Genomic DNA, 137,994 nt, shown 5'->3' on the forward strand with positions numbered 1-137,994 from the left:
GAAGCTTGGAACAGTTCACAAATCAATCTGCACAGATCTTCAGAGCAGTGGACTACTATGATATGTTTATACAGTCTGCCATAATAAAAGAAATTTTACTGAAAATTTCCAGCTTCTTGCAATGTCTTTGAGCTGGAATTTACTTTATTCTCCCTGACTAGGGCTCCAGAGAAGCTGTGTGTAGAGACAGCAGACTTCCAAAGCCCTAAAACTAAGTTTTACTATAGTAACAGAACCAAAATCTGCCTTAATGAGTTTTGAAACAGGAAGATCTTCCATAGATGACAAGAGTTTTTTAATTTCTCAAGAACTCAGAATGTAAGCCTGTAGTTTCTTTATACCTAAAGGGGATGAGGGATTGGGAATACAGCAGAAGACAGTATATTCCCTGTAGAATCCCCAGTTAATGCAAGCTTTCTGCATGCTTTTCTTTCCAGGGATTTATCACCAATGAAATTGCACTTTCCAGATCTTCCAAATAACTCAGTGGCAGATCCTCCACTCCTCAGTCCAGGCTATGAGCTGAAGCCTGCTGCCTCTTTGCATCCAGCTTCCTATGATGCTTCTCTAGAAAACCTTTTTGTGCCTTTAGTCTCAGTTACACCAAGTAAGTGCAATTCTGTGCCCCAGCTCTCCTTACTAGAGGCTTACTAGAGCTCTTCCAAGCAAGCCAAAGTAGCTTTGTGCTTTGTGGGTCAGCTGGAGACAAGTAATGACTGTTCTGTGAAAGGCTTGATGTACCTGAGAATTTGAGCAGGTGCTAGGGGTCATAGCATGGCAATGTCCTTGTCCTCTCTACTTATTACTCAGGAGTTTCGTGCCCTGACTAATCTTTGTAATGTGCTTCTAAACTCTCTGTCCTTCACACCTTCAGTCAAGCTTCAAACAGTTGTTCTACAGGGACCTAAAAGACACTTGTGAATGGCAATTGCCCCACTTCCTAAAGAAGAGCTCTTCATTCCACCTCTGCTTTTCGGTTTCACACTGTATGGCCCAGCTCCGCAGCCCCTCCCCAGAGCATTTCCTGGGTATGTGTCACCCCGGGGTCTCAGCCCAGGGCCACAGAGCCTTGACTCTTACTGCTGCTGGAAGAGGGCAGGTGCAAAGACATCCTGATCTGCCTTCAGTCTCAAGTGAAGGACTTAGCAGCAGATTTTGGAAGGGCTGGGTGGTGATGATTCGCGTGAGAATTTGCCAGGCATGCATGATAAGGAGCCAAATCTTGTGTGTGCTAAGAAAGGCACTTTGCTTTTCCCACTGCATCTCTGTTGGATCCACACCTGACTTCTCTCGATGACTGGTGAAACCTGAGCTGCTAAATCCCAAATGCAGACATTCAGATTCCTGTCTCTGCCTTAGGGGCAGGTGTAAATCAGGGGCAGGTGCTGTGTGCCACTTGGTTTGTGAGTTTGCTGAAGGAAGTAAAAGTTTGTCTGCATTTTCCTTTCTGCTGTTCCTTATCCCATCTTTCCTGTTCGCCCTCAGATGGGAGAGGAATCCAGGCTTTGATTCTGATTCTCGTTTTGTCTCTTGGCAGGCACTATCTGTCCACTCACTGTGTATGATAGGAATGGTTTCAAGGCCATGCTCCACTTCTCCAGAGACCCGGCTCCCGGCCGGCCAGATGTGCTGGTGATGGTTCTGTCCATGCTGAGCACCTCAGCTCACCCCATTAAGGACATAGTGTTCCAGGCTGCAGTCCCAAAGGTGAGAAGCCTGTGACAAAGTAGCAGAGATGCTCAGAAATGTCCTGAGGAGAAGGTCCGCCATTTCTTATTGAGTATTTGCCTTGCTCATGGGACACTGTGTGGCTCCCTTTCTCTGCACGGAGAGCCTGTTGTACAGTGGTGCGTGTGGCATCGGTGCCCGTTTCACAGTGTGTATCCATGGCCTTGCTGCAGCCAGAGAGGGCTCCAGACCTGCTGCTTCAGCCTCTTGAGTAGGGCTCTTGCTGCCTGTGCATATGTAGCATGGAATTGGCTGTTCAGGATTATCTGCCTTTAGTTGCAGGCTGTGCTTTTCACTGAATGATAGAGTCTGGCTGATACATCTTTAACCATCTCCGTGGCTCAGTAATGCTCCCAGCCCTTTCCCAGCATGGACTAAAAAGTATTTATTTTGTTTTCTCTTTCAGACCATGCAAATTAAGTTACAACCAGCCTCAGGTTCTGAGCTGCCAGCCTTCAACCCTCTCCTCCCACCTGCAGTGGTGTCCCAGGTGCTGCTGCTCGCCAACCCACACAAGGTGCTGCTGATGGGCACTTGGAATCCCACTGGGTGTTTGCATGAGATATGGGGAGGGTCTTAATAATGGGGAGATGCAGTGGAGAGACAGGGCAGTCTGAACTGTGCTGGGAAGATGTTTTTCCTGCTCAAAGAGCTTTCCAGAGCTACAGTCTGAAGGATTGTGTGGGCAATTGCTGCAGGGGCCTGCACAGTTCTGGACCATCTGCCCACAGAGACAGCTCTAGGCACTCACTGTGCAGATGTTGGCAGCTGATGGAACACAAGCTGATGGCCCCCAAGGCACAAGTGATGGGTGGCAGATCTGTTGCATTGGTGGATAATTACGAGACCCAAGAATGTGTAAGGAGCCCTCTGTCTCTGAGAAGGTTGGTCAGGCCTGGATTGCCAACATGCCCATGGGTGGCTTGCACAGGTCTCCCAGTTGCTCTTGTCTATCTTAGGAAGATCCAGGGTTTCCTTCTGTGCAGAGCTTCTGCAAGGCTGGTGTTTCTCCTTTCAGAGGTGACTCACTGCAGCAAGGCTGTGAGGGGTGAAAGAGTCCAGGAGTTTATAATCATGGTGTGTCCCTCTCTCTTCCTTTCTCTCCCAGGATCCTATCCGACTGAGGTACAAACTGGTGTTCATGCAGGGCGTGCAGCCCTGCACTGAGGTGGGAGAGGTGACTGGCTTTCCAGAAGCAGAGCTCTGGGGCAGGAGCTGAAGTCCAGCTGGCTCAAACACTGCCATGTTGCCTTAGCCATGGAGGAGGAGGGACTGGGGGCCAGCAGTGCTGGCCAGTGCTCCATAAGGGCACCTTTTCTCGGGATCTGCCACCTCCTTCTCCCTTTTTGTGCCTGGCAGGAGTGTGAACTGGTTGCTTCTGCCACAGTCTTTCCCTGTAGCTGAGCCTGCTTTACAGGAGCCTGCTGGAGAGCACCGCAGCCGCGGTGCTTCTGCCATGCACACCTTTCCTGCTGCTTTCTGGGCCATTTCCCCTTTACTTTTTGAATTAAAAAAAAAAAAAAAAAAGTGAATCTACACCAGCATTCAGCGCCCGTGCCAGCCTCTCTGGAGCCACGGCAGGGCCTGTTCCAGGGACACAGGGACAAGGAACACCCCCGGCCCCGTTTTCCCGGGGTCTGTGCCGAGGTGCAGCGGGAGCTGAGGGGCGGGGGCGATGGGCACCGGCAGCGGTGGGAGACAGCAGTGCCGCGCTGGGGCCGGGCGGGGCGGGCACACGGCCGGGAACCGCGGCTCGGCCCGGCCCCGCTGCAGGCCTGGGCACCGTCGGGAGCTGCGAGGCCCCACCGGCCTGGGCACAGACCCGGTGGGACACGGCTCTCGGCCGGTCACGGCTCTCGGCCGGTCACCGCCCCGGGACCGCCCCGAGACCGCCCCGGCACCGCCCCGGCACCGCCGAGCGTTTCCGGGTGCGCGGCGGGGCCGGGCCGCAGCTGCTCGGGCTGTGCCCCCGCTGTGCCCCCGCGGCCCGGCCGTGGCTATGGATTTCTCCCGGTTCCTGTCGGACGAGTTCGAGGTGAAGGGCTGGGTGAACGCGGCGTTCCGCGCCGTGCAGCAGGAGGCCCCGGGCAAGGTGGACGCCCACGCCGCCACGCTGGTGATGAAGCTGCAGCTCTTCATCCAGGAGGTCAACAACGCCGTGGAAGGTGCGGGCCGGGCGGGGGCTCTGCCCCGCGGGAATGTGTCGGGCCGATCGGGGCGGGGTTTGCGGCCCAGTTCAGCTCTGCCGTGTGCTCCTGGCATCCGTGTGTCCCCATACCTGGATCCTCCTAAGGCGCGACAGGCAGACCTGTGCAGGCCACCCGAGGGCGCGTTGGCGATCCCGGCCTGGCCAGCCTTGCCAGAGACAGAGGGATCCTCGCAGCGATCTCGGGTCTTGTAGTTCTTCACCAACACATCTGCGTTAAATGCTGAGAAACAGCAGTTCCTGCCAACGCTGGGTTAGATGGGATAACAGGGAAATTTCTTCTCCGAAAGGGTTGCCCAGCCCTGGACCAGGCTGCCCAGGACAGCGTTGGAGTCCCTGGAAGGATTAAAAAGCCGTGTGGATGCAGTGCTTGGGGGCACGAGTTAGTGGTAGCCTTGGCAGTACTGGGGGAACAGGACTGGACTGTTTGGAACAGTTGGACTTGATGTTCTAAGAGGGCTTTTCTAAACCTATGTGATTCCATTATAAAGTACATACTTAAAGTTTAAAGATACAGCTGAAGGTTTGTTGTTCGATGTTTTGCTTTGTTGTCTAGTGTTGGGTTTTTTCAATTACTAAATATTAGATAAGATTATTGAAAGACCACCTGTTCCTGCAAGGGCTCTCACCCCTCCTCACTGCTCTGTGTTTCTGCAGAAACAAGCCATCAGGCTCTCCAGAACATGCCCAGAGTCCTCCGGGAAGTGGAAGTCTTGAAACAGGAGGCAACATTCCTGAAGGAGCAGATGATCCTAGTTAAAGAAGATATAAAGAAGTTTGAAGAAGACACAGCTCAGTCCATGCAGGTCAGTTCTTGTCTTAGTGTTGATCTGCAACTTGTGAAATTCTGAATGTTCCAGAGCTGTTCATATGAAATAATCTTGTGAACTTAAGATGGACAAAACCACTTCTTTTAACATAACAGTATAGTGGAAAGGTGAGTGTGATATAGACCTGTGCATCTGCATGTCCTGGGGATCAGCTGCTCAGGTGTCGCTTCAGAGCTGGTACCTGACTGGGGACACTGGTTTCTGCCTGGGGTGCAGAGCATTTTCAGGAAAAGTGGATACTAAAACTACAAGACCAGAATTCAGACTAGCCTAAACTTACCTTCTGTTGTTTGACTTTGAAAGATGATTTTACCTCTCTAGCTCATTCAAACTATTCTGTCTTCTGGTAATAACATAATCTTTTCACACCTTTTTGTTTTTAAAATTCAAGGAGAAAATAACTCCCAAGTATCTGTGACAGTCATTTTTTGTGTCAGTGGGGAACATAATGTTGTGTTTTCTTCTTCAGGTCCTGGTAGAGATTGACCGAGTGAAGTCCAGAATGCAGTTGGCTGCCGAGTCACTTCAGGAAGCAGACAAATGGAGCACACTAAGTGCAGATATTGAAGAGACTCTTAAAACACAGGTAAATACTGAATTATTTGGTCTGTGTGCCTCCAGCTTTTCAGGGAACTGTGTTTAAAAATCGGATTTTGAATTGACTGTGAAACTCTTCCGTGGTGCTGATGCTGTCTGAGGTTGCCCTTGGTAACAGGCTGCCTTTCCCTGCTGGCAGGATGTGTCCCTGATTTCTGCCAAGCTGACGAGCATGCAGAGCAGCCTGGCTATGCTGGTGGACACGCCGGATTACTCGGAGAAGTGTGTGCACCTGGAGGCACTGAAGAACCGGCTGGAGGCCATGGCCAGTCCTCAGATCGTTGCTGCTTTTAACTCCCAATCTGTAGGTGAGTAGCTCTTGGTGTCATTTACTATCAGCACAGAATTTATTGTCTTTAAAGCAGTGTTTGGGCGCAGAGTTGGTGTCCTGAAGGCTCCTGGCACTGGGTCCCGAGCTTCTCCTGGTGGAGCAGCTGCCCTGGAGTGTTTTGGGCTCTGCAGCTGCCTGCAGACCAGCGCTGCTTTGATTTTTGTGTGGTTTGGGGTACCTGTGGCCACTGCAGGAAAACAGATTACAGGCTGGTTTTATAGGCCACGTGGATGTGTGAGATGGAAGTGCTGCTCAAATAAGCAGAAGGGCCCTGTTTTTTGTTATCATGGTGTTGGTGTCATCAGGAAGGAAATTTGTTTGGAAGTGTTCTGAGTTCCTACTACTTTGTAAAAGCAACTTTATAAATTCTCCTTAGCAAATTTGTCTTTTTGGACAGTTCTTTGTGCTCTTCCTTCCCTGTGTTGCTGTCAGCACTTCTGAAAAGTAGTTGTTCTGGTTGTTGACACTCCTCTTTGTGCACCTCGAGGTCCTGGAGGGATCTGGGGCTATGGGCTACAAACCAGACTTCTGAGGGACCTGTGTTTCAAAGCTCTGTGCAGGAGCAGCTGTGCCATGAGTCAGTCTGAGGCACAGGGATCATTTTGAGGACAGGTGAAAGCAAAGCTGAGGCCTTTGTCATGTATGCTTTAGGTTTGTAAGTGCTGGCTTGTTTCTAGAAACTAATTATTTCCTTCTAGGAAATGCTCTAGCTTTATCTGGCTTTAATACTAGGTGTATTAATACTATGTCCTGGTTAAGAAGTTAAATTAATTCCTTATGTCTGCTGCCTGATCTTGTTTGAGAGTGGGTTTTAGGCAGTTCTGCTCCTGTTTCAGAAGATAAGCAAACAATAGATGAAGTTGTCTCTTTCTGTGTAGACCATAGTGCCTGCTCCCCTAGAAGAGGGTTTCTTGCTCAGACTGATGTCTCGCCCTCCGCTTTGAGGCTGATCCTGATGCCTGTTATTTTGTTTTGTTTAGATCAGGCAAAAATGTTTGTTAAAGTCTTCACCGAAATTGATCGGATGCCCCAGCTTCTTGCTTATTATTATAAGTGTCACAAGGTAAGTGTTTTGGTAACATTTTAACATTGAGGAATAAAAGTCGTAATTCTTGCTGGGCTCTGACTGCAGAGGGAGCTGCTGCCCCACGGATCTCAGCTGTGCTGTGGTGGGGGATGGCACCTGTTTCTCTCTGTGTTTCCTTCTTCGACTTCTCTTGCTGGCTCTGACCAGCTTTGGTTACTCCCCTTGTTGCAGGAGTAGTTCTCCATTCGGGTCCTTGTGTCCCCTCCTGCAGCAGACACAGGATATGTGTGTTCTGCTTGATTACTCTGTGCCTCATGGTTTTGCTTTGCTTTCTGTGGATGTGCCTATGTCAGCAGTAACTTTATTACTGCAACTTGCCAGCTGCTGACTTCTGTAAACTCTTTTCAGGTAAGATTAAAAGTTGGAATTCCAGACAGTTCTGTAGCCATAACCTGAGCTTCAAATTTCTCACATGACTGTGACTTTTGAGGATTAAGTTCAAGGCTGGGGCTTGCCAAGTATTTCAACTATTATGTGGGGGTATCAGTTGCAATCTCATTTTATGAGTAAAATACCAATGTTAATTAAATCTTTGAATTACTAAGAAGCTTCAAGCTTCATGCTGAAAGTCTTTTCCTTCTGTGGTGCTGAATTATAAGTTATGCTGAAATGTGGAGAGAGGAGCAAGGGTGAGCCTCATGTTTTGGCAGAAGTGCTGTGCGTGGGGAGTACTGGGTTTGGAATAACAAAAGCAAGACCTGTTGCCTGTCAGTTTTCCTCTCAGATGGTTCTATTCCCCATCAGGTGCAGCTGGTGGCCGTGTGGCAGGAGCTTTGCCAGAGTGACTTGAGCTTGGATCGCCAGCTGACCGAGCTGTACGACACCCTCCTGGGGACCTGGCATGCCCAGCTCCAGTGGGCAGCACAGGTGCAGTGACAGGTTCATGCTGCTGCAGGGGTGGGAGAGGACAGGGTTGGGCATCCTATGAATTCTCACAAAGCTCTGAAGAGCTCATAGCTGCTCACCCTGAGTTACACTCTGTGCTTGATTGGTGCAGGATGGGACTTGCAACCCAGTTACTGTTCCTTGTCCAGCCCTTGCAGACAGGATTTGAGCTCTGGTGTTCCACCAGCAGCAAGGTTGCTGTGTTATTGACATTAAAGCTGCTCTATCACTTTCATCTGTATCTTAAGTTAAAACTAATTTGTTGGTGTTGTAAATGTGTTCTGTTGCAAGACATTTGAAATGCCTGAATTGCTTTATCACTTGGCCTGGAGAAAGCCCTCAGGGTCACATAGGACTGATGTGTGTTGCTCTGTGTAAGATATCTGAGGGCTTCTGCTGTCACCCCTTGGAGTCTGTGTGCTTGTTTTTCCTGCCAAGAATAATGTAGGATCAAAAAAAGTTTTTGTCCTTTGGTGAAATGAAGAAATAAGTTCATATTGTTGAGCCTGTAGGAGTTTTTCATCCATGAAGGGTAAGAGATTCTTATCTTCATGTCACAAAGCCAGTGTCAGTGCAAGGCCTGTGCTGCAGAGGAGCCCAGTGTTTCCTTGAAATGTATTTTTTCTGCCTAATGATTCGATGTGACTTTCAGGTCAGATGTCAGGTTACATTTTAGCAGATATTCTTTGAACTGGGGATTGTAATAAATGGCACGTGTGGCACAGCTCATATCACTCAATCTCCTGTGTTGCTTCTGCTTTCTGAAAAACTCTTGGACCTTTTTGATGGTAAACACAGGTTTCAAAGCAAATGAGCAGAGTAGCTGATGAAAAAGTCACAATAAAGGCTGTAACAAGTTTTATGCTAGTGGAGGGGCTGATTCTCAGCGGATTACAGGCTTTTTAGCCTTTCCACTACTGACTTCTGCCTGTTTGACCAGTAATTTGGCTTGTGATACAGTCCTATTTCTTCATGTTTTACTGATTCATGTTGTTTTCCAACACACCTGTGTAAACTGAGTGCTCTGTTTCAAATGCCCTCTTCTGCCAGGTGTTTTTTGAATTACTGTAGTGCCTGTGTTCTTCTGAATTCAGTTTTTGACCTGTGCCTATCTTCGAGTTTCTTGGTGGCTGTACTCAAAGCACAATGGTAAACATGTACTGCCCTAAACTTGCAATCAGGCTGTCCTGTGTGCTAGGTCAGCGTGGCTCCAGCAGCCTTAGCAGACTGCTCCTGAGTTTTTTACCCCTGGTGAGGTGGTTCACATTTGGAAGCTGCCTGCTGCTCTCTGTTGCTGTGTGTTCCTCTCAGGTAATGTGCTTTTGCCAGTAGCTGTTCTGCTGCCACAGGTTTTCAAGAACCCCCATGAAATTGTGACTGTGCTGTTGATTCAAACTCTGGGAGCTCTGGTGCCTTCCATCCCTGTGTGTCTCAGCACTGCCATGGAGAGGACAGGCCAGGACACCAAGCTGAACCAGCTGCTGGAACTCCATGATGCCACTGTCCACTTTGCCAAGGGGCTGGAGGTAGCCATGCTGCCAAACCTGAGTAAGGCTCTGGCACTGAATTCTGTCATTCTATGCTGTCCCCTTTGTAAAGTCCCAGTGTGGGATTTTGTTTAGTCTTAGGTGGAGGGAGGGATTATCTCTTCTGAGTAATGTGCAGTTACCCGGCACTTGCACCTTTGTGTTTGTGTGTGTATCTTACACTGGGGCTATTGACACAACACTGAGTTTCCTGAAGCAGCCTTGTCCTGAGCACAGTGGCTCTGCAGGGTAAATAACATTTAGCACTTCTCCTTTTATGAGCTTTACTATTTCTTCTGCCTCCCAGATGAGGAAATGTCTCCAGGGAGGCAGCGAGACCCATTGTGAGAGATCACAAAGCAGAAAAGTTGAGTTTCCTGGAATTGTCACACCTCACTAAACAAGAGAAAACCTGCTTGAAGGCTGCCTCCATTGGATGCTTGTATTTGATTTTGTAGTTTTCTGTTGCTACTGGCTTAGGCTTTAATCAAGTGACAATGCAAGGCCCAGTGTTTTTTTCTGAACTGTTGGTAGTTTATTCCCAGCAGCATCCTTAGTGTTTGATTGCAAATCTGCCGTGTGCTTCCCCTCCCTGGGATGTTTGTCATTTTGGTCATGACTTGCTGAGTAATTCCAACAAACCACACAGCAGTGAGGTGCTGTGTTTGCATAGGTTTATGCCTGACTTAAGCTGTTGGCTATTTATAGACCCTTATGAATTTGGTGGGGCCGCTTTAAAGGCTGGCTATGGGAAAATCCAAAATTAAAGCTAATGGAGCATTCCTGATGCTGTGCTTCCTGTGTTTGGTTCCTCATAACACTGTCTTGAGCTGTTTAAACCCAGATTCCTACTTGATCCTGTAAATTATGATTATGATTGCAATGTCAGGGAGTGTGACTGTGTCTGTTGTCTGTCTAGCTGCATATGCGTCAGTCATCTTCTAGCTTAATTTGTGGTTCATTACAGAAATTATTAAAAAGGACTTGGAAAAATAATGCCACATTCTAGAAGATGATGGAATAGGAAGACCTCTGTTGAACTGTTATCTGAGTGTGTTTAAAAAAAAACCCAAAGCCTTTATTTCCATCTCTTTTACTGTGGGGTAAGATGTTTGAGAAAAGAAATATCTCAAGAATGGAAAAGCCAGGTGACTCAGCTGAGGAGAGTCAAACAAGTTCCTGCATGTGTATGTGAGGGGAGGGCTCAGCTGTGATTCATAGGATAATTCAGTTTGGAAGGGACCTTGGAAGATGGTCTTGTCCAGTCACCTGCTCCAAGCAGGATCTGCTGTGAGGTCAGACCATGGTACTTGGGATACTGTTCAGTCTGGTCTCGAAAATGTCCAAGCACAGAGACAGTGCTGGCTTTGGACAGACTGCTCCATTGGTTTCCTGTCCTCAGGTTGTAAAAGTCTTTCCTGATATCCAGGATTCAAAGTAATTTTGGTTTGCTGCATGCTTGAGTTTGGCAAAGCTTTGTGAGAACAGCTGGTGTCCAGTTCTGATTTCAGCAGTAATCATTCAGCCCTGGTTTTTGTTTGGGTTGGCAGCTCCCTGCTCAGGCATGGCACTGAGAGGCTGAGTTTGTGCTTTGTGTTCAGCTCTGGTTGATAAACACTGGCACAGTAGTGCTGAGTGAATTGAATTAGTGTCAATTATTTTAAGTGTGAACCAGGCTTTGTGATAAATGAGGATTGCCCCTGTTTGATGCCGTGGGAGTAATGTGTTTCACTTCTCAGATGGTTTCAATTCTTCTGCTGTAGGTTGGAACGTTTGATAGATTTTTATCACCCAGGCTGTTTTCGATTAGTGGGTGATAATTTTCTTGAGGCACTTGTTGAGGTAGAACATCTTGGTTTTAGGAAGCAGGTAGAGATAATAATCTTGTTTCTAAAAAAATAAGAAAACCCAGTCTGTGTAGTTGAGATTGAAGCTGTTGGGCAGCATTCCAAGCCTGTGCAGGCAGCATGCTCTAGCGGAAGAACTACTGCATGTAGCTTGAAATGAGGCTTTCAGTAGCATATTCATCTCTTTGTAGACTAAACATCTGATTCTTTGTAGAGGAGCAGAACCTGGTAAAAGTGATGGAGCTGGTGGAAGCGGTGTATGGTCCATACAAGCCCTATCAACTCGAGTATGGAGACCTGGAAGAAGAGAATCTCCTCATCCAGATCAGTGCAGTGCCCTTGGTAATGTACCAGTCTTTGCTCAGCTGTACAGGGAGAGACTGAAGCTTCTGCTAAATACAGGGCTCTTTGTCATAGTTACTGCTCTCTTTCCTCCTCTCCTGTTTGGTTATACTTCCTTTTTTTTGTGGAAGACTCTGCTGTTGGCAGAACTGTTTTTCCTTGAAGATCTGGTGAACACAGGGTTTGGCAGCCTGGCTGTTGTTACAGTCCATGGGTAGGAGGGTGGAAGCACCAGCATGGTTCTGCCTTAGGAGTTTCACAAGAGTGGAGAATACTAGAGAACACTGTGTTAATGCCTGGAAGAAGAGTTAGGCTCAGCTTTGTTGTTACTGTTGTTATTTAGGAGCATTGGGAAGTGATTGATTGTGTCCAGGAACTGAACCACTCAGTCAACAAACTCTTCATCCTGGCGGCTGGAGCCATCGACAACTGCGTCAAGCTCACAGATGGCCTGGGGGTGTGTGGGCTGCTGAAGGCCCTGAAGGCCCTGTTCTCAAAGTAAGGTGCCTTTAGGTACTGTTGCATTTATACCAAGCGAGTAGTGAGTGTGCAGTCTGTGGCCAAGGACCTCGTAGTTTATGAAAAATGGCTGAGAACAGAAAGTGTCTCTGAGTGTACCATGAATCATCAATATCCCTCTTGCTGCTTCATTCAAGCACAGGCTGTTTTCTGGAGGAAAAATAGAAGATTTTATGGCTAAATCAAAGACTTACCAGCTGTTTTCGATTTGGTTGAGCTGAATTTTTGTTTTTAATAAATACTTTTGAAGGAGAAAATGTTTCCCAAAACAAAATAAGGCAAATTAGGCTGATGAAAGTAGATCTCAGTGGGGAAATAAGTCTGGAGGTTGAACTTGATGATCTTGGAGGTCTTTGCCAACCTTATTGATTCTATGAATACACAGTCACTGGGACAAGTGACCTCACATTCAGGATCTGCGATATCTGAGATACCCCACGGAGTGAGGTTCACTCTTAGTTCTTGTCTTAAAGTATCACTTTCCTATTCCTATGCTGATTAATTGCTTATTCCTTCACGATACTGAAGGAGCTGCTCACAAGGTATGAATCAGGTATTGCTGCCCTGTGGGAAGGAGGAAGAGGAAAGCACCAGTGTCTGATCTCACCTTCTTTATAGGCAATTACAGAGCAATGTACGTGCCTCCAGCTTATTGGCATTATTAAAAAGAAAATGGGGGTGTGTAGAAAACAGAATGTTCTTCTTTTTATCCATGTTCTCGTCTGGGGAGTAGCTGAGAAAACAAATTCGTGACATTGTTGTCACCATGTTCCTGGAGTAAGGGCCAAGTGATGTTGGATTAGCAGGAGCCTTATAAACTTTTCTTGGCCTTTCCTAGGAGATGGTCAATGTAGTGGTAACTAAAATGTCTTTTTCCTTCCTTCTCACAGGCAGGGAGAGCTCCTGGTAATCCACATGCAGGAAACTGAGGCAGCCACACAGCATCTTTCATGCTCCTTGTCTTCTGGTCTAGGCTTGAATGGTCTATGGCTGATAAGTTTGCAGTGGAACCAGAGTGTCTCTTCTGTACTCGTTTCAGTATTTCTGGTTCTTGTTTGGCCCTTGCAGAAGACGGACTGAGCAAATCATAGGACGTGTCTTTCTGCTGCTCTCCACCCTGTTCTCTTATGCTGGTGCTTCTCTCTGCTCCATTCCTCACTGCAGGTATACATCTGACTTCACAAACACACTGCAGTCTATACGGAAGAAATGTAAACTGGATGATGTCCTGGCAGATTCCCTGTTCCAGGAGGACTGGACTGCATTCCAAAACTCTGTCCGGTAAAGGGTTTGGGGTTTTTTTTTTTTTTTTGTTTGTTTGGCTCAGAGCTGATTTTTGTCTCAAAGCTGAAAGGGAACTACTTGGGGTCAGTTTACACAAGTTCTCAGTGCAGAACACAGGGCTGAGCTCACTGTGCTGCAGTGCTGCTGGGAGCACCAGTGTCAGTGATGGGTTTCAGGTTGCTCCTGGCACAGGGAGGGCTGTAGGGCTCCCCACCCTGCCTGGAGCAAGGCTGCATCCCATATCACTTGTAATATTAGCAGCTCTTAGAATTTTCCCAGTGACACTGAGCTGGCCTTCCCCATGATGACAAGAAGTAGCATGTGGATGAGGCCATTGGGCAAAAAAAATTGAGTATGTTATCAAATGGATGCAGAGTTAATCACCAAATTGACTCTTGACAGATGTGTGGGCTGTAGTTTGGTTATGGCATTTCTTAATGACTTGACGTGGATCTGAGATGGGTTCTCCGAGGGGGGTCTGGCACTATCTGCCTCAAATCTCACAGTGTGTTTTTGTCTTGTTCTTTCCCAGGATAATTTCCATTTGTGGTGAACTCCTTCATCAGTGTGGAGACTTTGAGCAGCAGCTGGCCAACAGGTGAGCACTGCTGACCTTAATTCATGAGCTGTCAATGTAGGAACCAAGTTGAAAGAAAACAAACCCCGAAGTGCTTTGGTTGCATAGACATGGAGGGAAAGCCACCACTGATTCCCCCATCCCACCCTTTGACACGTCAGAGATGGGGCATAGACTGTTCTGCTCAGTCATGTTCCCTGAGACAGTCCCAAGAATCCTTTTCCTTGGATACCTGGCTGGCCAGATGGGGGTCAGGAAGGAATTTTCCACCAGATCAAATTGGCAAGATCCTCACCCTTGTGACATGGGGCATGAATCATGTGCTGAAATGAGTGTAGGTGTGCCTTAGCTGATGGATTCCCTGTAACCTGAGGAGTGTAGGCACAGGCAGCACATAGATCTCGTTACTGCTTGTTGTGAGCAGTGCACTGCTCAGCCTGTGGTTCCTTGAAATGCTCGGTGTGACTCGCGTAGAGCACAGCCTGCAGTGCTCGGTGGGCTGGGTGGGGCCCCACTGCCCTCGTTTCGCAGAGCACAAACCCCTCTGTCCCCTCAGCACTTCTGCAGCCAGTGAGTTGCACAGTAGATGTGAGGAGTGGCCTCAAGTGGAGTCTCTGTCAGTGAATGCTCTCCCTTCAAGTCACTCAGGGGTGATGCTGGTCCTTGGGCCAGCATGAGGACAGGACTGCTGAGTACAGAGGATTCTGCTGGTGACTTTTGTTTACTTGTTTCTAGGATTTTGTCAACTGCTGGGAAGTATCTCTCGGACTCCTACAGGCCTTGTAGTTTTTCTGGCTTTCAGGACACCAGTTCTGCAGAAAAGAAGAGCTCCATAAAAAATCCCTGGCAGGAATACAATTATCTCTTGAAGGAGAATCCATCTGAATATGGCAGCCTTATGGAAACACTTTACACTCTAAAGGTAGCCCTGGTGCCTGGGGAGCCTGCCTCTATCACAGTGTGCTCTTGGGCCCATATTTGGTAGATGAGACCTGGATTCCCCCCCCGTCTGATGACTTTTCATGCTGGGCTGCAGCCTTTCCATGGGCTGTGTTCTACAGAGACACTGATACATGGAAAGGTGAAATGTCCAAAGCCAGGAAGTCTGGACTCGTTCCATCTCTTCCCAGATCCTGGCTCTGTTTTGTGAACATGCTTTTATCAGCTCAGGTGAGGGAGATTTTATTGCAGCAAGCATTGGGAAATTTGTTTTGGAGCCATCTCGAATTCTGGAGCCCATACACCACCTTCTGAGGCTTTCTCTGCCACTTAGGCTCTGCTGCCACGTCCAGTCTGAAACAGAATTCTGCAGGATCATTCATGCATGGATGTGTGAACAGGGTAGAATGACTTTAGTTATCTTCTCGTGGATCTAAGTTATGTTTGCCATTGTTGGTCACATGGAGTAATGAATTTAAGGTTATGAGTTTCATTTCCTCAAAATGTTTTGATTTCTTTTGCACTTGGTTTACCTGCAACTTTTGAGGTTCTGCCTTCAGTGTCATGTGTTTGACTTTAAACCTTGACTAAACTGTTCAGTTCCACAGGTACTCTTCAGGTAGAACTCACTTAATTCCATGCAGGGCATCAGCTGAGCCCTTTGAGTAGAAGGCAGCATTGCCATCTTCTCTGCAAGTTTCTCAGCATCTGGCATGTGCCAGAGCCTGCGGTGGCTGGAATGTGATGCTGATTCCTTGTCCTGCAGTTCAGGGAGCAGTGGCAGTTTCTGTCTTGAATAACTGCTTGGAATAGGTCATTCTAAAGGGAACAGGCTGTGCCATCACAGAGGAAAGCTCTGCTGTGCAAGGATGGCCTCATAAAACCTCTGCAAGCATGTTAACACAGCCTCTCCGTGGCCACTTTAATGACTTGCTTATGTAAATGTTTTTCTGTCTCTGTGTGTCAGGAGAAAGGCACCAGTAACCACAACCTGCTGTCGTCGTCGCGAGCGGCCCTGAGCCGCCTGAATCAGCTGTCCCATCACCTGGCCTTTGACTCGGTGTTCCTGCGCATCAAACAGCAGCTGCTGCTGGTTCCCAGGATGGAGGTGGGCAGTGGGGGCCTCGGGCTGAGCTGAACAGGCAGGGTTTACCTGGGGGATCCCTTGTGTCAGCGCTGCTTACCTTTCTCCTGTTCAGAATGGTTCTCTCTGGTGCCACATTTCTCCCACAAGCTGCAGACAGTGGAAGAGTTTCCCTTCCTTCACCCACAGCCTTTGCAGCACACAGGTGTTTGAAGGCTCTGGTGTTTGTCTGAGGTGTTGCTTTTCTAACCCTTGTGAGCATGTTTCCCACAGGGAGCTGGGTGGAAAGAGGATGGGTGTTTTGGGCCTGAGGGACAACATGGGAAAGTTTTCTCACCATCTGTGTTCTGCTTTCTAGAATCCCTTGGGTAATCACAGTTCTTGTTGTTGGGTTGCCCCTTTCTGAAATACTGACAGGCTTCATGCTCTGGGAAGTCATCGATTCATCCTGCACTTTGTGCCTTACAGGGCTGGAGTTCTGGTGGCATTGGTGAGACCCTGACGGATGACCTGCCAAACTTCAGCCTGACTCCTCTGGAATATATCAGCAATGTAAGAAAACAGAACTGTCTTTCTGCTCTAGAAAACAAACTGCTGGGAACACTCCAGAGAGCAAAGATTTGCTTGGAGTAGCAGTTCTCTGTACAGGTCTTTCTTACCATGAGTGTTTCAGTGACTGCTTCTCTGACCTTGTGAAAAACTATTTCTTGTACCAAGTGTAATGATGCATGAGAGCCAATTTGTAGGTGAGTGAGTGGCTGTCAGGCTCAGCTCTCTGTTTTCAGGTGTATTTACTGCAGGTGAGTTTTTCTCTAGTAAAGGACTTGCCTCGCATTTGTTCAGTGACTCAGCGTTTGGTGCTTTTATTCTAGATTGGGCAATACATTATGTCGCTTCCTCTGCACCTTGAGCCATTTGTCACTCAAGAGGATTCTGCTTTGGAACTGGCATTACATGCTGGAAAACTGCCGTACCCCCCAGAGCAAGGTAGGGTAAGACCAAAGGCTTGGACTGTCTGGGGAAAGCTTTCCCATCCTGCATTACATAGGTGGGATGTGTTACAGTGACAAAACTGTTGGAGATCCCTTTCTTATCACCCTTTTTTTCCCAAGAATCCTTTGGTAAAACCCAGAACGAGCCTCTAAATAATGAGTAAAACTTTTTTTGGTTTCATTCAAACTAGAAGCTTTGGGTTGATCTGTGTGAGTTTGGTGTTCATTAAAACAGTGGTTTGGGCTCTGAAGAGTTCTGTTGGGTTTTGGCTCCTGTTCATGCTCCAAGGGGCTGGTTTTACCTGCTGTGTCACTAATCCTGCTGCAGGTAACAGCAGTAGCCACCTAATGCCTTTCCCTGCAAGTTGGCAGCGTACCTGATGTGCTGGGCTTGGTCTCTTCATGGTGTTATTATTTCCACAGACAGTGAAGAAAGCGTAGGGCTTAGTATTTACAGTCTTCCTGGAACCTTCCAAAAACATGCTCTTCAGTTCAGGCTTTTGCATTACTGTTATGTCCCTTAAAGCATTTATGTGTTTTAATGGCTTGTTAATTTTCAAAACAGTGATGAACAGAGAATGCCTTTAGGGCTGGAAAAAAACTCCTGTGAATCCTTGTCACTGTCATGGTTTGCAAACTGCTCCTGGAACAGGATCCTGTAGGAGGTGCCAGGCAGTGCCTCATCCCAGCTGGTCGCCCATCAGCCCTCTGGAAGTGACTTACCTGGAGAGTAATCCAGGGGAGTGTTTTGGGTCTGGAGCTCATGTCAGTGCTGTACAGTACAGGGAGAGAACATGACTGCTTTGATTACTCCAAAACCAGCTGATGGACTTTGACTACCTCAATGTCCTGTGAAAGCAACAGTTCAAACATTATTAACCAGTTAGGATTATGTGTGGTACAAACCCAGCAAAGGTGGGGTCAGTGTGCTGGCAGCTAACGGGGATTGTCTGTGCAGGAGATGAGCTGCCTGAACTGGACAACGTGGCTGATTACTGGCTGGGCTCCATCGCCAGAGCCACGATGCAGACGTACTGCGAGGTCATCCTGCAGATCCCGCAGCTCACGCCACACTCCACCAAGCAGCTGGCCACGGACGTTGGTGAGCGCGGGCACGGGGTCCTGGGCATGGCTCACGTCACACACGGGCTGCTCTGTCACCACGTAGGGTTCCTGCCTGTGTGGTAGATTCCTGCCACACTGCTGGTGCCTGTGGGTGGGAGCTCTTGGTGACAGAATTCCCTCTGTCATCAAGAACAAGGGTATCTTTCATTTCACAGTGTCTATTGCCAGTTAAATATAAATTTTTCCTTGATTTTGCAGATTACCTCATAAACGTGATGGATGCCCTGGGCCTCCAGCCCTCGCGGATGCTGCAGAACATTGTAACTCTGCTGAAGGCCAAGCCGGAGGAGTTTCGCCAGGCTGCCAAGAGCCTGCCCCGCCGGATGGCTGCTGGCATTGCGGCCATGAGGGGCCTGGAGGGTTAGCTGTGCCCTCTCTGCCTCCAGCATCACTGCCAGGAGGGGCCTGGAGTGCCAGCTGTGCCCTCCCTGCTGCTGGCATTGTGGGGATGAGGGGCCTGGAGGGTCAGCTGAGCCCTCCCTGCCACTGGCCCCTGCTCAAGGACTCACCTCCTCAGACTGGTTTTCATTTCCGTGAGGACAGTGAAAAGATCTCTGGGGACTCGGGGAATTTATTTCAGACTAACTTTTAATAAATATCTTTGTCTAGGAGAAGCTTGTTCTATTTTTCCATCTTTAGAAATAAGGAAAGATGTCTGACAGCCAAATTTACCAAAAACTCTCTGGATGACCCTGAGGAGTGCTGGAAATGTTCTGCCAGGTGCTGTAGAGTTCATGCTTTGTGGCAGCTTTTTCAGAAAATTTAATCTACTGTATACGAGATGATGGGGTAGCCCCCACAGAGGGGGTGGCCTTTAGGCAATGGCCACTGTTCAGGGCTGTCATAAATACAGTCAAGAAGGGTCCCTTCAGTTGGCAGTTGAGGCTTGATCGAGCTCAACCCTGAGAATAAAACCAGCTCTGTAGGTTGTTCCTGGTGCAATTTCACTATTCTGCTGAAAGCCATGAAGTTTGTAAGGCATTTAAGGAAAGTGGTGCTTTCTTGTAGAATTTATTACCATTTGTTATATATATTTTTGTGAAACAACTGGTCTAGCCTTAGTGTGCTCTCCTGAGAGACAATGGGGTGGAATACAGGGAGGTCCCTAAGTTGGAAGGCCAGCTAAGTCTCCAGCACCTGCACTGCTGCTGCAGCAGGAAACCTCTGCTCAGCTGGGCTTGGGTCTGCTGTGGCTCCGGCTGAGGAGACCCTGGCTGGGACAGAGCTGGAGCCAAGCACCTGAGACACTTCCCACTTTTATGAGTTCCATAAGCCAGCTGTGACTGGAATGGTGAGCTGTCCCTGTCCTGCAGAGAACACTCTGTTCCCTTCACTCCTGGTGTAAGGAGGGTGAATCTCACCAGCCGTGCCTCTCCCACCCTTCCTCTGCCCCGACACTGCTGGGGAGGGTTTTGGGGCTGTTCCTTGTTTGCTGCTGTTGGCCTGGGCAGGCACCCAGCTGAGGTTGAAGGCATGAGGACAGGGGGAGCAGCCTGGGACCTGCTGCCCATCCCAGGGAGGTGGTGTCTATTGGTGAGAATGTGAGGGGAGATGCCCAGGTTCTTGCTCTCAACATTCCTCATCATTTAAGCAATGTGCTGTGTGTGTTCCGTTTTTTCACTGTTGAATCCTTTGGAGGCCTTTGCCAAGGGTGACACTGCATACACTGAGCATTGATTCAGGAAGGGAGGGTGTCAGGTCCTTGTTTCCCACTCAGCTGTAACATGGGATCAAGTGCCATCACTTTACAAGAGCTCTCCTGTGGAAAAGGGGGCTGTGCTTGTGGGTTTGTGGTGCTCAGAGAGGGAAATGTTCCTTTAGGGAGACAGCAAGTGAGGAGACAGGAGAAGTCTAGGACAGCTTGTAAGAGCTGGTTTCCTCTGTCTCTGCAAGTGTCTTTGCTGCCTGTCGTGTGCCTTGTTGCCACTTAGGTGGGTTTAGGTGCTCGCTGAGCTCAGGCTGTACCTGGATGAGGTGGTTCTGTACAGAGCTGTGTGTTTGGGGACTGTTCATCCTTCTCCCTTCAAACAAGGACCAGCTGAGGGAGAAAGGGCTGGGGCAGAGTGTGAACGTGTTAAGGAGGTGCTCCCTGAATCTTGATTCAGTGAATTTTGAACACAGAATTCCCTTGTGTGGGGCAGAATCAGCCATGCTGGTGGCACCTCAGCTGTCAGATTGTCCCCCAGTTCTTCTGTCCTGCTGCTGGTGGTCATCAGCAACTGGATCCACAATTTCCACCACTGCTGAGGGGCTGGAGGGACCCTGGGTACGCTCTGCCCAACAGTTCTGCACCAGAGCACCCTGTGCTCGGGCAGCTTCCCATGCAGAAGGATCCTGGACTCCCCTCTCCACGGCTGCCCTGCACTGGGCGCCGTGCCCAGAACATCGTGTTCCTGGGTATGTGATTTAACCACACGACTGTGCTTCCTCTTGAACTTTTGCAAAAGTACTTCACTAAGGCCAGTCCTGGTGGGTTGTGATGGGCTCCTGCGAAAGCTTCTGGGGGCCAGAGCTGGCTGGGGCCAGGTGCATGCACTGCCCCACTCAGCTCAGCCCCACACAGATCCCCAAAGGCCCCGGCTGCCCTCATGCCAGGGTGAGCACAGCATGTTCTCCTTGCAAGCCACTGCCATCAACCTCTTGGCAGCACTGGACTGCCCCCACTGCCAGCAGGGAAGATAAAGACAACTTTTAAATCAATTTTTTTATTATTGCAAGAATGATAGTTAAACAGGCTGGTGCTTCCTCCCACCCCCGAGTCTCTGTGGAGTCTTAGCCTTGGCACACACCAACACCACCTGCACCATGAGTGGTACAAACCCTGGTCAGCAGCACAACAGGGCACACAGGGGCTCTGTGAAGGGAGAGTTCAGTTTTTGCTGTTTCCATTGTAGTTTGGGAATGGAAATTCTGCAGCCTCAGAGGTCAGAATTAGCTTTGGTCCCATTGCAAGGCTCTGATCCATGGTATGGCACAGCTGCAGCACATGCTGTGCCCCATCTCTGCAGCCAAGAGTGCTGGAGAAGGGGATAGAGTGAGAGTCTTTAAGGTCCCTTCCAACACAAACTCTTCTAGGGTTCTGTGGTCTACCAGGCCATGACCTTGCATCCACTGTCAGAATATCCTATCCTCTCCCTGCCACCACCTTGCTCTGCTCACTGGGAATTGCTTCCCACCCACCTGGTAACGAGACATGGTGACATGATTTTACAGCAATACTGATATACACAAGCTCTACACACTAAAGCCAAAGCCTGACTCTGTGAGGTTTATTGCAGGGTTTATTAGGCAGAGCTCCCTCCCAGCAATCAGTCATAGGAGAGGACAGCTTGGGCTTTTAATTCCTTACTAATTTTGACAGATGGTTGCCCAGCAAGTGCCACACAGCACAGCGGTGGCCGGCGGGAGCTGACAGGGCACTCTGCTCACTCGGTCTCCGCGTCGCTGTCGGGACTGAGGACGTCGAGGGGCTGCACACGCAGAGAGTCATAGTTGGGTGGGGGGGTGCCAGGCTCGGGGGGCAGCGCCTCGTCCCTGGGCAGAGCCCCCGTGGCCTCGTGCTGGAAGCCCAGGTTGGTGTGAGCCTCCACCAGCTCTGACACCGTCGGGGGAGCATCTGGGTACCGCGCCTGTGCCCGCCTCTGCTTCAGGCCTTTGCACCAGCCGATCACGTTGATGATGGTGATCCACAGCGAGTCGATGATGATCTCCCCAAACTCAATGAGGCACAGCACTGAGCCTCCCATCCAGAACCCAAACTGGCCTCCCAGGCTCGACAGCAGCCACACGATCTGCAGGAGGAGAGCGGAGTGAGCTGAGGAAGTGGAGCCCCTCAGATGTGCCCCACCCTGATCCATCATCCCCTGTGCCAGTGCTGACGTGGGTGATGCCCCTGCACCTGGGACTTGCCCACTGGGTCCCCTCCTGTGCCAGTGCTGGCCTGCAGGGCTGGGACATGGAGTGGGGGAAGGAACTGAGGGCTGCGAGCCAGTAGGCAAAGGTGGCTTCATTACAGCAAATGTTCAAAACAGCAGCCTCTAGAGATGTGACAGACTGTCCCCCCCTCCCAGCTGACTGGCTCCTGTGCCTGCCCTGCCAGACAGGCTGGGATGGGCACTCACCGTAGTGGCAGCTGACTCCGAAATGGTGCGGTAGTTGTACTCCTGGAAGTAAATGTTCAGCTTGATGATACCATTCCTGTAAAGAACAAAACCCACCTCAGTGAGGAGCTGGGCTGTCGATATCCAGCACCTTTGCTCCAGCCTGACCACGGGATGGAGAGACATGTGAGTATGAAGTGACAAATATAATGAAGTGGGAGCTGTCCTTAATGCTGATTTTACTTAACTGCATGTTTGAGTTTGCCTGACCCAGTTTGCAGCTCTGGAGAGCAGAGGACATGCATGAAGTGCCTGTTGGATCTGCTTTCTGTACATCCCAGGCGAAGCCGCCGCAAACCTCGTCCTCCCTGCACATTCGTGCACGCTTGCGCTGGCCTGGTGCCAAGGCTCGTGTCAGGCTGATGTTAACAGGCTCAGCAGAGAAGATAAAGTGGTTGTTCCTTTCACTCACCTGTCCAGAGTCACATTTGTTGACATATCCCTTTCATAAGACAGAATATGGAAAATCCAGTCCTAGGAAAACAAAATCTGTTCAGAAAGAGTAGAGGCATCCTGTGCTCTCAAAGAGCACGAGCCTGCGGGTGCCGTGCCCCATCCCAGGCAGCCCTGGCCCCGTGTGCAGGTGGAGGGGGATGCTGTGGACCTGAGCAGGGCAGCTCTGCCTCAGCAGGGCCAGTGGGTGCTCCTTCCCTGTCCTGTGGGAAGCCCCCCTGCCCTTTTGGGGTGTGGAAGGTGGACTCAGCCTTGGGCTGACAGTGACACTCAGACAGAACCCCAGGAGGGAGGAGCCACTGTGGAGGGGTCCCTCCTCCTGCCTCATGCCCTGGTGCTGCTGCTGGTTTGTGTGTGGAAAACATGGACTTTAGCAAAGGTGCTTTGACCTGCACACCAGCTTTGACAATAGTGAGTGTCCGTGTGCCTGGGAACAGGGAACCATCAATGTCTGTTACACACCAAGGAATCAGGGTTACCTCAGAGGCTTCCGATGGCCAGTCTGCCATGGAGATGGTCATTTTGTACTGTGTGTCACTGGAGGGAAGAGGGAGAGCATTAGTATGGAGATTTCCCTTCCTCTGAAGTCTCTGGAACTTCAGTTTTCACACAGCAAACCAGCCCTGCATGGTTTGCTGCCCTTTTAGGTCAGGATGGCTGGGAGTCAAAATGCAGGATTCCTCTACACCTCCACAGCAACCAGATCAGGCTCAGGTACTCACTTGCATGTTTCTTTACAGGAGTCAATGCAGATCTGTCGCTGTTTTATGCTGGATCTCAGTGAGGAATAGCAATATGCTGTTTGGTGAAAACAAAATTAAAGTATCTGTTTAGATAAGGACCCACTTACTGGGTTATATCAGTTTCATTTATCAAAATGAATATTAGGTATGACCCTCCCGCATAGATCTGCTGTCTTCCCTTTCAACTTCCCCTTCCTTGAGAAACTTGGGCAAAACACTCAGACAATTTAATAATAAATTAAAAATAAACTGTAACTTTCTGAAGACAGTTTTTATAGAGCCAGCTTGCCCAGGGTGGTATTTTTGGCACAGCCCTGGCCTCTGCCAGCACAGAGCTGTCCCACCCCAGGGGAGCACCGGACCCTCCATTGCCCCTGCTAGGGGACCCAAAATTTTGGGTGCAGAGGCCTGGCGTGATACCCTGTGTTCTTTCTCTTTGGTGCCCAAGGGTTCACCCAGCCCACAGCCAAGACCAAGGTGTGGCCCCTTCTCCCCAGCACTGGCCCGAGTAGCCACGTCCTGTAGGGAACAGCTGTGCATGAGCTGCAGGGACAGGGCAGACCCCGCTCCCATCCCGGCCTGGCCCCAGAGGCCGCCGCAAGCTCTTACCCCAGCCCGGGTTATCCTCGTTATTGCAGTAGCTCACCCCTTCAGGTAAAGGGAACATGTAGTGCCCACATCCACAGATCTCGACCATGTGGTTTTGGAAACAGGAGCGCAGGCAGGCCTGGAGAGGGAAGAGGGATGCTTAGACTTGGGCTGAGGCCTCGGGCAGCTCCGCACTGCTGGCATGGCAGTGGCTCCCAGGAATTCCCTCCCTTTTGCACTGAACAGAAGATTTTGGGGCTGCAGATGCAGAGAGATGAAGGTGCAGGGGAAGTGGGGGCTGCCAGAGCCTGTCCCTGCCCAGAACCTCTTCCAGCCTTGCTGGGCATTGGAGTTTTTAAGGCCACTCACAGGAGCTGCCCATGGGTGAGACCTCGTGGGAAATGGAGGGAGCTCAGCTCCCACTGCCACTCCCACAAGAAACTGCTCATTTCTCAATTATTTTAGGGCTTCATAGAAGTAATATCAAGCTTCCAAAAGAGAACACAAATGTTCTGTTCCACCACAGACATGGCTGTGCTCTCCAGGCTTTACACAACACTGACAAAGGGCTGGTTTTACACTTTAAGACCAGGAATTTCCAAATCCTTCAACATAAAGAGCAGACATATGGATGATCTTCTCTGTGCAGCTGCTGCTCTTCCTGGGAGGATTGTGGCTGCAGCTCCAGCTGCAGCACTGCCATTAGCTTGGTGAGGCGTGAAGTTCATCATCTGAGATTGGAGTGGGATTCTGCATGAGGCAGCACAAAGCAATAGCAAAGTCTGTGAGAAGATAATTAGATTTAACAGTTGTGGGTAGAACAAGCAGAGAATTTCTGTGTGATAGGAAAGGTCCACAGAGTGCACAGAGCAGCCAGGGAGTGATGGAAGAGCCTGGTTTTGCTGAGAGGGCTCTGAAGTGGCGTTATGTGGACACAGAACTCCGTCAGCGTTTGCACTTCTAGGGAATAATGCAATCCTCCCGAGTGTTTGCTTAAACCTAATACAAACATCTTCAAAAGTTGGGTAAAGTGATCCAGTTGTTATTATATTATATAAAGGTAGAAATATAAAACCGCTGCCAGCCCAAAGCCCTCCCGATCTCTGGGTGCATCTGTGAATCACCCCAAATGGTTTGGGTGTTTCCCTTATTATTGGATCGCACCCTCAAGAGCTGCTTCTCTCTCTAGTACAGCCTGTTACAAATTAACCTGTGCTTAGTGTTTGCACTCTAATTTTCTACAGATTCAAGGTTTACAAACACTCAACTTTCTCATCCCATTTTCAGAGTGATGAAGAAGTAAAGGGCTGTTTTGCTTCCTGTACAAACCAGCTGCATTTTCAGGGTGAAAAGTTACTTAGTCTCCCCAAAGAGAAAAAAGTTAAAGATCGTAGGAGTGTTAAGAGGGAGAATCTCTCCTTTGTATTCGCCTCCTGTCAGGGGTAAATACCACTTGTGTACACAAAACATGAGCTCCTGAGAAGTGTCACTTAGACATTGTCTCAGCAGAAGTTTCCCAGCACTTCAGTGACCGATCCTACAGAACCATGTGTGGCTTAGATCAGATACTAGGAAATACTTGTCATGGAAAGGGTCGTAAAGCATTTGAACAGGGCAGTGGTGGAGACACCAGCCCTGGAAGTGTTCAAAAACCACGTGGACGTGGCACTTGAGGACATGGTTTATCAGCGAGCACGGTGGTGGTGCTGTGTTGATACTTGGATTTGATGATCTTGAAGGTCTTTTCCAACAATAAGGATTTTATGATTTTATGATTCCCTAGTACCCTGCATGATGGCCAAAGATTTAACTGCTTGCATGATTTTTCCTGAAGAGTTTGGTTTGATTTAAAAGGGTGTTTTACCTGTATGGAGTAGGAGGTGTTATATTGGCTGTAGAGGTTTTTGACAGGGACATCGGAGCCGTTCATGGTGCAGTCGCTGTAGGGATAACCCATCCGCTCCAGCTCATCCTGGAAAGAAACCCAAACACCAAACTGCGGTTATCACTCCTCCACAGGTCCCTGTCCCAGTTTTCCAGAGGCTCTGTAATTCCTGTGCTCCCCACTAGCTTTGCCAAAAATGAAAGTCAGTGATGACAGAGCTGAAGAGGCTGCAGCCCCTTCCCTGGGTGGATCCATGCAGGTGAGGGTGTTCAGGGGTTGGCAAAGCAGCTTCTGAAATGATGGAGAAAGAGGCAACCATGGCCTGAGCCAAAAATTCTGGCCTCAATAAAGCACTTTGCCAGGACAGTTACATAAAATCCTCCATAAACTGCTCCAGCCCCTGGCAGGTGTGTACCTTGTCTCCTTTGGTTTGAGCCAGTTCAGCCAAGACTTAAAGCAAACTTGGTTTTGGTCCCATCAGATAACATTATTCTCAGAGAATCTGCTCCTGAGGAATGCCACACATACCACCAGCACTCCAATGGAGGTTTCTGTCCCAGCCATGGCGTAGATGCCCTGATCCTTGAGGAAGGGGAAGCTCTTCTGTTGATGCAGCATGAGCCTGGCCCCAGCGGCAGAGGACAGGTAGGGAATGTAGTCCTGCTGGCTGATGTCCAGAATCAGCTTCAGCCCTGGGACACCAGACAAAACACTCAAACAGGAACAGTATTGGAAAGTAAGGCTTTGGGAAAAAAGGGAGTCTGTTTTCTTCTCCCTGTTCCTTGGGAAGAGCCACGGTCTGGCTGCCATGGCAGCCTGACCTATGCAGGAACACTTCTGGTGGTGAATGCCCAGAATGGCAATAACTGGGACTAGTCAGGTGCTGTCTCAGATATTTCAAATATCCAGAGGATGCCCTCCTGCTATGTGTAACATCTGTAGTCACTTTTTTCCTGTGTGGCACATTTTCCTTTTGGGGGTCATCCCCTTCTGCAAAGCCTCTGTTCCATGGTGCAGTGCTCCAGTGACAGAGGAATCATAAATCTGTCCCGAGTCACAGAAATGGGCACCACGAGGCAGACCCCTCACGTCTGCCCCTCCAGCCCCCTCCTCCACCACAGAGTGATCCTTACCAAACTCGGCCCCAGGGTTGGAAGAATTCAAAGCCTCTTCATCCATGCCCCAGTTAAAGATGTAGCAGTTACCATGGTCTGGGTGGTAGATTTGGGTGAAATTCCTGGAAGAATCATACACATAAAACTGTGACTCTCGGGAGGACTAAAGGGGTGTGACATAAAGCAGATGGTGGGCCCAGCTCAGCAGCTGTGCTGGGGCTCACCTCCCATTGCTTCATTTGCTGAACAGGGACTACAGCTGATACCACTTCAATCCATCTGTTTTTGAAAAAAAAGTCAAGGCAAGGTACAGGTGTCTGCTGGGACATGGCCCTGGGGACAGCACTCAGTTGGGATGGAGAGGAACACACGTCACACAGGTGAGAGGAACAATTGCTCAGCCTGAGCTATGGTTACAGGTTTGGGCTGGCATTATAGCTCGTGCTTTGACAGCAGTTCTCTGTCGCCCTTGTTGTAGAAGGGACATTGCAGAAGGACAGGGCTCCCCACACCCTGGGGTGCTGCTGTGTGCTCCCCTTTCTCAACACTGGAGATAGGAACTTGGGATTCATAGGAAACAAAGTTGGCTAAAATGCATTTCTCAGAGCCTTGTGCAGAAAGGGAGGGAAGCTGTAACTGGGGGTCTTGCTGCTGACTCAGCACGTGGTTATCCTGGGTGCTGCTACTCTTGATATGTCATGAGCAAAACAGCCCATCCAAAACCCTAACTCAGCCAGCACTGTTCCAAAATAATGCATTTCAGTCAGGATCACATCCAGAAAACCTCTGGGAAGTGTTGTTAGAGCTGAGAATCAGCAGCAATCTCATTATTAGCTGATACATACCTTAAAAAGAGAAAAGAACCTGCCCTGCCATGCCATTAGCATGCTGTTCATTCCTGCTGGGACGGAAAGGAGCAGGGAGCTCATGTGCACCTACTTGTAGTTGCAGGGTTCAGCCCCGTAGAGACACGCCAGGATCATGTCCTCTGCCTGGTAGCCCATCCTGATCCTCTCATGCAGCGGGACCTTGGAGAGGATGGAGGTGGATTGCAGGATGTACCACTCGGTCACTGCCTGCGCCGCGCTGGTGAAGTTCCTGTACGTGCAGTTGTCAGAGCCCTGATGGCTGCACTGGGGACACAAAGCAGGCAGGTCTGAGCCCCCAGGAGGATGGCATCGCCTCCCCACATGCTCGTCTGGATGCCAGCCCTGCCTGCAGCTCCCAGGAACAGAGAGGTTCAGCCTGGCAGAGCCACAAGCCAGCTGTCACATTGAGCTGGCTGTCACACTGCATTACAGGGTCCTTCCCCAGGGACATTTCCCAGCTGGGCAGGTTATACATCAGCCCCAGGGTGACCTCCACAAGCTAACAGAAAATGACACTTTTGGGCCAATTCTTTAAGGCTGGAGTTGCCCCAACTTTTGAGGTCTGCTCATGCAGGGTCCTTGGAGCCTCCATGGGAGCAGGGATGAGGGGTTGCAAGAACACCATGTGCCTCTGCACTGTGGACTGCAGCAGGAAAGGGATGGGGGCAGCCACAGCCTCTCCCTGGCATTTTGGGAGCCTGACCTAAGGAAGGGGTGAACGTGTCTGGGAGCCTGCATGGAACACCCCTGCCCTGGCTCTGCCCTGGGCTCAGCCTGCAGCAGGGCCTGGGGCTGGGCACAGCCAGACCAGAGCCCCAGGGCAGAGTGGCCATGGGCAGTGGGGAAGTGGGGAAGAGACAGAGATCTCCCCGCTGCATCCTTGCCAAGGCACTCATCCCTCATCCCTGCCCGCTGCCACTGCGGGACCCCTCTCACCAGCTTCACTGCCAGCTTGTACTTTTTCTCTTCCGACGTCATGTTGGCTGGGGTGGGTGGAGCAGTGGTTTCATTGCCTGTGGTTTTGTTATCCACAGAGCTCTGGTAGCTCCAAGCAGTGTCATTGCTCACACTGGTTTCCTTGCCCATGGCAGTTTCATTGCCCCCAGCAGTCTGGTTGGTCTCAAAGATGTCCAGGATGATGGGATTGTCTTTGTCGTGCTCGTCAATGAGGACCAGGGGGATCTGGTTCCAGAGCTCCAAGTCGAGTGGCGGGGACACATTCTCGCTGCCGTTCCCTGGCGTGGGCTGCAGGATCCTCTCCAGCGCCGCCTCAATGAGCCTGTCCAGCTCTTTCAGCAGGTGCTTCACCTCTGAGTACCTGAGGGACAGGGAGCTGTGACCAGGCAGTGTCATGGTGCTGGGGATACCTGGAAGCTCACCTGCCACTGGCTTGGACCTTCCTGGGGACCTCAGACTGCTGCCTAGGATTTTCTGGAGGACAACAGGAGTTTCCATGCACAGCACGGCCAGCTCGGACACTGGCGTCCCAGCAGGCTGCAGCTGGGCAGAAGGGCAGTGGGAGGATAAACAGCGAGTGCTGCAGGGGTGAACATGCCAGCATGGGGCCACATTGGTTCTAGTTCAGTAATTCACTACAGTTTACACAAAACATCTCTAGCAAGTGGAGGAAAAACTACCCCTAAGCAATTGTGTTGGCTGAGAGCGTCTTGCCTTGGGCTACACTATCGCACAGATACGAATTTAAAGCAACTATAAATTTAAAGCAACTCTAATGAAAATCAGTGACTCCTTTGAAATCACACTTCAGTTCTATCTCTGTGGTTCCTGGCAGACAGGACTGTGGAACCAGATCTTAGTGACTGGAGTGTGAGCATTGAGAAGAATGTTCACAGCGAGGAAGGGTAAGGGAAAGAATTGTGGAGAAAGATGGAAAGACTCATTCTGGCTGAGAAAGGTGAGCTGAATTTGGCTTTTTTATGAGCTGAGGAAAGTTTGCAGGAAGGCAAAAACCTTCATTAGATTGACTGATATGGTGCAGAAACTGTGTTAGGAAGAAACTCTTCCCTGTGAGGGTGGGGAGGCCCTGGCACAGGGTGCCCAGAGAAGCTGTGGCTGCCCCATCCCTGGAAGTGTCCAAGGCCAGGTTGGATGAGGCTTGGAGTCAACCTGGGATAGTGAAAAGTGTCCCTGACCATGGCAGGGGGTGAAATGAGATGAACTGGAAGGTCCCTTCCCAACCCAAACTGTTCTGGGATTCCACAAAGCCCAGGAGAACTTGCAGGCAGATGAACCCTCCTCCAGCCCGGAGCCATTCATCTTCATACTGTTCTTTATTTAGTTTTTAGTACTACTTGGTGAGTCCACTGATGCTCCTAACACGATGTCTGAGACAGGAACGGGCCCTCAGTACCTCACTCTCGCAATCTTTCTGAGGGGTTAGAGCACAGATGGGGAAACTGGGAGAAGAACTTACTTGAAAGGGTTGGCGTTGCAGACGGTGACTGCAGGGAACTTCATGGTCTTAAAGCCAATGGAGAGAGATGAGGTGACATTGTAGGAGAGGTAGGTGTTGATGAGGATCCCCCACTGCCAGAACACCAGGGATGCAAAGAGCAACGTTAGGAAGAACCAGATTAATTTCTTCTTTGGCCCCTCCTTGATGATGCGCTTGGGGCCGTGGGTGTTGGTGTTGTCGCAGTACCAGACCAGCAGCTCCTTGTAGGTGTAACCAGGGCCCTTCTGCAGGCGATGCAGCGCCCGGACCAGGTACTTCTTCAGGTTCATGCTGCTGCCTGTGAGCAGGAGAAAAGACATCAAACCAGCTCTGAGGAGGAGCACGGGCTGTGCCATACCAGGTGCACCTGTACTGTCAGCACAGCAGGAGTGGGACAGTCACTGCGATGGCATGGCTGTGGTTTACAACCCAGGAAAAACTCAGCACAGACGTTCTGCAGGGTCATGCCATGGCAGCAACATGTCACCCAGCCTCCTGGGAGGACACAGGAGAAGTTTGGGATTGGCAGTTGCAAAGGCGGTGAGTGCTTTGGTCACATTTTGGGGTTTTTTCTGGCCCCACCAGAGCTGAGCGACCGGGACCTGCAGGACACGGCTGTGCCTGGTGTCTCTCAAGCACGGCCACGGGCCCTGCAGTGTGGCAGTGCCTGAGCTGGTGCTGCTCAGGGACTGGGAATGCTGTGTGCACACTGGTACAGCTGGAATGCCGTCCCAGCCTCAGCCAACACTAGATGGACCAAGCAGTACATGCAGGAGCTGGCTTGGGTAGAGCTCAGGCTCACAGCGCTCAGGGTTCAACCTCACATGGAGCCTAAGACAATCTTTCTTAGAGCTAAGAAGTATTAGCGAACATCCAGCTTTCAGAGGGACAGGAGAAGGGGAGCTGGAAGCAGTCGCACCTTTCCCAGGACCAGGAATGCTGTCCAGGGATTTGCTGCCCGCTGGAGGAAGGACAACAGATTGGTTTTTTTCCACCAAATTCCTTTGTCTGTCAGATATTATCAGTACGGCCCCCCCACTCCCCTGCTCTGCTGAGGGATGCTGCATACTTGGCATTCATTTTGTGAGTAAATAGAACATTTTGTGCTGCTATTTTAAGGTTAGAATCTGTGTTACTAAATCTTAACATCCCGAGGCAGGATTTCGAAAAGAACCTGAAGCAGCCACTCAGAACATTTTTCAGATTTAAGCTGCAGGAGAGCAGAGTTAAAGATTAATGCTGGGAATAGGCCCCATCCTGGGAGGAAGAGTGCCGGAATAATGCAGCAATAACCCACTAAGGAGCAGCACTCAGCAGGGCAGGAATGAGAGTGACACAGCATTACTTGGAGGTGAGCAAAGAAGGCAGTAAAGGTGTGCACGGCCCTGGGGAGTAGAAGCAGGTGGGTTCTTCATACTTTTCTTATACAAAAATAAAAAGGTGATACTGATTCCTTGATCTTCTGGCCAGATCTGCAAGTTCTCTTGAGTAGCACACAGAGAGTTTGGTAACAGTATAAACCCAACAGATTTTGGAGTCTCGCTCCACGACGCAAAAAGAGATGATGGTTTTCACTGCATGACTATTACCTGTGATGTTAGACGTAGGTGATCCTCTCTGGGAGAGGACTTTGGAAAGAACAAACCCCAGCTGCTTCCTCTAAGATCCGAAGGCAGGCTCTACTCCTATAGAAAAAGATTTTGTTCTCCAAGGAAGTCGTGTCCTGGGACTTGGACCCCCTGCACTCTCAATATCATCATCTCATCCTTCATGACCTTGTGCCACAGAGGTTCCTCCTGCCGTTGCCTGGGGGTGGTTCACTCATGGAAGGAGCTGACATTGCACCAGACCCTGGCTGAGTTTTGGGCAGAGATACAAGGAGAATGGGAGGAATGACCTCAGCCTCTGCTGAACTGCCCACAGTTGTGGGAGGAGATGAGGGCCATCCTGCCCCAGCCCCACGGTGGGAGCTCAGCCCCTTCCCAAGGGCTCAGCTTTGGCTTAACAGAACTGAATCCTCAGAGCTCATTTAAATCTGGGGAGCCCAGTGAGGCAGATGAGGAAGTATTTTCTGCCTTTTAAGAAATCCAATAAAAGATTTAGATTAGATTGAAATTTCAACCCCCTGCCCAGTGCGGGGCAGGATCCTGCCTGGCTGGTGCTGGCTGGCTGCGTACCCTAGGCTGTCCCTGCTGTCACCGACCGCTGGCTCCTGCCACAGGGACACCCCACTTGTGCACAGGTCTCTGTGGGTCACTCATCAACCTGCCAGTGCTGGGAGAAATTATTTCTTTTCATATGGGATAATAGAAATGGCATGAGGCAAAAGCTGCATTTGACTATACCTGGATGACTTTTTTGCAACGTATATTCTCATTTTAACAGTTCTCTTCTTACCTTTACTTCCAGAACGTTTCTAAACAGGCTTCTTCCTTGCTGGCAGCTGGAAGCTGCCCTGGGTGAGCTGTCCAGGCCCCTGTTATGGGGGCTCTTCCCTGGCACAGCACTCAGTGCTTGGGGGCCAGAGCTGCTCAGGGCAGGGTTGGTGCCAGGTTTGGTGCCAGCCTGGGGTGGGTCCTGCTCTGCCCCATCAGCGGGCTTCACCTGAGCAGAGAAGTGGTAAGTGAGGGATGTAAACACCCACTCTCCATCAGTGCACAGACAACTGTGCCCCCTTCCCAAAGCCCCTCCAGAGTGAGGAAGCGGAGCAGTGATGGAGCAGGAGCCGAGCAGGGCTGGGAGCACTGGAGGTGCCACCCCCTTGATAGACATGCAGCCTTGAATCCTTTGTAGGTGGCTCCAGGAGCCAGCACTGCTTTACATCTGTGCCCTGCTCTGGGCTGCTCTGGTCACAGCTGGAGCGTCTGAACTGTGTGGAGCTGACCCCAGGGACACGAGACCCTGTGGTGCCCAGGGTGCCATGGCCCCTCTCCTGGCAGCACGTGCATCCCTGTGATGACCAAAGCCATCCTAAGAGAAACCTGCTCCTGGTTCCAGTGGGGTTTCTCTGTGCTGTGGACATGTCCTCCCTGTCCCCAGCAGCTGAGTCCAGCCCTGCCTCATCCCAGCATCACCCTGGGTGAAACTCCTCCACCTCGCAGTGACATCAGACTCCCACATTACGAAATGAACGTGTTGACTCTGTCGAATCTCCTCTGGGATTTTCGTAGGGCAACTGCCACTTGAAGGAAATAAAGTCATGAGCAAAACTTGGCCCACTCCTGGAAGATCCAGGGTGGGACATGGGCTGCAAAACCACCCTGACGCTACCAGCCTGGTGACACTGGGAGTGCTCAGCACTTTCTCTACTGGGACACATCAGTCACTCCTCTTTGATGAGCAGCTGCTCATCTGCCATCTCCCCGGAACCCTGAGGGAAAGGCCTCGTTTTCCTAGACGAGACATCTATACTCTCTAGTGGTATTTTTGCAAATTAGAGGAATTTCTTTTATTACCTCACAAGTTTACAGGTTGGTAGTTTGAAAAGTGGAGCAGCAACATGTCAGTGAGCAATGAAAGCCTGTCTCAAGGTGGGGTCAGGGCTCCCAGCAGATGCTCTGTGTTGCTGCTGGTGTGCAGGGAGAGTGGCCAGGGCACACAGTGCCAGCTCCAACACCCACGGCTCCAATCCACACAGGCGCCTCCAGGTCTCCAACTCCAGCAGGCAGGGGTGCAGCACTCCAGGAGTATTTACAGTCTGGGAGCTTAGATAGCGCTTGCCTGACTCTGTGCTCTGTGTCACTCCCCACTTCCCTGCCTAACCCTGAGGTCCCCTCTACTCTGGAGCCAGGCTGGGAGAGCTGAGGCTGTTCATCCTGGAGAAGAGAAGGCTCCAGAGAGACCTTAGAGCCCCTGCCTGTGCCTAACGCAGCTCCAGGAGAGCTGGAGAGGGACTGGGGACGAGGGATGGAGGGACAGGACACAGGGAATGGCTTCCCATTGCCAGAGGGCAGGGATGGATGGGATAATGGGAAGGAATTGCTCCCTGTGAGGGTGGGCAGGCCCTGGCACAGGGTGCCCAGAGAAGCTGTGGCTGCCCCTGGATCCCTGGCAGTGCCCAAGGTCGGGTTGGACAGGGCTTGGGGCAGCCTGGGATAGTGGAAGGTGTCCCTGCCCATGGCAGGGGCAGAATGAGATGAACTTGAAGGTCCCTTCCAACTCAAGGCAATCCATGATTCCATGGTTCCCGAGATGTCCCTCTCTTGTAGGACAATCACAAGCCGTGCTCCTCACGTGCCAATAAGGTCACATTACCGAGAGTTAACTGCTACTTGGGCAAGGAATGACGGGAATCCTGGATAGTAAGAGGAGCAAACCCCCAACTCCAGCAATTCCACGCCCCTGGGATGCTGCGAGCATACTCTGCCTCATTGGGAGACACCATCCTGGGGGAGATGGCACATTTCCAATACCAAACCAAGCACTGAACTATTCCATAAAGCTGCGGTTTGCTCCCATTCTCTTTTATCAGTGAGATTAAAGGAAGCCCCTGTGTAAATACAGGTTAAATCCGAATGACTACCCCTGGCTGCACGCCGGGTACATCCCAAATACCTGCTCAGCATGAAAACCTGCCCCGCTGCTGCAAAACCAGGCAGAGATCGGGTGACTTCAGGTCTGTATCAGTGTAAAAGACACTGTGACCAGCCCCGTCGAGCCGGTCCCTTCGGCCCCGAGACGCCGCCGAGGGATGCCCGAGGGCGCTGAGAGATGCCCGCGGGCATCCCTCCGCAGCGTCTCGGGGCCGAAGGGACCGGCCAGCATCGACCCCGCACACTCTCTCCCGATCCCCCCCGCCCTCCCGGTCCCCCCGTACCTGCCGCCCGTGTGGCTCCGGCAGCGCTCCCCGCTGAGACCGGGACCGGCCCCGCCACCTCCCCTGTCCCGCCCCGTCCCGCCCCGACGGGACGGCTAAACCCGCCCTCCTGCTGGCTGGAGTCGCTCCCAGGTTGGTGCTGGGTCCTTGAAATGTTACTTTGTTTTTCTCCTAACGCATCCCAAGGAATGGCACCTGATTCTGCTGCTCCTACTCCCGTCACGTCAAGAGCATCTGACGCAACGTGGCATCAGTAGCACAAACCTCACAGGATCACAGACTTACAGAATTATTTGGTTTGGAAGGAACCTTAGGAACATAGAATCCTGGCATGGCTTGGGCTGGAAAGGACCTTAAAGCTCATCCAGTTCTAACCCCCTGCCCTGAGCAGGGACACCTTCCACTATCCCAGGTGGCTCCAAGCCCTGTCCAGCCTGGCCTTGGACACTGCCAGGGATGGAGCAGCCACAGCTTCTGTGGGCACCCTGTGCAAGGGCCTCCCCACCCTCACGGGGAAGTGACCGTATCTGACCCTGCCCTCTGGCAGTGGGAAGCCATTCCCCCTTGCCCTGTCACCCCAGGTCCTTGTGCAATTCTCTCTCCAGCTCTCCTGGAGCTCCATTAGGCACTGGAAGGGGCTCTCAGGCCTGGTGGTTGTTGCCCTGCAGCAGGTCACAGTGTGTTTCTTAGGCTGGTTTGAGATGCCGCAGGTGCCAGGACATCACCTTGCTGCTGTACCTTCCCTGGTGCCAAGTGTCCCTGGTGCCAAGTGTCCCTGGTGCCAGCCTTTTGATATGGGTGAAATAAATGCAGGTGAGGTGCATTAGTATTCTGAAACAGTTTTATAAGCTGTTTTAGAAAGATCCTATAATCTTTTTTTCTATTTTAAAAGAAGTATAAGATCTTACAACCTTGGCAAAGGCTGCCTAGGATAGTAGTGGAATCACCATCCCTGGAGGGATTTAAAAGCCATGTGGATGTGGCACCTGGGGACATGGGTTAGTGGTGGCCTTGGCAGTGCTGGGGAAATGGTTGGACTTTATGATCTTGGAGGGCTTTTCCGACCTGAATGATTCTTTGATTCTATGTTAATTGGTTTTTCTCCCATAAAAAGCCACTCTTCACAGCTGTTTGCTCCCCTGCCTGCTGCTGGACACACTCCTAGCAGGAGTTTGAACACCCTGCACCTGTCAAGTGTGGACTAGACAAGAGGCTGATGTTCAAAAAGAAGGGGCAGAGCTCTGCCTCAGTGGCACCCGTGGACTGATCTGGAACTTGACGATCTTTCCAGGAGAAATGAGCACTGTTTCCATAAAATGACAGTGGAACTAAACGGGAAAGCAGCTTTTCTGTTTCCTTCAGGGCTGGGAGGCAGCAACTCAGACGGGCCGGGGCCCTCCCAGCCCAGCTGTCGGTGATTTTCACTGTGATTAGCATGTGCTTTGGGATTTCATGACTTAATCTCAATATTATGTGTCTTGCACGCTGACTCCTGTTGATCCCATAATTAATCCCTCAGGGGGGATGGAGAGACATGCCCCCCCATTTTCTGTATTCTCCTAGCCCAGGGTCAGCCCAATGTGTGCCATGGGCTGGGATCCCTCAGCCCAGCACTGCTGAACAAACACGTTTGGAGGTAAAATCTTGAGCATCTTGAGCGATGTGGGAGACGTCAGCTCCTCACAACAGAACAGTGAACATGTACAACCCTCCTTGGAACCATAAATCACTGCTGAGAGCAGAGCATTGTACATGGGAGTGATTGCCTCTTGCTAGGAGAGGTAATGGCAGATTCTTGTTCAATCAGGACTTGGTCAGACTTTCCCAAATGTCCCCGTGTTTTGTCATTTGGGAACAAAAAGGATTTTTATTTTTAACTGGCACAAGTGTACCTCATGTCATTATGTCAGGGGTGGAATGTGGGACTGTGTTTGAGAAGTATCTCCAAGAGAGTCTGGAATGAACAGGTTTGATGGACCAGGACCTACCGGGTTCCTCTGTCCTGTCACAGTAATTGCCTTCCTATCGCCACTGCTTTCCCAGAGAACAATGTCTGTTGCCAGCTCTGGCAGCTCTAGCACTGGAAATAGAGTGGGTGGCATTTGTTCCAGGGTTCGGAACATCAGATGCACAGCCAGCAAAGCCAGATGACCTTGAGTTGGCTTGGCTTTCCATCATCTCTCACTTGTTTATGAGAAAGTTTATTCCATAAGCAAAAACCTCCTGCTGAAAATACAGCTGAAACACCACAGGAAGCTCCCCTGCATCGCAGGCATTGTGTTCCCAGCAGTGTGTTGTGCTGGCATGATGCACTGCTGACAGCTGCTAAATACAGCTGGGACACCAGATCCATGGGGAAAATCAGCCCTGAAAGTGACTCTATCTTCCTGATCCACTGTGTTTCAAAAATATCAACTGCTCCTAAATTTGTCTGATGGAAGACAAATGTTTTGATGGAGGCTGTGGCTGCAGTGGGTACAAAGGCAGCAGGAATTTTGCTGGATGCTGTTAGGTCTGGATGTACAGATGAAGAAGAGCAGAGGTGCTTGTTCCTATCAGTTCCCACCAGTCCCCATCGGTCCCTGTCACTGTCACCCACCCAACGCTGGTGCAGTCGGCACAGGCTTACCCAGTGCGGAAACTGCCAGGTTTGTCGTGTGCACTTCCAGGGACACGCTGTCACTAAATGAAATCGAGTCATTAGTTGTGACCAGTAAAATCCCAGTGAAATGACAGCGAGCATCCCAACCACCCTGTGCCGGGAGCCGCTGTGTAAAACCTGTTAACTGGCCTGTGTTTGTGTTACAAAGATCAGGCAGTAAAACCCAGACTGGTTTTGTTTTACAAGCCACAGAAGAGGGGAGGGACGGGGCCCCGCGGCCGGCTCCTGCTTGCCTGGCGCAGCCGGTGGCCACGGTGAGGGGTTGCTCCATGACAGAGCCGGGTGCTGGGCTGTGGCACCGCCGCGTTTGTGGCTCTGCCAGCCAAGCTGTGGCTACAGGGAGGGAGGGATGGGGCAAACTCCACTGGGGTCCATTCCTCAGCCTCAGCATGGTGACATTGGGCACTGAGTCCCGGTTCACCTGCGGATGACACTGGGCAGGGTCTCAGTGCAGCACTGTGATGGTTTGTCACTGGTGGGATTTCCCCTGACCAGCTCTGTAACTAATTGCCACAGAGAATTAGTTGCACTCATCTGCCTTTTACACTGTAGAAGTTTACGGGAAAAAGTATCCCGCCTGCTGTGACTCCAGCATCCTGGGATGTGGCAGCTCAGGTGGAGTCCAGTCCCCGGGATGCCCCCCAGATGCCCTGGGGCAGGCCAGAGAGTGCCAATGTGGCTCCAGCAGGATGCAGCAATGCAAAGGTGCCCTGGGCTGGTGTTTTATGGTCCTCTCCCATGTTCTGGGGCAAATGTGAACTATTTTGAGACTGATGACATTTTATAACAAGACCAGAACTGATTTATAACAAGACCAGGAGTGATTACCTGTGTGTACCCGGGGGAACAGCTTGTACCGTTCAGGACTCGTTATGTAAACTTGGGTGAGAAGGTCTTAAAACCCAGAAGGAAGGTACTGGAGTGAGAGGCGTTGTGACAACAGGGTGATTCACCCTGGCTCCAGCCGGCTCCCACCTCCGCTGTGTTCTGGGTGATCACATCCTGCCAGGACTGCAGTGTGCTCTGCTGCAGGTGAATAAATACAGGGAACACATGTTTTAATCCATAGAAACGCATTTAGACAAAGCACATGAGTGGAAGAGAGATGTGACCCTGTATCCCATACCCCATACCTGGTGCTGGATGGGGCTGGGCTGCCCAGGTTTATGGGTTGGGGTTGGGTTTTTCTCACTCGGCCCCACAGAGTGTCCTCTCCTGTACTTCGTATCTCACTGCTTTGGGAACACTGTCAATGGCAAGGCTGCCAGGGTCTCAGTGCCACCATGGTCCTGGGGGGATCACATGGAGAGCTATGCAGGGCTGGCAGCCCACCTGCATGCCCAACAGTGAGGGGGGCTCAGGTCCCGACAGGGTACAGCTCCCACTCAGCTCCTTCTGGAAGGGAAACTGAGGTAGAAGTGTAAGACTGGGAGGGACAAGGCAGTGTTACAGGAAAGTGCCAAGGCTTGGGTGAAGATTCCAGAGGACAGAGAGGCAGGAACACTATGTCCACAGCCCTGGGGCCAGGTGTGTTTCCCGGTTGACACCTCAGGCTGTGTTACAACCAGGCCAGGGAGCAGGTACGGTTGCAGGTCAGCATCCTGATCCCATAGCTGTCTGTGCCGGGGCCGAAGGGGAGAGCCCTGGTGCAGTGTGGCCGCAGGGACAAGGACAGGAGGAGCCCCTGCCCTTCACCACCACTGCCCCCAGTGCCTTCACCGCCAGCCCCAGTTCCCCAGGGCCAGGTCATCCTGAGTCCACACTGCTCCGGAGAGCAATGGACAGCTAAGTGGGATGAGTGAAAGCCGGGCCCAGCGCTGCCCACAGCTGGAGTGGCACAGCAGGTTTCAGTCCAGTGTCTTGGATGGGAATGCCCAGGCTGGCCTGGGGTTTCTGTTCCCCCTCATCACCTTGGGCACCGGTCTCACTCAGTCTCATTCCAGTGTGTGCCGTGCCCAGCGCTGTTGCAGCGTGTGCCAGCGGCAGTGTGGGCAGCTGGCGAGGGCTCCGCATGTCCCGGCCCGTCCTGTTCGCAGGGAGACGCCGGCATCGGGATTAGTGCTGGGGCCGTGTCACGGCACGTCACTGTGCAGGCAACTGTGGGTCAGACTGTGACTCACGCTGCCTGCAACTGCTTCGGTGCTGCCACGGCTCCCCTGCCACAGCTTGGCCTTGGCGGGGGATGCTCCAGCTGCTGGAAAATGCTTCCAAAGTGCTGAGCACAGGCCAGGCTGGTGGGGATGGCTCAGACCAGCTGTCTGGTGTGAGGAACTGCTCCGGGGCTGCCCAATTCCGGCGCCGGCTCACCCTGTCCTGAAGGGGAAGGGGTAAAACTGAACCGTCCACACTGTCCAGTTGCGTTTGGTCTCCCCAGAGCTGGGCTTGAGCACAAGAGGCTCAGGGCCTGGACGGATTTTCCATAGGCATGTGCTGGAGATGCCTTTCCCCAGCCCAGCCCCATTTACATTAATGAGGCATTTAACTCCCAAACCTGTTTGTGGACCACTGGATGTCACCTCTCTGGAAGGGGCCTGGGCAGTTTTTAACCCTGTCGGTGCTGCCTGGCTGCATCTACTGGGAGCAGCTTTGGGCAGCTGCCCCTTCCTTCCACTCTGAGGGAGGCTGGGGTCGCCCCTCCAGGCTGACACCCCCACGCCGGCAGGTTTCTGCCGTCCAGAAAATCTCTGTGCAGCTGGATTTTCCTCCTCTTCAGCCACTTTCCCCCACAGCTCCTCCATCACCTCCGGCTTTCTCCCCTCTGGCAGTGGCTGCTGCGGGAGCTGCGGAGGAGCAGAGCGAGGTTCTCCTGCTGTGCCTCCTCTCCTCGAAGGGCCGGTCCCGGTGTGCCGGCAGCCTTTCCCCTGAGTCACCAGCACCTGCTGCCTCAGGTTTGTTTCAATACCTCTCCCCAGCCTGTCCCTTGCCAAGGCAGTACCGTGCCTGCGATGCTGCCTGCACCTTCACTGTGTTTTCGGGTACTGCAGCTGCTCCCTGCAACTGTGGGGTGCCATGAAGCTGAAGCTATGGGTCTGTGGGTCTGGGGTCATTGTCATCCCTGCCCAAGAGCTGAGCACTGTGGCTGCAGCTGTATCCCGGGGCTGGGAGGCAAGCGAGGACTGCTGTGAGTGGGGGGCTCCTGGTGGGTGAGGGGCTGCCTGACCAGGGCTGGCTGGGCTCCCACCACTTGCCACGGGCTCCTGGGAACACTGTCCCATGACAGGAGAGTGGACTTCCCACCTGACCCTGGAGCCACAGTGGTGGAAGAGGCAATGTTGCTGAACCATGATTTTACAGCCTGTTGTTCCCATAAACTCCGAGCTGAGTTTCTCAGACACTTCGGGTTTATGATGTTTAGCGTGTGCCAGTCCTGATTCTCAGACTGTCCCCAGTGGTTTTCTGTGTTTGAGGTGACTCAGGAGTTCAGCACAGTTCAGTGTTTAACTCACAATGAAGTCAAGCATTTCTGTAGCTCCGTGGCTCTCTGCCTTCTGAGGATTATTCATACATGGAGAAAAGGTGCTGCACCTGCCCCGAGAGTAACTGCAAACAGCACCTGTGGAGCACCTGTGCTTTTCCAAAGAATTTAAAGCAAGTGTTCTCCCAAAAAAGCACCTGTCAGGACACATATCCTGGGTTTTCAGTGGGACAGCCATGACATTCCTGCTGCTGTGGTCTGCTACAGGTCAGCAGCCTTGTTCTCCATCAAAGGATATTCCCCTTATTGGAACTGCCGTTCTTGGTATAAAGTCTGCTTTTGCACAAGGTTGGCCCCACTCTGTTTATTTTCCAAGGTTTTGTTTTGCTCTGGAGAGGCTTTAGAAACATAAACCCCTCACCCATCCCAATCTGTGCCAGCTGCCAGTACCTTCTCTGGCCATGGAGCCAGGTGTGGGGGGTTCCCTCCTGTCAGGGGGCTGTTTCCATGATTAGTGCTCGTTGATTTAACCCACTCTGAGGGCTGTAGTAGGTGGGTAGAGGTGTTTGAGCATCCTGAGGGGAGCAGGAAACCTAGTGGGGAGCTCAGCAGTGCGGAAGGAGCTGTACCAGCACTAAACTGAGCTTGGGCAGCCTCTCCTTAGCACTGCCTGTGGCAGCTGTGAGCAAACCCTGTGGAGAGCTGTGGTCTCTTAGGTGCTGCTGCACACATGGGTACAGATGTGGAGTGGAAGAACTGTGGCATGACCACTTTGTGATGTTTGCTTGCTTTCCCGGGGAGGTGAGCCCTCCAGTATGTTCCCTGTGGGAGCTGGAGTCATCTGACCCCTCTGTGTTGGAAGGTAGGTCCTCAGTCAGGTGTAGTGGAGCCAAACCAGCTCCTGTGCCAGCACCACCAAGCTGGCAAGGAAGGGGTTTGTGGTGAGGTGCTCCTTAGTTCTGGACTTTGCTGTTACTCCTGCCCCTGCTGTAGTGGGGACAGCTGTAAGACTGAGGGGAGGTGGGGCTCCCTGGGGTGCTCTGTTCTGCTGTAGGTCTGTTCTGCCACTGCTGTCCATGGGGCAGGATTGTCATGATGAGTGTTGACACTGTTAGAGGTGATGGGGATGAGCCGTGGCTGGTCCAGAGCACCTCTCTCACTGCTGGAGCAGGGGCTGAGCCAGATGTGGTTCTCACTTTTCCTGTGGCCTCCAAGGGACCGCTCAGGTGTGCAGCTGTCTGGGGGACTCCTGAAGTTCCAGTGGTTTTGGTCCCTTGCTGGTTAACATTACTTTCTGAAAGGTCTGTTCACTGTGTTTCTGCTTGCACCCCATGTTCCTCCTGCCTGCCCCTGAGCTCGGTCCCACAGCACACCCCTGCTCCATCTCTGCTGAGGGGCTTGGGGCACCTGGCTGGGGGGCTTGGCCCTGCTGAGAACCCACAGCCCCTGGGCAGGCAGGGACAAGTTCCCTCAGCTCTCAGGATACCTGCAGGGAACTAACTCATATAGAGTTGATTTAAAAATGAAAAAGGGCAAAGCAGTTACTCAAAAATATATCTTTATTTTTTCAGTTTATCATCTATTTAAATAATTCAGTTAAAATATGTTTTATTGCACATTAAAGAACCTTCCTGGATTCTTGCTGTTCTATATAAAATAAGCTCATAGAGAAAGGAAAGGAGTCTTCTACTCAGACACCCCTCACATGCTCTGAATCTCTCTGGCTCTATAGACCACAACAGCTGGTGTGGAGTGGGCTCTGCTCATCATCTCCACCGGGTGTTGAAGGCAGCAGAGAACGGGCTGCGGCAGGAGGGAGCTGGGTGCAGGACAGGGAGCAGAGGGAAGGGCACGGCCGGGTGCCCCCACGAGCACTCACGGCTCTGTGGGCACAGGCAGCAGCCCTTGGCCCATGGTGGGGGTCAGGGCAGTGGAAGCACACAGGAGGTAAAATGTGGAAGCTGACACTGCTCTGTGGATTGGAGAGGTTGCGGGCAAGCTGGATGAGGTACAGGTGGGGTGAGACATCCTCCAGGCCTTGCCAGCTCCAGGGCAGGCAGGTGGGGAACTGGGTGGCTACAGGAGGAAGTCTTTGCCTGGGGGTGAGCAGGAGAAGGGCAGCCACCCAGCTCTCTGTGAGGGTTCTGGGAAGTCATTTAACAAGCTCCTTGGAAGTTATGTTTAAGGGCTGGCTGAGTGATGTGGAATGGAACAAGCTTGCAGAGGATGCACTTCATTACTGTGCTCCAAATTGGATTTCATGCCCTTTCAGATGATTCTTTGGGGATGACTTGGGCTTTCCTACCCCAGCTGTGTAGTAACTTGCTCTAGAAGCACATTTCTGGTTGTCCTGGTTTTTCATCTCACAAGAACGACCTCCTCAGGCCACCACTGGAATCAGGTTTCTAATGAAAATTCAAGTGAGAGCTTTCCCTTTATGCTCTTTTGTGCTTTACCCAAGCTTCTGTCATGCCCTTCCTACAAATGCCATGCTAGATTCCTGACAGCCTGGGTTTTCTCCCCCGCAAGTCCAGCCACACAGCAGAGAGTAATTAGTGTTAATGCTCAATGTGGCATCAATCTGCTGCTGTGGAGCAATTCCTGCCCACATGCAATGGGGTGTGTGCAGCTGGTGGCTAATGCGTGCCTTTGCCTGGTGAGACATCCCAGCTTAGTACCACATCCTGCTCCAGCCATCTCCTGCCATCATTAACTCGAAGAATTGATGTTGCTTGAAGCTCCTACTGTCTCTGAGCCCTTGACTTTTGTGTCTGAGCTTTGCTCAGGGCAGCTTTGACTGCCAGTTCAATCCCTGAGTAAGGGTCTGACCTGACAGCCCTTCAGTGCTTGTCTGGATCTGTGCCTTTCACCCCTGGACATGTGGGTCCAGCACCCACCTCTTTGGGCACATGGGTGGGTGGGGGACAAGTGTCAGTGCTGGCCGAGCTCCAGCGTGTCAGGCAGCTGCTCTGTGAAGGCAGTCTCAAGGCGCAAAGTGCTGTAATTGGGGGGGGGAGTCCTGGGCAGGGGGCTGTCCTGGGGCAGTGGCAGGCGCAGGGCAGTGGTGAAGGTGGGCAGGTCCTCGTCGATGCACACGGGGTTGTCGTGGCCCTGCCTCTCCACGTCGCTGGCCTGCAGAGCCTTCCCCGAGCTGCCCCGCTTGCGGTCGTTCCACCACTTCTTTGCCTTTTGCCACTGGCGCCGCATGACGATGGAGAGCGAGTCGATGAAGAAGACCTCAACGATCTCGATGACACAGACGACTGAGCAGCTCATCCAGAGGCCCAGCTGGCCCCCAAAGTTGGACAGAAGAATGACAAGCTGGAAGAGCAGAGCGCACAAGGTTATGGTCTGTAATAGGCACGTGTCTATGGTGCTGTTACAGCAGGTAGGGAGACTGAGCCAGGGCACCCAGGGCTTGCTGAGCACTCCCAAATGCAGTGGGCCTATCTCTGCTGTTGTTCTCTCCGGCTCTGCTTGGAGCTGAGCTTGCTGCGGGCAGCCTGCAGGCTGCCCCTGCATGGAGCTCGGGGCTGGACAGGCAGAGACGTGACCCCAGATAAGGGCTGGAAAGGGCAGGACCAGCCCAGAGGTGCATATCTGAGATCAGCTTCCTGCCCATGTGGGATTGCTCCCCTGGGCAGGTGAAAGCTTCCAGCCTGTGTGGGAGGAAGCGCTGCATCTCCCAGGGTTGAGCAGGGACCAGCATGCTCACTCACCGTGTTGGCAGGATTCTCCGAAATGAATCTCTCGTTCAGGTCCTTGTAAAACACCATGAGGTTGGCAAGGTCTGTCCTGGGGAAGCAGGACGCATGCAGAGGGTTTAGTAAAACAATAACATGAAACATACTGAAAAACTATGCAAATAACCAGTTGGACCAGTAGGGCTGGGCTGCTCCAAGGGAGCTTTTTCCCCAATTGCCATCATTAGGGCTGCTGAGATCGTATCAGAGCTGAAGGTGCAGGGCAGGAACATACAGGGGGACTTACTTGTTCAGCTTCTTGTTGAGTTTTTGCCCTTTGTCCCAAGAGAGAACTCTGAGCATCCAGTCCTGGAGAAATGAGAGAGAAATGAGAGACAGAAAATGCTACTCTAGCTGCAGGTACTTGTGCAGAGATCCTTGGGAAGGGACTCATGCTCCACACCTCCTTGGGCTAGTATAGGTACCAGAACTGAGTGTGTGACAGGCCAGCTGATCCTAAGGGGATCTCCCAAAACAAATTTCAGTTTAATGATGAACTCCTGGAGGGGAAGCCCTGAGCTGGAAACTACAGACCGGTCTCTGGGAGCAGCATCACTGAACACCACTGACTACCCCAGGGCCTCCTGCTTTTGTGCTGAACCTCTGGGGTTACTCAGTGCCTTGTGCTAGGCTGCTGTTCTGGTGGAGTGCAATTGGGGACTGACCTCTGACACGGTGGATGGCCACTGGGCAATGCTGGTGGTGAGCGCCCACTCCTTGAAGCTGCAGAGAGAGGCAGGATGTCACTTGTGAGCTCCGACTCCCACGCACACTTTACCTCTCGTTGTGCCAAGGACTCACCTGCAGGCGTCTTTGCAGATCTGCTGGCAGCCCAGCTGCTCCTTCACGAACTTTTCATGCAGTCTGTAGTAGCAGTACACTGCAGGGGAGGAGCAGGATGTGTGTGAGAAGCCAGAAAGAAAACCTGCTACCTGGGCTGCAGTGGGGCATCTGGGGTGTAGGTGGCCTTTGTGGCCATCGCCTACATGGTGGGGATAAAAAGATTTACCCTATAAAGATTGCAAAAGACTCTTGAGAAGTGGCTGTCACTTGATATAGGCATGAAAACTGCCACACCTGGTCAAGCCCTCCACTCGACTGTTCTGTGGTGGGCACAGGTGACAAGCCATCAGGGCAAGTTTCACAAACCAGTCAGTGTGAGCAAGGGAAGCACTTTTGGCTCTGGGTGTGGGGGCTTAAGTGGGTTAGGGCAGATTTGCCTCATCCCAGCATGCTGGCGGTGCAGCAGCTGTGACAGGAACACTGGGGGTGCTGGGTACAGGGGTCTGTGTGACAGGGACACTGGGGGTGCTGGGTACAGGGGGCTGTGGGACGGGTTGGCACTGCAGGGGACAGGGCTGGCAGCTGAGGTGTGTGCAGTGCCAGAGGTGTTTCAATACTCACTCCAGTTTGGGTTCTTCTTGTAGTTGCAGTACTCGGCCCCAGCGGGCAAGGGCTGCGCGTACTGGGCGCAGCCGCACGACTGCACCATGGCCTTCTGGAAGCAGGAGTGCAGGCAGATCTAGGGAGAAAAAACAGAGCTGGGGGCTAAGAGGCAGCACCAAGGCCCAGGCTCCTGTGCACCTAAAAAAATCCTGCTTATGGCAACAGCAGTGGGATGGGAACCCTGTTTCCTTGGGCCTTCAGGCTCTGCTGTGAGTGAATACACTCACAAAAGTGTCAGAAAGTGCCGTGGAGGGTTGAGGCTCTAGTGCAAGAAATAAGAATATAATCATCTCTGAGGATTACATATATGGGGGTACTATGAACGCCCCCACTTCCCCTACAGCCACCAAAAGCTTCAGTGTTGCAGTTGCTCTTTACAGAGTCAAGGAGAGGTTTTTAGGCCTGCCATGGCACGTGGCCCATGAATCACTAACTAGGTGTGGGAAGTGACTCACAGCAGCAAACCTTCACAGCTTCCACCAAACCCTGCTGGTGCCTACTGGGAGAGGTGAAGCTGTGAGGATTAACAAGGCAGCAGAGCTGTGGTTTGTGCTAAAATACTGGGACATGTAGGAACTGAACTCCTCTTTGAAATCCCAGTCAAGCCTCTTGGTCCCAGTCCTCCTGAGCACTGAGTTTCAGTGAAGTACTGTTATTAAAAGCCTGAGATAATGTCTGGGTGATCCTACCTGGCACTACATCACAGCAGATTTCATATTCCCCATAAAATACAAATTCAGCCTAGACCTGGGCTCTGCAGCAGGCAGCAGCTAATGTAAGTACAATTCTTCAAGCAGAGAGTGCCAGAACAACTGACACTCTCCAAGAGGACCCAATTACAGAAACCATGCAAAATTAGTGGAAACTTACTCTGTAAACAAACATCCTGCTATCTGGATACTGATTAGATGGTTTCTGTTATTCTTGGAGTCCTAAAGGTCACAATTTCTGGCTTCAAGGGTTACTAAGCTGCAACCTTTACTTGGCCAATATTTTCCAGTCTCCCATTGCTTGAAAATTGCCTAATGAGCTCATGTTCTTTCTTTATCTAACAGGGTGCCTGAGGGAACTTCAAACAGCAACCACTTAGGAATAAAAGCTGGATCTTAAGAAGCGCCATGGCATTTTACATCAGCGGTTAAAGCAACAACCCTGTGCCCAGACTGTTCCCAGTCTTGGGTCCTGAACCACAGACTGTTATAAAGCTTTTTATACAGGTAGTTTTCAAGCAACTGATAAACCCAAGTGTAATGGCTTTACCTGGAGTGAGTAGCTCTTGTTATAGAGATTTTCCACGGGTATGTCAGCTCCTGTCTCTGTGCAGTCACTGTAGGGTTTGCTCAGCTTGCGAGACCGAGTCTGAGAACAAAGAACAAGAACAAAACTTGGTTTTTGGGAGTTCACAGAAAAACCAAAGGATTCAGCGACACTTTATCCCAACTCTGAAACTGTAAGTGATAAGGCAGCTTTGAATATAATGTTTACCTTTTGCTATCTAAAATTATTTGTCAATCCCTTGTCAAAACAAGGGGTTTTTTGTGTCTAATATCCATTTCCCAAAAAACTCTTCTGGTGGCATTCTTTACTGTCTTCCTTGAAACCTTCTGCAGGACTGCAAGATGGTATAATCATAGCAGTGAAGATTTTTCAAAGCAGAGTAATCCACATGCATGTTCTCTCCTAGTCTTAGAGGCTGTGCATCGTTTACCCTGAATGTTTGTGTTCTGAGGGACAGCAGTTGTTGGATGGGGTTTTAGGTTATTTTCTGTGAGGATTCCCACCTGCCTGAGCTGTTGTTGCACTGCCTGCTCCTGTGCCATGGGTAAACAGCACTTGAGGCTCCACTAGTGCTCAACAGCACCTCTCTGAATCCACTCTAAATCAGATGTTTGTGTCTCCCTCAAACCTTTTTTCAGGTGCTGCTTTGACCCTTCCTCTCAAATGCTAATGACTTTTCCTGTTCTGCAATCTCTGCCCAGAGCAAAGAGCTCAGACATGCCAAGTCTGTGCCTGCAAGCTCTGTGAAACCAGGGCTGGGAGCCCTCAAATTCCTGAGATCTGATTCCAGCTCCATTGCCCACTTCCTGCAGACTGCCTTACCTCCCTCAGCCCTTGCTATCTTTCCACAGTAATTATCCACCTTACAATAGAGTGGCCTGAAACCACAAGAAACATCCATTTAAGAACCCATTCCTCTGTTTTTCTCTACAGAGCTTAAAATTAGAATAAAAAATTCTGTACAAAGGATCAATTTAGCAGGAACTTAACCTCTAAGGCACAGAATGTAGCTCCTGAGGCCACACCTGACAGGAGCATACCTCATCACTTTGTCTGCAGCAAGAGAAGGCTCTGGGCCAGTATGGTGCAAGTCAGCACTTTTAGAGATGCTCAAATCTGTCTTTGGAAGGAAAGATGGGATTTAAGTACTAGAGATGCATTACTTCTGAAAACTGACTGAAACCAGCTTTTAAATTCCACACACAATGTAGTGCCAAAACACTGCCTCAGTCTGCTCCTGGGGCTCCAACAGATGATTGATCCTTTGTATAGAATTATTTTGTCGTGCCTTATGCTCCTACAAAAGCTTACTTGTTCCTTCAGGTACTGAAATAATTTCCAAACTAAATATTTAACTAAAGCACTGTAACTCTGACCAAGCAATGCCTTGTTTGCATTCCAAACATCTTGGAATATTTTTGGAGGTGGGGGGCAGTCCTAGTACCCAGCAGAAAGCCATGAGCAATAATCAGACATTGATGCTGTGTTCAGAGCCCATTGAGCAGCACCGTGTGGGACACACCTGCTGTGTCCTCCTCTGTGACCTTGGATGTGGGACAAGGACTGATCTGGCACCTCGGTGCTGCAGCCCTGTCCTGGTCATCCTGACCCCCCACCACTCAGCAGGCTCTCTGGAGTTGTCCTTTCTCAGCAGGACAGTGACCCCCAGCTTTTGTTCTGAGACCAGAAATTGTGTCCAGCTTCTATTTTGGCTGCCTCATTAGGATGCAATTGGATCTCTTCCTCATGATAAATCTCTCAAATACAGACACTAAGATGTGCCAAATCTTGTTTTTTTATACTATAGCAACAGTCCAAACCGATTGTGCTAGAAACATATTACATTAAATATTGAGACTGCCTTCAGTGACTGTCTCTGTACGGTGTGACAGCCTTGTGAGACTTTTCATACTCACACCATCCTGATTTCCAAAACCTCTCAGTCACGTTTGACTAAGGAGTTGTTGCCACGGTTTTCCAGACAGCTGGAAGACAGTTAACTATTTGCATTTTGTAAAGCATCAGCCCTCTTTTAATGTCTTTTCTAATGCAGGGCCTATCACAAGGCCGGCACACCCAGATAAGCAGGATGGCTGATGCTCTGACCAGACCACCAGGAAGAAAGGCAGAGCTGAAGTGCTCACTTAACAGCCCATCCAGATGAAAGGGGACCTGGCACAGCTTTCGCTGCTGTGACGAACCCCCTTGGGCCATACACTAAATGGGGAAATCGGGAGCTGCAGCTCTCCTTGCCCTTGCTCACAGCTGGCAAAAGCAAACCCGCTGCCCACGAGGGTGTTTTTACTGCTGGGATAGAGAGAACACCAGCAAAATGAGGCTTACGTTCACACAACAGTTCAAAGGGTTGTGCTACTGCCTTGCCTAAGGACCCGACCCCAAACACGGGGACCCACAGCTCCAGCTCTGGCTCCTTTGCCCCAGGGACCCTCATGGGATGAAACTCACTGCTCATTGCTAAAGCCAAACGAGGCACTTAGCAATGCATTTCTGTGGTTGTGGATTTTGCTGTGAAAACAAAACCAAAAATCCCCTGGGAAGCCAACGGGTGGAAGAAAAGGGAGAACAAACAAGATCCCAGGCCGGTTGGATTTATAGACCTGATTTTCCCACAGCCTCTTTTGTTCAGAAAAGTGCTATCATAGGATTTCCCTCAGGGCACTTCAGCTGCTAAGTGGGAGGTATTTAAAGGCCTTCCAGCTGCTGGCTCTCTGAAACCACCACATCAAGTTCCTATTTACAGCTGTACCAAGGCAAAAGTGCACCTGAAAAGCAGATTGTTGCCACTCACAAAGTGCATCCCTATGGAGGTGGCCGCTGCAGTCTCAATTTCCGTGCCAATGTCTTCAATGAAGGGATATTCGTTTTGATCGTGGACGATGATCTTGGCTCCTGTGGACGTCACCAGGAAGGGGTTGTAGTCTGCTTCGTCGATGTACAGAACCACCTGCAATCCTGAACCACAGAGACAAGGCAGGAAGTTACACCAGGAGCCAGAACCACGTTTTCTGGTCAGGGAGGGCAGCACGGTTTATTTAATGTTATCTGGACTTAAGCAGAACTGTAACAGCTGAGCATAGCCTCTGCCCAGCCAGAGCAAGACACCTGCAGCCAGTAACATCCCTTGGCAGTACCGAGTACAGCAAACAAATAATACCTGCTGAGAACGTGGCTGGAACTCATTTTAAAAAGTTATATAACTGGGCAACAGTAATTTCAGCTGGAAAACATTAGTGATGCAATGATACTATCTGTATTCTCAGGCAAGAGTTTGCACTAGTTCAAACAGGCATTTCCCCAATCAGCCTGTACATCTACAGCCAACACATTGCTCACGCTCCAGCAGGATCCAGTTTGCTGAACCACTTGTTATCAAACAGTTCCTCTGCAAATCGCCCTGGAACACCACACGTGTGCAAACCACCCCCACTCACCGTACTCGCTGCCACCCGTGGAGGTGCTCAGGACGGTCCCGTTCTCGCCGCTGTTGAAGGTGTAGCAGTTGCCATGGAGGGGGTGATGGAAACGAGTGAAGTGCCTGGAAGAAATCGAGTATTGTGACATTGTTCCCTGTGGTTCTGTCTGTGGGAGAAAGGCAGCACATTTGGGCTTTGGTTTTAACAGAGACAGACCAGGACTGCATGGGGGGTTTATTACTTCTTTTCAAGAAGTTTATTTTGCTGAAAAGTGTGGGTCTCTTTCTGAGTAACTTCAAACTACGTGGCAGTATGATCTAGTTTAATATATCAGGAGATGGAAACTTGAGGAAGGTTTAATGTGGGAATGGGAGCTGACAGCGTGGGGAAGGCAGATTCACTAGAAGTGGCTCCTGCTGGAATTCAGCAAATACCAAATATTCCATTCCTACATATTATGGACTTGGAAATAAGCTGTTAAGATGGCAGGAATTTTCTGTGCACTGACCTTTTGTCACAAGATAGGCCATCAAAGAAACATGTCAGTAGAAGGTCATCAGCAGAATAACTCAATTTTTCTTTAGTCTCCAGGGGAATTTGTGCCATGATGTTCATGTAATGCAGCTTGTACCACTCCTGGATAGCGTTAACACCCGAACTGAATGTGTACAGGGCACAGTCACTGCTGTTGTTTGCGTCACACTGACAAGCACAAAGGGGAAAAAACATTTCAGATGGACTGATATCATGGATTCTACAAGGTATATCTGACAGTGTTTCTCTTCCACAGAAATAACCATGTATGAAGTTACAGTGGGCATCTAAGACCTTTTATTCAGGGCTAAGTGATATGACCACATATTTCAGGATCAAAAAAAAAGGTCATGGATGACACTGACTCTATTTGGGACCACTTCAGGAAGGTACTTCTCTTCCAGAGAGCTGGAGATGAATCTGCAGCAGCCATGGAGGCTTGGGCAGAAGAGCAAATGGGGTGCTATTCCCTGCTGTGCACCATAAAGCCACCTGAGTGGGCAATAAAACCTGCTGGAGGGACACTGACCCCGTACAGCCCTTTGCTGCCCCACAGGGAACTTCCTGGCCAGGGCACAGTGACACTCACCAGCTGAAAGCCAATGATGTCATTGGAATCGCCCGAGTTCACGATGGACGAGTCCTTGTGAAAGACACTTCCCTCTATTTTCCTCTTCTGCCCACTGTGCAGGTCAGTCGCCATCCTTGGGAAGTCCTCGACCTTCAACAGAGGAATCTGTTGGAAGAACTCGCTCCCTGTGCTGTTCCACTCGTCCACCGACCGGCGCACCTTGGACTTGCCCTCAGAAAATCCATAGAAAGTTTCCAAAGCTTTTTTTGTCTCTTTGTCCAATTCAGATAAATATTCTTTCATGGCACTGTACCTGCATGGGAGACAACGTGACAGTGACATCCCATCCCACCTCACTGCCCAGCTGCATTGCTCTGCCTGCTGCACTGTGGATCCCATGGCTTGGGACAGAACTCCCAGTGGAGGTCTCACACCAATTTCTCACATCGATGAGGGCAGACACAGCTATAACCGTGGAGAGATCTTGGAGCAAGGACCACAGGAAGCAGAGCACACTGAACTACAGAGAAAGTTCTTCCAAGACTCTCAAGCTCCTCATGTTAGGAAGTCTGAAGAGGGTAGAGTATGTGGAAATAAGAGTTCTGTATCTGTGAAGAGGCATCAAAGAGCTGTATCCCTGTAGGGAGTGGGGTGGGAATCTGGCAGCAGAACAGAGAGCAACGTAAAGCATGATTTGACAGGAGAAAAAGTATTGTTGATGGATCACGTCAAAATCTCCCATAAGGAAAGAAAGAAGTGAGAGGAGTAACAGATGTCCCGTTTCCATTCTTCAGGAGATGACGCTGTTTGTAGTCCTGGAACTCTGGTGCTGGGAAGAAGGGAATTTGAAGAGAGTCAAAGAGCTGACAGGGACTGTCTGGAGCAGAAAACAGCATGAACCGAGCTGAAGTCAGCAGGCAGTAATGAGGGGTGAGAGTGTAACCCACGCAGCGCACGGGTAGATGTGGCACACCAGGCGCCATAGAGGGAAAACACATGTTAGAGAAAATGCTGACAAGCAGCACCGGGACGAGCTCGGGAAGGAGTCTGGTGCTGTGTTGACCTCCCATCCTCCCCCCAGACCCCCGGGTCTTACTTGTAGGGGTTGATGTTGCAGATGGTGACGGCGGGGAACGGCAGCTTCTGGAACTGGACGGTGACGGAGACCGAGGCGCTGTAGTAGTTCATGAGGAGCTCAGCACACTGCCAGAGGATGAGCCCCACGGCGCTGAGGGTCAGCAGGATCCAGAGCAGGCGGCGCAGGCGGCCGCGGGACACCACGATGCGGCGGCAGCCGTGGGTGTTGGTGTTGAGGCAGTACCAGCGCATCAGCTCGCTCAGCGTCGGCGCCTGCGGGCCGCGCACCGGCAGCGTCCGCTTCAGCCGCGCCGTGATCTTCTTACCGGGAGCCGTGGCGGCCGCTACGGGCGAACCGGGCACTGAGGGGGAGGCTGGGGGACAGGCGTCCGCCCACCGCCCTGTACCCCGCCACACCGCGACCGCAGGGTCCTGTCCCGCCCGGCCCCGTGGAGCCGGCACCCGGCATCCCACCCCTTTCCCGGTGTCTGATCCCCGGAACGGCCGTCCTGGGGGGGATCGCGCTTTCCGCGCCTCACCTCGGCCGCCCTCCGGGCCCGGCGGCGCCATGCTGCGCTCCCAGCCCCGGCGCCACTGCCGATGGGGCGGCGGGCGGCCGCCCCGGTACCTATCCCACCGCCCCGCCCCGGACCGCCCCGCCCCGCCCCACCCCGCTCCACGGCCGCGCAGCGCCGCCCCACGGCAGCCGCCGGGGCTGCGCGGGGCTGGCCGGAGTAACGGGCCCGAACGGGGCGGGCACGGCCGGGCGGGGCCCTCGGGAAGCGGCGGCGGCGCCCCCGGTGCCCCGCGCGGGGCCCGCGGAGGGGCGGGGCCGGGGGCGGACCCAGCGCGTGGGCCCGGCAAGGCCCGGCCTCGGGGCGGGGTCCGGCCCCGCCCTCCCGTGCCCGCGCCGCGCCAGCACCAAAGATGGCGGCGCTGCGGCAGTGCCCGCCCGTCGCTAAGGTGGTGGCGCGGTCACGTGGCGGCGCGCCCCGCCCCGCCCGCTGCATGGCGGCGCCGTGAGCCGGCGGAGCCCCGGCCCGACCCGGCCCGGCGGGATGCGGCGGCCGCCGGGCTGAGCTCCGGGCCGAGCGCCGGGCGGGCTGAGCGGGCCGAGCGCCGGGCGGGGATGCGCGCTGCGCCGCGCCGCCATGTCGCGGGTGAGCGGCCCCGGGCCGGCCGGCAGCGCCAAGGAGAAGCGCTCCTTCAGCAAGCGGCTTTTCCGCGGGCGGGCGGCGGGCGGCGGCGCGGGCTCGGCCCCGACCGCCACCCCGGCCCCAGCGCCGTCCGGGCGGTCGCTCGGCGGGTTCATGAGCCGCGTGCTGAAGACCCTCTCCACGCTCTCGCACTACAGCAGCGAGCCCGAGCCCCGCGGCGCGCTCGCCCCGCGCCTGCCCCCGCCGCAGGCGACGGGCGGCCTGGGCAGCTGCTTCCCGCCGGGCCCGCCGCGCAGCCCCGAGCCCCCGCCGCGCCCCGCCGGCAGCTCCGAGGCCGTGCCCGGCGTGGCGGGGCTGCGCAACCACGGCAACACCTGCTTCATGAACGCCATCCTGCAGTGCCTCAGCAACACCGAGCTCTTCGCCGAGTTCCTGGCGCTGGAGCAGTTCCGCGGCGGGCCGCCCCCCGCCGACGGGCCGCCGCCCGCGCCCGGCGAGGTCACGGAGCAGCTGGCGCAGCTGGTGCGGGCGCTCTGGACGCTCGAGTACACCCCGCAGCACAGCCGCGACTTCAAGGTGAGCAGGGGCCTCGTCCCGTCGAGGCGGGAGGAGCGAGCGCAAGGCTGCCGGGAGCAGCCCTGGAGGGCTGGTGCCCGCGGCGCGGGGGTGGCGGGGCTCGGGGCCGGCGGGGCTCGGGGCCGGGCTCAGCTGGTGCTGCCGTGGCTCACAACAGGTCCAGGTGTGACACAACGTGTCCCCATCGCACGGGCACCGCAGGTTGCTCCGGTTAGCAGCTATGCTGCGTGCCTTGCCGCTGGTCCGAGCACCCACGCGGTGGGAAGAACCATCTGGCCTTGCCAGCTGCGTGCCAGTAGCGGTGGAGTGCTGTTCCTGCTCCCAGCATCCTCCTAGAGCAGCAGACCCTGGTCAGGTGACAGCGCTGGGCACCCACGGCAGCGCCCTGGGAATGGGACAGGTGCTACCACTGTGCTCTTTGCTCACGGTGTTTGACGCTGGCTGATGGCTCTGGATGGTGTTTATGGGTGAAAATACCCATTTTACTGTTTCATTCTTCTACCGTGCTGCCATTAGGGAAGTTGCAACTAATTGTTGTTTGGGAGTTGTGAGCGTACATGGAAGAAGGCTGTTGAGAGCTGTGCCTTGTAGTCTAACCAGGAACTTGTGAGTCCGGGCTGATTTGGGGAGTGTGTTTCAGGAGTACTTGCTTGTACTCTCTTGCTTGGACTCGCTCGTCCAAGAACACCGTGATGTTCTCCTGCCGCAGCCCTTGGGCTGCGGTTCCGTCCGACGGCGCCGTGCCCTGCCCCAGGAGCTGTTGTAGCAGAGGGTTGGTCCTTGCGCTGTGGCTTAAAGACACCCTGCCATGGCTTTGGATGAGATCGGACACAACTGTTTTAAAAGTGCTCTAGGCCAACCTTGCCTCTTGGAATAGGGAGAAGTATTATTCCTGGCACGTAAGACTCTCTGGCTGTGCGAGAGAATGAGAGGGTGGGTGGTAGCTTCCACATCATGAACTTAGAGGCACTTAAGGGAAATTTTAGGGGAATTTTTCTTGCAGAGTGAGTTGCAGAGATGTTTAAATGCATGAAAACACAGCAAGAACATAATTGACACAGTCTTGGGCTCTCTGCATGCAGTTCAGCTGGGGTACACAGCAGGTAGAGACTGGGTCCCAGAGTCGGCTCTCCCTTGGTGTCTGCTGGATGGTGGGGTGTCCTAGAGGGTCCTCTGAGGTGGCAGTGGCCTTTGGCACCCTCAGTCGTTTGGATGGATGTATGGCCAGCACCTCTTCCCTTTGCCTCTCCTATGCCTTTTGAGGCAGCTGCACCCACCTGTCCCACAGCCATGCTGGGGCATTCCCTGCAGACCCTGACTGTTTGCCTTTGAGTGAAGGCACCTGCCTTCTCTCAGGATGCCTGCCGCAAGGACCACATGTGGCTCTGGTGTTTTTGAGAGAGGTTTTTGTGGGGGAGTGCTTGGAAAGCCGATCTCTCGGTGAGTCTGGTCTTGGTGGCACCATGGGGCACTCACCTGGACCTGTCGCTGTTCCTGAGGTGGTGTGGCAGGAGAAGAAATTGTGGATTTCTCTTGAGTAATAGAGGAAAAAAGGTTGTAAAAGCAGAATTGTCTTCTGCCAGTGGAACTGATAGAATGGAGAGCAGCCCTCTTTCTAGGCCAGGCTCCGCTGTTCACACAGGCTGTGGGAGCAGGGCTGGGATACGAGTGACGGCAGGAGAAAGAGCATCAGGGCCAGGGATTGAATTAAGGCCATGTTCCGCAGGTGTTGATAGCAGAACTTTGCTGTTTGCAGACATCACTGATGGTAAGAGAGTGCTGTTCTGCTTGTGGATGGAGCTGGAGCCCATCCATCTCCTACCTGCCAGGTCCCTGGGGGTTTTAAAACCCTCTTGCTGGAGGGAATCTGGTCCCAGTTGATCCAGTTTAGCACTGCACAGTGCCAGCAGCCTGGGCCCTGCTGCAGGACCGTGTCATTATGTCAAGTGCTGCTCCCTTATAGGGGTCAATTACTTCTAATATGAAATTAATGTTTCTAAAGACAGTTAAGTCTCCTGAACCAGCTATTAAATTCAGTTTTTAATTAAACTTTTTCTCAGCAGCAGATTTGCACAGTTCATTTGCAAATGTAAACAACAGGCTTAGATTGGAGAAAGGCAAAGATCGGCATTTTCATTCTGGAAACTGCTGCTTCTCTCCAAAACAAGGAAAACATCCCCCCAGCTTGTTCTGCTTAGAGGGTGGAACATTCCCAATTTGCCTTGATGTAATTGTTTGTAAGGGTGTACAGTGTTTTCACAGAGTAATTTTGGGCTTTCCCTCCAACAGTAGTAGCCACTGACAGTAATACTTATTTGATAGGCAAATGGCTCTTTATCCAGCATGCTTTGAAATCCATGTGTTGGGTTTTTTTGCTATTTTTCCTCTTTTGGCACCAAATACAACTGGGCAAAGGCACTTCCTAATTCCTAAATACTTTTCTGTAGGTGCTAAATGTATTTTAGGATAAAGGATAATACTTATTTTCTTGCCCAGTCTTATATCTGTAGGTTTCTGTCTTGGAAGAGAGGAAATTATTTTCAAGGGAGTGTGTCTTGGAGTCCTTGTGGACAGGGGCCTTTGAAGGGGTGATTTTTGGAATGTTCTTTACCCTCAGCTGGTTTTCCTTGGTAGTGCTTTCTCACTTTTTAAGTTGGTCTTCAGGAAATAACCCATCTCATGGGTCTCTGAATCATGTAGATGCTGAAGCCAAGGAAAATGCAGTTCAAACAACTGGTTTGTGTTAAATGGTTCATTTTGTAGTTGCAGGATGAGGGGGAGAGCCTTGTGCACAGAGAGGGGAGGTTGGGAGTGCTGGCAGAGCAGGGGAAAGTGGGGATGTAGAAGGCTGAGGTAGTAGGAAAAGGTCCCTAAGGACTGGACTGAGAGGTGGAAGCAGAAAGGTTTGGTTTCTGGGTTGGGAGCCTGGGCAGCCCTTCCTGGGAATGGAACAGGAGCACCATGGCAGAGCTGGTAGTTCCTGGATTTCTCTGCTGTGGATGACTTTCCCATTGGTCCTGTGCTCCTTTGCTGTTTGCTTTAACAATCCTTCTCTTCCGATTACTCAGTGGGTTTTGTTTTCCTGCCCAAACAAAGCTGCTGCTTTCATAACAGGGGGCCAATATTTCAGCTTGTGCTTCCTCTTTCCCCTTTGTGATGGTGTGACAATGGTGACAAACATCTATTGTATAAGCAGGGCTTTGGGCTTGTTTTTTTCCAGGGAGCTGTCCCGTGCTGCCTGCAAAGTTCCTGGGAGTGTCAGACAGGGAGGACAGAGTGCCCTTTGTATTGGGAATCGGTCTGCAACACTCGGAGGTGATGGTGGGGGTCGTCAGCAAGAAGGATTTTGATTTAAACTAATTTGGCTTGAAAAATTACATTCTTATGCAAATCCTCTGCCTTTGCCTTCTGTGGAGTTTGGGTCTTCTGTGAATGATGAGGCTCTTTCTGTTTTGAGACTTTCTTTGGGGCTCTAAGGCAGTTGTACACTGAAGCATGTCAATGTTTAACAAGACCCTTTGCATGCCAGAACTGGGATTGCATTTTTTGTCCTACAAGAAGATGGCCTTGGCTGTGACCTGCAGCATGTTCAGCAAATACAGCACAGTCACCATAACTCAGTTGGGCTGGATTGTCAGAATTGGATCTGAACTCAGAATGAATCCTTGTTGGCAGAGCAGAGATTATTGTGCCAGGTTAAAAGTGCTGTTTCCTTTCTTATTTATTTTTAAACTTATGTTTGGTGTAAGATTTGTTTCAAGGTGTTTTGGGAATGCATTTGGTGCAAATATCTCACTTTGGGACAAGCAATCTACCAGCTGTGTTGGGCATTTCTTTGGGAGTTAATCACTAACTCCTGAGTTATGAAGGAGCTCCTGGAAAGTGTTGACATGCTCAGATCTTTGCCTCCTGTTGAAGCTGCAGTGAGAGCAGTTCTCAGCGGGGGCTGCTGGGCCAGCGTGGGTGTCAGGAGCCTTTGGTCCTGCTCACAGAAATGTCAGCCCCGGGCCCTTCTGCCCACCAGAGCCCTTGTGCATTGCTAATGGGGCCAGTGATGTGTGAAATGTGATCTCCTGGATTGTATTTAATTATCTTGCTCTCTGCCTAGCACAGGATAAGTTATTTTATTCTGGATATGGTCCACTGCTTATTCCTAAAATATTTCCACAGAGAGCAAACTGTCCTCCCTCTGAACAGAGGGATGGAAGAAAGGGACATGAAAGAAGAAATGTGGGACTCTTCATCCTTCCCTTCTGGTCCCTTGGCTCTTGGTTCCTGGTGCTTCAGCTTCTGTGTTGATCTAAAGAGGCTTTGAGTGGGTTAGGTGATAGGGGATCTTGAAGTGCTTGTTGCAGTTCAGTCCAGGTGCTTCCAGTGGTGGCATCCTACTGAGGAAGCTTGTCCTAGGGCTGCTCTGGGAATTGGAGTTGACACACTTTCCTTGAAACAAAAAGCAAGTTACAAATTTTCTACATAATTTTGATGATGGTTCTTGACATTATGGAAATGTGGTTCACTGGGATCATGAAGGTCTAGCAGTCTTGCCACGTTACACCCTTTTTTTTTAATGTTAATTATCAATGAGATGTAAGTCCATTACTGTATGTGTGGTTTGTTTTGTTTTGCTTATTTTCTTGCATATTTTTCCTTACAATTGCTTTACTCGCTTTCTACACACATCTCTAAACCCCCTGGGAAGGGTTTCCTGCAGCAGATCTGGCTGCCTTAAGGCAGTGGTCTGACTTATCTATGAAATCCAAATGCTTTTCTGGGGATTTCTGTGTTGTGCTTCAAACTTTGATCTGAGTGAGTGCAGCACAAGGCTGGGGAGCCAAGGCTGAGAGGCAGAGTCTGGAGGTTGGATGTGGTTTGCTGAGGGGGTTCTGTTGGAGGGGGCAGCAGAAGTGTGGTGTGGGTGCTCCCCTCTGGAGCAGAGGGTCGGGCGAGGCAGGAGAAGAGATCCCAGTGTGGAACAGCACTGCCAGGTGGCCCTGGGGGTTGGCAGGACCCTCTGTGAGGCTGGAAGGGCATTGTACATCATTGCCAAAATGTGCTTTCTGTCTTCTGAGCTTCCAGGTTCTTATTTCCATGCTGCCTGTGCAAAATGACACATGGTGAAAGTATGAGAACTGTGTTGTGCCTGGCAGCCCATGGAAGCGGTGAGGGGGATGTGTGTTCCCAGGCAGCTTAATTGGATCTGTGTTGCTCTGTGCTTTGTACATGGCCATGCTTGATTGGAGTGAACCCATTCTTGCTGCCATTTGAGCAAAGCACTGCTTAATGAACTTGTTGGCATATGATTGTCAGTGAAGTGAATGTTTGTTATAAAGTGCAAGGGGAGGCTTCTCAGAGTGGTAATGATGGGATCCCCTCATCTCAGTTTCTGTGTCCAACTTGGGACCTGAAGCAAAGCCTGGAGAGAGCAGGAGAGGCATAGGTGTGCAGCTGGAGCACTCCTTGGGCTGCTGAGCCCAGCCTTCACATCCATCCTCTGTGTCAGCATTTACTGATAGTTCTTTACCGAACTGCTTCACATTCGTGGTGTTCTCCTGCTCCTCAATCCCTTATTCCTTTGAATCCCACCAGTTGCTCTACCAGTGTAGCAGGAAAACAAGTTCCTGCTGAATAATACGGGATTTCTGCTCTTTATAAGGGTGAATTCTCCCAGCAGCCAGCAACCGACTCCTGGCAGTGCCTTTGGCAGGCAAGACCTGCACCCCTGGGAAAGGCCTGGAAAGGAGTGTGCCAGCTGGGGAATGCAGCACCCACAGCCCACCTCCATGTCCGTGCGCACACACAGCAGCCCTGGACAGCATCATCTGGACAAACTTCACTCTCTCCTTATGCATTGAAGGAAGGTGGTTAATGAGGATTAACAGGCTTCAGCCAGGAAGAGTGAGAGTAGCTGCTGGCATGAGACAGGTGTTAGGCAGGGGCTGGTGGGATGATGCTTCTTGTTTGGGCTTGTTAAATGTGGTGGAGAATCCCTCTGGTGCTGGTGTGCTGCTCCCTGTAGTGCTCCTCTTGGCTTTGCTTCCTGAAGTATTCTCATAAGTGGCTGTGCTTATTCCCCTCTGCATTGCAGAGGGCAGGACTGTGTAGGGGCACGGGCTGCCCACAGAGCTGCCATGTCCCATGGGGTGCTGCCTCCTGAGGCCTGGTGCCTCTGGATGCCCACAGGGCAAGGGAGGAGTATTTTGTCCTGCCCTGGCTGCTGTGGTAGACCTCCTGCCATCGAAGCTCACTTCCCTGTTTGGTGCCTGTGGTAAGGCTGAGTCCACAGCGATCTCTTCTGCCCCAGGACTGGAGGAGCTCCCTTCCTGAGCCCTGGGGCCTGAACCACGCTGCTGGCTGGGTACTGGTCTCCTCAAAAAAGAACATCTCCAGAGGGGAGGAAAGTGCTCTCTGTGTGTGAGCAGAGTGATTCAGGTAAGTGGTTGTCTGCTGTAGAGCTTACCCAAATGCAAACCTGTGGTTGTGGTTTAAAAAAGAGGAATAGTGTGGTTGAGCATAACTCACTGTTCAACAGAAGATAAAGAATAGCCTTTCTCTCCTGTGCACGTGTGTCATTGGGTCAGGTCTCTAATGAGCTGACTTTGTCTGTTCATGTGCAAAATCCTTCCACAGCTGCTTCCTACCAGGGCCACACTGGAAAATAGCAGACTGGCATTTTTCCTCTAGTTGTCTTTGTGATCTGGAACAATAATAGCAGCAAAGAAGAGGCCAGTAGTTCAGCCCTTTTTTGATCTATTTATTGCATCTCTTTAGAGCAGTAGATGAATTATTATTAAACTTTCAGTGGCCTGATAAAAGTGATAATGTATCTTTGCTGTAAATCTGCTTTATGGACAGGCAGGCACTGGTATGGTTGCAGGGTGCTTGCAATAGGAGTACGTGAGTGGGATTGATAGGAAATTTTGATTTTCCCCCCTACGTCTTTGGATGGAGCCATTTCATTCAGGGTGTCTGTGTACCACTGCAGGCACATCTGGTGGAATGGAGGATCCATCCACCTCGTGCCAAGCTTGCAAGGGCTGAGCTGAGGAAAGGGCTGGAGGTGCTGTGCATTGTGGAAGGTGCTGGGAGGCAGCGTCAGAGTCCATTCCCACTCCTGGTGCTTCACAGCTCAAACAGCTGCACTGGAATCGTTCTGGAGTCTTTCTTAATACCCTGCAATGCTGGACAGAGGCTGGTCAGATGTGCCAACTATACTTACAGGAGAACCAGATTAGGGGCAGAGGATTAACAGCTCTTGGGGGTTGGTAAATGTGGTGTTTTTCATGCGTTTTTAAAGCATTTGCTTCATAACTCTGTATCTGCATCCAGTTACAGTTGCTGTTGCATTACTGCAGGACCAGCAAAATGAGGTGTTGTCTTCTCTTAAGTGATGAACAAAGAGGAGTGAAAGTTTAGGGTTATGGCAAAGGCAAGAAACCCTCTGGTGGGCTGGAAGGGCAGACTTGGAAAGTAAATGTGGAGAGGTGCTGGGTGGCCAGTGCTCAGTGATGAGGTTCTTGCTCATTTGTCTGCTTTGCCTGTCAAATGTTCCTGGAGCTGTTCAGGAATGGCCAGTCTGGCTGCTGAGAGGCTGCAGTCCCCCATCCACAGCACAGGGTTGTGGGGACCTCCAGCTTCTGTACAGCCCTGTCTATGGCTGAGGGCTGTGGGGATCCCCCCATGCTGTTCTGCCCACTGCCCTGAGCCCAGCAGGGAGTTGGCATGGGGATAGGGAGGTGTGTGGGGCTGTGTTTGGTGCTGACCCACATCAGGCTGGGGGGCTGGCTGCACTTTAGGAGTTCCTGGTATTTGTCTCAGTTGTTAAATTGTTTATTTGAGTCGGCACCTCTATCTCTTTCAGATTTAATCATGTCCCTCAGCACTGCCTGTTCTGTGTGTCCATTGTTCCCCTCCACACCCGGCATGTCTGGGGTTGCTGCCGCAGCCCCCTGGAGCGGGTTGGGAGGAGGGCACACAGCATTCCCTGGAGGAGCAGCCGCAGAGGTTTAAGCAGTAATGGACCCACTTGTAGCAGCGCTGGCAGGAAGTGTGCGTGATGCTGGGAACACACTGCTGTTGCTGGAGTGTTTGTTTAGCGGAGTCTCTTGTGAGGAAGTTGCATCTGATATTTTGTAGTGCTTCCTGAATCACTTCCAACATCTTGTGATGTGTCTCCACAGGCAGCTCTTTATCCTTAGTCCACTCAGGCTGCAAGAGTGTTGAGAAAACCAGAGCAATTATGGAGATGCTTCTGAGACAAGCAGTGACAAAGATACAGAGCAAGGCACATGACTGCTGTGCATCCATGGATTCGCTGTGCTTGGGATTGGTACAGACAATTGGCTGCTGCCTGTGGGACACTGCATCTCCAGGGACACACATCAGTAAAAGCCGGGGAGGATCTGGACTGGAGTGATGTGCTGGGGAAGAGGCAATAAGAAATACTAGCCTGGGTTCCCAAAGTACTTATGTTTCTATCCCCTTTTCACTTGAAATACTGGATATGCTTCCTTGCAGCAATGCCAAGAGCCTTTTATCATCAGCTCTGTCTAGACGGGCCCTTGAAGTGCAGTGACAGTGCCTGTTGGCTGAGCTCACTGGGACAAAGGACACCAGATAAGGCTCCTGGCTCTGGCTGATGGGAGTGCGGGCCTGCTCCCATCACACCTGTTGGTATCTTGATGCAGAGGGACCACACACTGCTGGGGACGTGGCGGGTGTTTCAGCAGTTCTTTCCCTTGGCTCTCTGTGGTCAACTCACTGAGAAGAATGAGCTTGGCTTTGTTGTGACCTGCAGTGCTGTTGGAGCCTTCCTCCCTCAGTGAGAGTAAGGGACATCATCGCCTTGGTGCTGAGCTGGGCACAGTGGGTTGGGAAGGATGGGTACAGCTGTTAAAACTCAAGTGTGTTACTATAGGAGCATGGGTAACAGTTCTGGAGAGATGTAGTGAGGTAGCCACCTAAGACTGGACTGCAATCTCTGCTTCATGTGTTAGTGATTGATTTTCAGTTTGAAACTTGACACAGTAATTTAAGGGCTAAATTTAATTTTCAGTGTAGGTTTTTTTGAACTAAGTTAATGTTTGCAAAGCAAGTCTTCACATGTATGCCTTACATTCTTACCTGCATCATTGTCTGGGTGCATTCAGCTGAGCTTTCTTCTGAAGAAGGGCAAGAGGTATCAGGCTGGTACCTGAAGAGACTTTTTTGGATTCATTATTTTGATTATGTTTTATCATTTTATTTCTGCCAGTGGATCTTGCTTTGCTTAATGGAAACTAGGAGCAGAGAAGGCTGTTTGGTCTCCATTAATCTTCAAGTGCTTCAGATTTCTCTCCCCCATAAAAAGGTTTGTAGCAGTATCCCAAGCTGAAGTTACACTGGGCACCAAGCAGAGGTGCTGGGGTCACACCAGTGTGGCACAGAGAGTGTTGGCTGGGGACCACTCCCATGGTTCAGGCTGTGTGCACATATTTTATGTGGGAGGCTGCTGGTTCCTGCACAGCAAGGGCAGTAAATCTGCTGTCAGAAGGGCTGCACATATGTAATGAGAGCAGATTATATCTGTTTTCTATTTTTTTGCTGCCTTGAGACAGGTGGACAGATTATAGAGCATAGAGAGTATATGTTTATCAGTCCTTTCCTGCCTCTTTCATCACCAGCCCCCTCCCCGGTGACCCCATTTTCAGAGGGATAAAGCGAGCAACCCAACCTCATTTCTCAAATCTGTTGCAAAGTCTGATCAGGGGAGTGGAGGAGCTCTGGCATGAGGCGCATGTGCAGCCTGCTGGGCCTGGGCTCCGCAGCCTTCCCAGCATTCCTGCCTGCAGGTACTGTCTGGCCTCTGCTCGTGCAACTGTCCCTCTTGGGGATCCTGCTCAATAGGTCTGAGTCCTGTGTGAACAGTTTTTCTCTCCACAGGTGTGCCAGGGGATGTAGGTGCCGCGCTGTAACGGGGCACATGCTGGGCAGGATTCCCTTCCTGGGAGCCTGAAGCACAGGAAGGCTGGGGAGATGCTGAGTGACTGATGTGAGCTTTGCTGTGCACCTAGTTCTTAGAGAGAAGCTTGGTATTGACTTTGGGGACAGAATTACTGGAGTGGGTGTGTGGGAGCGGCTGTCCCATGTTTGGTAGGAGCAGGCTGGCTCTCCTGGCTGCAGCTGGTGCCTCCTTGGAGCAGCAGAATGTGCTGGCTTTTCCGTAGCAGTGGTGTTGTCTGCTTTCAGGAAGGAACCCGGGCTCAGCTGCTGAGGTCAGCCCACCCTGGCATGCTACTCCAGAGGCAATTCCAGCCGAATGCAGGTGCTGGTGCCTGGCTACCATTCCTCAGAACCTGTGCTGTGTTGCCCAGCGAGCAGTAAGGAGAACTGGCTGGCCATTTGGGACGGGTTTTGGAGGTAAAAGTGGAATCAGAGTTCTGGAGCAGAGAAAGTGTTTTCTGATGTTGGTGGGTAATGGCATTCCTTACTAAATCCTGTGTGGGCTTGTGGCGGCTTTTCAAGGAGGAGATGTCCTGAGGAAAGGGTGCGTGTGGCCTGATTGGAGGGGTCAGAGCAAACTTCTGCATTATGAAAGGTGTCTCCAAAGCTGCAGGGCAAGGATAAATCTGCAAAGACTAGATTTTGGCTGCTGATGAGCTTCAAGCCCTTCCCGTTCGTGTCTAGAAGAAAAACAGGTCTGAACTAATCCCTTGGTTGTGCTGGTGTCCTGAGACGGTGTTTCCAGAAATTCAAGAGTAAATTAGGTGGTTCTCCAGGCTCTCAGTGTGTATCCACAGCAGTGCCAGCTGTCCCTGTTGCAGCTGTGGCCAAGTCCCCCTGGTTCAGAATCCACCAGTCCAGCAGCACCCATCCCATGCTGTGCTGCTCCAGCATTGGTTTCTCTGGGACACTGTGGTTCCTTGTGTGCAGGGAAAGCTGCACCTCCCTGGCTGGTGATAGAAGATAGTGTTTGGGATGAGCCAGTTCTGCATAGTGGATTCTTAATACCCAGTGGAAAAAAATTCCATGGTGGCCTGTACTTGAGAGGGTGCTGATGGGAAGTAATTTTGCTACCTGCATGATGATCACAGACTCTAAAGGCATCGGTGATTTAGGTGTCCTGATCCTGGCTGAGTCCTGGAATTGTAGACCTCGATTATCATTGAGCACCTGCATCAATGTTTTGGGAAATGTGTGACCTCACCAAAGCTGCAATGAACTAGACAGAGTGTGTGGGCATTAGGAGACAAAATTCTTGTTTTGCTTCAGCTTGAACAGAAGATTTCATGCGGGCAGCAGTGTCAGATGCTGTGGGGCAGGGGTAGGTGTGATGGCACGGCTTCGGGTCTGTATCAGCTGTTGCTGCACTGCCTCTCCTCTCTGCAGAACATCGTGTCCAAGAACGCGATGCAGTACCGCGGGAACGCCCAGCACGATGCCCAGGAGTTCCTGCTTTGGCTCCTCGACAGAGTCCACGAGGATCTGAACAACGTGGTGAATTCCAGCGGCGTGCCTCCACTCAAGGTAAGGGATTCTGCTAGGAGACAATGTGGGAGTCTAACTTTGCACACAGGCTTTCCTTTTAAAGTAGTTCTCCCCATTGGCTTCTCAACTTCAATAGTTCAGATGGAACAAAAGCTTGGGTTAAAATACTGTTTGTTTCTGCCCTGGAAATGTAACCAGCTGTTCCACTAATCCCTGGCAAGTGCTCCCTGACACAGTTGTGTTTGAGTGGCCCTGCAATACCCAGGAGATGTTACCAGGGGGCTGCTGGGCCTTGTCAGGTGTGAGCCCCACGCCCTTCCCTGGGTTGCCATGCCCACCTCACCTTCCCGCATGCCCACCCCTTGGAGCAGAGTGTGCTTGGTAGTTAAAAATGCTTGTGGCATTTTTCTGGTGGTTTTGGCTAAGGAGGGTGCAAATTCAGCTGGCATTCTGGAGCCACCTGCTTGGTGCATCCCCCCACACCTCAGTGTGCCTCAAGGGTTTGTTCCTCTCTTTCAGCCGCCGCTGGAGGATGATGTGCTGCTTGAGGGCCCAGCCTTTCCCATCAGTAGCACTTTTGTGCAGGAACTCTTTCAAGCCCAGTACAGGTATTTTGTACATTTGTTGAATGTATGGGTGACCCCAGTATAACTCCAAATTGACACTAGCTCCCAGTACAGTTGGGACTGGTGTCACTGTGTTAACAGCTGTTTCTGAATTCCTGCTGAAGGGAATCTGAACTAAGACCTTGCTCTAGAGGAAAGAGAGAATTTCACTGCTTCAGATTTGGTATATTCTGTGTAAATCTGCAGTATGTACCACTGCACCTGTTCTTGTGCATCCTGAAAGTGAGTCAGTGCTTCATGAGCAAAGGTTCAAGAAAGCCCAGTGCTATGGGGCTCACCCTGACTGTCAGAGGGAAGAGCCCTTGGCAGGATCTGGAGGTGCCTGGGAGTTAGGGATCCTCAGTGTGTGCAGAGTGCTTGTCATCTGGCACTTGGGAATTCCGAGCTGAAGTTATCACTGTCCCTTCAGGGCTTTCCCTTGTGTTTCCCTACGTTCCGGGAAGAGAGCTTTCTAATTTCAGAGCTATTGGAAGAGAACAGCTGAATCACCAGTGTTCCTTGATGGCTTGTGCCTGTACTGCTGTAAGAATTGTAATTGCTGGGCTTTCTCCCCAGTATTTGCCAGCTTTTCCTTTGCAAAGGAGAAACTTAAGCCTGGTCTAAGACACAAAGCCATTGTAAGGTGCTGGTTGATTCTGAATGAGAGAGAATTCTTGTGTGGAGTTTATCCTGAGTAAGAGCTGTGTGCACCCCAGTGCTGACTGTTTCTGTCCCTGTCCTGTCACTTCACCTCTCTCCAAAGACAAAACCCTTCCAGGGTTTCCCGTTGGATCTGCTGTTGGTGAATGTGGGATGTGATGGTTGATACGTTCCCGATGAAGTGGGGTGTAACTCTGCCCTGTTATCCACGTTTGTCCCAGGTCCTCCCTGACGTGCCCTCATTGCCAGAAGCAAAGCAACACCTTCGACCCTTTTCTCTGCATCTCGCTGCCGATCCCTCTGCCCCACACTCGGTATGGAACTGTCCTGAACGTAATGTTGGCTCTTTCCCATGCATGTGGTGGTGTTTAATTTACTACAGCAGGAAGACAGATATCAGCAAAATTTCTGATAAGTCTTTTATAAAGATAGATAGGACCATATGGGGATTTTATGTTTTGCTTTGCAGGTAAAATGGAAAATTGAGCCTTTTACTTTTTTCAGAAAGGCCTATCCTTCCTATAGAATTAATTTTGGGGGAAAAAGTCTTTGATTCACATAAGCAAAATATTTTGCTTTTCACTTAATTTATAGCATTTTAAAATTAAAAAAGGGAAAAGGATGAAATGCACTTTTTTTTTTTTTTAGAACAGCCTCACTGGTCACTCCAATTTCAAAAAGTAAAGTTAAAATCTTTCCTGCAAAATGTTTTGCTTTTTTGAAAGACAGCTGATGCAAATGAAGCAAAGTGCTTCAGGGGAGGAAAAAAATCCAGATAAAGTATTCAAAGTGAAGATAGAGATGCACAGCAAAACTACTTGTGGTATAAACAAACTCCTTCACCTGGTGTTTGGATCCAGAAAACTTGTGTAGGTTCCAGAAGCAATGGAACAGAGTGATGATAGGGCAGATTAAACATTGCTCTGTCACACTTGCTTTGGAAATCCCTGCTTCACCACCGGATGGAGGCTGAGTGGGCTCTCCAGGGAAGGTGTCCCTGCCCTGTTCTCTCCCCAGGCAATGCTGCTGGCTGCTGTTGGAGGCAGGACTGAGGACTGAGAGGCAGCCTGTTCCCAGTAGCAGCTCTCCAAGTACTTCAAGGTGCTCTCTTACACTGTCCCAAACTTTCTTACAGGATCCTTATTGGAAAACTGATTGCCTTCTCATACACCATTTGGTTTTAACTCTGTGGGCCTTTTCTGAGATGTTTTACTTGTGGGAGCATGTAACACCAGGCCATGTAGTAAGAAAGGAGTCTGTAAATCAAACACGCTTGTCTGGCTGCAGCTGAGCGCAGCTCCAGTGTCAGATGGATCCAGACAGTCAGGAAGGCCCTGTACCTGGTGGGCAGCCTGGATGTGCCCAGGTTGGGCTGAGGCTGCTCCAGGCAGTGCCCAGAGGTGCTCAGCCCAGCCTAGCAGTGCTCCCATGCTCTCCACAGGCCACTCTACATCACCGTGGTGTACCAGGGCAAATGCTCACACTGCATGCGCATTGGGGTGGCCGTGCCCATCTCTGGAACAGTGGCCAGGCTGCGGGAGGCTGTCTCCTCGGAAACCAAGATACCCACGGAGCAGGTAATGGGCTGGGCTGCTCACCTGTTTGCCCTCCCTGGAGTGGGAGGGAGAGGGGAGGCTTTTGTCCCTTGTTGGATACGTAGGAATCGAATTCAGTATCCATGGTTGAACAGGGAAGCAAGGCAGTGGTGGAAATCTGGATCATGCTTTTCCCTGTGCATTGGCTGTTTGAATCCTAGTGATGTTAGAATAGCCCTCAGTGGAGTGTGTGGACCTGCCTGACCCTATGGTGACCTGCGCATGCTGGCAGTGAGGGAACCACTGGGTTCTGTAGGAAGAGCTTCTGGAAAGCTGTTGAATTCCACCAGAACCTCTCCATGTGTTGCTTTTACCCCAGCTTCTCGTTCATGGCTGTCTTTTTCCCTGTTCCTTGCTCCTGGCTGATGCCAGGATGTTTTGAGGAGTGCCATCCCTTAGCAGGAAAATCCCAGCTGAAGGACAGGGCACTGAGCTGAGCCAGGCGTGGGTGGTTTGATGGGTTCTGGTTTGCTTCTGCTGCCTGCAGATCGTGCTGACAGAGATGTACTACGATGGGTTCCATCGCTCCTTCTGCGACACCGACGACTTGGACACCATCCACGAGAGTGACTGCATTTTTGCCTTTGAGACCCCAGAGATCTTCAGGCCTGAGGGCATCCTCAGTCAGAGAGGTGAGTCAATAACTCTGCTTAATGCCCACCTCAGGTGACTAGTGAGGGAGGTTTGTGTGAGAAAAGAATGAGTCCCACAAGCTGTTGATGTTCTCGTGTATTGATTTCAGCTCTGACTTTGTCCAGGCTCACTCCAGAAGATTTAATAGTGTTGTCAGCTGGGAGGTTATCAAGCAGTGTTGTACACTCCTTTCTGCCTCTTCTCGGGGCTGATGCTGCAGGCCAGGCTAGCTTAATGTGAAATCTCTTGTCAGGCTTAATTTAAAGACCTGCTAGGGACCAGATGAAGCCACTGAAATTGTGTTATTTAAAATCAGATTGCTAGTGATGAATAAACAGTCTCAGGAATGAACAAACACTTTCTCTTTCCAAGCTCAAACCCCTTGGCCTCTGCATGTCCCCTCACTGAAAGGGAGCTGTGATGTCCTGGGCAAATGAAGTGTGATCAAAGGCAAATTTTATTATTGAAAGTAACAAGTTGGGTTCCTGGCACTTTAGTTTTTCTTGTGGGCAGTAAAAGCTGAGAGTGCTTGTACAACCCACTGCGAAAAATCAGAGGAGGAGCACTTGCATATTATGTCCTTCTCTAAAGAAACAGTCACTGCAAAAGGTAATTGCTCTTTGAAGCCTTCGTACAAGTGATGAAAATGCTCCTGATTCCATACTGACCCTCTCCTCTGCAGCCCAAGGAGGGTTTCTTGAGGGGGCATCAGGGCACTAAAGGCAAATGACATAATAAAATCTTTCATTTCTCCTAATTTTTCAGGAATACATGTGAACAATAACCTGAATAACTTGAAATGTGGCACTGAGCACTCCCGAACAATAGCTTACTCTCAAGGAACAGTGAAGTCTGGAAAACTGGAACAGTCCTGTCCTAAACTAGCAGCAAATGACAAGATTGTCTTGCTGGTGTGTAACAGAGCATGCACTGGACAGCAGAGCAAAAGGTGACTGGCAGCAGTATGGTTGGAGTTACTCTTCTGGCTGCTTCCTAAACTGACCTGGATTTTACTCTCCTGTAGTATAGGCTCCAGGTGAAGGAACAGCAGCTTGCATTTCTAGCTCACATCAGGTGCTAAAGAACATGTTGATCAAAAAGCATTAATGGGTGCAGCAAAATATTTCTAATTTTGGTGAACTTCAAGTATTGCATTACTGTAAAGGAGCTAATGCAGCCAAGTTGGGAGGATATACCACCTCTGTAGAGCTGTCTGGTTTGAGAGCAGCACATTTGACCAGATCCTGTTATGGGTGGGAATTTTAAATTAGAGTGAAAATGGGAGGAGGGGGAGAAGTGAGAAACAACCATGGCAAAAGCATTTGTATCAACTGGAGCCTGAGAACTGCCTCAGCCTCTGAAGCTTCACAAAACTTCACGTGAAGTTCTCCCAGGTAGTTTGGGGTTCTGATTGCTGAACGGGATAATCTTTTAATTGTTCCCTCAAATGCTTCTCCTTCCCATAGGTTTGGCTTGCCCTTTGTGTTGCACTTGGAAAAAACAATTGCTTGGGATATTCTGCAGAAGGAAATTCTGGAGAAGATGCAGTATTTCCTGCGGCCTGCAGCCTGCTTGCAGGTGAGACAAATGTCCTCTCTGGTCACCACAGAGAAGCTATTGGATGCACAGGCTCCATTGCTGTACCTCAGCCCTCTCTCAGCTCATTGGTGCAGGCATATTTGAGACCTTGTACATTTGCTTTCTCATGTCAAACATGTTCTAGGGTAAAGTCTTTGTCAGCCAGTGCTGAGAGCAATTTGCATGTGGGCAGGTTGGGTTGGAGCCCCTGAGGTGGTCTCTGCTCTCCCTATTGCAGGTTTGCCCGTTCAGCTTGCGAGTGGTCAGTGTTGTGGGCATAACATACTTGCTACCTCAGGAGGAGCGACCCCTCTGCCACCCAACAGTGGAAAGGTGAGCTGGCCCTTGGGTGCTGAGACCTCCCCAGGAGTGGAGAGAGGTGTGTTAGCTGGGAACTCTGTGTTAACCATGCAGTCCAGAACAGTCCTGGTGTGGATGTGTGGAATGGACTGCAGAGGCCTGAGGAGCAGGGAAATGATGGAGCATCCTCAGGAAGCTGTGTGAGAATACCTCAGCTGTGTGTCATGCCATCTGGAGTCTGTCCTCTCTGGAAATGGAGAACAGAATGAAAATATTACTCCCACTATTTTTAATTTTTTTCTTGTGCCTGTTATTCTTTAGAAATGTTGGTAGATGCCTGTTCTGTAGCAGGTATATGTTGCCTTACAGAACTTGCATACTTGGATGAAGGCATTAGCCAGCTTTGCCAAGTTTTTTGCTGTGTGAATTCCATTTACTCCAATGCAAACTTGAGCTGTGGGAGTGGAGGAAGGATGAAGGGCTTGTGGAGAGAAATTATGTGCATGTAGAAGATAGTGTAGACTTTGTATTGAAAGATGATCTGACTTCTGTCTGCTCCTCTCTGCAGGGCATTGAAGTCATGCGGACAGGGGGGAACCGCTCATGTGAAATTAGTGGTAGAATGGGACAAAGAAACTAAAGATTAGTAAGTATGAAGTAAAAAACCTCAAAGTGTGTTCACCTCACAATTGCTGCTTGCAGCTTGCTTGTGTGAACTGTGCATCCTTCAGCAAACGTGAGACCACTCAAATTCCACCTGTGCCCAGCCCCTGTCTGCAGGGACAGCCTGGGGAGCAAGGGGATGTGCTGGTAAATGTGGTGTCTCCCTGATGCAGCTTGTTTGTGAATACAGAAGAGGAGTATATTCCAGACTCTGAAAGCGTCCGCCAGCAGAGAGAGCTTCATCATCAACCTCAGATCTGCACTTTATCTCAGTGTTTCCAACTGTACACCAAAGAGGAACAGGTAGATATAGACTGTGTACTCTGGCTTGTTCACATGCTGCAGGAACTCCCTCACTCCAGAGCAGGTCATTTTTGCAAACATTGATTCCTTGTGACAGGAGAATAGATTTCTAACACAAGACTGTGCTGCTGACGGAGCTCCTCTGCAGTGAGAAGCTTGTGGGAGGTCCTGCTGCTGGGTTCTTTGCTGCCCAGATGTTGATACAAGAACTTAGTCCTCTCTTTGGCAATTTCCTCCTTGTGAAATAGTATAAAGGATTAGAACTATGTGGCTTCATGGGAAAGTCCTGGAGCAATTGTGTGTTCCCAAGCTTGAGCAGGGCTGGGGTGGGCTCAGGCAGCCCCCACTGAGTGGGGCCCTCCCCAAACAGTAGCCCAGTGACCACAGAGCTCAGTTCTGCAGGAACATGGCTGCTCCCCTGTTCTGGCTCTGCTTGTGGTGTATGAGGCTGAAGAGGGTGAGTGATGGTGTGCCACAGGCAGGCTAGAGAGGGCTCTGACCTTGCCCCTGCCTGGCACATGGAAGCCATCTGAATTCCTTTGGCAGTCTCTAATCTGCTGTACAAAGGGCTGGTCTGGAGGTAGCCTTTGCACCCAGGACTGAGCTGTAATAATTTTGGAGCCTCTCTTGGTTGCTTCTTTCAGAGGTGAGGGAGGAATTGTTTGACAGCTTAAATCTCTGCGGCTGCTGAGTTATCTTAGCACTGGGCTGTGGAGGGAGGCTTGGGGGACAGGGAGAGTCTTCAGTGTGTAACTCTGTGCTGTTGGGACTACGGAGGAAGAGGATTCCCAGAGGGCAGTGAGGTGTCAGAGGTGACATCCAAAGTACACCTTTCTTCTTTCTGTTCTGATGTTTTTCTGCTTTTTTTTTTCCTGCTTTTTTTTTTTCTACTGCTGGTTTTCTTGTGAGAATACTTTTCAGGCTGCCAAGCCTGCCTGCTTTTTGCCTTGGTTTTTCCTTCTCCCCTTCCAAGGCATTGGCATTTATAAGGTGCAAAAAAGCCCTCTGCACAGCAGCACTGGCTGGATTCTGCCTTGCAGCAGGAAGTGCCTCCTGAATGAGGCACCAATGTCTCTGCTTGTCACTTTGAAAAGCATTATTGGGAACGCTGCATTTCCAGTGAGTGTGATAAATGCTGGAGGGAGATGAGGCAGAGAGATCAGTGTCTGCACTGGGCTTGGGGCAGCAGAAGATCAGTGGTGTGGTGCAAGCTGCCTTGGAATTTGAAAACCAATACCCACTCCTGCCCATTCCTTGTAGCTTGCCCCAGATGATGCATGGCGATGCCCACACTGTAAGCAGCTGCAGCAGGGTAGCATCACACTGAGCCTCTGGACCTTACCTGATGTTCTCATCATACATCTGAAAAGGTTTAGACAGGTAAGGATGCCTGTAGTGTTCCTGGAGGACTGCTGAGTGATGTGAGTAGACCCCCCTCATTAGAAGCAGCCATTCTGCCCTATGTGTTTCTCAGCTGGGGTTTTCCAGTCATCGTGGCCTTGGGCCTCTGCAGCTTGTGCTATTCTCTGTACACAGGAAGGAGACCGAAGGATGAAACTTCAGAACATGGTTAAATTTCCCTTGAGTGGCTTGGACATGACTCCTCACGTTGTGAAACGCAGCCAGAGCAGCTGGAGCCTGCCATCGCACTGGTCACCTTGGAGGAAACCCTATGGCCTCGGCAGAGATCCTGAGGACTATATCTATGACCTGTATGCTGTCTGCAACCACCATGGCACCATGCAAGGGGGACACTACACAGGCAAGTGTCCTGCTATGCTATCTATGGTGGAGCCATTCACAGAGAAACTGGTTATATTTCTGTATGGAGTCAGACTGATGGAAGCAGAGTGCCATAAGTTACGGAAGGTGAAGTGAATGGAGTCACCCCAAATGATGTTCTGTTCTGAGCGGTAATGTTGGACAAAGAAAAGTCCTGAAATGTAAGCTGTTTATTATGTTCTGGCAGCCTCAGGCTTCCATCTTGCCAGTCAGACTGGAAGATGATGCAAGAATAAATCTGTTCCTCGTATTCTCCTCTGAGTCCATTATAGCAGATAAGGTTATGTTAAATATCATAGAGCAAACTTGAGAGTAGTAGGAGTGAGGGAGTCTTACAGTAATGTATTATTTCTTAGCATATTGCAAGAATTCTGTTGATGGCCAGTGGTACTGCTTCGATGACAGTGAAGTTCAGCAACTTTCTGAAAGTGAAGTCTGCAAGCAGACAGCTTACATCTTGTTCTACCAGCGACGCACAGCGATCCCCTCATGGTCTGCCAACAGCTCGGTGGCAGGTAAGCCCTGCTGGCACTGTCTAGGGGTGGCTATAAGTTGTCTTTCATGGATAGTTTGTCCTTCTGAAGAATTTTCTACCCAACTCTGCTTAAGCCCCCACTCTGTGTCCCAGAACTCAGCAAGGCTTGTCTGAGTCTATGGGTGTGTGTCAGGGGCCGTGGGAACCTTGGGAACCTTCCACCTCTTCTGCTAAGGCAGTTTTGGCAGGGAGGCTATGGAGATGGGGGTAGCCCCTATGCCCCTACAAGTGTCTGCTCAGAGCTGCCGTTGTCAAAACCAGGACATCAAATCGTGGCTCGCTCCTTCCCTGTGGCAGCACTCTGAGTCCCAAGGAGGCACTGGGTAGCGCATGTGTTGGTGGAATCCAGGATGAGCTGTGGGCAGGTGCAAGGCTTGGTGACCTGCCTTCGGGAAAAAAGAGATTTTTGGGGTGCTAGGGTGGCAGCTGAAACGTCGCCACTGCCTGCATGCTGGTATTCACAGCACACTGGGACAAGTGCAGTTCTGTCTTCCTATTCTGACCATAACTGCTCCCTAAGAGGAAAGCCCCATTCCCTTGGCAGTGTCTGGATGCTGGGGCCATGAGGGCCGGCTCCAGGTGTCTGCCAAAGCCAGAGCAGTGCAGTGTGTGCCCAGTGTACCTGACTCCCTGGCCTGCCAGGGTTCTGTGTGTGTGCGGCCGTGCGCTGCTGACCTGTCCCGTGCCCGGTCCTTGCAGGCTCCACGAGCTCGTCGCTGTGCGAGCACTGGGTCAGCCGGCTCCCGGGCAGCAAGCAGCCCAGCATCGCCTCCGCCGCCTCCTCGCGCCGCACCTCCCTCGCCTCGCTCTCTGAGTCGGTGGAGCTGACTGGGGAACGGAGTGAAGATGATGGTGTGTATCATTACTGGGGGGAAAACTGGGCCACTTGTCTTTGTGTTGCAAGATTCTTACTAAAATAGCTGCAAAATCTGTGGTTGCACGGGACAGTTATTCCAGAAACTGAGACAGGCAGACGCTGTCTCAGTAAGAGCACAGGTGGGCTTTTGTCTCGTATGAAAGGTTGAGGAGGACAGGGCAGGAACCTTAAGGAGCCTTTCAAAGAAAGCGAGTGCCATCAGCAACACCTCTCAGTCAGGAACTTCTGTACTTGTGTTCTCTCTGGGTCTCGCTGCGTCACCTTTGCAGAGTGGTTGACACAGTGCTGACAGATTTAGCATAGGCACTAATTGCTTGTTGCTGTGCTGCTGGATGGTCCCAGGGAGTGGGGGGAGATGCAAATTCACTCATGCACTCATGCACACTCCACACACTGCCTTGTAACTTCTGACAATGTGGAGCTTCATGGGTCAGTCAGAGCATTTGGAAGCTGGTGGGGAGATGTCCCTGCAGCAGTGCTGTGACAGCTGTCAGGTCTGGCCATGGAAGTTGCACTTCTAAAATACTTACATTTTGAGTTTCTAAATACAATTACATCACTTGATCTAGAGGTGGGAATCCTACTTTGCCTTTCACAAATTGCTCTGGGAAATACTCTTTAATACAGAATCATAATCCTAGCTGGTGATCTCCTTGCCAGTTTCAAGGACTTTAGAGGTACAAACCCTGTGTTTTATCTCCTTCTGCTCAGGCATGAGAGAAGAATCTGGGTTATCAGTTTTAGAGGCTTCAGAGAGTTACTCCTGGGTGACCACTAGCAAATAACAGTTGTTGGATTCCTCATTCAGCTTTTGAGCAAGAAACTGTGTCTGCAGCCTGCATGGAGAGACACATAGTGTGGTGTGGGGGCGCTGCTTGGCCCTTGTGGGGAAATGCAGATGGGTGAGGTAAACCATCTGCAGCCTTGGCTTTCCCACTGAGTCTGTCACTTGCTTTCTCTGCAGGAGGATTTTCAACTCGACCATTTGTAAGGAGTGTCCAACGTCAGAGCTTGTCATCCAGATCCTCCGTCACCAGCCCACTGGCAGTGAGTGAAAATGGTGTCAGGCCGTCGTGGTCACTCTCTGCAAAACTGCAGTTCCGCTCCAACTCCCCGTCACGCTTCTCTGGAGATTCCCCAGTACATACCTCTGCTTCCACCCTGGAGAAGATCGGGGAAGCTGCTGATGATAAAGTCTCCACCTCATGCTTTGGCAGCCTGAGGAATCTCTCTAGCAGCTACTTGGAGCCCTGTGACAGCAGTCGGCGAGAGCACAGGACGGCTCGCAGAGCCCCTTTGGCTGTCATGGAAGGGGCGTTCAGGGAAGAGTCCGTTGTAAGGACATCTAGCTCAGACCTTTCAGATGGGTATGGTAAAAGCTCTGTGCAGCCGGATAGGAATCACCCTGCTCTGGACCCTTTTGATAACAACAATCAAATCGCCTTTGTTGACCAGAGTGATTCTGTGGACAGCTCCCCAGTGAAGGAGGTGAAAGCCCCAAGTGGGACAGGGTTGGCTGCAGAGAAGGCACATGACACCCCTAAGAAGGGTCACAGCTCCAAAGGAGCTTCTGAGCCGGACAAAAGTTTGAGGAAGGGAAGGACAGTCTTAGCTACCCAAGAGACCAAAGTCTCTCACTCTTCCCCTCCACTGAAGAGTTCTCAGAAAGCTTCCCGGTCTAGAAGTAAGACAGACTCTTCTAGGGTCAGCGGGCGACACGGGTCTCCTGCTCCCACTCAGGCTAGGAAGGATCACAGCACGAAGCCGTTGGAGGCATCTGTCCCATCAGCTCAACAGAAGCAGAAGTCAGGTTCTTCTCCATCCTCCACAGCTGCCAAGAAAACCCCATCAGGCTCATTGACTAAGGGCTCTTCGTCTGGGAAGAGCCGGACTTCCGACCGCAGCCTCAGCAGGGAGGGCTCCAAGATCAGCCTGGGGTCGGATAAAACGAGCATTACCAGCAGCTCAAGAACGAGCTCCCCACGGATCAGCCACTCCAGGAGTGACAGCAGGGCAGTGGACAGCAAGCACGTGCGCAGCTCCTCCATGGCCAACCTGCGGTCTCCAAATGTTGGCGTGCGTTCTGGGTTGAAGAGGGACAGCAAGTCGGAAGAGAAGGGTTTGTCTTTCTTCAAATCAGCCTTAAGGCAGAAGGAGACACGGAGGTCAGCAGACCTGGGGAAGACGACAATGCTTTCAAAAAAGACAGGGAGTGTCAGTTCCAAGTCAGGCAGTAAAAATGTGCTGGAGGACAAACCAGAGAAAGGTGGTGTTCCACCAGCCTCTCAAACCAATGCCAACATTACTACAAAAGAAAAACTTGTCTCAAAAGATGCCACATCTAACAAACATTCTCTGCTATCCAGTCGCAAGTCCAAGTCTTCCCAGCTAGATCCCGGAGTCCAGTCTCCTCCTTCCAGTGGCAAGCAGTCAGCTGACAAGCCACTGAAAAAATTACCTTCCAGCATGCAGGTGTCCGTACGGCCTTCTCTGGAACCTCAGTGAAATGCTGCAATCCAGGTGTCTTTTCTTCTGCTGAGAAGCTAATTTATTCTGAGCTCTTGTTTTTTGTTCATGTGCCTAATGTATGTTTTGAGGAGAAGTTAACTGCAAGTTGTTAAAGCGCCTTTGATTCTGCCATCAAACCAAATAGCCACAGGCAGCCAGCACTGGTGCAAGTAGCCTAGCTGGAGTCATTGTTGAACATGAATGCAGCTGTCCCATAGCACTTGTACAGGAGTCTCTGTTGAAAGTGCAACAACTTTCTCCAGATTGGAGGGTTGGAATCTGACCCCCAGTTGTACTGACACTGGTGTGCTTTGTAGAGCTGTGAACTGATATTCCTTTGGTCTTGTTCCGAGTGGGCTGTGTCCACACTGGTGTATGGCCTTGAGCTGTGGAGGATGCAAAGGAAACTGGAGAGACTGTCGCTTCTTTCTGCTCTCAACTCTCTCTCCCTGCTCCCCTCCATTTCCAAGCTTTCTAAAGGGCAATATTTCAACACTAATGTTGTTTCTCAGGTATATACTCAGCCAGTATAGGAGGGACTAGCATTAGTGACGGACAGAAAGTGTCTCTGTGTGCGTCTGTGTAATAGATTTAATTTTTGCATTCCAACAGCAGGAGGTTTGAAATGTAACCTGCAGTTTTTGTTGCTATGTGTATGAAGAGTTTTGCTTTGTCCATACCTAAGGCAACCTCTACCCTGTCCTGTTTAACTACTTTCTTCTGAAATGCTCTGCTAAACAACAGAAGAAATCCCTGGGCAGCAGCTGGTGGCCGACTCGTCCTGTGGAAGCAGTGCAATAGGAGAGTTGTGTCCACGTATACCTGGATGGCCGTGATGCTGTCAGGATGCCCCTATTCAAACTCCTGGGAAGCATTTCCTAATGTGCTCAGACCCTTATCATAGTGATATAACTAAGCCTCCATTATCTCTAGGGGTGATGTTTAGATCAAGTGTCATCCTGCCCTCTCTGAGCATGCTTTGGCAGACCCCTTTGTGTGGGTTGGCAGGGCTGTACCCAAACCCCCAGAGCAGTTTTCCTGTTCTCTAGAGTGCTGTATCCCTCTGGCATGCTCGTCCCCTTCCCATGGGTCTGGCTGCCACGTGTCCCTCAGTGGAAGGTTCCCCTTCTTGTTTGGATGACAGCCTCCATCAGGGTCAAAACACTACATCTACTGATGTCTTTGTTTACATGCGCTTCTTACAGGGGAGATTCCTCAAGTTCTGTAAGGTTCCTCTTAAGGTAGATTTCTTAAGTCCGTTTACATACATGTGGTGTAATTTTTTTTTAAATTCCATGAGTTTTTATTGATGTGCTGCTTATCCTTTGTGTCCGCAGCCTGTCGTGTAGGTTGTGACAAGGTGGGCAATGTGCTGGACATGCTCTCTGCTGAGCGAGGTCTGTGCCTGTCCAGTCCAGTGGCAGAGCTTCTCTGGGCATAGCTTTGGGCCAGGCACATGTATGCTCTGTACCATCAGCATAACAAACTGGCTTGTGCCACCTCCCTTGCTGAGGTGCTGCTCACCGTGCAGGCAGTCTTGCCCCCAGGTCTGCTGGGCACCTTGCTGCTCTGTGATCTCTTTTCTGCTCACCACACCTGCAGCAAGCTTGGGAAGGAAGGGCTGGGGGTAACTGGCTCCTCAGAGTGTCTATGGGGCTGAGCTGGGAGTGCCATCAAGTTGGGGTCAGTGTGTGAGGGGTGATGTTTCTGCAATGTAACCCTTGCAGCATCCTGGTTATGTCCTGCTGCATCCCCTTCACATGCCCCAGCAGTGCCCACAGCCTGCACATGTAATGCCCTGACTGTTCCGACCCGAACGTGACCATCCCCTCAGTGCAGTCCTTCACCCGGGCATTGTTTCAGTCTCATTTATTGCAGCAACAAGAAGCAAAGATTGCATTGCTTGCTTCTGAAATGTATGACTTGGATTATTCTTGGATTATTTTCTGTTACATCCAGCAGAGCAGATAAGACTTGCTTGACATTGCAGTACTTAAATTACTCCTTGAAATGTTGATGTTGAAGTATTTGTTTAAGGTTTTATCTGTATTAAGGTCTTACACTGTCTTGGCTCTTTTCTTGTAACAACTCTTCTAGCAAGAATGTAAATCCAGTGGCTCATGCTGGCTTGGCTTGGGATCTTTAATAGACAGAACTACTCTCTGTGCATTTTACCATGGACATTTGTGAAAGGTTATTTTTATCAAATGACATTTTCTTTTCATGCCATCACTCACTGAAGGAGTTTAAACTGGAAGCTGGTGTGTGGATTTTGAGGTGGTTTTGCTCCTGTGCTGCATGCCTGAAGGGAATTTGAAGCCATGTCCAAATCTGTGTTTTAGCTGAACACCAGTTCAGTGTTTTTATCTGGAGCAAGTGAATGGTCCTTGGAGTTCCCATCTGGGCAGAAGGGAGGTGGAGGTCATGGTATTCCAGCAGCTGATAAAAGTAGTTGAACCCCTGCAATCCCATGAGATGCAATCTCACTCTTTCTGCACATTTTCTGTAATTCCTGATGCTAATTGCTGCCAGCTCCAGCACTATCTGCTCTCTTTATGCTGCCAGACTGGATTTCTCTGTCCCTCTGGAACAGCAGCTCTGGTGTACAGGCTCCTTGCTCTGCAGGGGAGTGTGGTGGGCAGAAGGGGCTGCACTGACAGTACCCTCATCTCTGAGCGGGTGGGATGCTGCTCCTCTCTGGTGGGTTTTCTGCTTGGGAGGGCTTTGCTTAGGATGTCCTCAGGCAAACCCCATGGTTTGACTTACAAGGGGCGCACCAGAGTTCATGTGGAACATAAGACACACACCAGGCAAAATGTCAAAGTGCAGTCTCTGGGAAGCACGGTCCCTGCTCAGTGTCTGTGTCCGCTCTGTGTCAGGGCACCTGGGAACACAGCTGCTCACATCACTCCGCACCTCTGCTCGTTGGTGTCACACATCTTTTGTAGTAAATGAGCTTCCTTGCGCAGGAGAGGGTTGAAGGGTGTGGGTCCAGGAAGCACTGTTCACTGGGAGTGTTAATCAAAGCCTTGTTGTTGTTACAGTCATGACTCCATCAATGAAGTAGGAGAAATGTTTCTGAAACTGAATGTAGGTTATTACAGGCCCTACTTAAAGGGATTTGGGGAAAAATCATCAGTCTTCTGCAAGTCTCCTTGCTTTAAAGCAGACTTATCTCTTGTCCCTTTCGTGTGTAGGAACTCCTGTCCATGGTATTGTGTTGTCCAGCTGCCAGGATGTGGCATGGTACCAGGGAACACTGGAGAGAGGGATCTGCCAAGTCCTAGATGCCAACACCACCGTGGCTTTGCATATGGATCCTTCAAGCAGCAGTGGCTTGAGGCTATTCTGGAGCAGCTGCATGTACATGGTCATCTCGTAAAGTTCCTGTTAGCCATCAGAAGCACTCGTGGCTGTGGGGGAGGTGGGCTCTGCCATCTCCCAGAGGCTGCTGCTGCCCAGGGACCTCCACCTCCCCTGGGTGGTGACGTGTGGGGCCTGTAGGTCTCACGGGCATCTGAGTGGGATGGGAGCAGCTGCTGCCAGGTCTGCCCTGCCAGTCCTGCCCAGCCTGTCTGGGGATGGCAGGGTCTGGGATCCTCCTGCCAAGGACTTGGAAGCAAAGGTGTACAGGGTGGCCTCACGGTGATGGGAAATGCCTGGCAAGGGGGAGGCCCAGCAGTGTCCCTGCTCCCAAACAGGTGAGCTCCAAGGCAAAGCAGGCTTTCAGGCAGTGTGTTTCCAATCGGCGCTGGGTTGGAGTCACCTGTGCCAGCATGTGACTTGTGTTTCACCCCACCTCCGTAGTCTGCCACTTATTCCTGCTCCTGGAATTGGCCCTCTGGGTGCAGGAGAGCAGCGCCTTCATTCCAGTGCTCGATTCCTACAGGAGTCACCTAGAGACTTTTTTTTACCCTTTTTGGGCTGTGTCTTTTGGATAGTGTTTAGTAGTATTCAAGTTATAAGCACATTTTCAATGACATGTATTGAAGAGGCACCTTTTATTTGTATTAATCACATTTGATAGACAATTTGGTGCCTACAGTTCTCTGTAACTTGTGTCTCACTTTGCGTGTGTGTAAATTGTTAACCCTTTCAGACTTATCAAATATGGATTAATAAACACAAGATGCTTAGGATAGAAAGCTAGCAGCTTAATTGCACTTCTCCCACTGCAAGTGCCCTCATCTGCTGTCACTGCAGGGGTTTTGCTTTCTGAAGCTGAAACTTGAGCATGATCAACCATTTTTCTCAGTGCGAGGCAGCTTGCATGGCCGTGCTGTCCCCGATGCATGTCCCTACTAACTATGCAAGCCTCTAGCCCAGCCACGGCTCCAGAGCACTGCCTGGAGTCTGTGCTGCTGCCTCGTGGTGCAGCTGCTGCTGGCACACAGGAGCATGTCCCTGGGTTCCTGCTTCCTTTGCACATCTTTGACTCTTTCCTTTGCAGGATTCTGCGTTACTGACAAGGCTGGAGCGTAATGTAAGGTTAGAGGGATCGGAGCAGGGAAATGAGAACAAACTGATTTCTATTTTGTGTTGTTTTTCCTTTTGTTAGCAGGGCGACCTGCTCAGGGTTCTGTGCGTAGCCTGCCATTCTGTGTCATGTAAGGGCATGCCTGTGCTGTGAGGAGGGGCAGGCAGGTGCCCGGAGCCATGCGGGCACTCAGAGCTGCTGTGAGTGTCCGTGTGAGGGGAGCGGTTCCCAGTTGTCCTTGTGCTGCCCATGCTGGTCTTGGGCCTTTGCCTGCCTTTCTGGGGGAGCCCTGGCTGCCCGTGGGGGTAGCTGGTCTGCCTGTCCATGCTCCAGAACCCTGTGGTGTCGGGGTTTGAGCCATGTCCTGCTGGACAGCAGGTCCCCTGGGGCACCCGTGTGTGCCACATGGCCAGGGCAGCTGGTGAGGGCTGGCCTGGGCTTTGTGCAGGTTCCAGGACTCCTCCTGGTTCTTGGCCCTGCAGCTTCAGTGCCCTCCCCTTGGTCAGCCAGCATGGAGAGCATTTGGAAACAACATTCCAAATAATTTTACTGTTGGGTGTTGTTTTTTTTATTTCGGTTTGGTTTGGGTTTTTTTGTATCTTTGTTATTTGCCTACTAATCCAAAAGAATTTGGCAGTATCTAATGATACCTGTGGAGGGAACTGAAATTTAGTTTTAATCTGTGGTGAGATGAAAGTTCTACGTGGTTTTCTCAACAAAAGCACCGTAAAGCAGTTACTATTAAGAGCTTTATTTTGTAAAAGCAAAGTACCTGAAGACTTGTACAATGTCTGTGTTAGGTCTAAAGGCTTAGGGACTCTTCTATTTTTTTAAAGGTGATAGCACTCAATTTATCTGCAAATAATGTTTTTTAAAAGACACAGATTAAAACTAAGTGTAACCACCAGTCCTGGCTCACTCAGCCCTGCAGCGCACATGCGCCGGCCTCAGGCTATTGTGGCATTTGTGAGTGCAATAAACCCCTTTGGAGGTGCTACATTGCCTTGGGTAGGGTAACACAAGGGAATCCAGGCCACAAGTGGCTCCATTACTGTCCTGTGGCCTTCCAAGTATGAATTTGTACAGATTTGCTCACCACCTGTGCCTCACCATTGGTTAAAATTGAATTTTAAGTCCTGTTGCAAATGCAGTTTCTCTTCTGGACACAATGTCAGATTTTACACTGGAATATCTACAGTTCTCAAACTGCATGTCACATCACTGTACCTGGTACAGGGACGTGGGGCTTTCCCACACCTTTGATATTCTCCTCTGTATTTTAATGTTTTTGACCTGTACAGTAATTGGAAAGCAGGCTGTCTTTACTTGCGGTTGAACATTGTACCATAAATTTTAAATTATTTGAGGACAACTGCATGAGACTGTGTCAATGCCTTTTATTATTTATTTGTATGTTTTATTATTCGAGGTGTATGCACTTTTAATATGCAGAATTTATATTTTTATGTTAGAAATCATTTTCTTTCAGAAAGAAGAGTTTGAATATGAGGAATTGGAATTAAGTGCAAAAAGGGGAATATGTAATGAAATACAATAAATTTATTACTAGGCATCCTGCCTGAGTGAGCGTTTTTCCAGGCTGCAGGCTTCAGCTTGCTGTGTTCCTGCCCTGCCTGCTCTGGGCCCAGGATGGGGGCACGGGCTGGGGAACTTCCCCGTGTGCCCCAGGGCTCCTTTGGGGAAACCAAACCCAGAGGCCTGGTTTTGGGCACAGACCTGTGTGCTGGGGAGGGGAGACACAGGCTCCTGCTTCCCCTGTGTTGTTCCTGATGCTTCTCTCTCCACAGACCATCAGTCCAGGTCCTGCAGTGCTCGGCCATGGTCCCGAGAGTGGGTGTGGGACCTGCACCAGAGTCCTTGTGCTGGTGAGTCTGGTCTGTGAGCCCCAGAGCAGGGGGGTGTGATCTGGTTCCTCTTTGGAGTTCGAGGGCTCATACAGGCAGAGGTGGGAGTCTTCCCTGTCCATCCATCCATGCCTCGTGTTGGGACTCAGCCCCCCACGTGAAGGGGCTTGTGGGCTTCTCAGCACGAGCAGTCCCCTGCCACCCCCAGCCCCATCTATGCCTGCTGCCACACACAGGAGTGAGACCAAACTCCGAACAGGAGGGACACATGGACCCAGGTCCTATGGCATTTGGGGCCAGGAGACCCCCAGCCAGATCCCCACACCTCCAGGAGACCCTCAGGCCACCCCTGCCTACAACATGGCCAAAGGTATTGAGGACAGGGGTGGCCTGAGGGGCTTCTGCCTGTTCCCTTCTTACCATCACCAGAAGCTGGAGGCTTGAAGCTCCTCCAGCTCTGTCCTAATTAAAGACTCTTTTTCCTTTAGCAGGGTGTGCAACGGTGACTTCAGACTTGGAGGAGAGTGTGGCTGCCTGATGGGAATGTGGATGGGCTGCTCCTGCTGCCACCCACCTCAGCCCAGCGAGGATGAGGATGGAGCAAGGCAGAAGGAGGACAGGCTGCTGCTCCTGGGTGCTGAACGGAAAACCTCTGACCTTGGTGGATTGTTTCCAAGTGAGCCAGCCCCTGGGCTGAGAGAGCTGCTCCAGCTGCCACGCTGCAGGCACCAGCCCCTGCTGGGCTGCCCAGTCTCAGGGCAAACAGGCACAAAAGGCTTTAGCGATCCCGTGTGTCCTCGGGGCGGAAGAATGGAAAGTCGCGTGCCCTCCCCGTGCCTGAGGGCCTTTCCACTGCGGACTCTGATCCTCCTGCTCCAGTGAGCCCTCGGATCAGTGCATCAGGGGCTGGGTTGGGCTTCACAAACTCACTTTTCAACACAATTTTTGATACTCATGGGTTCTTTTTCTCTTTCCTCCTCCATGCATATTTTTACAGGAGGGGACTCTTGCAACAGGTGAGCAGCACTGTCAGTGTATGCCCCATGCCCCTTTGGTGAGCACCAAAGTGGAAGCTGTCAGTGAATTCCTCTTGTTCCCCAAATCTCCAGATTGGTTGTCCTGATCTCCCCTTGCCTGGCAGTGGTTACAGAAATGGTGATGTTGGTGGGTTTATCAACAGTTGTGCTGTATCGCCCCTTGCCTGCATGGGTCCCTGGGCATTGGGGGACACATGGCCCCTGCCAGGCCCTGCCATGCAGCCTTGGTCTGTGTTTCCATCCATCCTGCTGGGAATGGTGAGCTGGAGCTGAGCCCCTGGGTGCTGGGCCGAGGAGCTGGTTGCTGCCGTGGCCAGTCACGCACATGAGTCCCACCCCTACCATGTACCAGAGCACTGCTTCACATCTTGTGTAGAAATGGGGATGGCAGATGTTGTATTAAATCATGGGGTCATCATTTATTTATAGGTGATTACATTAAAGAGAGATTAATATAGCCAAAGGCTTTGCAGAATTAGAGTTAATGTACTTGTGTTTATTATATTTGCCAACATTTCTCCAATCCAGCTGGGGTTTTCTGGCCACAGGATTTAACAGAGCCCACTGCCATCCTCCAGCCTACCTGGGAGGGGGGTGAGAGGTCCATGGAAAACACTTGAGAACTTTGATCTTCGAGTGATCAATTCTATTGCCTCCCATTTTCTGAGGGTCCGTGGCAGGCGCTTGGTGCGTGGGCAGGGCAGGACTTGGCAATGCTTAGAGTGGGGTTGGGAGGGGAGCGTGGGGTTGGGGCTCCCAGATGTCTCTCCTGGGCTGGGATTATGCTGTGTTTAACTGGGATTAGATTACTGCAGAGCTGGGCACGGATTTCTGACACCCTGGGGAGGTGGGTGTGTCCCTGAGGAGCACCGGTGGGGTGGGGGGTGTGTGTGCCTGGTGTTCCTTTGGTCCCTGTGCCCCCGGAACCTGGTCTGGGGCTGGCAGTCCCCTGTCCCATGGGCTGTAGGTTGCCTGCTGCCAGCTCAGGGGGCACCAGTGGAGCCAAGGACACCAAAGGAGCCAAGAACACCCTATGTTTGGCTGGAGGAGCCAAACCACATGGGCTTGGGAAAACCACCATGGGAATGGTTACTGGTTATGCCAGTCAGGACCGAGGGTGCACAGGGTGGATGTGCGAATCCCTGCTGTTGCCTGGCGGAACACCTGCCTGCCTCTGAGAGCCTGAAAAAACCCAAGCTTTGGGAGGCCATCAATAAATTGTAACACATTAGGCACTGTCACCCCTACCCCTGGACTCTTAAATTTTGCTCTAATTGGAGTATTGCTTTTCCTTCCTCAGCACTTTTTCCCCTCGGCCAGGTATCGATCCTGGCTCTGTGGGGATCTGGCTAACAGTTGGCAATTTATGGGAACATAAAACTAGTCCATCGTAGAGCAAAAACCCAACTTTTGATAAGAAATTGTGACATCAGCCTCTGGCTGATTCCAAGATGGATTTACCATTTTACAGTGGGTCCCCAGGGTGGGGGTGCAGGGGCTATTAGAAAAGGGAAAGGGAGCCATTGGGGGAAAGGGACCATTAGAAGCCTCTTGGGCTGGGCCACCTTGTGGGCAGGGGTGGCCTGAAGGGCTTTTGAAGATGTGGGGGTCTCTTTTCTGGTCTCCTGTGCCCCTTCTCATGGTGGTTGAGGATCTGGCTGGGGTCCCCTGATCCCACAGGACCTGGGTCCATAGTATGTCCCCTCCTGCCTGGAGCTTGGTCTCACTGCTGTGGGTGACAGGAGCTGGTGGGCAGCAGGCTGGGCTGGGGCAGGGGGTGGCAGGAGACTGCTGGCAGTGGAGGGGTCTGGTGCTGGGCAACCTCCCCAACCCTTTGACGTGTCTTCGCTCCAGCTCCCCCAGCCCCTTTGCTGCTCTCCTCTGGTGATGGATGCTGGTGGCTTTGCGGATTGAGGCTGGTTGTGGATTCCTGGACCTGTGGGTCCTTATCCCGCTGGTGTGTTCCTGCAGGTTTGGGGGAGTGGGGCCCCTGGGGAGCAGGTCCCTGGGATTAGGAGGCAGCTGGCACTCTCAGCCCAGCTCCAGCCCCAGGAGGAGCTCCTGAGCATCCCATTACTCCCAGCCCAGCCACCCCTCTCTCACAGCCTGCAGACGGACACACTGTGTCACGCAGCGCCAGGGCGTGTTGTGTTGGGCGTCCCGGTGCTGTAACAGCTGTTCTCCCCGCCATTTGCTGCCGTCTAATTATGGTTTTATTTAAATGAGTCTAAATTGTCTGGGAATACATTAGCTCACTGTCTCCCTGTGGCTCACACTCTATGGATGTGAGTGCTCTGCAGTCGGGAGCACTCGCGCTCCCCTTTTTAATCTTGTGGAACCGGCTCCCTGGAGAGCGGGTGCATTTCCTAACAGCCTTAACGAGTTGCCAGAGCTGGGGTCAGATTGTCCTGGCCGTGGCAATGGGGGCCGGGGGAGCTCGCCCAGCGTCGCTCCACAGCTCTGTGCTCCAGACTGTAAATAAAGCCGTGTCCGCTGGTGCTACCGTGAATCCCTTTGCTCCTTTAGCAGGCAGAGTGTGCGCATTGCAAAGCAATTCCTGGAGCCCCTATGACAGTCTTTAAGCATTTTAATGTTTTGTGAATGATTTATTGAGGGTAACGAGTAGATGATAGACTGCATTTCAAGGTGTGGATTATCTATTAGAGCTCATGTGGAAGGCGTCTGCACTGACGGGCTGCTGCCAAGCAAGGCAAGTGCAACCGATCTGCTGTGTTACAGGAGGGGTCAGCACCCCCTGCCACAGCTCGGAGATAATCCAGTGCCCCGCTCGCTGCTCTGGTGACATCGGTAAATACCTGCCCCTGGCCGGGTGGTGCCGATCCTGCCCATGGAATCAGAGCTCCTGTCATGCCTGGTTAGGAGGAACTTGGTGGTGGATCCCCCCAGTGCTGGATGGGTTCATGGGCTGTGCCATCACCTCTGCAGAGCCCCTGGTCTCAGGGCGGGAGATGGGCAGGTGCTTCACTGATTTATGAAGTGATTTGTATTGTGGGGCCAGTCGTGCCACCAGGTGCTTCCCCACTCCATGCATCCCCGTGGGCTCCACAGTCCCAAGGTGTTGGCTGTGGGGCACGAAGCTCTTTGCACTCCACGGTGCTGGCTTTGATTCTCTTTCACACCTTTTGCAGTTGGTGCTGCCCATCCCACTGTGGCACAGCCAAGCTTGGGTCAAGAGGGAGCCGGCCCTGTGGGCTCAGGGTGATGGTGACTGGGACATTGTCCCCTGGGTACCCCTAGCTCTGCTGGGGGGGCGGCCGCCACTGCAGGGAGGGCAGGAGCTGTGCTGGCTTCATTACAGTGAGATTAATGCTGGTTATTGGGAGTTTTTATCACCTCAATGTTTCCTCTCAGCTCCTGAAACCAGCTTCAGCCCGGATTTATTACCGGGCAAATAAATACAAGTGCAGGTTTATTTTGCTTCCTTGTTCATCAGAAAGGAATGAAAATGTAAGCAAAATATTAAAAATAAAATAGACTCCGTTTTTCTTTAATTGACCTTTGATTTTTAACGTAATACCTTCCCCATGTTGCTGCTTCAGCCTTTAATTTCTCTCTGTGAAGTGGCTGTGTTCAATGATTCATTCTGTCCTGAGGCAAAGCACACACTGTAATTGGTTTTTAACTTCCTGGAATGTCAAAGCTAGGATTGAAATTTTACGTATCACACCACCAATTCAATACTGGCTTTAATAATAATGTTGCAGAAAGGAAAGCAGATTTACAGCTGTAGAAAAATGTAATCAAATTTTGAGCCTGAATGCAGTAAGTCCAAATGCTAGTTTTCATTTGGAAACTTGTTAGATAAATGTGACATCACCTGAGTGGTTCCGAGCTCATTTCTGCTTCTCCGTGCCACAGCCGGGGGAGCTTGGAGGGCTGGGAAAACGGGGGGAGCTGCGGGTCCGCTGCTGCTGGCGCTGCCCCGGGGAGGGGCTGCCGGCTGCCCCGGGGTACAGGTGCCCCTCGTCAGTCCCTGGGGCCGGCTAGGGAGAAGCACACGGCCGGAGCCCCTCACGGTGGCATCGGCCCGAGGGAGCGGCGCTGCCGCCGGGATGCTGCTGGGGGAAACACCCCCACGGCACTGCAGACACAAACACGCAATCGATTTTGGCCAGTTAATGTCTGATAAAAACTAATAGCCCTCCTCTCCCTTTCTTATTACCGAATGACCTCCAGCGATCCATTAGTTTAACAAATGATATGCGAACGTTCAGCATGGCTAATGGCTCTGGATTAAACCCACTGACACCTAATTCATCAGCGTGCCCGCGCCACTGTGCCTATTGTGCCGCACTCTCCATCACCACCGCGTTCCCACAGCACCCGTCAGCGTGTCCCTGGCACCCCGCGTGGAGCTGGGCACTGTGGCCCCGTGTCTCCTCCGTGCTGTGTCCAGAGCCGCCGGTGCTGGGCTGGGCCCGCGGCCCCGCGGTGCTTGGTGCCGGTGCCCCGTGCTTGGTGCCTCCGTGCATCGCCCCGCTCCAGCGCCCGCCCTGCTGCCCGCAGCGCTGCGCTCCCTGCTCTCTGCTAGGATGCCCTAAAAAGCTAACTAAGCTGAAATTATTTTCTTTCCTTGGAAAAGCCTTTAAATAATGTATTGCCCTCACTTGCTGTTACTGAGTGTTTTAAAAACCCAGGGAACTTTTCCTTCTCACTTGTGTGTTGCATCTGTTTGTTGTAGGGTGTGAATCACCCTTGGGAGGATCATTTGAAATTCCATCTCAAGGCCAGTGCCCTGGCCGAGGGTGTGGCTGTACCTGTGCCCCCAGGTGCATCCCTTGTGGGGAGTAGGAGCTCAGGCTGAAATCCAGCCCAGGGTACTTCAGAGGAGTTGTTTCCCACCCACCCGGGTGCCCTCGGTCCTGGCCAGCCCCACAGCTCCTGTCTTGCTTTTGGATGGCAGCAAATTGCAAACAGGCCATGGAAACACCAAGAGCAGCGAGGGAAGCATTTCCATTCCTGCACCAGTGTTGGATGGATCATGATGTACTCTGTGAGATTTGAAATATTATAACCAAAATATGCCCTCTATTTCCCAGTCTATCAGGGCTCCAGCGCTCGTGTCTTGTTACACGGTGCTCCCTCAGGCCGGTGCTCCTGGTCCATTGGATGGAACTCATGGATTTGAACCTCTTTCCCTGTCTGGCTGAGCAGCCAAACTCATTTGCTACCTGAACTTCACAAGAAAGTAAGCTCTCCAAAGGGTTAAGGAAGGTGTGGAACTAGGTAAATGCTGGACCTGTTAGAAACTCTTCCGTAAAGTTCTGGCCAGACTTCCTCTTTTCCCTGAAGTGACCGTGTTTTTGAATCGTGTTTCCACGTGTCCATCCCAGCAGGACTGCTCCCCTGGCCCACCCGGTGCAGAGTGACGACTTCAGGAGGCCCCAGCAAGGTGATGGAACTTTCTGGGGGCTTGTGGTCCCCTAGACTGGAGGGCAGGAGTGTCTTGCTACTTGCAGGGCTAGGGCTGGCTGGGTATGTGCTGTCTCCAGCCTGCTGCTACTGCTGTTCACCCCATGTGCGGGAATGCAACTGGGAGAGCATAGCACATCCCCGGCTGCTTTGCGTGGTTGGCCTCTGTTAAGCTGCTGCTGTGCACATGCTGGCACAGCCCCAGGGTCTGTGTGCTCCCCAGAGCAGGAGTCTCCATGCTGGCTGCTCTGGAGCACGTCTCTCCTTGGAGCCGCTCGCATGATCATCCTCTTGTACCTCCTCCCCAATGCATTCCTACTTTGAGAATTCAGCCTCAAGCCTCTCACTTTAAGGGACTGCTTAATTTTTAAACCCTTGTTACCAGAGCTGGTAGGTGGCAGGGTCTGAATGGGATTTGGGGAGCCATAGGAAAGAGATGGAAGGTGAGAAAAGGGGGGAGCTGCTCACTGGTGGCCTCTGTCCCCTGACACAGTGGGTTCTGCTCTCACTGACTTAGGACAACACAGAAAAGGAGCCTACTTTGCAGAAATTGAGGAAAACCCCATTGGGCATATATTTTTTCACAAGGCTTGCAACATTCTGTCTTGATTTGATGCATTTCACCCAACTCAGCCCAAGATCAAGCCACTGAAAATAAACCTAATGTCTTTGGAAGGAGATGGAAAACAGCAGGGATGACAGAGCTCGCACCCTTAGGCCAGTGCTGGCAGGGCAGGCAGGGCACTGGTGATACCCTGATGGAGTCACCCTCTGCCATGCTGCTGCCAGGTCCTGCTGCCACAGCCCCATGGTCCCCGAGCTCCCAACCTGGTTCCTGGAGCAGAGGGCTCAAGAGTGGCCTCCAGGGTCTGAGGGGAAAAGCTCCCAGCCCTGTTTGCAGTGAAAAAAGCTGAACAGCCCCAGAGACAGTGGGGAGAAGGATGAGAAGGGCCCCGCAGTCTTGCTCCCACCTGACAGTGCTCCATCACCCTTGGCATGTGCCTGGTGGCTCTGGATGGCTGCTGGGGAGACTTCCCTGGGCTCATGGATTGTTCCTCCCAGCCAGCTGCCAGTGCTGGCAGCAGGATGGCACCAACTCCAGCTTCGGCCCAGCTCCTTCCTGCAGAGCTCGTGCAGGAGCCCCAGCCTCACTGGTGCTCTTGGCAGTGCCGGCTGAGCCAGGTGCTGCAGCACGGGGGCCAGTCCCTATTGATTTCGATGGTTGCTAATGGTCTTTTTCATACAATAAGAGGGTTTTGTGGGAAGAACTTAATCCACTCCTATCACTGGGTGAAATTGTACTGCTCACTACTCAGATTTCCAGGACGTGAGCTACTTTAATAGCAGAGGGAGTTTTATCTAATACATTTAATGCTCCAATATTTTTATGGCATGACAGGTACTAATTGCACTGCTGCAGTACCAGGAGTGCGGGAGGCCATGGGTCTGCTGGGTGTGAGGGAGCTGTTCTGGCACATGGTGGCTTGTGGGCACCTTGGCAGTGTGACTGTCACTGTCATCAGTTGCTGTGCTGAGCGCCAGTGTAGCCACCAATGCAGGTTATTGAGGTGATGACGAGGCTGGTGCTGGAGATGATGGAAATGCAGGGAACAGGAACTTGGTGTTCCCCAGGGGCATTTTTTTTTCTTGCCTCTCTGCAGCAGTGCTGCTCTTGCTGCTGGACAGTTGGGTTGGGGCCAGGGGCAAAGCCTCATGTCAGGCGGGGGTGACAGAGGTGACACCTCTTGGAACAAGGGATGCCAGGGCAGGGTCAGGTCCCATGCACTTCAGGCTGTGCTCTCCTGCAGGGCAGGCAAGGCATGCTCAGGGCAGGCAGGGCGTGCTGACAGGGTGATGCAGATGTGCCTGTGTTGCAGGACACGCTCACCTTGCCACGCATGTTGGCACATGCCAGCCCAAACCTCTGCCAGCTGTGCTCGAAGCAGCTGGGCCCAGCTCTCTCCTTGTGGCCGGGAGCAGAGCTCGGGGTTGGCTTGTGCAGGGGTGGAGATGTGTTCTGCCTTTGAACTAAGTGTGCAGAGATGTCTAATGGACTGTGATGGCCAGGATCAAAGGTTAGGAAATTTCTCAGTGTAACTTATGTAAATGAGGACTAATGAGGTTTTCATGATTACCTTTAATTAGCTTTTCCACAAGTGGCAGTGGTTGATACGGCGTGAGCCGGGACAGGTGGCACACACAGGTATGTGCACAACCAAGCACCTTCGTTAAAAACATTTTTAAAAAATGAATATGCAAGATGCAAATTATCAATTAAATGCTCAAGAAGAAGATTTCAAGTGGGAAAAAAAGGCACAAGGAAAGCAGCAGCTCTGCAAGCCCTCCAGGCACTGTGGTGCGCAGAGCAGCAGGGTGGGCTGTGCCACATGTGCCAGTTATGCCACAGGAGACACGTCTGTCCTCAAGGCTGTGGGGGGCATGGCTGTCCCCATGGCTGTCCCACACGGGCGAGGCTGGGGTGGCCCCAAGCAGGCAGCCATGCTCAGTGTCTGGTGGGGACATCCCTGCAGCTGGGATCCTGTGGTCACAGGGGATTTCCAGAGAATGCTCCATCAGTGTGGCCGCAGTACTTGGTGTCCCCTCTTTCCCTGCTGCATCTAACCCTGGCAGCGTCGCCTTCTGCTCTGCTCATGCTGTGCAGAGCATGGTGAGGATGAAGGGACACGTGCCAGCTCTGAGCTGTGCCGGGTTGAAGGGGTGAGCTGTGGTGGGTGCTGGGCATGTGGCAAGTACAGTGCTGCTGCTGGGTGCTGCTGCAGGGCCCTGGGCAGCCTGACCCTAAGAGAGGGTTTTAAACCAGAGTCAGAAGCGGCTCCCCTTGGAGCTTCCCTCTTGATCCTGAAGAGCTGGAGCATGGTGTCGGGTGGGAGGAGAACATATACGAAGAGACAGCAGAGTGAGTGAGTGAGATGACTTGGACAACTGCATCCAATTAGCCTGACATTAATCCTGGGCAAACATGTGGAAAAATCACTGCAAAATTCAATTAATGGGAGATTTAGAGCCTGGGAATATAAATTCATGCCTGTCAGCGTGGTTGAGCAGAAGTAGGTCTTGTCAAACCGACCTGATTTCATTCTTTGATGAGGTTCTGAGTTTGGCGGTGGCACAGAAATGGCCTGTGCTTCCCTCAGTGCCACAATGCCCTGGGGAAAAAGTGATGAAAATGGATTAGAATGCAGGACTGAGGAAATGGAAGGGAAAGTCTTGTTCTGCAGCTGGGTGGTGATGGCAGTGTCTCCCTGGGGAGCTCTGGCCTGGTCCAGGTGTGAGACCAGTGGTGCCGTGGGGCTCAGTGCTTGGGCAGTGTGAGTGGAGGAGAGACACGAGCACTGCTCCTGCTCTCTGGGCAAGGAATCACCCGCTGGCATGGGAGCAAGCACTCCCCTCCCCACAGCACTGGCTCTCTGGGGAAAATGTGCATGAGCAGAAAATGTCAAGTTTGCTTTATTTATCCAAACTATTATGTCAAAATGATTCTGAGTGTCATGAAAGCAGCAGAAACTCTGCCCAAATCTCTGGTGCCCTGGCAGGAGCTCCCATGGTGCAGGTGGCATGTCATGGCCAGAGCACTCGCCGCCCCATGCCTGGGCACCCACTGGTGCTGCTTGGATGGAGGATGCTGCCTGTCCCATGCTGCCTGGGAGGATGACAGGCAGCTGGGCTGCAGGGACCGCTTGGCTCCAGCACCGCCACTAACTTTTCCAATTTCCCTCTGGAAATTGTTTCTGTCAATATTTTAATTTCATTTGGGCTGAGCAGGTGGAGCAAAGGCAACGCATCCTGAGCAGATCATTTGTCTCCTGCTCTGAATCTCGGTGGGGACCCATCATATGACAGGAAGCCTGCAGCTCCTCATGGATGCAACCAGGAAACTGCTGGGAGGATGGCCAGAGCAGGAGGGGACCAAGCCCCACTGCCCCCTGCCCCCAACACCCTGCTGCAGGGCTGGGCTCTGGGGCAGACACACAGGCAGGGACCCACTGGTCCTTCCTATGGGGCCACCACACTCCCCCAGTGTCACCATGGGAGCCCCATCAAGGCTGGAGCCTGGCTCAGCAAAGCCCCACATGGCAGAAAGTGCCAGTGGTGGCAATGGTGGGGATGCTGGAGCACTGAGGCCACGGAGAGTGGGAAGCCCCTTGTGTCTCTGCGCTCCCAGGTGCCTCCAGGTGCTATCCCTGCAGTGAGGTTTGTCTGGGGAGAGAAACAAGGTCTAACCAGATGGTGGGGCTAATAAATTGCCCAGGAAAAGCAAACTGGTACATGCAGCTCGCGTTTTCTCTGTGTCTCCATTGCAAAGTGCCAAAAGAAATCTGTCTCAGGAATTATTTCAGAGAGGGTAATTTCTGTTTCCCAGTTGCTGTCATACATTAGAAATATCTGAAATGCCTCCGGTTGGTTTCCAGTGGTGAGGAGCAGCCAGGGGCTGCCATGGATGAGAAGCACTAAAAGAAAATAAATTAGCCTCTTGCACTCAGCCCTTCTCACCACTGAACCACGAGTGACGAGCAGCTGCTGCTTAAGTAACGACCAGAATAATGAGCAGAATAAGATTCACAAGGGAATATCAACTCTGAGAAATAACGTTTTCTCCCCCTTTTGAAGTTTGCCCTGGCAGCCCTTGTCCTGGCGTGGAGGTGAGCCATGGCCTGTTGGAGCTGGGGAGGGGTGTGGTGCATCCTCTGCCCCACACCACCAGTGCCAATACTCTTCCCTTCCTTTCCCCTCATGCCAGTCTGTCTCTTCCTGGCCTAGCCAGGTGTAAACCCCCTGTGCTTCCCATAACCACCCCTGCAGCCAGGGGAACCGGCAGCACTGACACTGGTCACTGCACTGCAACAGTGCTCGCTCCCACACACTCACCCCAGCTCTGCAGCCAGGGAAGAGCCTGAGCAGATGGGACAAGGTCACACTGGACTCTGAACTAAGCTGTGTGTTTGCAGCCAGGCTGGCCCAAGTTAATTTAAGAAGGTAGCTGGAGCAGCCAGAGCTTGTTAGTGGCCATGAGTGAGTCCCTGCAGCCCAGCACAGGGGTGAGGGGAGCCCCTGGCACCAAGATCCCCTCTGGCAGCTCCTTGGGCACCATGAGCCCATCTGTCCCTTGGGCTTGTCCTGCTGCTGTTCTGTATTTCCCAAAGCCAAGTGGGTGTGTTTGTCTAGCTTGTAACAGGAACTACCCAGTTCTGAGCCCTGCTGTGTTGGAATGAGTGTTTTGAGGAAGCTCATCTCTCTGAAGATGTAAACCAGCAGCATTCCTGAATTTCAATTCCTTTATCTCCTCTGGTTGGCTGAGTCATCCAGGGATCATTCCCCTGACATATAGCTTCATGTGTATACAATCACCACTGTACAGGGCTGCAGTTTGGAGACAGTGCCTCGTTTCCCAGTGGTGATTAATGACGATAATCTTCCCTCCCACTGAGCCTCTCAGGTACCTGTTGCAGTCACCATCCCCACAGGCTACGTGTGCACTTAATGTGCCACCGTCAGGAAAACTACACATCCTTCTGCTGAAAAAGACATAGAACAAACCTAAATGGGTCTGTAAGTCTTTGTCTTGTTTCCCTGCAACACCCATTTCCACCTGTCCCACACTGGTGAGCAACAGGGAAGCAGCCGTTTTGATGTGCTCTCCCTAAGGGAAATACTGCTCTATCTTCACCTTAAACTTTCCTGTGGGTGTGATGAATCCACAGAGTGGCTGGTGCTGATGGGGCTGTGCTCCCACCCGTGCAGTCCTGGCAGTGCTGTGGGCAGGGTGGCAGCCACTGCCTCAACCGGCAGGTGCAGAGCATCCTGCCCTGGATGGTGACAATCACTGCAGAGGCCTTGGGGACCGGTGCCACCGTGCTTGGCTGGTCTGAGGGAAAGAGCCACCCCAGCAGCTCCACTGGCACCACATGCCACCAGCTGCTCGTGCAGGGCTGTGAGGCTGTGGGTGGGACAATCCCTTGGCTGATCCCATGGAGCTGTGAGGCTGCAGGTGGGATGATCCCTCACCTGCTCCCCCGGACAAGATGCCGTTAGCAGTGGAGTGGCTATTGCACTAATAATTTGGACTTGCACTTTAGCCAGGGCTGCTGGTCCCAGAGAGGCAGCCCTTTGGTAGAGGCAGCCCTTGGCAGAGTCTCTGCCTTGACAAGCTGCAAGCGCAGGAGTGGGGGCATTAAAATGCTTGTGTTGATCTGGCAGGGACAGCACTGGGACAATGACAGGCAATGATTTGCTGGGAAAAAGGGAAATGACAATATTCTCCATCAACATTATTACAGGGCTGTGCCTCTGGGTGGACAACCCAAGAGCTGCAAGGAAGACTTTAATTTCCTTTTTCTCCTCAAGGAGAGCTAATGGCATTTAGTGCAGCTCTGGCCACCAGCCACCCAGGCACTGAGCCGCTGGGGCACCAAGCACCCTGTGTGCCACACCAAGCACATGGCAGTGCTGAGGTGATTGTCCCTGGCTGGGACTGGGCTGGCGGCGGGTGAGGTGCCCCCCTGCTCCACTCAGTTCTGCAGAGACACAGCACATCTGAATGAGCTTGTCAAATGAAATTTTCTGTCTGGTTAGAAATGGATTTTCAAGCTCCTCGCTCACATGTAAACATTTTTAGTGGTCCCCAGCCAAATCAGAGCCAGCAAGAGCAAACATCAGCCTGAGCAGACCCAGTCCCTGCAGGAAAATCACCGTCCACAGAAGGAAACCAAATGCATGATGGCTTCAAAAGGCATCCATTAAAGTTGTGTTGAAGTGATTCATGGTGCTAGTAGTTAGACTTTAATTAGATCTTAATCACGTAATTTTATCTTTGTTTTAGAGATTAGAGCTTAATGACTGGATTGGTCTCATAACAGTGCTGTGACTAAACACAGCACTGTCGCATGGCAGTTCTGTGGCAGGCAGAGATGGGGCTGAGAGCATTAGCCTCTTTGGCTGTTTTAAATAAAATTAGTGTATTTTAAATAAAGAAAGAAATTTATTTAAGACACACTAATCCATTAGGACCTGCCAACACTCAGGGAAGGTGGAGAGGGAAGGAACAAAGAGGAGGGACCACAGAGCCTGGTGTGAGCCCGGGCACTGGCTGCCTGGCTGCCACCATCGCCATGCCCGGCCAGAGGTCCATGGTGTGTGACAAGGAGAGATGGATTGTTTCAGCTGTCAGGTTGGATCCTTCACAGGATTAGCAGCAGAGTAACTCACCTCAGTCCCTCCTGGGCACTTTCCCTCCTGTGTTGCTGTTTTGGGCATCCACTCACTTGTGGCACGGGGCTGCTGTGCCCTGCAGTGTATGCGGATGGACACAGGGATGAACATGGCCTGAATGGCGATGGCAGTGGGGACCATTCCTCTACTAACATGCATGAACCCTGGACATGTGTCCCAGGAGGGGATTTTCCTCCCTTGCAGCTGTGGGATCTGTCAATATCAGTCAATAGCTGCCCTGCCTTGCATCCTACTCTTCAGTTACTTTATTTTAGTTGAGTCCCACAGAATTGGTGCAGGTTTGCAGAATTAGTCTCTATGGGTGGCAGGTCTGGGACAATGCTGCCGAGCCACAGTCCAGCTCTCTGGGGCACAGAGCCCACCACCAGGGCTGCCCCTGGAGCTGGGATTCACCCATGCCTGGCACAGGGGCCATGTCCTGCAGCACATCCCTGGCAGCCACACCTGGCTGGGGATGCAGCAGTTCCATTCCAGTCTCAGCTTTTGCCTCTCTGAGCTCTCTGAGCTCTGCCTGGACCTCAGCTCTGCCTAGGGCTTGCCCCTGAGCTGCTGCAGGGAGGCGAAGTGGCAGCTCTGTGTCCCATGGTCTTGGTGCCGCGGTGTCAGCTGCCCAAAGCCGAGCCAGCTCCATTGTCCTTGAGCCCTGCCCTGCCCTTGCTGCAATGGCAGCAGCCCCTTCCCACCTTCCCTTTCCTGCTTGATATGCCACAGGAGCCACTTGAACTCATTACTGTGGGAGATTATAGGTCCCCAGGTAATAACGAGTCTTCAGATAATTACAAACAGATTCTCTAATAGGAATGAACTCAGTTGAATCCATTCAGTCACTGGGTAAATATTTATCCCTAAGCTGTCCTTATCTCCAGCCACTGGAGCGTGCCGGAGACAGTTTGCTGTGCTCACACCGCGCTCGCTGCAGGAGCCAGCTGCGGGGAGCAGGGATGTCGTGAATGAGCATGTTAAGGTCCTTTAAAATCTTAAAACACTTACTCACAACAGGGGACCTGCACTGAACTGGCCTCATGCTGTGGCTCAGGGCTGGCTGGGACTCAGTATCACATGGTGTGAGCCGCACCAGCTCCCCTTCCCCTCTGGGAATGGGCAGAGGCGATCCCATGACCAGCCTGTGGTACCACTGTGGGGTCAGTGTTCCCACAGCGCTATGGGGAACCCCAGCCAAGGTTAAAGTGCCTTTGATAGGCACTGTTGCAGCATCCTGGGGTGCTACACCCACCACCATCAGTTGGCAGAAGGTCACTGGGAAGCTGACACCCCACGGGCCCCACAAGCTGCCGGCACGGCCATTGTCAAGGGCCAGCCCCCACGGCCACCGGCAAGTGTCAGCCCCCTCAGCCGCCCGCCTGCTGTGAGTGCCAGTCCCCTGCTGCCGGCGCCCACAGCCCTGGCTGTACAGGAGTCACTAATTGGACCAGCCGGCTAATTAGCTGTCAAGTAATGAATTATGCAGCGATGCAGTATTGATGCCATCAGGTCCTCTCGTTGCTGCGCTGCACCTGCTCGTGGAACACTGGGCAGGGCTTGGAGAGGAACTTGGAAAACTTTCAAAGCAAATGCAATGAGTCAATCCATTGTGAGCAGAGGCACATCACCGGGGAGCGGGCGCCGGGCTGGGCTGGCAGCCGCAGGCACAGCCGGCTCCTCCTCTGCACAGCTCTCGTTCCCCTGCGGACTTGTGCCCGCGGGCAGCTCCTGTGCCCTCTGAGTGCCAATGGGCAGGACAGCGGGGCTGGCGGGAAGGGAAGCACATTGGGGGTCAGAGGCTGATGGTATCTGGGAGTTCCGTGGAGATGACTTTTCCAGGAGAGGTTGAAGGGTTCCTGTGGAGAAGGGGAGGGCTGGCAGTGGGGCGCAGCCCCCAGAGCCTGTTGGTGAGCTGTGTTGTGGAGGGGAGCCTGCAGTGCCGGGGTCACCACGGGCACAGAGCCGGTACCAGGGACAGCCCCTCTGTGTCTCTGTGCTGCCCAGGCAGGCGGGTCCTGGCATCACTGGGTGACATCCAGCTGTACCCATCCAGCTGTACCCATCCAGCTGTACAGGGCAGCAGTGACAGAGCCCTGAGTCCAACCGGCCCCATGTACCTGTTCCTTGCTGCAGCCTGATGAAATAACAGGAAGAAACTTGACCTACTTGAACGTATCTGAATCCCAGCTACCCCTGAGCATCCATCATCTCTGAGGGGTTGGAGGTTTCTGTTAATGATCGCATTTATTTGCTGCCTGCTCTGTGTGCGCGGAAGGAGGTGTGTTAGGAGCACACTGCTGAGCATCGCAGTGGGGGGACAGGGCTGGGAGTCCCCCACAGTCACTCCCAGGGCTCTGCCTGCTGCCAGTAAACATGGAGCCAGCAGTGAAATTGAATCAGATTAACTTAATAAGAAGTCAATCAAATTTTCTCGATGCTTACAGCACTGTGATCCTGCCTTGGTCAGAGGGATAAACAATACTACTTGTGCACCTGGAAATACGCATGGGGAGACACCGGAGTTACGGTGCTCCCAGGGCAGCTCCCACCTGGGTCAGGGTCTCCTCACCAAGAGACAGGCAGGGCGAATAACTAATGGGGACACTATGTCAAAGATAAGGTCCTTGACTGGGAGGTCCTGGGATGGTCCCAGTGGGGAGGGGGCCATTTTGGGAGGAGAGGCTGCTGCTAAGCAGGAGTGGTGCTGTGAGTCCTGTGGATGTTCCAGCGGCTCTGCTCTTCCTGGGCAGGGCACTTGCCGGTGATGTGAATGGGCCAGTGAATGATTCCCTTGGCCCTGCCCATCTCAAGAGCTCTTCAGCGCGAGTGGGATCAGGGACCACTTAAATCACATTCATTATGTTTAACTATTTATGAGATGATAAATATTAAACAGCTGCTCTCTGGGGTTCAGGCCTGAGTGAACCCATCAAAACACGGTGCACACAACGGCAGTGGCCGTGCTGTGGGGGCAGCCAGGGCCGCGGGATGTGCTGCGCCAGGGATGGCTGGGAACAGTTGCGTGACAGCCCTGAGAGCACAGGCTCTGTCTCCTGTCCCCTGGGTGGGGAGAACCCAGGCTGGACGAGCAGGGGGCTCCCTCTGGCAGCCCCTCTACTCAGCACCAGGTTACCAAACCAGCAGCACTCCATGTCCTCACCAAACCCTTCCATCCTCATCAAACCCCTCCCCTGCCTCCTCGGCATGCAGATTGCCTGCTTGGGGCTTTTTAAGCCATTTTTAAGAGCTCCTAATGTGCTCTGCATTTTCAGTGCAGCCCTTCCTGAGCCGTCATTTGCTCACCCTTTGGAAAGCTAATACTTGATTTAAGCACATTTCTGCTCCCTCCATTTGTAAGGACAAATGTAAAGTAATTGTTTGATATCGCAGCAGTTTCTTCAGACTCCAGCTCTAATTTCCCACTAATACAGTATTGTCAGGAGGATCAATCTAACCTGGCACCTTCTGCCTCCTTGGAGTGGATTGGAAATAGCTTTTCTACGGCGAGGCTGAGATTTGTGAGTCTCACTGTGAGTGTTTTTCTCCTTTAAAGGAAAAATCATACAAGCAAATATCCCATTTTCCTGTCAATGGCCGTTAATTCCTGTCTCTCCCTCTACCTGCCCATAACTGCCTTTGGGTCCCCGCACTGCTGTGGCTGGCAGTGGCAAAGGTGCAGATATGGCTCTCTTAGGTGTCCACTAATTAACTACAATTTTTCCCTATTAGAGCTCACTGGTTACTAATCATTCACAGTAAGGCCTTGCAAACTGGTCCATGGTGTGTAGCATCCCCACACAGCCACTGTGCATCATTCCGAGACATCCCCAGTCCCGTGCCAGAGGATGAGCCTGAGGAGCCCCAGGCAGGGCTGTGCCACATGTCCCCTTGGTCATGTCCAGCTGACCCCCTGTCCTGCCCAAGCCCCTGCCCGCTCCCTCTCCTGCCCATGGGTGTGGGGGTTCCCCATGGCCCCCCAGCTCTGCCTGGGGCTGCCCAGCCCTGTCCTAAGAACAGCCCATGCATACGGACTGGTGGAAGCCACTTTATTTACATGAAGGGATCACATGCTGAACAAGGAAACAAGTGCCACTAAAGTACCCGTAACAGCAGGATTCTGTGCTTTATTCACAGGACAAAATATCAGTACAACATTTTCCATAGACTTCTTTGTCAAGCAGATACATCTCACTGTCCTCATCGGTACACATGGTGAGCAAGTGACAAAGGCAAAGTGGAGTGGCTGGAGCTCTGCCTGCCCAGGACATGGCTTGGCAGGGACAGTCCCACTGCCACTGTCCAGGAGCATCCATCTGTTTTGGGACACAGAGGGATGTGCTTCAGAGCAGCCTGAACACAGGCTGCAGGACGGGGCCATCACTGTGGCCCTGGGGACCATGTGGTGCTAAAAGCAAACAGGACCCCACAGAGGAAGCCATGTCACTGCTGACCTGCTGGGATAGGCAGTGCTGCTGAGCACTCATCCCTTAGCTTGGTGGCTGCAGCAGGACTCTGAGTCTTCCTTATCTTGGTTCACTCTGGAGCATTGCAGACTCCTAAGGAACAGGGCAACTCCTTGCCTGCCTCTGCTTGCAATTCTGGACAGGATGGGCTGAGGGGAGTCCTGGCTCCAGCCCCTTGGGCCCCCCTCACAGAAGACTGCAGCTTCATGTCACTGCACCTCCTCTCCCGGACACTTATTCCCACCTGAAGTCCTGCCCGACTGTTTCATAGAATTTGATATTATAAGGTCTATAAAAGTCCCGAAGCTGCTCGATCACCTCGGGGTCTATCTGCACATGAGTCCTGCCCTTGGACTTGCCAAGGCAGCGAGGCAAGCCGCTGCTCTCTGACTTCTTCAGGCATGGAAAGCCTTTTGTCTTGTTGAAGTAGAAGTGCTTGTCTGTGATAACCCGTTTGATGCCCAGGAAGTCCTGGACTTTGCCCATCTCCCCTGCTGGGTCCGTGATCAGCTTCTCCCCACTGACAAAGTGAATCTGTGAGAGAGGGAAGTACTGGAGCCAGCTCTCCAGGTGAACAGCGTACATCCCGATGCGGATGGCGTTCCAGGAGGTGTCCACCAGCCCCAGGCTGCGGTTGCGAAAGGTCAGCCCCTCGAAGGTGGGGATGTCCGGCTTCTTGGAGAGGGTCTGTGTGTAGTCCGAGATGGCGCGGGTGACGGGGTTGCGCACCACCACGATCAGCTTCGTGTCCCGGGACATGTTGAAGATCCGCCGCGGTGCCTCTTTGGTGACAAAGTAGCTGGGGGTCTTTTCCACTGTGATCTGGCTGTCAAGTGTTCGTGGCATCAGGCTCCTGCAAGCAAAGCAGAAGGTGATGGTAAGGAAGGAGCCGGGACAGGTACCAGGAGGTAGTGACTGCACCATGGGGCTGGTGACATGTCCCCTCCAGTGGAACAAAGCAGGCACAGACCCCTCCAGCAGCACAGTGGAGGACCCTGGCCACGGATGACTTCCAGGTCCATCCCAGTCCCAGGGGACAGCCTGGGCAGAGGACAGGGGTACCGGAAGCCCCACACACAGAGTAGCAAGTGTGTGTCCAGTGCCAGGACGTAGGAATGTGATGGCTGTGCCACATCACCATCACAAAGAGCCATGGGGAGCAATGAACAGGGTCCAGGGGGCTGTGCCACTCTGCCAGTGGGAGCTAGGGCAAGGGGCTGCCCAGGGATGTGGCGCTCATGCCCACCAGGCTATCACCCACCCCACCAGGGCTTGAGCAGGCCCAAGAGCTCCAAATGGGCTCCTGGGTACACCCATCTGTTTCTGGCACTGGGAGCTGGGCTGCAGGCCAGGCAAGGAGCACCAGACTGGGGGAAATACAGCATCCCTGCAGCCCAGCTTAACACTAATTAAATCATTTGCTTTGACATCTGAACATCCAAATCAAATAAAAACTAATGGGATGGAAAGATTTATAAATTGGTCTTGTATTACTAGAGTAAACTATCAAATCCTGCAGTCAGATTCACGGCACTGTAGGTCTCCTGGCTGGAGCAGGCAGGGAGCAGGTAGGGAATGCCTGGCTGGAGCGGGCAGGGAGTGCTGGCAGCCAGGATGAGGCCAGCACATTTCTGCTGCACCCACACCTCAGCAGCACCCTGTGGCACCAGCACCTGTGGCACTAGCAGCTGCTGCAGTGTGAGCAGGCACAGCCCAAATTCAGCTTATGGAGCTCCCTGTGAGCCCCCCACAATGCACATCCCCAATTCAGCTTGTGGAGCTCCCTGTGAGCCCCCCACAATGCACATCCCCAGGCTCTGTCTGCCTGGCTGGGCCCCGCAGTGGGTGTTAGCCCCTGCACAGGGGCTGGCACTGGTACTGCAGTCATTTCACCAGCCTTGGAGCCCTGGGTACTCCAGTGAGTTTCAGGCCAGCAGCAGTGACAGAAAGCAAACACACCATCCCTCTCTGCAGCCATTTCTGACGGCATCCCTGTTATCCATGCGATAAACCTGGCACAGCCACCACGGCCGTGCCGGCACCACAATGCGGGGGCTTCCGAGGCTGCGTCAGTGCAGTGACTGAGACCTGGCACCTCCAGCATCCCTAAAACATGGCCCATGGCCAGCAGCTCTGGGCTGATGAAAGACCTAACTGGGAGGAGATCCAACGGCAGCCCACAACACCCTGTGTGACAGGAGGACAGAGATGGAAGACCCAGGACATGGCAGGGAGTGGCAGCACATATCGAGGGCACCAGCCCGTGCACCCTCATATGCTCTTGACCAGCTCCCGAATTTGAGAGAAAACAAACTAATTAGTCAGCATAAATTAGCAGGCCTGGTTCACTGAGGTACCTGAGCATGGATGGCGCTTAATTGGCCTTTCCCACTGCTCTGCTTCAAACCCCATAAATCCCGATTACGATTCCCATTGTTTAATGACTGTCAGGAGGTGCTAATTCAGTGCAGGCACATGGCTCTATCTCCACATCACAAACAAGTTTCATCATAAATCAGCACTGGACAGCTCTGTAAGTGATTCACTATTACAATATATTGTGGAGAATCATAAAACTGCTGTTTCATTAATGGCGCATCCTCAAGCCTGTTAGACTTTCATTACGTGAGTTATTAGGTCCATGCATTCAAAATACAAAATTACAGGTTCTAATCCATTATGAAAAACACAAAACCTCTGCATAGTAAATTACTGAAATGAGACAAGAGTTGTTTTTTTTAAATGGACTCCCAGTGTTTGCTGCTTCTGAGCAACAGAGACTGCTGAGACAACAAAACACAGCACAAGCAGATAAATAAATCACCAGTGAAGCCATGCAAGGGGGAGAGATGTCATCTAGGCATTCATTTTCCCACTAACAGCAGGATCCCCAGGGCTGCAGGAGCAGGGAAATGCATGGCAAACCTAATTACACCCGACTTTAAAATAATATTTTTGGACTTCTGCATTCACAGGGTTATTTGCATACAAATAGTATGTCACACAGCTTTAAGGCCCAGGCTCGCTTGTGTAGGTGTGAAGGCTCTTGGTGCTGGCCCACAGTGCCACGCAGCTGCGTGGCCAGGGCTCAACCAGGAGCTGCCCCTGCTGCTCCATGGACGTGTCCTGTGGCTCTGCTGATGTCCCCAGCTGGCCTTGGCACTGGCTCCTGGCATGCGCTGAGCCAGCTGCTGCCAGCATGGGGACAGTGATGTACGACTGACAGTGGTGGGGGGAGGATAGCTGGGGCACTCACTCAGCACATTGCTCTGGCTGCAGGGACAGCATTAATTCCTTCTGAACTAGAGATTACTTGCACTAGAGTTGCCCAATTCTTAAAGCCCTTTCGTATCATTTGATATGGGCGTTAACACTCCCTTCAGCCCAGATTAGAGGTTGCATTTGCCCATGTTAGTGACACGGGGACACGTGTGGGTACAGCCTGATGTGGCCCAGCTGTGCCCTGCGGTCCCTGGGAGCCAGCACAGCCCCCACAACCCCACAACCCCAGAGGTCTTGGGCGGCAGCAAGGCAGAGCCTGACCTGGCTGTGGCAGCATGAAGGCAGCGACCTGCCCTGAAGGAGTTAACTCCTCACCAGCACCTTTCCAAGCCCTGAATTATTAATTTTGTTATAATCAGCCTTTGGGCACCCTGCAGCCCCTACAACACTCCCACATTAAAGAAACATGCGCTCCCTCACTGGCTGTGGTGCTTTGATGTCGAACATGCGTGAAACACTCTCCCGGGGAGGAATTTGTACAAAATCTCATCAAACAATTGAGATATTGCAGGTAAAAGTGGGGAGAGCAGCGCCCACTGATAATCCCATCACAACCCCGGGTCAGTCCCTGCCTGCTGCAGCCCGTTGTGTACACAGGTTGGCGTGTGCGATCGTGGGCTCCATCTGCTCAGCAGCACAAAAACAAACTGTTTAATTTGGCAAAAAAATCCCAAGTGCTAGCTCCTGTGGTGAGGGCTCTGCGCTTTCCCTCTCCCAGCTGATGTCACCAGCAGGGAAGGGTGGGCTGTGAGCGTGTCTCCAGCTGCAGCTTGACGTGCTGGGAGATGAGCACAGGAAGCACAGAAGTCAGCACTGGCCTCAGCTCCCAGCAGGACTGTGCCATGCCGTGCCATGCTATGCTGTGCCACGGGTGCACACACAACTGACAGCACCATCAGCTCTTGCCTGGCACCCTCTGCTCAGCAGGACAGTGGGTGGCAGTGGTGGATGAAAGCTCCAGCAAAGCTGCTTCTGGTAGCTTCGGGAAGTTTAAGCAAAACTGGGTTAAACACGTGAGAAACAGAGGTGTGACAAAGATAAAAAGCTCTGGCTGAGAGATATCACAGGGGTCATTGAGGACACAGCGATGCCCTGGCTGAGGGCTGCACCATCCTGCCAAGGACTGCAAGGGGCTGAGGGGAGGGAGGGGATTCCCCAGCACTGCTCTGCAGCCCCTCGCTGTCAGGGTGCTGCCATGCCAAGCAGGACAGACCGGCTGCATCCCCCAGCCTGCAGGGACAGCACCATGCCCACAGCTACAACCGCACCCAAGGGCCCAAGGCCCTGGCAGCAGCTGGCTGGGCCCCATGGCCCCGCTGCCACCACCCCGCACTACAGCAGCCAGGATTTAATGATGGAGCAGCTCCCTTTAATAAATGTTTATGTTCAAAGAATTTACACCAGTGCTTGCAGACGGCTAATGAGGGACATTTCCATGCATAAAAGCAGAGCGAACACAGTAATTAACTTTGTTGCTGATTCATTTTTAATCACTTAAATGCTCCAGAGATTTGCAGTGTCCTTTAAGTCAAGAGATTCTTTTTCAAAGGGCACACTGCCATTGCCCTTCATAGACACACACCTATGTGTGACCCTCACCTTCCTTAATAACCACTTGGCACTGATGGAGGGTCTGGCAAAGGCCAAGGTCTGCTCTGAGAGCAGTGGAGCTGGGAAGAAGCAGGAGATGAGGGCTTCCTGCACAGCTTGCACAGACCCCAGCTCTCAGCCCTGCTGGGTACTGCTCTCTGCTAATGGAGACAGGCTGGAGTCTTCCCCCTTTCCCATTTCCAAGGCAACTCCTTCCAAAGGTGAAACTTCAAAACTGAATACTTGTTTTTAAAACCACCACATGTGCCCCAGCTGCTGCAGCAATTCCCAAGTTAACAGCCTGTGTCAGAGTCGCGGTGGCCACTTGGTGACCTCCCTGTGCCAGGTGAGTGAAAATGGACAGTGCAACCAAGCAAAAACCCCACCGACATGCTAATAGGTCCTGGAGACTCAGTGTCACTCAGAGGCCCTCCGAGCCAGCTCTGGCTCTTGCTCCTGGCCCCAGCCATCTCTGGGCACACACTGCAGGCAGGGCCTGGCCCCACCATGGACACCCAGGGTCACCAGGGGCTGGTGTCCTTTTCTCGCCAGCCTCACAGGGCAGCCAAGCCCGTGGTGTGCCATGTCACCAGCTGGATTTGGTGCTTCCCAAGCAAAGGTGAGAACAAACTGCAGCATTTACAAACAAGGTGAAGGAACAGAGCTAGAATACACATCTTTAGTGCCGAAGGCTAGGCAACCCACATGAGCCTATCTCCAGCGTCTCTCCCAGCTCCTCAGAGAGGGAAGCTCTCCTGGCCTGAGTGAGGGTCGTGGCAGCACCTGGCCCACCCTGGGGACAGGACAGGCAGGACTGCTGTCCACAGGCAGCGCGGGCATGGCAGTGCCCAGGGAACTCTGCCCGGGCAGCGCCTCATGCAACAGTCTCTGCCACGGGTTCCATGCCCATTCCCCAGAGCCAGGGCACTCTCTGAAGTCAAGGAAATTTCAAAGCATCCTTGAAGCTGCTGCCTTCCTCTCTTCTCACTAATTAACTTTACCCAAATGCACTGTCAGTAAAGCCCACAAACATGTCGCCGGGCAAAGCCTAATGGGCTCCCATTTGTGTGTGCGCCAGCCCGGCCATTAGCCGGGAGCACTTAGCCGGGGGCGGGAGCGGCTCTGCCGGCTCCTCTCTTGCCCTCCCACAGACCCAGGAACGCGGGGACACAGCGATGCTCCCGCTGGCAGGGCTGCTCCCCTGGGCTGTGGCCTTCCTTGTGCTGCTGCAGTGCCTGAAGCACCCCAAAGCCAACCCCAAAACCAGAGGCAAGGCAGGGATGAGGGGCAGGGGGCAGAACTCCAGCAGTGCTGGTGCTCCAGGGACCTGTCGCAGCACTACATGGGGAAGCCAAGCTTGGCCCAGGTGCTACCCGTGGGATCAGGGGATTCAGGTGGGGCCGTGCAGAACCAGATGGGCTCTGCCCTGTGCCAACGCCTCCGCTGGGCTCAGCTATGGCAGCCAGCAGGATGGGTGGGAGCCAGGCTCAGCCTGCTGCTGCAGCCACAAGGAAAAGCCCCTCTCTGTGAAAATAACACCGGAACATCTGACAGGATCACTCAGGAATCCTAAGGAGGAAAACTGCACCCTGAGATGCTGCAATTAGAATCACTACTCAAAGTTAACGGCAATTTAAATGACACCATCTTCCCTGTGTTCTGGAAAATATTGAAGGTTATTGGCCCACACTACTTGCAGCAGGAAAAAGCTCAATATTGAACATTTAGTGCAGGATTGGTAATGAATCAATATTTCCCAGTAGCTGCTGTTTGGTTTCAGTTGTCTTAAAACGGACCTTGCTAAAAATATCTTTCCTGTAGTGTGTCTGTAGCCAATGAGGTGGATTAGAGACTGATGGGAACTGTAAACAGCACGGGGGCTCTGGGTCTGGAGCCAGCAAGTGGGCAGCTCCTGGGTAGTGGTCCCACATGGGGGGAGCCCAGGGGTCTGGCTCTGCCGAGCGTGTGATCCCCCCACACAGGGGGCAGCTGGGGCTGCCCCAGCCCATGGCAGGAGCTGAGGTAGGAGGCACCATGAGAGCAGCTGTGAGCAAGCATGACATTTGGAGAGGCAAGGACAGGCAGATCAGGAGGTCTCCCCTCCCGCTAGGTCTGCCATCTCTGCGTCAGACAAATGCCAAGGCAGGGGAAAACACGAGAAAACAGTAACCAATGTTTCTGGAGCATCACAGGGGCTCAGTTCTCACGCTACTTGCCACTGCACCGAAGTCCAACTTGGTGTCTCCACTTGGCTCCCCACTGGGGCACAAGGAAAGGACAGAGCTGACTTGGCACTCAGCAGCCAGGGGCTCCTGCAGGCAAAGTCTCTACTCACATCAGGGAATGCCTTTACCTTCGCCTTTCCAAGGGGTCTGTGCTCCGGGCTGCCTGCAGACACCACCCTCCACCACAGCACTCCGCAAGCACGGCAGCACCTGCTCTCCCCAGCCAGCAGCTGGAAGACAGCCTCAGCCAGGCCAGGTGCAGCCCCCCAATCTGGGGTCCTGGCAGGCCCCTTGCAATCCCTCACAGCCCCCACATCTGCTGCCCCTAGCCTCACCTCTGTCCTTCCTGGGCTGTAGCCACTGGCACGACCCTGCTCTCCTGCTCCCCGGGCTCTTGGCAGAGCGACAGGAGCTTATCATGCTGTGGGTTAGACCTGCTCCACATTTAATTGCTCCACTTGCAAGGAAGAAAATCAATTCCACGTTTTATACTTTAGCAGCCTCTGTGCTTAAGTTTTGGCACATTTGTCAAGCTAAAAAAAAAAAAAAGGTAATAAACCCAAGGAAGTGTCATTTAATTGTTTTAGCTGAACTAATTTGGAGGCTCTGCTGCTCCAGCATGATCTCTCTATTGATCCAGACATAGAGCCCCGGGGCAGCACACTGCTCACCTGGCCATGCTCCCACTGCTGCCCCCACCTTGCTCCACAGCTGCTCTCTCCTCTGCCACAGGCTGCACCCCTCCTGGTCACAGCTGAGTCCCTTCACATGGAGAATCCCAGGCTAAACTATGGCTCAGGGTGGGAGGTTGTCTGCTTGGCTGGAACTGCTGCAGCCCCTCAGTGCCACAGTGTGAGGAGAGGGGACACAGCACCTGGACCAGCACCACTCCTGGTGTCCACAGGTGCCCTTACATGCCCCAGGCGGGGTCTGTTCCTTCATTCAGGGCAGGCTCTGTGTCCCAAACCTTGTTTGGGAGTAGTGTCACAGGTTTGGTTCTGCAATGCCCATGAGGCTCCCACCCCACATTTCCCACACTGACAACACGCAGGGGAAACAAACAGCACAGATCAGTCGCAGACACAAGGATGCAGGGAAGGACCCCAGCTCAGGATTTGGGGGGGTTGCTTTCCAGCTAGGTGTTGAGCCCATGCAGCTCCCGTCTGAGTGAGGGGCTCAGCCAGAACCCATATTCTGCTCCATCACCTATCCTGCCACTCTGGGTGTCCTTCAGAGAAAGCACTGTCCTCACATGCCTGTGCTGCAGGGCTGCTCACAGCTGCTGGCTTTTAGGGATGCAGGATGGGTGACAGTGCCTGATACTGGGGGGAGGGTGCGGGAATGTCACAGACCTCCCAAGAGGCAAGAGCAGGCAAAGGATATTGCTGTAGCTACTCTCTGAAGAGCAGGAGGAACTGGACATGCTGCAGGACAGCCTCACGAGAAGGAAATGGCTTCAGTGAGCTTCACCTGTGCCTGTTTTGGCTCTTCTGTCACCTGCCACCAGTACTGGCAGAAAAGGATCTGAACATTCCTGGCTGCAGGGTCCACTGTGACCCCAGTAGGACACAGGGCAGCAGTGCTGCAGTTCTCTCCATGCAGTGCCTGAGCTGCCTCCCAAGGCACAAGCCCCGTGTCACGCTGACTTCCCACCTGCTTGCCACTGAGCACTGACCTGCTTTGGAACTGGGGACATCTCTGCTAGGAAACCGCTGTCAAGATGGAGGGCAAGTGAGCTCGGTGTGGCCCCACGGGCTGCCCCCACCACCCGCCATGATGCTCCGACACACTGGCAATGACAGAGTCCTTTCCCCTGCCGTGAGCTACAGGCACCCGGGGCAAGGCCAAGCGCTCCTCTGCTTCCCGATGCTGATGCCCAGCAGAAGCCCCACGGCCTTGCCCGAACGCACCCAGCACTCTACAACAGCACAGCAAACACCCGTGGGTACACTGGGTGGGAACCGCAGGGAGTAGGGGGTGAACCGCTGGCAGCACCACTGAGCCCATGGGCGCTGTCACCTGCTTAACAGCAGAACTTGCTGCCTCTCTCAGAGCACCTCACAAAAGCCCTCACGGAAATTAAAATCCCATCTCCTGCTGGAGACACACTCGCTGACCTCTACAAATTATTAGAGATTCCATATAGATCCACAGTTACTGGAGTTCAGAGAGGTGGGATGGCAGAGGACAGGGACTGTTCCGCTCACGGAGCCAGCGATCAAGCCCGGTAGCAGAATCGTGCCGGGGTGCACCGAGCAGGGGTGCGGGAGGACAGCCGTGCGTCCCGTGCACGGGCACTCACACGTTTTGGAGAACCCTTCACCCAGGCAAATGTTTCCTCAGACGGGATGGAAAACCTGGCATCGTCCCGGCTCCTGGCTGCCTAGCGGCAGGGCTGGGGCTCGGGGGGCTGCAGCCGAGGGCTCCGGTGAACGGGAAGGACCGAGCCGCGACCCGCTCAGCACTACAAGGAGATTAAGGAAAACTCCCTGAGTGCGCCGGGCGACAGCCTCCGCCGCCCGCCCGCCCGCCGTACCGCTCCGGCCGCTCCCGCCCCGCCGGCTCCATCGATTGACCGAGGAACGCGGACCCGAGTCCGCACTGAGAGCGAGAGCGCCGGGAGAGGAGAGGGGACAGAGGCGAGCAGCGGGTGCCCGCGGTGTGTAGGGACGGGGATGTTCTGGGACGGGGAGTGGCCGGCGGCCGGGGACGAGGGGTGCCCGGGGCGGGCGGGGGCCGGTCCCGCAGCCCCCCGCCCTCACCTGTACCACTCCAGCCCGCGGTGGTAGTTCCTGTCGAAGAAGTGGGGCTCGGTGCCCAGCGCGCGCACCTCGGGGTGCACCCGGATGAACTCCAGCACGGCGCGGGTGCCGCCCTTCTTGACGCCCACCACGATGGCCCGCGGCAGGCGCTTGGTTCCCGGGCGGGCCGGCCCCGGGGCGCTGCCGGCCGGCGGGGCGGGGGGCGGCCGCCCGCACGGCCGCGACTGCTGCAGAAGTTTCTTGGCGGCGGCGGCGCGGGCGGGCGGGCAACGGGCGCGGGGCACGGCGGGGCTGCCGCAGCAGCACAGGAGGCTGTAGCAGAGGTACGAGCAGGACAGCGACAGCGTGAAGAGGACGAGGACCCTCCCTGCCAGCCGCCGGGACGGAGCCGGAGCCACGGCCGGGGCCCACCCGCTCGGCGCCCTACGCGCCATGGCTCCATGGGGCCGCGCCGCCGGGCACGGCGGGCCCCGGCCCGGCGCCCCGGCCCCGGCGCGGCCGCTCCGGCATCTCCCGCGGCTACGCGGCGGCGCGGCCGGGCCGCCCGAGGGGGCTGCGCCCGCCCCGGCCCCCCTGCGCCCGCCGCCCCGCCGCGGCCATCCCCGCGATCGGGCGGCGGCGGCTCCGCGCTGCCTCCGCGGGAAGTGCCGGGGCAGCGGCGGCTGCGTCGCTATTTAAGGGGCCGCCTGACGTCAGCGCCTCCTGGAGCCCCCGCGGCCGCTCGGCGGCCGGTGCCTCCCCCGGGCCGGGCCGGAGGTACCGCTGCGCAGAGCCCTTCCTCCCTGGACCGGGCTTCCACGGGGCTGGGGCGGTCCCGCTGCCCGCCGAGTCCTGCCCTGCCCGGCCCCGGTGCCGGTGCGATCGTCCCGTCCCCGGTCCCGCTGTCCTGCCTGGCCCTGCCCCGCTCTGCCCCGCAGCTAGCCCTGAACCGCTCGAAGCAGCGGTGTGGAGCCGGGGGCACCTCCCTGGGTCGGAAGCGGCGCCTCCCGCAGCCGCGCAACCTCCGCCCGGGACCGGGAACCAGCACCAGAATGGTGTGAGCAGCCCTCGCCAGGGAGCGGCAGCCGGGGCTCGGGGCTGCGAGGGTCACGGCCGGTTCCCGGGATGCCCCAGCCCGGTGCCAGAACGGCGCTGCCCGAACCATCAGCCCACGGGGGGAGCGCGGCGGGGCCGCCCCACGGTAGCAGTCGCTTCTGTCCTCGGCAAGGGCAGGAGGAGCAGCCATCGGCCGCCGCGGTGCCGCCGGTAAGTAGGAGGGAAAAGCTTTAAAGTGACGCATGAATTAAATTTCACTGCCAGGCTGGGGCTGCTCAGCCCCGCCTGTCCCGGGTGTGATGCCCCACATGCAGTCTGAGCCGGGAAGCGCACCGGCTGTGGCAGAGTATGACTGCGGACTGCTCCATCCCCATCCCCGGCTCCCCTTTTCTTTTCTCTTGCGCCCCGACATCCCAGGCTTCCGCTTGGCTGCTCCTGCTGAGCCGAAGGGCTGCGTGCGGCACCGCTTAGACATTAGCAGCCATCGCTCCTGCTTTCTCAGCACTAGAAGCTTGATCGGCTACAGAAAACTACTTGTCTTGTTCCTTGGGAAGAAGGATGATGATAGGGAGAGACAGGCAAGAAGTGTCAGCCCGACACAAACGAGGATGCCGCAGGCTCCCGGCAGCCAGTCCAGGGCGGGGACCAGGTTCCGTCCTGTGCAACATCCAGAACTCGGTGCAGACATAAGAAACAATGGAGAAAAAATGAAAAGCAGTGCTGCTACAGCCTCTCACCTGGGTTGGTGTGGGAGCAGTGGCACTGCTCCTCGCTGGGAGCAGGAATGGAGTTTCCAGGAAGAAGTATCCTGCTGCCTCGGGAGAGCTCTGGATCTAGAGGATGAGCTGAGTCCTTGTGGAGGCAAACATCATCCTCAGTGACCCACGAGTTTTTCCTTTGGGGACGTTGGGTACTGTGTCCACTGCTCTGTGTGGCAGCAGGTTCTGCCAGGCAGGGCTGAGCCCTGGCCCCTCTATGTGGGTCAAAGCAGGGGGATGGAGCCACGTGCACAGCACCAGCTCAGAGGAGCTGGACAGCACTGGGCAATCCCTGACTGGTGTGAATGCACCCAGGGCTGGTTCTCCCACCACTCGTATGTGCTGCACCAGAGCCAGTGCAGTGCCAGGCAGGGCCCTGGCACTGACAGAGCCCATGAGGCTGCAGCCCCCCATCCGAGGGCCACTGCCCTGCCTGGGCAACGACAGCAAGGGTGGAGGTACCTGAGGGGCCAGGCATTGGCAGGTTCCCCTTTCTGCGGTGGAAGGTATCCATCACTTAGTTCCTGTCCATGACAAACTGCCAAATTTGTGGAAAAGTTGCTTTTTCCATTTTAGATCACCACCTCCATGTGGTGATCCAGCCTCGGCAGCAGACACATTGCCTAAGCATGAACATTAGAGGCGTCTGGATAAATAAAGCTGCTGCGGATGCCTCAACACCTCCAGGTTTCTCTACTTGCAAGGGAGGAATGTTTTGTAAAGCCGACAATTTTGCTTCCAGTCTTTGTATCCGTGTAGGGCATGTCTTTCCCATGACATGTTTGCTGTTTACACCCCACTCCACATAAACAACAGCTTTCTGGTGCCATCAGCATGCTCCCGGCCCTGCCACCTGTGCTAAAAGAGCCCTGGGAGCCAGCCCCCAGTGGGATCCCTGGAGCGGGAAGCCAGGCACTGGCATTGCAGGATGAAAGAGCCCACTGGATCACCGCAGAAGATTCCCTCTCCTCAGCCAGTGCCTTGCAGCATGGCGGCTGGAGGAAGAACTGCGAGCTCTGGGAAACATCCTGCTTCCTTCTGCCCCCCTCACCCATTCCTTTGTGGAATTGGTGCTGCATTCTGCACCCAGCCTTACACCATCCTCTCCTTCATCTTCTCTTCCCCACATCCCTTAGCCACTTTTCAGGGTCCCATCAGTGCTCCCTCTCCTTCTCATCTCTCTTGGGTCCCTGGCTCTGTTCCCAAGCAGATCTTTCCCATCTTACCTCCTTCACCACTCCCAAACTATCCAATCTCCTGTACTGGGATTTACCAAAGCAGCTAGACGCCACTGCCTTGTCTGACATTAACCCTGAAGGACCCCCAACATCCTGTCCCTCCCAGGCCGCTTGCAGCTCCTTGATGCTCATTTGCCCAGGGTAGTGTCTCCAGTATGGCCCCAGCAGCCTCTCCTGCTCCTCCCTGCTCAGAGCAGCGCTTGGCTCATGGGACTGTGGGGCTGTGGCCGAACAGCGCTCATGACACAAAAACCATGCAAGGGATTTGGAGCCTGTCTTCAGGCCTCAGGCCAGGCCTATGGCCTTATTTCCCCTCCAAGAAACTGATCTCGCCATACCATGAACTGACAGCAGCAGGAACCACTGCTGGGGGCTCCCGGCTCTGTGTGTTTTCCAGGGGGGACCTGGCCCAGGGCTCATCCCAAGCACAGACAGCTGCCAAGCAGGCAGAGAGAAAAGCTGCCCCAGTGTTGAGATCAGAAATCTCAAATCAAACATAAAGTTTGTGCCAAGAGAATGAAACCTAAAAGAATAGGGAAGCAATAAAGTACACACTAGAAACAGCAAATAAGATTAAAAGTGGTGTCCTGCCCACTATGTCTCCGTGTTGAAGGCAGAAGAGAACAAGTTTAGAATTTATTTCCAGAGCCAAAGAAAGTGCTCAGGGCCAAATCATCACTGTTAGTCCAGTTTTCTGTGTCTAATATTTATGTCATTAACAACCTTTTGGTTCTGGGCTGACAAACTGCCACCTCCCCTTGTGTTGGGAATCAGAGGCTGAGCGGTATGTGTACGTGGACAGGGATCCTCAGTGCTGCGGGGCAGCCAGGGCTGAATTGCTCCAGCCTCATGGCCCCAGTGAGGTCCTGAAACAGACACCAGGCCTGTTGCTCAAGTGCCTCCCTGTTCTCATTGTCCTGGTAGGAAACCTGGAGCTGGTAAAAGGACATTTTGTCATTTTGGAGTTGGGCAATGGAGGAGAAGGATGCAGTTGAGCCAGATCCATGGGCAGCAGTGAGGGGCCAGGAGGGTGCAAGGATGGGGATCAGAGCTGATGGTGCTCAGAGACCCGCTGCAGGCCCTCAGGATACTGTGAACACTGTGGGGGGGAACAGGCCAGCAGGACTCAGCTGTTCCCAAGCACTGTTAGTATGCTGGGACTGCATCCTCACTCCCAAAGTCTCCAGGAGCACTGCAGCAGCAGTCAGCATTTGAGTGGTTTCCTGCCCTTTGGTGCAGCCCTCGCACCATCCTGGACCAGTGATAGCCACAGGCTCGGTGCTGCAGAGGATGGAGGTGGTGCTCAGTCCCGTCAACTGATGGCACTTCAGCTGCCCTGGCCCCAGAGCTGCTTCTGAGGGCTGATCCTGGCTCGCACAGCCCCTCAGCTCATTGACACCCAACCCAACACTGGCTGGCAGATCTCCCAGCTCCTCACTTTGGGGTCTCCTAAGGGCAGGGGAGTCTCAAAGTGCCTGTCAGACAGCAGGATGGAAGTGCAAGCTTTGGAGCTGCCTTGAATTGGGTCTGAACTCATGTTAAGCCTCATTAATCAGTTGTAAATGCACTGTATTCCCAATAAGGTCAGAAACAATAAATTTAATTTTGACTCTGACTCAAGCTACTTTGGTCCTAATTCTGAGCCTCCTGCCCAGCCAGAGCAGCCAGCCCTGGCTGTGCTGCACAAACTCATTTGATTCTGAAATGCATTTTTAAGCAGGATGGAGTGGTGCTTAAAAGCTAAATGGCTTCCCCCGGCTGTAATCACTGCTCAAGAGTCCTGGAATGAAAGGGATAAAGTCTGGGGGCGGGGGGAGGTTTTAATCTCACTGAGTAGATTACAGAGATTACTGCAATTTAATCCTTACGTATCTGTCACTGACGCTGCAAAGACCATAACCGAGGTGGGCAGGGGTGCGCCGGCCCCCTCTGAGCTCCTGCCCCTCGTAGCGGGGCCGTGTTACAGCTCTGCTGCCCACCATGCCGGAGGCCACTGCTGCTCCTGCTGCGATGAGGTCCTGCAGGCACTGACCTCGGTGCTGCCTTCTGACAATGAGGATGCCAGGTCAGGCAGACCCTCTGTCCCAGCCATGACCACCTGGGCAGGGCAGGCAGCTGCTGTGGCACTGTGGGCTGAATCTTGTCCATGGGACTGGGCACCTGCTGGCTGGGCTGGGCTGGAAATGCACCAGAATCTGAAGAAAAGAAGGGAAGGGCCCTGGGATGAGGCAGTGCAGGCAGGGCAAGGGTGACACACAGGTTCCCTATGTCCTGGTTCCCCAGGGCGGCTGCATCCTCCCTCTCCCCCACAAGCAGCCTTCCTGCTCCGAAAGGAGCCAGAGCCACCTCCCCAGTGTTGGAGGGCTCCAGGTGGCTATTCTGGGTCTATCAGCGTCAGGCACAGTGTGAACAGCACAGAAAATGATGCAGTTGCAGGGTTCATCTGTGTGCTGCGGCAGGCGGGGACCCTGAACCATCTCTGCTCTCATCATACACTATCATCGCACAGAGCTCTCCCAGGCTCTCCGCAGGGCCTGCTTAGGGTAAATCTCATTATCATTCCTCGGGAATCACAGGGCCAGGAGCTAGTTCTCCAATAACTCGAAATATCTCTCTGGCTCACAGACCTTCACAATTATATTTAACTGCAAATGAGGAATCTGTACTCAAACACAAGCTGGTAATTTTTTTTTTGAAGCTTGTTTTCAGTGTCACCTCATGTTCAGCCCAGCTCTTCCACAGCTCTGTAACCCCGTCCTTGCCTTACGTAAACTTGAAGGCAGAAAATCAGAAGCGAGCTGCCCTGTTTCCACTGGAGGGACAAGACTGGGTAACTCACTCTTGTTCCCAACACTGCTGCCTCCTCTGGCACCATCGCTGGGTGGAGGAAGGCCTGCCCTCTTCTTACCCACTTCACTGAGGGTCCCCCTCCACGTGCCAGGAGGTGTCACTGCCCATGTTGAAAGCCATGGGCTGATAAAAAGCCACAAAAGACCGGGAGAGCGGGAAGTGCTGGCAGAGGTCTCGGGCTGCAGGAAAGCTATGGAGGGTAGCAGCGCCTCAGTCAGGAGAGGTCCCTGCAGCCACTCCAAAACCAACACCGACTTACCTGCACCATCTTCGGGGACTGCTGGGCATCTGGGAGTGGTTCCCTCCTCTTGTCCCCTCTGGGTGAGCAGCCACGTGGCTCTGGCACAGGAGGGAACTGGGCACAGCACAAGGGACCCACCTGAACCCCACAGAGCCAGCACATGCAGAAAGTCTAGGCAACGCCAACCCCTGTATCTATAGCTCTGCACGCTGGGGGCTTTTAAAGTCTCCCCGACAGCCAACTGAAGTGTCCTGAGTGACCTCACTTGGGGCTGGGGGGCCCAGAGGGGACCTGGGTTCACCGTGGGGATGCTGGGCAGGAGCATGACTGCAGGCTCGTGGGGCAGCCCAGGGAGGGAGAGGTACATGGCTGTACCAGACACAAGAGGTTGTGACAGGCAGAACAGCAGAAGGTTTGGTGGCAGCTTTGCACTAAAATTAACTCATTTGACAGCAGTTTCTGGTGCATTTCCATGGGCTCCCGAGCTGTGAGTAAGTGAAGGGCACAGGTGGGAGTGAAGAAGTGACGTGCTCCCAGTCTCGGTGACCTGCAGTCAGGGCCGTGTGGTGCGTGCAGGCAGCTGCCGGGCAGGGATGGTGCGAGCACAGAGCCACGGGTCGCTGCCAGCCCAGGTGGGCAGAGGGGCTGCCGGCTGGGTCCATCCTGGCCGCTGTGACGGTCTCCCAGCAGCTTGCCCTGCATCTGCCCTCTTCTCCCTGCAGCCTGCCGGCATTGACACCGCTCTGCACCTGTTGGAAACAGCCTAGAACAGCCACTCTTGGCAGTGCAGCAACCTCTGTCTTTGCCGAAGGTGGCAGCCAGCAGAGGGGCGGCGGGAAGAGAGCCCCTACTGTGAGAGGGCTCCCAGCTTGGCGTGCTCATCGTTGTCCCATTCCCAGTGCCCTCCTGCAGCTCTGTGGCACTGTGGGCAGCAGCTCCTCCAGCCACCCTCCCCTGTTCACAGTCTACGGGGCTGTGTGGATACAGTGAGGCTCTGGTTGTGCCCGTATCAGTTGATTATGCAACCCCCCCGGAGGGTCCTGGGGACAGAGGCTGCCCTGCACCTCCCCGTGTCAGGTGTCTGTATTGGCCAGAATGGGCACTGATCGCCCCGGCAGGGCTGGCGGTGGCCCAGCTGCTAAGGGATTCTCATCCAGCAGCACAGCGGTGAGGCTGCCCCGGCCGGCCCGGCCCGTCGCGGCTCGGCTCGGCGCAGCGATGCCGCTCATGCAGGCGCGGACGGAGCCGCGGGGCCACGGGCGGGTTCTCTCCCTGCCGAAGGCACGTTCCCCATGAGCTCGCATCCTTCAGATCAGAAGCTCTCTCCAGCAGGAGCACTTTGAACACCCCGCCTGCTATTTTTAATGGGATTGAAAAGAGAACAAAACCATTTAAGAACTTGAGGAATCAAAGCAAGTGTCCCCACGTCACGCCCAGCGCTTGCAGCTATATCCTGATTAATGACAAGAAAGAGTAGGGAAACAATATTTAATCACACCCTGTTTATACTAGAGCCAAAAATCAAAGAGCTGCATTCCTCTTTCATGAGAAAAACGAGGTGGGCATTTCCCCTCTGGTGATTAAGTTTCCCACTACAAGCACATCAATTTCCTTGATTTGGCACAGGGTCCTCGATCACGCCACAAATGAGGGCTTCCTTAGCAGCAAAATATTGCAAACCCCCAGCCAGATCCATACACAAGACACCGATGTCCATCTATCATTTTGCCTGGATTATCTCAATACACATCTCCTCGGGGAGATGGAGATGAGGCACTTGCAGCCAAACCACTGCTAACGATTGGCACAGCTGCAGCAGTCCTCAGCCGAGGGCACCGCAGGGCTCTGGCCACTGGCCCTGTGTCCTCTGGGCACGCAGCCCTGCCTGCGTGGGCCCTGCTGCCCGTGTGAGCACGGTGAGGATGGGTGGAGCAGGGCATGAAGACTCTCGTGGGCTGAACCCAGCAGGCTGGATGCAGGACCCTGCAGGACCAGATCCTCACAGCGCCAATGGCAATGCTGTGGTTCTGTCACTGGCCAGACCTGCAGAAGGACCCAAGTCCCGTGTCATTGTGGCCACACCGACTCCCATGCTGAGAAGGGAGCAGAGCGGGATCCAGCTCTGGCAGGGGGCAGGGGGTGACACAGATAGAGATACTATTGGGGCTGCTGTGGGGGACCCCAACTCTGCTCCCAGCCCAGAAAAGTGGGTCAGGGAGCACATCACCTCTGCAACATCCACTCCCTCCGTCCCCTGATTCCCCCCTGCCTATATCGATTTGCTTGGAATTCCTTGATTAATTAATGTCAGAGAAATGCAAGGTCTGTTAATTACCTCTGATTAATTAGGGTGAACTTTTAATTGTGTCCTTAAGCTGAGATATGCTGTTCAATAGGCTCTGTAATTAGTGACCCAGCAATCTCTGTTAAACCAATTAGCCCAGTGTAACAAGTGTAAGGAGCTGGGGACTGCCCAGCAGGCAAGGGCGCTCCAGCAGCCTTGCACAGGGCCCTGCTGGTCAGTGCCATCTGTGCAGAGTTGCCCACATACTTTGTGTCCCACATCCACGGGACATGACTGTTGGTCATGGTGGGCTGGCCCTCAGGTACAGTGATGCCGGGGGCTGAAGTGACCTGCACTGACTGAGACTGCTCCTTGCTCTCCCCAGGGACCTCAGAGGGTCCCAGACCCCTGGGAAGCTCCTCTGTAGGCTGTGAGGTAACTGGTTAAAAACAACGCAGTCTCCATGCAGAGGTCAGCCCGTTACCTGGCTCACTCTTCTCCATGATGTCCTTCTGTCCTTTCATCCTTCTGGCCTTCCTTCCTTCTATCCTTCCATCCCTCTGCCTGGCCCTTGCTCACTTGAGCAAAAGGCTCTGGCAGGCAGAAGAAAACTTTCTTCCCATTGACATATTTCATCCTCTACTGCAGTTTAATATCCAGGTCAGGAAGCAGATGGCAACTAGCCTGACTGTCTTGGCAAGCTGGGACAGGAGCGGCTGTTTCCCAGCGTTTATTTCTCCACCCCATTGACTGTGCCAGCAGCACCAGCAGCTCACCTACTCCCACCCCTGCTCCCCTCTCCAGCAGCACCCAGCAGGTTGGGCCACAAGGCCATGCCACAGAGACAGACACTGACAGATCAGACTTGCTGGGTCACATGCTACCCCAGGAGCAAAATCACCCAGGGAAATGGGTGCAGTGCCCACTCATCCCAGGGCTGGAGGGTCCAGCCATGGCGAGCTCCCTGACTCAAACTCCTTCTGGACTGGGGGGCACATCTCAATATGGATGTGCAAACACTCCAGCCTGTGCTAAGCAGGAGCTGGAGTTGGGGGCCTGCACTGTTCCCCAACCCCAGCTCTTGCAGCAGCACGACCGTGTGGCACCTAGCCCCCAGTGGGGACCAGGTTGTGTCCTCTGGCTCTGCACACTTGTCCCACTGCCTGCTGGCGAATGGTCCCCCTGCGCCTGCCTGGCGCCACCAGTGCTGCTGCTGCCTGGAGTCTCCTAAGAACCACCCAGGCCCCGGGAAGTCATTAGTAATTAATTTGGTTTCTAATCTTCTAATCCAGCTGCTCCTTGATTTGATAAGCGAAAAATCTGCTCTGGCCACATGGTCGCTGTTCCATGTGCTGTGTCCCCACAGAGACACCGGCAAGGACAGTGCCACCCTGAGTCCGAGGGCCAGACCCTGCACTGTCCTTTCCTGTGGCAGAGAATTCTGGGTCCCGCCCAGCTGTGCCACACCGTGCCGTGCTGTGCTGGGCTGTGCAGTGCCACTCCGGTGCCATGCCATGCCATGCCCAGTTGTTGGAGCAGATGAAGGGGAATGCATTAGTCTCATCCTGATGGGTATAGGCACAGGACTAATGGGATCAAACCCTGGTCCCAGCCCTGAATGAAGGAGCTAAGGGTCCACGTGCCCCACCTTGTTCTTTATGGACCTGGAGCTGAGACAGGACAATTTCCACTTCTGTTTGAGGCTGGGAGCCATCACATACCTCAGGGTGCCAGGAGAGAAGCCTTCCCTGTCCTCGGTCCTGCTGTCCATGGTCTCACTGCAGGGTGAGCAGGGTCACTGATTGCCCATGCTTCAGTGGCAGTGACTGTGAACCACCCCTGCCCAATGGGCTGTGGGCTCTGTCCTGCAGTGGGCTCTGTCCTGCAGTGGGCTCTGTCCTGCAGTGTGCTCAGTGTCGTGGTCCCTGGCTCTCCCCTGAAGCAGCACAGTGACACAGGGCATGTATTCCTGGTTGGGAACCGCTGGCCCCACCGGTGCTGTGGGCATGGGGCCACATGCTGCCCACGGGGTCACCAGCTATAAGCCATGTGGCAAAGCAGTCAGCAGCGGGTCTGTGGCACACGACAGGATGAGGGAACATCACAGATGAGAGCCCAAATCCTTCATTAAATCCCACATTAATCTCTAAGAACAGCAATGTCAAAAATCTTAGCAGCAAAATTAAATTGTGTAGCTATATTTCAGCTGCACAAAATCAATATTAATTACAGTGGGACAGACATTGCTGAGAGGGGGTCTGACCCAGTATTTACCACTGCAGTCCAACTCCAGCTTGGCAACTTGTTTCTATAAAACAACAGCACATGTTTTTGTGGCAAACAGTCTCAATCCAGTGGGTGTTGGGGCTGAATACAGATGTGATGGGACAACGACCCCCCCGTAGAGAGAACACAGGAGGGAAACACAGGGAAGGCTGTGTACAGCTGGGCAGGGAGGGGGGAAGGTGGCCATGGTCCCTGAAAAGGGGTCTGCAGGTGGGCTCTGGCCTGGCAGCACCACGTCCTGCTGGCATCACCACCCCTGGTTCCCCCCAGCTCCCCCCAGCTTCTGCACCAGGGCTGCGTGCCCTCTGCCCTGGGCTGTGCTTCCTGGGGATTTACTCTCAGCTAGAATGAAGCTCATGTCAGAGGGTTAAATTCCATGTTTAAACATATTTTTCTCTTAGTTACATTAAAACTGAGTCTGAGCAGGCCAAGAGAACCCATGTGGGACCTGTCGAGCTCGTTAGCCCTGGAAGGACTATTGCCTTCCTTCAGAAAGCCTGTTTTACCCTGTTTTACTCACCCTGCTTCGGTGAACTCTAACTGGAGACAAGCCAGAGTGTGGTCTGCAGCTGAGCCTGCCTGCCCACCCTGTTTGCCCTGCCTGCAGGGAGGTGGGATGGTTTTAAGGGAAGGGATTTGGTTGGAATGGCTCCCATCCAGTGTGGGATTTGCGGACAGAGGCAAATTGTTGCAACTTAGTCATTGAAATGTAACTTCTTGGGGTGCAGGGGAAGCTGCACAGGAATACTCCTGGTCAGGCCATTGCAAAGTGATGCCCGCCAAAAATCCAGACCTTGGGCTCACAAGGAGCAGGCTGTGGGCTCAGTGTCCCCATGGGCACAGCTTGACAACAGTCAGGGGCAGAGTGGGACACTGCCTTTTGCTGGAGCTGGGGCCCATCTGGTTGGGCTGGGCCACAGCTGGCCACGGCAGAGACTCTGCTGACTGGATCGCAGGCAGTCTGTGTGGGAACAGGGGTGTCAGGGGTGTCCCCGCATGCCCCGAGCCTGTGGCGCTAGGCTGGGCTGCTGTGCACTGTGCTCGATGGCACCACAGCTGGCCAGCTGGGTGTGGGGCATCCCTGGTGCCTGTCTCAGGCAGTTAGTGTCACATTATGAGATGAGCCAGAACAGGGAGTTTGGGGCAAAGGAATTAAAATGGGAGGGAGAGTTTTAATTAGAGAAAGAAGTCAGAGTCCGTAATCAGCTGGGTGAGTGACTGCCTGCTGTGGGGAATTCTCCATATGTCAAATGGCATCAATCAAAATGCCACTTCTTATACAATGGCCTCTGTGCAGGAGGAGGGGCTGCTGTACCCTGTGCTCAGGGCAGTGCTGTGCCTCAGGCAGAGCATTCCCCCACTGCAGTCCCTGGGTTCCCAAGCACCCCACAGCACAGGGGAGCAGGGCCAGGACCAGCCTGTCCCATGCCCCAGACTCCCTGCGCTGGATTTGGTGGCGGTATCATGGGGGGTCTGTCTGTGACCTTCCCCAGCCCCCAGGCCTACTCCGGGCACGAGGAACAGAATGGCTTCTTGGGGGCCATAACCAGCCCCTGTGCCTCTCTCCAGACTCATCACAGGTGACATGACTTGCTGCACTCCTTTGTAATTGTCAGCAGTACAAGGGGAGCGTGTGTCCTGGTGTGCTGAGGCAGGAGAGGGTGTCCAGTCAGCAGGAGGCTGGTATGCAGGTCCCTTTGGTCCTGTGCCCACCCACAGCTTCAGAGACCCCTGGTGATGCCTGTCAGCAGTGGGGCCCAGCTGAGCCCCGTCTGATGGTTGGAGCCCAGTGGCAGCACTGAGGCACAGGAGAAGATTCCTGACACCAGCAGGGCCCAAGGGCTGGCCTTGTCCTTGTCCTTCTTGCAATGGCCTTCCAGCCATACCTCACACTCCTGGCAGGCTCAGTGACTCCCCCATTCATGCTGGGCTGTGTCCAGCGAACATCTGTGGGTGTTCCTTTAGAAACATGTTTCATGCACCAATAGTTTAACAGTGCAGAAGTGAAAAGGTTCCGGATCCACATTCCTCCAGGAGGAGAGTGGCTTTCCTGGAGATGGAGCAGTTGGAGTGGGAAGAGGAGCACTGCCATGCTAGAACTGAGCTGTACAGGATGTGCAGCGGGAGTGACAGGAGGCCAGGGCAACCCCATGGGGATGTGTCCCCCTGTGGCACAGGATGCTTTGGCCACTGAGGTGCCACATCTCCCAGGGTCTCCCCTCCATGTTGCCTGAGGATGTGTTCCCAATATGTCATGAGGGGCTGCCCCCCAGAGCTTCCTGTCCTCTGCCCCCGCTCAGGGTGTCTCACTGTGCCAGCAGCTGAGCTCAACACTTTTGACTCTATTTATTACTAAAAAATTATGCAACTGGGTCGCATTCCTGCTATTTTTTATGCATGAGCCAAGCAGCAAATTCCATTATTTAAAAAAAACTGTTTTAGCTAGTGATGCACTAGACCACGCAAGTAAATGCCCAAAATAATTCCAGCTGACACCTTTATGAAGGCAGAGTGAAGTTTGAAGTCTACACAAGCCTTTCATTTGCAATCTCCCATCCCTCCTAACCAGCACCTGGGAACTGTGCTGCCATCTGGCTCATGGATCCCCTTTTCTGTCTGTGCTTCTGCCCGTGGAGGGTGCAGCCCCCTGATCTTGGTGCCTGCCACACACTCAGGGCAGGCCTTCAGCCTGGAGACTCTGCTGAGACAGCAAACAACATCTGCAAACATCTGCAAACAGGGTGCAGGACAAGGGACAGAACAGGAAGATCTTTAAGGGCAAAAATAATGCAAAGAGGTGAGGAGAGGCTGATGTCCCCAGGCAGGGGGATCCTGGAGGAAGCTCCTGGGGTTTCCCTGCAGCACCCTGGGTGCCCTCTCACCCCTGCAGGGCACACAGGGGACCCTGGGACCCACCCCAGGCAGGAGCAGCACCCAGTGAGGGAAAGAGGCAGGGTAGGAAATGCAGGTGCTCCCTCTCCTTGCTGTACATTGCTTCCTCTGCCTATCAATGGGTTGTTTCTGGAGTTGCCTCTGCCTGTGATTGGTGGCTGATGCTTTGTCCCCTGAAGGCTGGCGGTGCTGGAGGCTCACTCTGAATGGCAGTGAGGTTGGAGTTAATCACACCAACCTGATTATTTCCAGCTCAATTCCACCCTTCGGCCTGACCTTGCTACTTTAATGAACAGGACGCTGAGGTTTTTCTTACCATAAAAAATTTTGGTTGACCCCAAAAGTAAAAGACAACAAACAAACTGTGATATAAATAACCTGGCCTCTGGGGGAAGCAGCAAAGGTAACTTACCAATTAGCCCTTCTCTCACCGATAAATCATCACACTGTGGCACCTGACCCTGGCATGGCTGACATTTCTATAACCCATTTGCCACTGTTCATGTATCAAATGGCTTCCAGTCAGCCTAAATTTGGAGATTCTAATCTCCTATATTAAGTCAGTGGTTCTTAGTGATTTTATTTTTATTGGCTTTGTAAATCAGAGTTATCCATGTCAGTGCCCATGGTCAGGGAGAGAAGCGTTTGTCTGTGAAATTGGGTTGACACAGCCCATTGAGTGTGATGATAAGAGGTGATTTGCAGGGCTGGCTGGACAAGCCATTTACACCCAGCAGATTATCATATCACAATACGGAAGTTTTGTTACTGAAAGAACAGTGGAAGCTGCAGAACATGTGGAGTTTGGAAGGGGCACCCCTGCTTCTCCACGCTGGTGCTGAGCCCCTGGGTGGGGACAGGACTCATCAGAGACACAGCATAGGAAAGGAGGAATAACACCTCTGACATCAGTCTGCCAGGACACCAGGCTGTGCTAATGCCCAGAGACGTGACTGTGTACAGATCCTGCTGATGACTGACCTGTGTCCCCCAGCCACTGGGAACACCTTCACCTGGAAGAAGAGGGACTCCCAGACACTGAACACACACCGTTTTTAAGAGCTATTGTGATATTTAATTGGCTTCAGGCTAAACACTGATTCCTGCAGAGAACTCAGCATCCCTAGGGAAAACACCTGCAATTAAAATGATCACAGCCCGAGCTGGTGCTGCCATTGAAATGCTCCAGCCTCAGCACCAGCTGATGGTGCGTGTGAGCCCAGCGCGTGGGCACGACCGTGTGTCAGCCTCTGCCCAGCGAGGAGCTCCTGAGCTGCACCAGGCTCCCTGCAAGGGCAGGGCTGAGACATGCCTGTCCCCACAGCACACCTGTGCCCCCATCCCCACAGAGGGGATGGAGGCTGTGGGGCACCCCAGAACAGTGTGCGCTGTGGGTGCAAGCCTGGGGCAAGGAGTGGCACTGAGGCACAATTCCAGTGGCACTGTGCTTCCCAGTGGTGCTGTGCTTCCTGCTGGTAGGGCCCGTAAATCTGTGGCTGAGTGGTAGCTGGAGAGGTGGTAGAGAGCAGTGATTAACAGAGCGTATGAAGGGATGTCAGGAGCCTCGGCCAGCTCTGCTGGGAGCTGTCAGCAAGGGCTGTTGAGGCTGAGATTTACACATGGGGCTGGTGATAACTGCCTCATCTCCTCACACTTTTGGGATGTGTTCCAGAGGGTGCTTTGGCATGTGCTCCAGAGGGTGCTCCATGGATCAGGAGGCATAGGACCAGGAGATGGAAGCAATTCAGCTTGGGTTGGGAGGAGCAGCACTGGGATGAGTCTGACTGGCCTAGGGGGATCCCAGCTGGGCTGGGCTGTGCAGGGCTGAGATCCCAAACCATTCAGTGCCAGGGAATTGAGCCACTGAGCCCCACCGGCAGCCGCAGCCAGGGACCAGGCAGGTATGGACCTGGGGGACAGTTACTGGCTCTGTGCAATGTGTGCAATGTATGTAATGTATATAATATATATAACATATATATATGATGTACCACACATCTGCCTGTGATGGGAAGCACAGAGACAGTTGGTTATATAACAGCCCTTCCCAAGAAGTGTAAGGAGGGTGGCGAGGGTGACTGTGCTACCTCATCCTGCAGACTCAGGTAACAAGCCTTGTCTGGAGCCATTACTCATCCCTGTGGAGGTGCTTAGGATGCCTGGTGCAGCTGGAGGGATGCTGCAGGACTCTCACAGCTGCTGGTGAAGTACATTGGCAGGTGCATGGGAGCAGCAATTCCCTGGCAGAGCTGAATAATGTCATCAGCTGTTGAACACGTGTCGGATGACCTTTCCCTGCACTCTTCACAAAATCCCATTAATCAAAAGAGCAGAGCAGAGCTAAGAACCCTTTAACAAAATTATTGTAATCTCTGGGTTTCTCATTCATCACGCAGCAGCTCAGCAGCCTCCATGCTCCCTGGAGGGGTCAGAGGATCCCCCCCATCTCTGCTGTACAACACCTTCCCCTCCTGCTCTGTCCTTCAGCTCTGCAGGCTCAGGGCTCCTTTCCTACCAGAGCTTTGTAGATTCCTGCTTTCCAGGCTCATAGGTCCTCTCACTTCTCTTTCTAGGCAAAGAACTTTCTTGACTGTTGGTCATCACAAACCAGGACAAAGTCAAATTCTTGTGTATCTTGTGGATGGGGCAGTTGAGGAGAAGGTAAGTTCAGAGGTTGAGAAAGGAATGTTTCAGTGATAATGTGAGTGTGATCTTGTCTCATAGAAGAGAAAACGCTAAAGGGAAGCTGGAACAAAACAGCCAGGAGAGCTGTGATGAAAGTTGGCATTTATACCTCAAATCATTGCCAGTATTTTCCACTGAGAGTTTCATCAGTGCTGACACTCCCTCAAAACATCTCAGCATCAGCATGGGTGGTGGGAGTTGTTTGGCCAAGAGGGTCTCACCCATCTCCAGGGCAGCTGCACTCCAAGGGGAGGGGGTTGCCTCCTGCCCGCTCCCACCACAGGACCTGGCAGCTCCTGTCCCTGGTTTTGGGGATCTGAGCCCCCTGAGCAGGGCTCCAGGGATGGGACTACACTTTGTCTGCCGAGCTCCAGTCTTGTGTGTAGGTTATCATGGGCACTGACACCCATGGTGGAGACCTGACCATAGCGTCCTCAGCATCCCCAGCATACCTGCTTGCCCTCTGGCCAGAGCAGAGGTCCTTTCCAGGCAGGTCTCCACCCTGGAGTAGCTGCTCCATTAGCTGGGACTGCCTGATCCCAGAGCTGCTAATTACCAGTTCCAGCCTGGCTCTGCCTTTTAATCCACACAACATCTCAAAGAATTAATTTTCAGCTCTAGAGCAGCATTCAGAAATATCCCCCTGGCATCTCCCTGTTCAGGAAGTCCCCACATGCAAGGTCTGTGCTTAATTAGTCAGTTAAACGCTCCCCAGTTCAGCCTGGCTCTTGTAACTCAAACCCTCTTGTGCTGTGGGTCCAGGCAAGGGGATGTGCTGTGCTTGCTTCAGGCTTGAGCCAAAGACTCGGGCAGCTGATGGGATGGATGCACCCTGCCCAGACCCCCACTGCAGGGTGGCCCCTGACACTAGCTCTGCGGCACAGGGAGACCTTTCGAATACTGAAATTTGGACACAGGGAACAGAAGCAGGGAGCAGCTTTTTAGTGGGAATTTCTCTCCCCTGCAGAGAGTGGCAAAGATGGACTGAGTGGTCTCACTTGCCCCTTCCCACCTCTTACCTGTCTGGTCCCAGAGCAGGAGGAGCATACACCAGTGGCACTGGAGCACTCGGTGATGCCAGGGTCCAGTGCAACAAAGCAGTTGCAGTGACAGAGGCCACTGCTTCAGCATCAAACCAAGTCCCTGCAAGGTGCCACAGTCACTGTGGAAGGCTGAAGCCTGAGGCTGGGCTCCATCCCCGTGCTGACTCACGACAACCCACACCGACCTGCACTGACTCACCCAACAGAGCTGCTGAGCCCTTGGTTCCCTTGGTGACAGTGTGAGAACCAGAGCCCCATGGGCAGAAAGGGGTCACTGGAGGCCAGATGGGGACTTTCCTGGGACACAACTTTGCTCTAAGGGAAATGGAACATGAATGCAGCAGCAGTGGTGTGGCTCTGCCCACTGGATTTGCCAAGCCAAGGCAGTGGAAAAGTGGGAAGCAAAGGACAGGTAACCCACAGGACCCATTGGAATGAAACACTGACAACTCAAATCCAGCAATTTCAAAAGGCATCCATCATGGCAGAGCAGTCTGACCTCTGGCCCCAGCCAAGGCCACTTATTCATGAGCCATCACCAGGTATAAGCACAGCCCGTTAATAACGCACCTATCGATTGGCTCCTGTGCTGCTCCGGCTGGGCTCAGATCGATGGTCCTGCCTAAGTACACGCACCACAAAACTTCCAAGAAATACCACCCCAACACTTTAACGCAGCACTGGGCTGTCACTTCCTCAATTTATTAATTGACAAAACTCCCATCACACCCACTTCCAGCCTGGCTCTTCCCTCTCCAGCAGAGACCCCCTGTCTCCTGTGGGAGCAGGATGCTGCCCCCAAGCCCAGCCTTGGCTTAACTCAGGGGACAGGAGCCCACTGACCACTGACACTGAGCCTGGGGTCGTGGAGTGGAGGAGGACTGGGGAGCAGGGACGCATCAGTGGGCGCAGCACATGTGACACACTCAAAAATGCATGCACCCGGCTGTGGCGCGGGGTGTGGATAACATTAGCTCTATGGGCCACATTGCTCAACAGTTTATTTCAGGGCTGTTAAACACTGTTTTGCATATTTATTAAATTGAAGACAGTTTATGCCTGCAATTACTCCGCCTGACAAGCAGCCGCCAGCAGCTGGAAGCAGCATCTGACTCACAGCACTTGGGTATTACCCTGAGATGATGCTGCTCCGGCCGCTCGGCAGCAGCCAGGAGCACTCAGCCCTTCAGTACGATGGCTGAAGGGAAGATTTAGGAGAAAACGATCATGATGCTCCCGGCCCCAGGGCTCTGCATTCCACATACCCAACATGGCACCTCTGATGGATGAGTCCCGCACTTCACTCCAATCTGCTCAGAGTTAGGCAGTGGCAATCATTTTTTTCAAGCCCTGTCATATATAAAAGCAATTGAGTCAGCAGGCACCAGTTGTCTGGCACAAGGAGAGATTATATTTTTACAAGGTTTTGCAGAAGGTCTATAAAAGTTTGTTCTTTCTTTAAAAAATAAATATATATTTGACAACGCCTCTCTGGAAAAAAATGGAAAAAATTAAACTTGCAAATTGAAACATTATGTCTGCAAGAGATGTGCTTAAAGACCCTCTTTATGGCTGATAGGAAATGACAAAAATTTTGTGTATAAATTGTGCTTCAGACCAATGCCTTTGGAAAACTGGGAATTTCCCTGACAGTTCTGGCCCCAGACTGTGGAAATGCTGCAGTTGCTGTGAACTTCCTCCCACAGAGGAAAGCAGCCATGTCCTGCCCCTATCCTGGGCTCCAGGGCTCTGTTGGGGTCACCCCCAAGCAACAGAACTAGTGATGCTTACTCCAGCGGGGCTGGAGAGGCTGCAAAACTACTGGTGTCCCCTGCATCATGTCAATGCCAGCACTGTGGGGACAGCCAGCCAGAGGCAAAGCTGTCACTGGCACCATAGTGGGTCCTGCAATGCCCTAGATCCATACGGAATCCCCTCAGCCCCTCACAACGGGTCAGCTGGGATTCCCACCAGGGATGGAAGTGAGAGCCAGGACAGGGAGCACTGCTGCTTGGCTTGCACAGCACCCAGCAGCAACTCACAGCCCCTGAAGCGCCCCACACCACCTCACTCCTGCCCAAGGAGGCCTTGGGGAGATTCTGCTGTGCCGGTCCTGCCACGCCCAACAGCTGCCAGTGTGGGCTCATTCTCACTGGTCGCTTCGCAGTTGTTGGAGCTGTAGGAAACGCTGACATGAATCTGCAGCTATGGATTTTTTTTGACAGAAGCTGAGCCCTCGGGATTGCTGCTCATTCTGTGCTTGAGAAGGAGCTACTTAGTTATAACCAATCTTTTTATAATGATTTTTCATTGTAGAGATAGAGTATTAATTATTAGAGGGTATTAAAAAAAGCATTAGCCCTCTGACCTCTGGAGATGCTCTGGGCTTGTCGAGTGTCTCTTGCAGATCTATCAGGGCCAGGGGCTGTTCATCCGGACGGGGGTGATGCCTTAAGGCATCAGGGGCACGTGCTGGGCAGTGGGAACCTCTGGCAGTAGGCACTGGCACTACATGCTTGCTGACCCTCTGTGCTGAGGGCCATCCCTGCTGGCAGGTCCTTGCCCTCTGCGGAGCAGCAGGACACCCTGCTGCTGGCAGCCCCTTGGAGCAGGCCCTGCTCAGCACCCTTTGGTGTCACCCCATTCCCTTGCCCCACCACATCCAAAATCGACTTGGGGCAGAGACCCTCTCAGCCCATCTGCCCCAGGGAGGACGTGAGTGGCACTGTGGGGCTGGGGCTGCTGTGGCCATGGGCACACCTTGCTCCCACTGCCTGTAGCACATGGCTGGGTGCTGCCAGAGCACTGCTGGCACCTGACCACCATTGGCAGCCCTGCACACCTCTCACCTGGACACACTCATCCTGTGCACAAAATGCATGTTAAAGATTTGTCTTCACCTTCATTAATACCAGAATTTATTGCAGAAGAGAGGTTTTCTTTATTTTACAAAACCTATAGATGGAACACAAGCAAATTGCTGGCTTTTACTAGCATATAAACTGGGAAAAACCTCTGAGATATGTCTACATTACACTAAACTGCATCCATAATTCATACCTAAAGGAGAAATTTTTAGCTCCCTCAGAGGTTTGTGAATCTATTATTGATGGGACCATGTTAGGCAACAATAGGCTCCCTCATATTCACACGCCATTTACTGGCTGAGTAAGGCTGCGGCTCCTCCACCCAGAAGCGCCAGCTGTCCGTTAGATTTTTGCAAGGATTTGGAAGGGATTTAGTTAAGAAGCTGAAGTGATGTAGACTGAGTGAGTTGGGAGAGTGTTTCTAGATAGATTCCCACTCCCAGGTTAATCAATAGACCAGGAATGTGGAAGATACTCGGAACAATCTGTTCCTATTCAGATCTCAGAGAGCAGCATTTGCTCAGCAAAACACTGTGGATACACATCTTCTGAACTGGGAATGTCGGATCCATTACTGGTGGTGACTGGAGTGCAGGGGAGTGGGCAGAACAACCAAGCCTTTCACTGCACATAATACAGTGGGCCTGGCAAGGGGACACCACCGGATCACACAGTGTGCAGGCCTTTTGGTCTTCTTCTTCAAAAATGTTTGAGATTTTTTTTTTGAGCCAATCAAAGCTAAAACCCCAACAGATATTGAGCTGAACCCCACCGCAAGGGGCAGCGCAGGTCCCTGTGAACCATGGCAGAAGGGTGGGGGGACAGTGCCCCATGCAGTTCCATGGTCAGGGCTGAGCCATGCTTGGGGACACTGACATCCTTGCTCCAGTGGCTGGATGGAAGGGAATTTTGGGAGAGAGCAGAGGAAGTGACAGAGGTTCACAGCACCATTATAAATTAAGGAAATGTGCCTGGCACATGCAGGTATTTACAGAGCATGTAGAAGTTAGCTTAAATCTAAACTAAAGGCTGCTGTTAACAGAAGAATCCCATCCTTCCCATCCCATCGATACAGAGCTGAATTAGATCCAGGAACCACAATGCAAACCTCAGTGCTACAAATCTCGCTGACAATATGTTTTGTTCCACAGATAGATGCAAAGCCAAGTAAAAACATACACAACAACCCTTATCTGACATATTTGCCTTTGATTAGCTTCTAATTGCTCATTAAGATTTGGGTGGTTTATGACTTTTCTGCATGGCAGAGGAGCAGCATCCCTGCAGGGCCACAACAACGGCCAGCCAAAACCCTACTTCAGTGAACCCCATTCCTCCTAGGAGCAGCACTACTGCTGCTGGCAGTGCCCGACCACTGAGCCTGCCTCGGGTGCTGCCCTCCCATTTGGGCGCTGCTCCCTGGTTCTGGTGCTGTTCTCTGTACTTCCCCCTCTTTGCTGTATTTAGGGTTGGTTGGGGATAGTCAGTGAGGATGGAAACAAATTATTGCTGTAGAAGCTGCACAACAAAATCTTTCTGGAAGAAAAAACATCACTGGTGGCTCAGAGCCAAGGTGGTTATTGCAGAATTTTGCTGGCATTACCCAGATCCAAGGGATTATGATTTGCCTCTGTTTGCTGGCTCAGGTGGAGCAGGATGCCCAGCGCTGGGAGCTGGCACCGCTCTGTGCTGTGCCACCCAGGCAGGGCTCTCTGGCTGTGCTCTCACATCTGCCCTGCCTGGGTGAGCCCGGCTCTCTGGGCGCTGTGCCATGGGTGCTATGTTGCAGGTGCTGGCTGAGGTGGGCAGGATGTGGACACTGGGTAAGCAGCCACGGGCCCCTCAGTGCACCGCTGCCAGCAGTGCCCACCCTCGTGGCTGCACAGAGGTGGGTGCTTGGTTTCTCCTTGCTCCTGGAACAAGCCCCTGGATTGGCAGAGACTAAGCATGTCAGGGGCCTTGTGTTTTTTTTATGAGAGGTTTGTGTGAAATTTTAGGATTTACAAAGTAGGCATATCATTTAATCCTCTTTAATGAGGTTTGGGGATTTATGAGCAAGATATTTTCATTTGCAGCTCGCACAATTAACCTCGGTTAACCTATAAAGGAAACTTCAGGATAAGTTTGACTTCTTCAGTTATTAAAGCTGGGTTTGCAGAGTGGCAGCAGGCACAGTGCCCTGCTCACTCTGCACAGAGGAGCCAGCAGCATCCTGCACATTCAAAGCAGCCCCAGTGTGTACGTGCTTGTGTACACTCCTTCTCTTACAGTTTATTTAGGGATTAAGCCTTTGCACTCCTGCCAAGCCCCTTGCTGCTTCCCACAGGGCCCCAGCTCCATGGCTCCCCATGACCCTGCAGCTCCCTGTGCCCCCCCCAACCCTCCTGCAATCGTGGGGCTGCTGCCCCCATTGGGGCCAGGAAGAGAGCTGACTGGAAGTAAATCCATCTGGGAACCCCAGCAGACATTGCTGCTGTGGCTGGAAGTGCTTCATGGAGGAGGCAGCAGTGTGGGAAGGCAGTGAGGCCTCCTCTCCTGGAGAACACCAGCAACACAGGGGACAGACAGATGAAGAACATCAAGGACATAAGGCTCAGCTAAGGAGCATCAAAGATACAGGGTGTAGACAGCTGAAGAGCATCAAGGACACAGGGCACAGTGAGGAAGATGCCCAGGGTGATAGAAGAAAAGCTTTGTTGTGGCCTCCAGCTTTGCTGTGACACAGGTGGCCCTGGGCATCACCCAGAGCTCCTGAGTGCCCAGGAGTCCCTGAGCCCCAGCCATGGAGTACCAGCTCCACCACCTCCAGCCACAGCAATGCCCATACTGGCAGCAGCAGTTTGGGCATCACAGATGACCTCTTGGCTGTCACACAATGCTGTGGGAGGGCAAAGTGATCCCACAGCACGGCACAGGAGGGGAGACTCCCCAGCATGAGAAAGAACACCTGCGCAGTGTCCCCAGCCGGCGGTGACAGCAGGGCAGTGCTGCCAGCCTTTTAAAGTTCCCATAATTCCACAATAAATCAGTATGATAATTTCTCTCTGCAATAAAGCCCCTATTCCCGTCGTGAACTCTCATAACCAGCACCTCGATCTTTCTGTGCTCTTTGCTCTTTATTACCTTCCAATGACTTAAGCCCCTGAACTGAATAACTTCATCAAGGTGTCAACCTAAACAGATTTTTCCCTATAATGGCCCAACTCTCACAGGTTCTTAATGAAAAATATCGATTCCAAAGGATTAGTTGCAGATTTATGTGGTGGATGCTGATCCCTCTGTCACCTGATACCTTATCAGTGGATGAAAGAACTGATCCTCCCCACATGGTTTTAAAAAAGCAATCACAGAGTGTGTCAAGCAGAGCTTATTCACAGAGAAATGCATATAATGCTGTGTCTGGATCAGATATGATGCTTAACAGAGAGCTAATAGTGGGCAACGAGGCACGGGCGGTGTGGCCAGGCCAACCTGCAGCTCCCTGTAGCTGGACAGAGCCAGTGCTGGTTCCTGGGGCTTATGGCTGTGCCTTGGCCACAGGGAAGCCAGGGTCCCACAGCAGCTGCCTCTGCCAGTCCTCTGCCGGGTGGATCATTGGCTCTAAAGACCATCACGAGTGTCGATCTATGAGCTGGCAGGTTGTATGACACACCAGAGATAAGCGCTAAGGAGTGGAATCTCTGGCACAAACCTACACTGTTCTGTGCTGCACTGATGCCCTGGTGGGTCCTGCCTGCTCCCTCAGGGGTCCCAGCACAGGAGCACCCACCACCAGAGCAGCGCCTGGCAACAGCCGGGGCCAAGCGGGGCATCCCAGCTGGCAGCAGTTTGCCCTGGACCCTCCTAGCACCCGTGGGACTCACTGTGGCCACCCCAATGGCAGATGCCAGGGCAGGGACTGGCCCCTGCTTCCCCAGGAGCCACAGTCAGGTCTGCAGGGTTTGGGGGATGTACAGTGGAGGAGACACCAGCAGTCATGGATTTTAGTGGCAGCCACACATCCGATTATTCATCTTTTTTTCCCCTCCCTCCAGAAACTTGCAGCTGAAATTAATTCATAAATTACAACCCAGAGTGAAGCATTATAAATAACAGCAGAAGGGCTTTGATTATTCACATTTTTATGGAATCTGAACTGATCAAATACACAGGAGTCACCAGGCACATGGGAGAATTACAATGTGTTCAGACATGATTTAAGGCTGTACAGGAGGTACCCTTCCAGAAGAAGTGATCAGGCAGGGCCAGTCACTCTGCATCATATGAGTGATGTACAGACACCACTAAATAAACCTCAGCCCATTGGAACTTCAGGGAGAGAAGAGAAGAGAAAGCCAGGACTGCTTATGGCATCAGCCCTACAGACACCCCTGTGTCTCCTGGTCTCCCGCTGTTTGCTGGGTGCAGTAATGAATGTTTTGGCAACAGCCTTGCTCAAAATCTAATAAAATTATTCAGGATTCTGCGAGAAGCCTTGGAAATGGAGGCTGTCCTACAGCAGCCCCGCGTGGCTCTGGCAGCAGAGCTCTGCGTTTGGGCTTGATTTAAAACCTCATTCGTTTTTCATTAGCTCAGAATTGCTGCAGACGAAGGTTCATTTTTACTACGTGCGTGGAACACGAACGAAAATTGGGATTTTGTTTCTTCCATTTACCTCGTGTATGAAGTCATCCGGTTTTAGGATGAAAGGAGTTATTTACTTCCAATTACCTAAACATGACTGAGAGCAGGAATATCCCTTCCTTGCTATCAAATGACTTCCATATTACTCATCCCAGCAGGCTGTTCTCCCCTGCCGCAGCTGGAGCTCACCCCGTCAGCCCTCTGCCTGCACCCTGGCTCTGGGCACAGACACTCCCAGCCTCTGCTTCCCCCCTCCCAGCTGGGACCCTGTGGGATGGCTCAGCACTGCCTGGGAAAGGCAGGGGTTCTACTCCAGAGGGATGTGATCCACCTGCTTCAGGGGGATGCAATCCACCTGTCCCAGAAGGGATGTGATCCGCCTGCCCCAGGCGGCATGTCATCCACTGTTGTCCAGCCAGTGTCCACCCAGGGCACCCATGTGGCAGCTCA

General features: G+C 52.6%; 6 protein-coding genes across 15 annotated transcripts in view; 3 read left to right on the plus strand and 3 right to left on the minus strand.

Moving 5' to 3' along the window:
• Window positions 1-3,255, plus strand: part of GGA2 (golgi associated, gamma adaptin ear containing, ARF binding protein 2) — an 11,365-nt gene extending 8,110 nt beyond the window's left edge. Inside the window, exons 14-17 of the mRNA XM_032126475.1 lie at window positions 438-607; window positions 1,538-1,707; window positions 2,135-2,245; window positions 2,837-3,255. Coding sequence (XP_031982366.1) covers window positions 438-607; window positions 1,538-1,707; window positions 2,135-2,245; window positions 2,837-2,947 — 562 coding nt within the window. The 3' untranslated portion in view covers window positions 2,948-3,255. The remainder of the gene's footprint in view (window positions 1-437; window positions 608-1,537; window positions 1,708-2,134; window positions 2,246-2,836) is intronic.
• Window positions 3,256-3,629: 374 nt separating this feature from the next.
• COG7 (component of oligomeric golgi complex 7) lies at window positions 3,630-18,513 on the plus strand. 2 transcript variants are annotated; one of them, XM_032126473.1, is made up of 18 exons: window positions 3,630-3,893; window positions 4,592-4,740; window positions 5,234-5,350; window positions 5,501-5,669; window positions 6,673-6,755; window positions 7,524-7,646; window positions 9,014-9,212; window positions 11,252-11,379; window positions 11,723-11,877; window positions 13,063-13,179; window positions 13,715-13,780; window positions 14,495-14,681; window positions 15,666-15,806; window positions 16,251-16,334; window positions 16,655-16,769; window positions 17,733-17,876; window positions 18,098-18,261; window positions 18,314-18,513. In XM_032126473.1, the coding sequence occupies exons 1-18, from the start codon at window positions 3,728-3,730 to the stop codon at window positions 18,434-18,436; spliced, it is 2,430 nt and encodes an 809-aa protein (XP_031982364.1). In that variant the 5' UTR covers window positions 3,630-3,727; the 3' UTR covers window positions 18,437-18,513. The 2 variants fall into 2 exon arrangements, with proteins under 2 accessions (XP_031982364.1, XP_031982365.1); XM_032126474.1 differs by having other exon boundaries at window positions 3,631-3,893; window positions 18,098-18,510.
• A 2,634-nt stretch (window positions 18,514-21,147) lies between these two features.
• Window positions 21,148-35,049, minus strand: SCNN1B (sodium channel epithelial 1 subunit beta). Of its 2 annotated transcripts, XM_032126299.1 has the most exons (15): window positions 34,984-35,049; window positions 32,565-32,771; window positions 31,757-31,852; window positions 30,147-30,465; window positions 28,649-29,030; window positions 27,783-27,976; window positions 26,862-26,965; window positions 26,257-26,420; window positions 25,708-25,815; window positions 23,865-23,982; window positions 23,235-23,310; window positions 22,992-23,049; window positions 22,472-22,533; window positions 22,021-22,096; window positions 21,148-21,690 (listed from the first exon to the last, which is right to left on the minus strand). In XM_032126299.1, the coding sequence occupies exons 4-15, from the start codon at window positions 30,455-30,457 to the stop codon at window positions 21,325-21,327; spliced, it is 2,019 nt and encodes a 672-aa protein (XP_031982190.1). In that variant the 5' UTR covers window positions 30,458-30,465; window positions 31,757-31,852; window positions 32,565-32,771; window positions 34,984-35,049; the 3' UTR covers window positions 21,148-21,324. The 2 variants fall into 2 exon arrangements, with proteins under 2 accessions (XP_031982190.1, XP_031982191.1); XM_032126300.1 differs by lacking the exon at window positions 31,757-31,852.
• Window positions 35,050-42,601: 7,552 nt separating this feature from the next.
• Window positions 42,602-53,772, minus strand: SCNN1G (sodium channel epithelial 1 subunit gamma). Of its 2 annotated transcripts, XM_032126253.1 has the most exons (13): window positions 53,683-53,772; window positions 53,163-53,487; window positions 52,085-52,379; window positions 51,470-51,663; window positions 50,980-51,083; window positions 50,337-50,500; window positions 47,510-47,608; window positions 46,208-46,325; window positions 45,605-45,683; window positions 45,469-45,526; window positions 45,051-45,112; window positions 44,780-44,855; window positions 42,602-44,381 (listed from the first exon to the last, which is right to left on the minus strand). In XM_032126253.1, exons 1-13 carry the CDS (start codon window positions 53,711-53,713, stop codon window positions 43,992-43,994), a joined length of 1,995 nt encoding a protein of 664 aa, XP_031982144.1. In that variant the 5' UTR covers window positions 53,714-53,772; the 3' UTR covers window positions 42,602-43,991. The 2 variants fall into 2 exon arrangements, with proteins under 2 accessions (XP_031982144.1, XP_031982143.1); XM_032126252.1 differs by having other exon boundaries at window positions 53,163-53,758.
• A 490-nt stretch (window positions 53,773-54,262) lies between these two features.
• On the plus strand, window positions 54,263-86,237 carry USP31 (ubiquitin specific peptidase 31). 7 transcript variants are annotated; one of them, XR_004243348.1, is made up of 18 exons: window positions 54,263-54,876; window positions 66,241-66,378; window positions 66,859-66,947; window positions 67,826-67,918; window positions 69,046-69,181; window positions 69,687-69,831; window positions 70,598-70,781; window positions 71,299-71,410; window positions 71,649-71,743; window positions 72,279-72,356; window positions 72,547-72,676; window positions 73,937-74,056; window positions 74,213-74,438; window positions 74,815-74,973; window positions 75,693-75,845; window positions 76,835-78,890; window positions 84,664-84,741; window positions 85,209-86,237. XR_004243348.1 is itself a non-coding variant. In XM_032125688.1 (17 exons), exons 1-16 carry the CDS (start codon window positions 54,295-54,297, stop codon window positions 78,373-78,375), a joined length of 3,981 nt encoding a protein of 1,326 aa, XP_031981579.1. In that variant the 5' UTR covers window positions 54,263-54,294; the 3' UTR covers window positions 78,376-78,390; window positions 81,576-84,428. The 7 variants fall into 7 exon arrangements, 3 of the variants coding, with proteins under 3 accessions (XP_031981579.1, XP_031981578.1, XP_031981580.1); XR_004243349.1 differs by having other exon boundaries at window positions 85,212-86,237; XR_004243351.1 differs by having other exon boundaries at window positions 76,835-78,390.
• Window positions 86,238-102,449: 16,212 nt separating this feature from the next.
• On the minus strand, window positions 102,450-113,202 carry HS3ST2 (heparan sulfate-glucosamine 3-sulfotransferase 2). The gene is made up of 2 exons (XM_032126149.1): window positions 112,743-113,202; window positions 102,450-103,736 (listed from the first exon to the last, which is right to left on the minus strand). The coding sequence occupies exons 1-2, from the start codon at window positions 113,174-113,176 to the stop codon at window positions 103,118-103,120; spliced, it is 1,053 nt and encodes a 350-aa protein (XP_031982040.1). The 5' UTR covers window positions 113,177-113,202; the 3' UTR covers window positions 102,450-103,117.
• Window positions 113,203-137,994: the final 24,792 nt, after the last annotated feature.

Source organism: Corvus moneduloides, chromosome 16 (genome assembly GCF_009650955.1).
Source record: "Corvus moneduloides isolate bCorMon1 chromosome 16, bCorMon1.pri, whole genome shotgun sequence".
NCBI lineage: Eukaryota > Metazoa > Chordata > Aves > Passeriformes > Corvidae > Corvus > Corvus moneduloides.

Excerpts from the sequence above, each read along its gene's own strand:
- SCNN1B (XM_032126300.1), bottom strand. The coding sequence starts at position 30,457 with ATGAACCTGAAGAAGTACCTGGTCCGGGCGCTGCATCGCCTGCAGAAG. Across the intron at positions 23,983-25,707 it reads ACACCTCCTACTCCATACAG|GCCTGCCTGCGCTCCTGTTT; the intron begins GTAAAACACCCT and ends TTCCCTCTCCAG. Across the intron at positions 23,311-23,864 it reads CGAGGATAACCCGGGCTGGG|CATATTGCTATTCCTCACTG; the intron begins GTAAGAGCTTGC and ends TTCACCAAACAG.
- SCNN1G (XM_032126252.1), bottom strand. The coding sequence starts at position 53,713 with ATGGCGCCGCCGGGCCCGGAGGGCGGCCGAGGTGAGGCGCGGAAAGCG. Across the intron at positions 52,380-53,162 it reads TGCAACATCAACCCCTACAA|GTACAGTGCCATGAAAGAAT; the intron begins GTAAGACCCGGG and ends TCTCCCATGCAG. Across the intron at positions 45,113-45,468 it reads GGCCATCCACCGTGTCAGAG|GACTGGATGCTCAGAGTTCT; the intron begins GTCAGTCCCCAA and ends TCATTTCTCCAG.
- HS3ST2 (XM_032126149.1), bottom strand. The coding sequence starts at position 113,176 with ATGGCGCGTAGGGCGCCGAGCGGGTGGGCCCCGGCCGTGGCTCCGGCT. Across the intron at positions 103,737-112,742 it reads CGCGGGCTGGAGTGGTACAG|GAGCCTGATGCCACGAACAC; the intron begins GTGAGGGCGGGG and ends CTTTGCTTGCAG.
- COG7 (XM_032126473.1), top strand. The coding sequence starts at position 3,728 with ATGGATTTCTCCCGGTTCCTGTCGGACGAGTTCGAGGTGAAGGGCTGG. Across the intron at positions 15,807-16,250 it reads TGCTGGTTCCCAGGATGGAG|GGCTGGAGTTCTGGTGGCAT; the intron begins GTGGGCAGTGGG and ends TGTGCCTTACAG. Across the intron at positions 16,770-17,732 it reads GCCGTACCCCCCAGAGCAAG|GAGATGAGCTGCCTGAACTG; the intron begins GTAGGGTAAGAC and ends TTGTCTGTGCAG.
- USP31 (XM_032125687.1), top strand. The coding sequence starts at position 54,295 with ATGTCGCGGGTGAGCGGCCCCGGGCCGGCCGGCAGCGCCAAGGAGAAG. Across the intron at positions 67,919-69,045 it reads ATCCCTCTGCCCCACACTCG|GCCACTCTACATCACCGTGG; the intron begins GTATGGAACTGT and ends TGCTCTCCACAG. Across the intron at positions 71,744-72,278 it reads TGCCACCCAACAGTGGAAAG|GGCATTGAAGTCATGCGGAC; the intron begins GTGAGCTGGCCC and ends TCCTCTCTGCAG.